Source organism: Pezoporus wallicus, unplaced genomic scaffold (genome assembly GCF_028554395.1).
Source record: "Pezoporus wallicus isolate ANWC-B61680 ecotype Strahan unplaced genomic scaffold, APGP_CSIRO_Pwel_v1 contig_7684, whole genome shotgun sequence".
NCBI lineage: Eukaryota > Metazoa > Chordata > Aves > Psittaciformes > Psittacidae > Pezoporus > Pezoporus wallicus.
Window position 1 is genome coordinate 46,151 of NW_026642638.1, and position 109,865 is coordinate 156,015.

Consider the following 109,865-nt stretch of genomic DNA (forward strand, 5'->3'; position numbering starts at 1 on the left):
GTCTAACCCAGCTGATGCTTTCACTCGGGTCCTACACAATGGTTTGTGGCTTTCTGATCAGTTCTACAGATGTTCCTGCACCAGGCTTTTAGACTAAACTAACGCCTAGAAGCACAGCTGGAAAAAAGAGCTGTTAATTTTGGATGAGCTTTGATCTTCACAGAGGCACAAGGTATTTCTGCTGTTTGGAGGTGAAATTTGTGTGAGAATAATTTGCCTTTTTATAGTTGATTCAACTAAATCACTTTCAGCTTATCCATGCTGTAACTTCTATGACATGATCCATGATCACAGATCCCTGGGCTCTTAAGTTTTGAAAACATTTGTGAAAATCTCTGAGAGAAGCCTACATTTCATGTCACTAAAAGATGTTAATGCTACTGTTATCAGCTATCTATACGGCAGGAGGAGTTCTTAGGCTTCAATAACTTTCTACTAAGAAGAAATCTCTGATAAATCTGTGATATGTCCATTTCACATCTTTCACATCCATTTCACATCTGCATCAGGCCTAGAAGGGATTTAAGAAGATCCACATACACCGCAATGCAGGAAAAGTCATATTTCAGGGCCAAAATTCATTACTTACCTCCAGCCATCAATTCTGCATCAAGAACAGATTATTAGCAAAGACAAATTGCTGTGAACCTTGTTGTACAGAAGATCCTTAAAACTGAAACAAGCAATGTGGAGTTCCATGTTAAAGATACATTGTATGTTGAGAGGAAGAGGTTTCTGGGCTATGGGCAGAATGATCTCATAACTTCTTCCATAGAATGAGTTTATAGGTTACTATGAGTTATCAAAAACGTCTAGTGCATTTTAAACAGCCAATTTTCCATTCTTACCATGGAGGTATTGACCACTCACATGCAGAGTTAAAAGTAAGATACTGAAATTATGGCTCAAAACAGGAAAATTTTTCCTCAAAATGATATGTGGGAACTCTAGATAACCTCCCGTCATTTGTGGTGGTGTTGAGGGTTGTTTTTTTTTTTTTTCTTTTGTGTTTTTTTTTTTTTGTGTTTTTTTGGTTGGTTGGTTGGTGTTTTTTTGTTTGTTTGGGGTTTGGGGTTTTTTATTATTTTTTATTGATTGATTGATTTATTTTAATAGCATTCATAATTAAAAATAAAAAAATTATATGTTTAATGGTTGATGGGTTACTGAGAAGCTTTGGACACTAGGAAACTTCCTAGAGTCAAAGTATTGTCTTTCTTCCCTGAGTTCAACAACAGGTAGGGATATAGCATCCCATTCACAGTAAAACACATTACACAGTACTTCCACTAGATTTTAAGAATAGGAAAATAAAAAATAAAATTTAAAAATCACAATGGAAATAGCAATGAAAACTGAGTCAACTCTTCATGTGTATGTTAGTAGCTTTCACATATATGTCACATTTTACTCTACTTCTGTTTATCTAATTTTTAAATTCTTAGATATTAAATTTTTTCCATTCATTATTAATCATTCTCCTTTCTGCATGGTATTAAGCAATTACTTGATTAGTTTCAGAAGCCTCTATTTGGGTGTGACAAACTGGTGAAGAAAACTATATAGAAACAACCTTTGCATATTGTCCAGTGATAGGACAAGGGGCAATGGGTGTAAACTGGAGTATAGGAGGTTCCATGTGAACATCAGGAAAAATTTCTTTACTGTGAGAGTGACAGAGCACTGGAACGGGTTGCCCAGGGGGGTTGTGGAGTCTCCTACGTTGGAGATATTCAAGGCCTGCCTGGACAAGTTCCTGTGTGATGTACTCTAGGTTACCCTGCTCTTGCAAGGGGGCTGGACTAGATGATCTTTTGAGGTCCCTTCCAACCCTTGGGATTCTGTGATTCTGTGACTGTTTCAAGAATTACCTGCTGCATTCTCATTCCTTTCTGCTATATGAATCTGCTTCCTAATCCATGCCCAGTGTCTGGACACTGTTTCCTGTATATACATATGCAAATCCTCTTCCTTGATGACATTTTCAATGTGCCAATGAAATACAGCTGTTCTGGAAGGAAACACTTCTAGGAGGAAGCACATGTAGATCTTAAGTTCTGAGAATAGCATTCAGTAGTGGACAGAATACCAGGAAATTAACACTGGCATCAAGATAATATACACTGCTTACAGTATTTGCCATGCAACAATAATTGAACCCTCAAATTCTTCTGGAAGTCTTCGCTTCATTTCCATTGTACTTATTAACAAAACAACTAAAAACAGTTGATGCATCAAGTCAACTCTGCTATACCTCTCAGTTCAAATGGTCAATACAGCATATGAGACAGGAGAAACACAGAATGTAAAATAATCTGCATTGATGGAAAAACTACAGCTTGCATTTACAAGAATGCCTGCTAGCTAAATGCCCACTGTTCACTGTTTTGAAGAAGGCTTATTCCATTGTAGGAATGTTGCAGCATGTGCAGTTAAAAAAAAATTTTTGTACTATAAGCCTTAAGACTGCCTCTTTGATGTCTCCAGATGTGGGGCTTCTTCCTTTTACCCACCTCTAAGTTCTTGTAAGAGCTCCATTCATATTTAAGTCTGAAAATTAAATTATAACATGAACAGGAGTTTTAAAAGCATTGAGAGGCAATTCAGAAGGAAAGAATTGGTCCTGTTGAATATACAAGGTTAATTAAAATAATGAAATAGAGGTTTTCTTCTACTAGACCACTGATTAAACTGATAGAATATTGTGCTCATCCTCAGCATTGAAGACCTCCCAGGGAGCCCTAAGTGTTCCAAATACAATTCAAAGCCCGAAGAAAGATGCTTCTGAAAAAGAGAGTTTCTTATGTTATCGTAAAAAGGATTACATGATGGGATAGAATGTCAAGTTCCCTTCCAGAGAGAATATACGGGCTACTTACAGGTCCATTAGTTCTTTAGACATAAACATTACAGATACAATGACTAGTACTTTAAACCACAGCATTCACAGAGAAAACAAGCAACAATGAAAATAGTGAGAATAGCTTAACTTTTTTCTATGTTACCAAGTAGCATCTCCATTTTCTGAGTTTTAAGTCATGAACAGACACCTTTTTGAAAGCCATGTCAGACTCATGGTTTTTGGATTCTGTATTCCTATATGAATTATATGAATTGTGCCACTTTATGATATATAGTAAGTCATACTAGATAATCTCCTGGAATCTCCTCAATAAACCTGGAGAGCAATAGGAGCAACATCTTTATGTTTTGGAAAGCAATACCTAAAATAACATAAGCCTTAGGGCAATAAGTGATACTTCAGTCTCACATTAAAAAACAGTCCTCACCAGTTGTTGACCCATGTTATTGCCCTATGCATTTTATCTCATAAAGCACCCTTTTTAAGCAACTTCCTTCTTCATTAAGCTAAAGTGATTTGTCCAGCTCTCCTAGACACAGTGAAGATAGTTTTAAAACACTGCTACCATGAAGAGGTTAAAAATGTTATTTGTAAGTGAAAAAAAAAAAACAGAAGACATGGACTTTTGGGGGAAAAAAAAAATTAAAAAGAAGTATCATGGTCTTACTACAAAGAAAGTTACAGATTCCATCTTACAAATGGGTCAACTGAATCAGGAAGCAAAAATGCTCAATGTTCTTTTCTATACCTCAAACATGTCTCTGCTTCAGATCAAGCCAGAACTTCTTTTCCATGAGACTCTTCACAGCTTTGAAGTAAAAGATACTGGATACAGCTTTGACTTCAAGAGTCCTGAGTTTATGTTTAGGCAGTCATCTATGCAATATAAACAAAAGAAAAAAAAAAACAACAGTGAGGCCTTGTAACTTTTTTTGAAGAAGTTTTTATACAGTTGATCTTCTGGTGTATTCTCTTGTTTATTCAGAAAATTGGTATAAAATATAGGCTCTGAACATCAACTTCCCCTTCATTAATGAAGGGCTGATCCCTCATATCACTAACAGGAAAGTCCAGCTGTCAGCCTTGTGTCGCTTTCCTCGGATGACCCTTTCCATGGGCCTGTGTGTGCCTTCAAATGGTGCACAGGACTGTGGAAGCAGGGAACCCTCGTGACTGCATGAGTGGTTATCAATTCTCTGAGCAAAGTGAAGAGCTGCTGTCCCAGGAACACCATAGTCCCATATCAACAGTGCTGCAGTCTAATCAGCTTTAATGTAGAGCAACCATCCTACTCCTAGTTCTGATGTTTGCTATGTCAGCAGTAATTTGAGGGTCTGTGAGCTGTGTAGACCTAGTAGTCCCATCTGTAACTGGTAAATAATAAAAAGTCATATTTGACGGTTTTTTTTACTTCATGTGACATTTCTAAACATATCTATACTCAAAATAACTAAACTTCATTAACAATGAAATGTTTAAGACTAGTTTTACTAGATTTCACTAGTTTTTTTAATGAGGTAGCTCTGAAGATAATCTGACCCACTTCCTTCCTCCCTTCTCTTCATTCTTTTCCTCCCATTCCTTCCCTTCCTTCCTCAGCAGCTGAAAATAAACATTAGAAATATTTCCCTGATATTTCTCCACAAAATCCTTCACGTCTCCCCAGAGAAGATCTGAACAGTTCAGCTGTCATGTTTCGTTTATATCCTTTATCCAACAGTTTAAAGCAACTACTCACAGTCCCTTAAAGTATAGAAAACATCTTCCATGAGTTCCAATTTTTGGATTCTGAAGTACTCATTCTCTCATTCTACAACCAATTCTTACCTCATATCTCTCTTAGCACAGCTATGTTCCTCCTTGGCATAGTCCCAGAAAGCCTTCTTACCCTCCTTGTAAAATTTCACAGACTTCTTAATGAAACCTTGCTGGTGAAACTGCTTTAGCTTTTTCTCAAGTCCATGCAGACAGACACAAAAACTCACTTCTGCTTCTACTCTTCCACTCATATCTGGGAAGGAGAAGGTGTAGAAACCAGTTTCAACATTTTTTTTTGCTGTTCTTCAGGTGCTTTAAACAGAAAGAACAGGAAAATGTCTCACACTTCCTTGTCTTCACTTCCTGTAATAAAACTGTTCACATCTCATACAGCTCTTATGCTTTCCAGACTTTCATGATTACAAGTATTATTCCAAACATACTTCAGTGGGTAGCCTCTTGCACTAAGACTGTTCTGGCTGCACAGGTCACAAAGGGACCGCCACCAACAAAATCTGAGTAAAATACTCAGAATACAGTTTTCTGTTAACATAGGTCCCGCATTAGAGATATTGCAGTATTTAAGATGATTTGGGTTTCATGCTAAATAAGGAAAAGAAAAAAGGTTGTAGACTGTAATTCTTTTTCCTATAATATTTAAGGTTGTCAAGATGCACTTTATCTCAGACAGTTTGAATTGGCTTCAACCAGTATTTCCACGATCCTGACATTCTTTAATGTTAGGATCTGTAGACAGATTCCCCAGCAGATAATCATTGTGTTCTCAGACTTTCATGACTTGAAGACTAAAACATCTGGTGATGCGTTGAAAGGTACAGTGTCTTCCACTGATATTTAAAGCTCCTTCAATGCTTGGATATTTCGCTTTCTATTGTTTCCTCTTTCTAGGGGAATGTCCCTGTAGCAGGAAACTGTGAAGAAACTATTCTTGGAAAGCTTTCTCTGGGTAGCAAAGAGGAGCAAGGAGGCATCCTTAGTTTCCATCTCCCAGTGAAGGTGTCTCCAGGCAAAATGTTGCCTTGATACGGCATTCTCCAAGGGAATAATGACTACCAGAATGCAGCTTTGGTTTACTGCAAAGAAGACTAATATTTCTCTGCTGGACTATGAATCATGGACTAGTGGTTTGTTTTCAGTCTAAATTATCAGCTAATTATTATTTCTCAGGCAAGCAATAATCTCTTTCATAACAGAAAGCCTTCAAAGGGGATATTTGCAACCAAGCACACAGACAGCTTAGAAATACAAAGCAAAGAAAGGTTAATCTCAGCTTGGTGCAAGATTTCTCCCTTTTCTAAGCAGTCCAGAGCCTCAAGGATTTGGAAAGGCCTTGAATCAGAGATTTTCATTTACCCCTCTGCTATAATCCATTTAAAAAGTACAGTTGCAAACCAGAATGATTGTTACTTTAAGGGCAGCAGTCTAATAGTGAAATGGTGACAGGCAAGATAAAACAGAAAGACAGAGAAATAGCAGTGCTGGCAAAACTGGGTCAAAGTCAGATGGAAAAATGCAACTTGCCCAGGAGAACAGTAAAATATATGATTGTGGTTTAGCTGATAACAGTGACCAGGAGATATTTTCCAGAATTAATTCTACATTGAATTTAATCTAGTAATTTTCACCAAGCAAGAATATAGATATACTGCACCAACCAGCCCTGAAAAAATGCCAGTATGGACTGCTCATAGTTGGTTGGTTTGGGGGGAAGATAGCAGTGTCCTTCGTTTCTGTGAGTCATTAGTCCCTGAGCAGAAAGCAACACTGACTTTCTCGCAGAAGGCAGGAAACTGAAGTGATGGTGGAAAGTCTGCTTGCTGGGTTTTAGAGCTTCCTGTTTCCCTGCTGCATTAAGCAGAGATGCTGGAGAGACTCATGCTGAGTAGAGCAGCTGATCACTAAGGCTATGTGTGCAATCCAGGATATATGTACCTGCACCACACTGCCAGGCTGAGGCTGAACACCGAGGGAGCTGCGCAGAGTACTGATAGTCCACCTGGGCCTCCTGTCTGCAGAATTCACTGCACAACCAGCAGGGTTTTATTGGGTCCTGTCACAGTCTGCCTTGACTGTCTGATCCCGCTACTGAGTCTGGATGCAACTACACCCTGCTCTGGGGAAGAAAAAGTAGTAGTATATCATAGAATAGTTCGGGTTGGAAAGGACCTTAATCATCTAGTTTCAACTCCCCTGCCATGGGCAGGGACACCTCACACTAAACCATATCACCCAAGGCTCTGTCCAACCTGGCCTTGAACACTGCCAGGGATGGAGCATTCACAACTTCCCTGGAAAACCCATTCCAGTGCCTCACCACCCTTACAGTAAAGAACTTCCTCCTTATATCCAGTCTAAACTTCCCCTGCCCCAAAAAGCGGTAATTTAAACTTCCCTGCCCAAAAAAGCGGTAAATGCTCCATCCCTGGCAGTGTTCAAGGCCAGGTTGGACAAAGCCTTGGGCAACATGGTCTAGGGTGAGTCGTCCCTGCCCATAGCAGGGAGTTAGAACTAGATGATCTTAAGGTCCTTTCCAGCCCTAACTGTTCTATGATTCTATGAACTACAGTCTCTCAGTGGAAATTAATAGTGATGCTTTTGATCAAATTCTGAGACTAACATCTAGCAAAGTGGTTCCTGTCCTCTTTCGTAAAGTAGCAACAGGATGGCACTGGGTCCGTGCTAACAGAAATATGTAAAGTTTTGCTCCTGGAGAGGAGCAAACTGAAATGCCCCAGAACACAAACGCTGCACAGTGTACAGAAAGCTGATTAAATCTTAAAGGCAATCATACATTGATGAATTTATTATTCCTACTGATTGAATCACATACTGGGCAGTTCACATAGTCAAATGCTATTTATTTCTACGTATCTTCACAAGGTTTTGCAGGGTCATGATTGCTGCCTGTATCATAGAACACTCTGGCTGATAGCAGGTGTGCCATTAATGGTTGTCTGCACACTTCTGACTCTGCTGCCCACTTATTGATCACTAATCCCTAGTAGTCTGGAGGACAAGTCAGTTTTTATGTATAACTTCCCTATGTTTTTTGGAATAGTGTGATGATAATGCACGCACAACTTTCTTCATTGTTGCTACTGGGAAATTTGAACGTTGTTTGTAATAAGATTTTCCCATTTAGTTGAATTATTAGATTAGGATTTTAAAGCAATATGTGTTATCAGAAAGCAGCAACAAATCTCTAGCCTAACAAATGGCATATGGATAAAGATATGGCTTAGCAAATATTTCAAAGCCCTTCTGCACATTGCTATAGAATTCAAAATACGGGGAATCAAACTCAGTTCTCAGTAGAGGTGACTCTACTGTAGGTCACGAATATATGTACTGAGTGCAAGGGACTGCAGGCATTAAGTAGCAGCTACTGATTAGAATAGTGCTGTTGTTCATTGTAGTTCATTGACAACCTGAACAACGACAGTGTGATCTCACTATGAGTTTACTGTGTGCTAAGAAGGCTGTAATTCCAAAACCCATACTTCTTTGATGCAAAACATTGGTGATGCTTACCACTCATATCAGAACATACGGTTCTTAGTTATAAAATTATGTTGGTCATACAGTTGCAACTGTAAATCAATGTCATTCTATTGATTTCAGAGGAGCAATACAGCCTTACGCTGAGACTCTGGTCCCATCAACTTCTAATAAAATTAGATCAGCAAACCTGCTACACAGACTAAACTTTGTTATTAACTTTATTTATTCCCTGACAGATTTTTTTTTCCACTTGTTGAGACCTTAGGCAGTGCTGAGCTGTGCTTGTGACAACAACTTAATTTACTGCAACTATGGAAGTCCTAGAGTCTTCCAATACTGCCTGCAGGCCAAACTACAAATGAAACCAGCATTTAGATAGCATGCTTTGTTATCAGCAACAGACCCAAAGCAAGCTACAGATAAGCAGGATAAAATTGCTTTTGTGTATTATCATTAATAAAATCAAAAAGATATCACCGTAGTTAGTTTCACACCACCTTCCAAAGAGTTTTCATATTCAGAGGATACTGGCTGGGTAGGTCTGCTCCTGGTTGGGTGAATCCCAACCTGGGATCAGGGTGAATCCTGATCACTAAGTTCTTCTGAGGATCTATCTTCACTAATGACTGTTTTATTTACTTTTTAATATTTGCATCAAAAATATTTGTATTAGTAGGAAAATTCCAGGCACATAACTATTACTATCACAATCAGTACAGTTCCCATTAAAGACGTGCATACCTTTTTCTTCTCAGATTTTAAGGTCATTTTACAAGAAAAGTAAAGCATTTTGCATTCATTAAATCAGTATTAATTTTAAAAGCTCTATGAGAAGCATTATTGACATCTTATGGACAGAAACCGAGGCACAGGGAAACTATTTGTCTCAAACCAGGAAATATTTGAGTCACGCAGATTCAGTGGTAGTATAGGAAAAGGAGAAGCTTAAAAGTTCAAGTCTTAAGGCTCATATCTAAGCTTTGATTTGTACTCTGAGCATAGCCCCCAGCATCAGTCTTAAGCTAGGGCATCTCATAGTGGTCTCTATGGCAAGTAAAAGTTAGGAGCAGGGAAATAAGTTCATTATCAGTGTCCCTGTTTGTTTAACCACTGCTGGTAGGAAGCTTAGTAAAGCAGCTGAACTTTTGACAGGTTATCCACATTAACATGCCACAGGGAAAACGCATTCAAGAACCCAACCTGCTTTGAAGACACTGCTGTTGAGAGCTGTGACCTCAACAGCAGCACTGTGTAAGAACATCTCAAACAAAAAAATCATTCTCAAGGACATTTTGACCTTTTTTGTCTTTTGACATCCTTAAGAGAGCGCTAAGAAAGACCTGCTGCTTATTTACCATTTCTTGTCAGATGACTTCACACCAGACAGAAGTCTCCGAGGGGTTCTTCAGACAGCAGGAGGCTGATATACTGCATCATCAGACTGCTGGTGTTGTGCAAGGAGGAAAAAGGTCTCGTTTCTTATGTCAGCATCACTTTCACAGTGATCACCTCTCACCTTCTGCGGTTCTCATCTGTGAATGTGTGAAATAACCCATGACTAAAGAGAAAATGAGAAAATGAAGGTGCAGAAACAAGTAAAAGGTTGGGCAGTATAGTGGAAGTTTAGGAATACACAGTGGTTTTAATGCAACGAAAAGATCCAGGTATCAGATTTGCTGAGGAAAGCTGTGAGAAGATGGTAGCAAATAGCTCTAAACAAGAAGGCATTGGGAAACCTGAGCTGGTGTTTCTCACAGGAGGGAACGCATCAGAAAACAGAAGAATAGCAGCTAACCTGGTAACTAATTATGCAAATTTTCAGTTACCAGTATGTACCTAACATAGTTAGTTTTGAAAGCTGTTACCATATGACTGCTGGCCTGCGTGGAATAACTTCAATGCTCAATGCTTCCCTGCCTGAAAGAGACATGAGAGCACCACAGAAATCACCCTTAGCAAGGGCAGCTCTTTTGGCAGTCTCAGGGCATGTAAACTGGGTTAATCCCTCACAAGAAGCCACAGTGCAGGACCTTAGGGCATGAAAGGGAGTGCAGAGACAGCTTTACCTAGTACTTTGGAAAGCAGCAGTTTCTTCCTTTTGACTAGGATTTTTAAAAATCCACAGGTTTCACCGAGACACTTGGAGCTCCTAATCCACGTTTTAAGAGCTCTTCAATTTCTACTGCAGATATTATTAGCAAATAATATTAGATATTACTAAAAACATTCATTTATTAAAAATTTTGTTTATATAACTATTATTACAAATTAAAACCTAATATTACAAATTACTAGGATAAAGTAGTTGGAAAGTTTTACAAATTTACTGCACTATTCTGGTTCAGTCAGCAAGGCTTGTACCTATCCCAAGTCTGAGCAGTTTCAGTTTTCTAGAAAATAATATACTTTGGCCTGTCAATGAGAAATTAATTCATTTTAGCTCCTTGCAGGCATGTATTGCTGACATTCACCCTATTAACAGTAACAATTAAAAAAGTTTACCTTAAAAATAGAGATGACAGATTTTAATTTGGAGTCTGTACATAAAGGCTTTGCCTAATTCCCTCATTCATCAGCTACTTCAATATTGAGGAAGCTACAGGTTTGATCTTTTTGAGCTAAGAAGCCATTCAAAATTTTATGGTCTCAGAGTGTCATGGTTTAAACCCAGTCAGGCAATTCGTTCACTCACTCCCCCCCACCCCTTTCCCTCCCCCTACTCCCAGAGGAATGGAGAGAAGAATCAAAAGAATGCAACTCCCACAGGTTGAGATAAGAACAGTTTAGTAACTAAGGTACAACACAAATCACTACTGCTACCACCAATAATAGCAATGATAAAGGAAATAACAAGGGAAGAGAATACAACACCTCAGCACCAGCCAACCGATAACTTGCCCCCCCCAACCCAACCAAGCACCGACCCATACCTCCTCCAACCCCGCAGTCTCCCAGCCCTTCTGGCTAACTCCCAGTTACATCCTGGGCATGACGTGCTGTGGTATGGAATACCTCTTTGGTCAGTTTGGGTCAGGTGTCCTGTCTCTGCTTCCTCCTGGCTTCCCCTCCTCCCTGGCAGAGCATGAGGCTCACAAAGTCTTTGGCCAAACCAAAACATCATTGTTATCAGCTCTGTTCCCGAGCTGAAAGTCAAAACACTGCACTGCACCAGCTACCAAGAAGGAGAAACATGACTGCTACTGCTGAACCCAGGACACCATCCACCCCTTATTCCATACCATTCACGTCATGCTCAGATCCCACATTTTCAATATACCATCACTCTTATCTAAGTGCATGGACCAGTAGCTAGAAAGCTGCTGCGTCCACCTGGTCCATGATGCCAGGCTCCATCTCTTGTAACAGTCTTTCAGAGCAGGAGAGACTGTGTGCAGTGTTCACACTCGTGAATAACCTGGGTAATAGTGTCCATTGCTAAGTCCACCCCTCGATCATGAGTCCATCTCTGTGTTGCATCTCTGCTCTGATGGCCTGAAGTGCCATGGGCCCACCAGGCTTAAAATAATTCACTGTCCCCTTCAGCAGTTTCTGCAGCTTGTTGCTGGGGACTCCACACAACTGCCTTCCATCTCCAATGCTTCCAAAGCACTGGATGGGCCCAGTGGACTAGATACTTGCCCATACTGTCCCACACACCCTGCCACTCATGACTGTCCAGCCTTGGGGAAAATCTCTTGGTCCCCCTATATTGTCGTCTAACCCCAGACAAGACCCAAACCTGACTCTGCTTAACTTTTGAGATCAGACAAAATGGTTATGGGTAGAACACAGTCTGTGTGTGTGCCAACATGCTGATCCCCATCACAATCAGCAGGCAGGTCCCAAGGGTACCCAAAGGCCATTCAAAACCTTCAGAACTCTCAGTTGATGCTGCTGTACTTGTCACTGGGGCTGATGTAGCTGCTGTGCTTGCCGGCTCTCCCACCGCCAGCTTCTCTTTTCCTGAGTCCAGCTCTTCCTCCTCTGCCTTGCTGGGAAATGCTGCGTGGTCTCCTGCATCCTCCTGGGGCTCGGCAGGCGGCTTCCGGGGAATGCTCTCGGCCATCGCGGGGCTGGGCTCGGCTTCTCAGCGGGGCTCGGCTCCTCCGCCGCCTTCTCCCGCTGCTCGGCAGCCGCCTGCTTCCTCTCCTCGACCGCCCCGACCTCCTCCACCAGCAGCCGTCCCCTCGCGGCCTCCGGCCCCGGTCCCGCCGCCGCCTGGTTCCCGGGGCCGCTCTCCCGGGCCGCTTCAGCACCCGCCGGTTCCCGGGGCCGCTCCCCCTCGGCTCCCCGCGGCCTCATAAAGATGGAGGCGAGCACTGGCCACTTTTCTCGTTCAGCAGTGTCCAGGGCCAGCGGAATGGCGTTCACCTCGGCAAATTGACTCGATTCACCCTCTCCTTCAGCAGTTTCTGCAACTTGTCGTCCAGGACTCCATACAGCTGCCTTCCATCTCCGATGCTTTCCCACAATACGGCAAGAGCCATCAGTAAACGAGGCATACTGCTTTTCACTTTCTGACAGTTTATTATATGGTGGGGCCTCTTCAGCGCGCATCACCTCCTCCTCTGGTGACATTCCGAAATCTTTGCCCTCTGGCCAGTCCATGATGACTTCTAGAATGCCTGGACGACTGAGATTTCCTATTCGAGTTAGTTGTGTAATTAGTGCAGCCCATTTACTCCATGTAGCATCAGTTGCATGATGTGTAGAGGAGACCCTGCCTTTGAACATCCAGCCCAGCACGGGCAGCCAGGGTGCCAGGAGGAGCTGTGCTTCAGTGCCAATCACTTCCGAAGCAGCTCGAACCCCTTCATAGGCTGCCAGTATCTCTTTCTCAGTTGGGGTATAGCTGGCCTCAGATCCTTTGTATCCCCGACTCCAAAAGCCGAGGGGTCGACCTCGAGTCTCCCCTGGAGCTTTCTGCCAGAGGCTCCAGGTAGGACCGTTCTCCCCAGCTGCAGTGTACAGCACATTTTTTACATCTGGCCCGGTCCGGACTGGTCCAAGGGCTACTGCATGAACTATCTCGCGTTTAATTTGCTTAAGGGCTTGCTGTTGCTCAGGGCCCCATTAAAATCATTCTTCTACTGGGTCACTTGATAGAGAGGGCTTACAATCGAACTGTAATTTGGGATGTGCATTCTCCAGAACCCCACTGCACCCAAGAAAGCTTGTGTTTCTTTCTTATTAGTTGGTGGAGACATTGCTGTTATCTTGTTGATCACATCTGTAGGGATCTGTCTACGTCCATCTTGCCATTTTATTCCCAAAAATTGAATCTCCTGTGCAGGTCCCTTGACCTTACTCCGTTTTATGGCAAAACCGGGTCTCAGCAGGATTTGGATTATTTTCCTCCCTTTCTCAAAGACTTCTTTTGCTGTATCGCCCCACACAATAATGTCATCAATGTATTGCAGGTGTTCTGGAGCTTGCCCCTGTTCCAGTGCAGTCTGGATCAGTCCATGGCAAATGGTAGGGCTGTGTTTCCACCCCTGGGGCAGTCGGTTCCAAGTGAACTGGACACCCCTCCAAGTAAAAGCAAACTGTGGCCTGCACTCTGCTACAAAAGGAATTGACAAAAAATGCACTGGTAATATCAATCGTGGCATACCACTTGGCTGCCTTTGACTCTAGTTCATACTGAAGTTCTAGTATGTCCAGTACGGCAGCACTCAATGGTGGTGTGACTTCATTCAGGCCACGATAGTCTACTGTTAGTCTCCATTCTCCATTAGACTTTCGCACTGGCCATATGGGGCTATTGAAGGGTGAGCGGGTCCCGCTGATCACTCCCTGACTCTCCAGTCTACGGATCAGCTGATGGATGGGAATCAGGGAGTCTTGGTTGGTGCGATATTGCTGCCGGTGCACTGTTGTGGTCGCAATTGGCACTTGTTGTTCTTCGACTTTCAACAACCCCACAACAGAAGAATCCTCTGAGAGACCAGGCAAGGTGGACAGCTGCTCAGTTTCCTCAGTCTCCAAAGCAGCGATACCAAAAGCCCATCGGTACCCTTTTGGGTCTTTGAAGTACCCTCTAATGAGGTAGTCTATGCCGAGGATGCATGGAGCCTCTGGACCAGTCACAATAGGGTGCTTTTGCCATTCCCTCCCAATCAGGCTGATTTCAGCCTCCAGCACAGTCAACTCTTGGGATCCTCCTGTCACTCCAGAAATATAGATGGATTCCACCCCTTGACAGCTTGATGGCATCAGGGTACACTGTGCACCGGTATCTACTAGAGCCTTATACTTCTGTGGGACTGATGTGCCAGGCCATCTGATCCACACAGTCCAGTAAATCCGATCGTCCCCTACCTCCACCTGGCTGGAGGCAGGGCCCCTCTAATGGTCATCACAGCGTTGGACACTTAAGTCGTGGTGAAAGGGATTATTCTTCGTTATCACAGGAGCTGGAGTAAAATCAGCTCTTCCACTCCATCTGGGAAACTGCTCACCAGAGACTGAAGCCGTAGCTCTCATGGGATGATCAGTCTTGGCCCTTGCTCCCCTCTTCAGTTCACTCACCCGTTCCTCCAAACCTGAAGTAGGTTTTCCATCCCACTTCATCATGTCTTCTCCGTGATCCCGCAGGTAAAACCATAGGGTAGCCAGTGGCGTATACCTCCTGTGTCTCCTCTCTCGAACAGTAGGACGCCTTTTGTTAATAGCTGAGACGTGTGTTGGTACACGTGAGGAGCTGGATAAATCAGATAGATCATCCCTCAATTGTTTGAGGTTCTGGGACAGGATAAATCAGATAGATCATCCCTCAATTGTTTGAGGTTCTGGGACAGTTTTTCCACAGCTGAGATGATGGAAGGGGTGAGATTGTCTTTGAACTCTTGGAGTTTATGAACCATTTCATGTACTGTTAGTGGTACTATGTCATTCCAGGTTACTGTTGCCAATGAATGGGCATATGATGACGGTGCATTCTGTGTAAGTTTTCACCACATGGGTCATGTACATTCAACTTCATCTGGATCTATGGGTATATCCCTGTTACTCGGCTTGATGTGATAGATCATCTCTACAATGGCTGATCCCCTCAGAGACTGGATGCCTTTGTCTAAAGTAGTCCACTTGACCAAACAACTCATAACATCATCCTTGTATGGAAACCTTTCTTTCACAGCTGCCAAAAGCTGCCTCCAAAGACTGAGGGACTTTTTCTCTCTTGCAATTGCTTTGTCAATTCCCCTTTCTCTAGCAAGGGATCCCAGCTGCTTGGCTTCTGTACCTTCTAGTTCATGACCATCGGCCCCATTGTCCCAGCATTGGAGAAACCAGGTCATGATGTGCTCCCCTGGTTGACGGGTAAAATCTTTTCACATATTCTGTAGCTCGGTTGAGGTCCGAGGTCGAGAAGTTACCTCTTCTTCTTCTTCTTCGTCATGTGGTGATGACTCCTGATCAGATTCTGGACCGGGTGGTGAATTCATTGGTTCTTCATCTCGCTTCACCCTTCTTGCCTCTGTTTTGCTTTTTCTCTTGCGTACAGGGGCAACCGATATTGGTACGAATTGGTCTTCTGGTTTGGCTGCAGTAATTATCACTGTGGTTTGAGTAGCAACTGTACTTGTTGCTGGGGGTGGTGCAGCTGCTGTGCTTGCAGCTGGGGTAACCGCACTGTCTGTTGCTGTTGAAGTTTGAGCAGCTGCTGTACTTGCCACTGGGGTAGCTGCGCTGTTCATTGCAGCCAAAGTTTGAGTGGCGACTGTACATGTAGCTGGGGGTGGTGAAGCTGCTGTGCCTGGAGCTGGAGTAGCTGCGCTGACTGTTGCTTTGCCCTCAGATCCACTGACATTCTTTTTCTTTTGAAGGTGCTGGATAATGTTGAACAAGGCCCTGTAAGCATAGGCCAAGTCCCAGCACGTTGCCGTGATTTGTCCATCTCTGGCATGGCCAGAATGACCACTGTCGTGGTTTAAACCCAGTCAGGTAACTCGTTCACTCACACCCCCCCTTTCTTGCCCTCCCCCTGCTCCCGGAGGGACGGAGAGGAGAATCGAAAAGAATGCAACTCCCACAGGTTGAGATAAGAACAGTTTAGTAACTAAGGTATAACACAAATCACTACTGCTACCACCAATGATAATAATGATAAAGGAAATAACAAGGGAAGAGAATACAACACCTCAGCACCAGCCGACCGATAACTTGCCCCCCCAGCCCCGACCAAGCACCGACCGATACCTCCTCCAACCCTGCAGTCTCCCAGCCCTTCTGGCTAACTCCCAGTTACATCCTGGGCATGACGTGCTGTGGTATGGAATACCTCTTTGGTCAGTTTGGGTCAGGTGTCCTGTCTCTGCTTCCTCCCGGCTTCCCCTCCTCCCTGGCAGAGCATGAGGCTCACAAAGTCCTTGGCCAAACCAAAACATCTCTATCAGCTCTGTTCCCGAGCTGAAAGTCAAAACACTGCACTGCACCAGCTACCAAGGAGGAGAAACATGACTGCTACTGCTGAACCCAGGACATTATCCACCCCTTATTCCATACCATTCACGTCATGCTCAGATCCCACATTTTCAATATACCATCACTCTTATCTCGGTGCACTCTTATCTTAGTGCATGGACCAGTCCCTATAAAGCTGCTGCGTCCATCTGGTCCATGTCAGGCTCCATCTCTTGTAACAGTCTTCCAGAGCAGGAGAGACTGTGTGCAGTGTTCACACTCGTGAACAACCTGGGCAATAGTGTCCATTGTTAAGTCCACCCTTCGATCATGAGTCCATCTCTATGTTGCATCTCTGCTCTGATGGCCTGAAGTGCCATGGGCCCACCAGGCTTAAAATAATTCACTGTCCCCTTCAGCAGTTTCTGCAGCTTGTTGCTGGGGACTCCATACAGCTGCCTTCCATCTCCGATGCTTCCAAAGCACTGGAGGGGCCCAGTGGACTAGATACTTGCCCATACTGTCCCACACACCCTGCCACTCATGACTGTTCAGCCTTGGGGAAAATCTCTTGGTCCCCCTATATTGTCGTCTAACCCCAGACAAGACCCAAACCTGACTCTGCTTAACTTTTGAGATCAGACAAAATGGTTGTGGGTAGAACACAGTCTGTGTGTGTGCCAACATGCTGATCCCCATCACAATCAGCAGGCAGGTCCCAAGGGTACCCAAAGGCCATTCAAAACCTTCAGAACTCTCAGTTGATGCTGCTGTACTTGTCACTGGGGCTGGTGTAGCTGCTGTGCTTGCCGGCTCTCCCACCGCCAGCTTCTCTTTTCCTGAGTCCAGCTCTTCCTCCTCTGCCTTGCTGGGAAATGCTGCGTGGTCTCCTGCATCCTCCTGGGGCTGGGCGGGCGGCTTCCGGGGAATGCTCTCGGCCGTCGCAGAGCTGGGGTCCTCCGCGGGGCTCGGCTCGGCCGCGGGGCTCGGCTCCTCCGCGGGGCTCGGCTCCTCCGCCGCCTTCTCCCGCTGCTCGGCAGCCGCTTCCTTCTGCTCCTCGACCGCCCCGACCTCCTCCACCGGCAGCCGTCCCCGCGCGGCCTCCGGCCCCGCTCCCGCCGCCGCTTGGTCCCCGGGGCCGCTCTCCCGGGCCGGTTCGGCTGCCGCCGGCTCCCGGGGCCGCTCCCCCTCGGCTCCCCGCAGCCTCACGAAGATGGAGAGTAGGGCGAGGGCCAGGACGGTGAAGAGCAGCCGGACGGCCAGGTACAAGTCCACGGCCACATCTGTCCCGCCCTGCTGCTGGAGCCCCCCCGTATTACAAGCCATTGCCATAAAGTACAGTGAGACAAGAACCTTAGCCCAAGCCCCACACTTGATAAACACTAACACAGCAAATACCGGCTCTACGTAAGTTACAACATTCTGAAGCTGTGAGATCAAGAGAAACAACTCTGAGAGCCAATAAATCAGCATTTTGACGAGTGACTATTAATCCAGTCAAATCTGTCGTTATCTCAACCCTTCGGGCCCCACGTTGGGCGCCAAAAAGAACTGTCGTGGTTTAAACCCAGTCAGGTAACTCGTTCACTCACACCCCCCCTTTCTTGCCCTCCCCCTGCTCCCGGAGGGACGGAGAGGAGAATCGAAAAGAATGCAACTCCCACAGGTTGAGATAAGAACAGTTTAGTAACTAAGGTATAACACAAATCACTACTGCTACCACCAATGATAATAATGATAAAGGAAATAACAAGGGAAGAGAATACAACACCTCAGCACCAGCCGACCGATAACTTGCCCCCCCAGCCCCGACCAAGCACCGACCGATACCTCCTCCAACCCTGCAGTCTCCCAGCCCTTCCGGCTAACTCCCAGTTACATCCTGGGCATGACGTGCTGTGGTATGGAATACCTCTTTGGTCAGTTTGGGTCAGGTGTCCTGTCTCTGCTTCCTCCTGGCTTCCCCTCCTCCCTGGCAGAGCATGAGGCTCACAAAGTCCTTGGCCAAACCAAAACATCTCTATCAGCTCTGTTCCCGAGCTGAAAGTCAAAACACTGCACTGCACCAGCTACCAAGGAGGAGAAACATGACTGCTACTGCTGAACCCAGGACAACCACACACCTCAGTTAAGTGTTTTACTAATTCTTCTGGATTTTGCAGTTGTTCGGTAGTGAAATTCCAAAGTACTGGAGGGGCCCACTGACCTAGATACTTGCCCATACTATCCCACACACCCTGCCACTCATGGCTGTCCAGCCTCAGGGAAAATCTCTTGGTCCTCCTACATCATCATTTGACCCCAGACAAGACCCAAACCTGATTCTGCTTAACTCTTGAAATCAGTCGTGGGCAAAACACACTCTGTATGCTTGCCAACATGGTGATACCCATCACCATCAGCAAACAAGTCTCAACAGCATTAAAAGGCCATTCAAAAATTTCAAAACTCTCAAATGTAAAATGGTCTGGGGGGAGGACTGGGAGGGTAAAAGAATGTCTCCTTCACAGGTTGACCACCCGAGAAGGAGAAAAAAGGTTTGTAATTGCTAAGCACTTCTATTATATACCTCCCAAAGTATAAAGGTGGTGACCACACTGGGAACATAAGCCAGATCAGTTTCATGATCAATGATTCTATTGTATTACAAGTCATTACCATAAAGTACAATGAGACAAAAACCTTAGCCCAAGCCCCACACTTGATAAACACTAACACAGCAAATGTCGGGTCCAAGTAATGTACTACATTCCGAAACTGTGAGATCAAGAGGAACAACCTTGAGAGCCAATAAATCACCATTGTGACGAGTGACTATTAATCCAGTCAGATCTGTTGTTATCTCAACCCCTCGAGCCCCACGTTGGGCGCCAAAAATAAACTGTTGTGGTTTATACCCTAGCCAGACAGCTTGTTCACTCACTCCCAGGGAGTGGTGCTGGGCTGAGAGCAATCGAGACCGCCCCCCCTCCCGGGGCTCTCCCCTTCCCCGCTCCCATGAGGGATGGGGAGGAGGATCAAAAGAGTGCAGTTCCTGTGGGTTGAGACAAGAACAGTCCAGCAACCAATGTACAACACAAATCACCACTGATACTACCAACTACAACAATGATAAGAGAAAATAACAAGGGAAGAGAATACAATACCACTCGCCAAGAAACAAGTCCGACCCAGAAGCCCGTGTCCTTCCGTGTAACTCCCAGTTACCCCCCACCCCGGGCATGACGTGCTTTGGTATGGAATACCTCTTTGGCTAGCCTGGGTCAGGCGCCCCATCTCTGCTTCCTCCCAGCTTCCCCTCCTGCCTGGCAGAGCATGAGCCTCACAAAGTCCTTGGTCAGGGTAAACATCACTTAGCAACAACCAAAAACATCGGTATCACCAGCACTGTTCCCAGGCTGGAAGTCAAAACACAGCACTGCACCAGCTACCAAGAAGGAGAAAAATGATTGCTACTGCTGAACCCAGGACAGCTTAATAATTTAAGTAACAGTTGGCAAGACACAATACCAGAAGTGGTTACCAGGGAAAAAAGAACATATGATGCTAAAGGGAATGTAGGTATTGCTGGGATTTTTTACTTCAATCTGAAAAGAATGTGTAAGACACTAAAGAAATCTGTCGTTTTCCAGAAGTATGAGATGCTTAAAGCATCTTTGACTCTTTTCCCAAAGTTTTTATGTTGATTTCACCTGCCTTCCCTCACCTTTCCACACCCTGTTCAGAATGAATTATAAACAGTTTCTGGGTTTGACCACTTACAAGAAGCTGACACTTACAGGTAGATCCTCCAATGGGCTAGCAAGGCCAGAGAACAAAACACATTTGAGGAAAATAATGAGGAGTGATTATTTCTTGGATATTTGCTTTCAGTGCAAGTCCTGCTCCTTGCCCCATGGTGCATATAATAGAAAGTTACAACCATTTCTAAAATTACAAACAAGACAAAAAAGAGGGGTCCTAAAGAGAAAAGAATGTATGGCATGTAGAAAATAAATAACATCAGAAAGTAAGTAGCCAGGCACTATTTATTTTTTCACAGTGTAACCAATCAACTTCACAGCAGATACAGTAAAAACAATGCATTACAACTGCTTTACAAAGTTCAGTGTTGAAACTCTCTCAGTTTAAGAGACATCAGAGCACAAACATCTAATCTGTTCATTTTGCACAGAACACATGGTATTCGGTGGTGGGGGTTTAAATTTATTTTCAAGACTGGCTTTCAGTTTTACATTTAGAAGATTACAGGCTACATCTCAGAAACATCAGTATGAACCACGCACCAGGGTGCAGGCACATTTCCATTCAATGCACAAGGACTAGTGCAACATTTATAAGAAAATTCAATAGACATTAACATTCACATTACAATCATGAGCTATAAAACCTATCCTTCAAACTACTGCCAGCCTTCTCCTGGCAAGAGGTTTCCAGGATTTTATTTTTCTAGAAGTCCTTACAACTCAGCTTTCTCCCATAATCTTACATCAGAAATTCTGTTTTTAAGGCCTTGAGCAGCCAAACCCCTTCTGATAATAAGGGCCACAAGCACCTCCTTTCTGAGCTTGTTAGTATTACTCCAGTCATCAGTCTCAAAGTCCCATCAGTCCTCAAACAAAATCAGCTTTTAGCAGCTTCTTTCATGCACCTTCTGCATGAGGTATACTGTTGTAAAAAAAACCCCACAGAACAACCATAGGGTGAAATACCTCCCTTAGCTTTCATTTCTCTCTAGACCTCTAGAAAAAATAAAACCAATAAAAACAAAGCCACAAACAAAAATCCCACAGAACAAAAGGCTACAAAACTCTAGCCTTGAACCATATTTGATCTTTCTGCAATATCCTGTAGCAATCTAAACTTTACATTTATTAAAAACACTATGAGTGATGCCCAGTTTGGAATACTTTAAACTGGAAACTTAAGGGATGACTTTTAGAAAACCTTAAACATTTACAATGTGAAAAACAGGTCTTAAAAACAAGCTGAATCCATCCACTCCACAAATGCAATCACAGCAACTTCCTCAGCACTGAAGAAATTTGCTTCTACCTTTATCTGTAAATCAATTTTTCATCAAAGAAGGAATTCTGATGTTTACTTTCAGTGACATCAATGCCTGTCTTCAACCAGAACATTCATGTTCTCCCCTTCTCTTCAGTAAAAAGGAGTTCAATTAAAAACCAATCCGTAAGACCCATCAAATTTTAAGCTTCTGAACCACTTCTACATTTTAACTCTACAAATCTAAATGGCGGGCTTTTTTAGGACCTTTTTGATCACATTCAGAACATAAATTCTATGGGGGAAATAAGCTTGTTGAAACAATATCAGAACTTGATGTATACGTAAAAATGTTCATAGGTTACTTTCCAGTCTACATATATATGTATATACATATGTCTTTGACATTGCTAATATAATTTCTGCACACTCACAAAGTCTCAGTATAGGATTTAGCAAAAGCATTATCAGTTTATCATCTCTGAAGTCTTCTAGTTCAGCCATGCTCACTCATAATGTTGTCAAATATTAAAATGATTATATCAATGTTTCACTCTAACCAGGCAGAGAATTTGTCAAACTGGAGAAGCAAATAACAATCAATTTAATACTCACAAATGCTTTAGGTTTGGCATTGCATGCAAAAGACCATGGTATTTTTAAGAGAGGCTGAAGAAGTCATGGCTTAATCACATTAAAAGCCTATGAGGATACCTTGATGTTTCTAGGTAACTGAATATAATAATGGATGAGTGCATACCAAGGCTATTGGAAAAGTTCCAAATAACTGAGTAGAACTGTAAATATTGGCACACTTACAATATTAGCCAAACTGAGGAGGCTTATGTAAGAAAAACTGAAATGGAAAAATAAATTTGCATCAATACAATGTATTTTAAATACAACCCTTAGAAGCAATACAGAATTACAAAACTTCTTAATGTTCCATATTTTTTCAGTAAGTTATTCACAAGGGCTTTAATAAATAATTTTAAAAGGAACATAATATTATAACATTGTCCACTGGAGCCAAAACACTGTAAAATTAAATGCATGGTATGAATGTTCACTTAGGTAGTTAAAAATATCAGCACTTTTAAAAACACTTAAAAAATAAAGATGCAGTAGAAAAGGGCAAACTGAAACACTATGTGAAGTGTAAATGCTGAGATTTGCATTAAGACTGTATTTGAATAATGAAACCTCAAAATATATACTAAGATACATAATAAATCAACAAGGATATTTCTGGAAATTTAGTTTTTAGACCATACACTGCAATTGTTTATAAAACTTCAGTGAAGGGGAATATGAATTATAGCAATATCACTTAATTAGAAAAAGTGATTAAGAACAAATATTAGATCTTTCAAAATAGTAATCACCATGAGATTGACAGATTGTGATCCTTCAGTTTTATTTAAGGAAGTATTTATATTCTATAGTAATTTAGACTGTTAGTATCATAACACAGCTCTTCACATTCACATATAAAGTCTAAGCATCCACAGCAGACAACAGCGGGAAATAAAAAAGGTACTGTGAAATCACATAAACCATTAAGACTTTTTTTTTCAGTAACTAAAACTTGAACACAGATTGTATATTTACACCGGGCCTATGAATATTCAAATGTCCACATTTACCTATCTTGGAAAATTTGAGCCATAGCGCAAGCACCTTCATTGTTCCTGCTGCTATGCCATCAGTGGGATGAGGGGCAAACATGACTTGACCTGTTTAAAATAACCATGAACTCTTTTCTGCAGATCTCACAAGCCAAAAGATTCCTATTTACCATCTTCCTAAGGAGTAAAAACAATTCCAGGGGAAATAGACATCTGCAGTGAAGTGATGACTCATCGTCACTTCCCACCCACAGTAGCTGGTTTTAGTTTTTATTTTAAATATTGAATTGGCAAAATAAATATATCATCTGCGGGGCAGTACTGGTCACTGTTGTTAACAGTTCTCAACCCTTTTAAGTCTAAATGACAAAGAAATCTTAATGTTGCTCTATAGAGCCAATCTGCCTCCTCAGTGGGATCAACTGAAAATCCCTTTTCCAATGCTTGGCAGCAAGACATCTCCTACTTGCAATGCCTGGAGGGGGAATCTGTAAGAGGAAACCTTTTTTTTTTAATTCAGCAAAGTTCAAACCCTGATAAGATCACTCTGTGAAGCCAGATACACACAAAAACATTGCTTCCACCCTGATAAATGTTTAAGTCTAAGGTAGGCATGCAGAGATGTATGGAAAAGAATTACAAAAGAGAAGCCTTATTATTGCAAGCAAACTCATGTCTCTCTTGATCCTGTCATCTAGCTGGATTCAGGCCCTGGTGTCTGTAACAAAATTGTCCTAATTTACACAGGCCATACTCCTACTCTTCTGAAATTCTCTTCTTGAATAAGAAAAGGAAATGAGAGGAAGAACGTAGTAGAACTGTTTACACGCCTTCTGTCTTATGTCCCCCATGGCTCTCCTCATACAGCTGAAGTTAACATTGATCTGCCATAAGCAAAACTTGCAGGCAAAGCAAGATTTGTCACTGGAAAGTGGAATGGGATTGCCCAGGAATTTTACAGGTTTATTTTTTTCCTTAAAATACCATGAGACTTTTAATTTTTTTTTATAAACAAGATATTGCTAGGGGGCAACAAGACCCAGCTATGGAAAAAAGGGCTAGATCCCTCAGTCTTTTACAGTGTTAGCTGATCTCCTACATCCACGAGCTTCTGAGATTTCCTCTAAAACCTTCATTAACACTCTGGTTTTCCCAATAAGATTTACTAGTAACTAAAATAAAAAAAAAAAAAAAATTTACTGCCTTTTCACTAGCATCATAACAGATCCAAAAGACAACACAGAACCCACACACAATACTGAGCTCTCTGACAAGATTTAGACACTTTGTCCAGGACTGCAATCAAAACTCTTCCCCTATACTACACAGGGAATGTCTCAGTGCCTCATAACAGGACAGCCAACTCAATGAAACTGCTCCTGTGAAAAGATAAACATTAAGTGCAGGGATGCTTTTCCATTGTTCTGGAAGTCACAACACACATCCATCTTCTGAAGGGAAGCATGTATCCTATTTCAAATTACAGTCTTGCAGGCAAAAGTCACCTTTCCTTTTAACTAGAAACTAGTACCAACTTCCCTGGAGCACACCAGCTGTATTAGTTCATGCCTGGTATGATCCAACTTTCACACTCCTGAGAGGAGAGAGGGACTTAATGACTGAATGCAGTCTGGGTTAGATTTTCATTCCCAAATTATTTAGCCCTCAAGGGGACTAACAGCAGTGTAGGCACCTGGCTACGAGGTCTTTTCCAGTGTCTACTGTACTAATTAATACTAAATAATTTTAACAAATATTGTTTCTCATAATTAAAGAATAAAAATTTTTTTTTCTGATTTAACCTGATTTATCATCTGACATTTCACTAGAACGATCACTGAAGATAACTTTCTATTGCTCATTCAGTCTGTAATTAATGTGTAGTAAATGCACATAAACTTATTCTTTTTCTAATATAAAAAATAAAGATTTAGTTAAAAATTAAAGTGCATTTTCACAAATATGAGTGAGAAGCCAATTTACTAAACATAGCTCAATCAGATCCATGTAACTGGATTCTGGAATCGCTGCCCCGAGCAATCTTTCCTCCCCATCTTTTCCTTCCCTCCATGTCAGTTTTCAGTGCAGATTCTCAATGGAATGAGAAGTGGCCATCATAAGAATCCATTCTTCTGCCTCCAGCTGTAAGATCCCATCACATTTGTTGGACCAGAGCTTGGTCATAGTCTTGCACATTCAGTCAGATGATCCCACCCATCTGGTTGAAATATTAACTTACAAAAGAGTAAAATAAAGATAAATTTTCAGGTTTTGATTCATCTGGTAACATTGCTTTACAACTGCCATTGCTGGTATGAGTAAGGCAGAAGCAAGAGACAACTGAAAAAGGATGGACAGATCTATTCCTTTCATTGACTTAAACCACTTGGGTAGCAAGCTTCTGGTACGAACCAACGCAGAGGCATTTTCTATAGCCTGGAGAATATTGTACCTCTCCCCAGCTCCAGCCCCGCCCCAGCACATTCATCAGGGCATGTGGATATTCACTACGCAGAAGCACAGTAATTCTTTCTCACTCCTTGCCTTGTATTCTTTAGCTGGGAAACTCTACATTAGTTTCTATTTTCTGTATCTGTTACAATGACTAAAAAATACATTATTATTTCACAAACATTAAAGATCACATTCAATGTATAATTGAGAGAAACTACAATGAATCAAGAATAATTATATTGACAGTGATTTTTAAAAAAAGAAAAAAAAGATGTATTTGTGTTAATTCTCAGGTATTTGGAAACAGTAAACTGAAATGATGACTGATGCATATAAACACAGCGTACCTTACTTCCTGAAGATATTTAAATCCAGACTCCTCCTGTTGGCTTTCAATTGAAAGGTCAAAGGTGTTCACAAATTACAAAGCATAGTTCATATACCAATTTTAAACAAATCTTTTATTACCATAGCAAATAAGAAACTGAAAATTATAAAAAACATATTGCAGGTGATTCTCCTTCAAAGTCTTGCACAATCCTGTGTCTCTGAATGTCAGAAAATCAGATGTGGTTAAAGCCTTTGAAGCACATCAATGTGTGAATATAAAATACATTGCCCAGAGCTCATGCTTTGCTTGCACTGCCACTACATAAAACAGATTCATTCAGACACAGAAGACATGCACTGAAGATCAGTGAGGTACAATCACAGACAAAACCTTGCCAAAAATAACACACTGAGCTGTACTCACTACTAAACCAGACAAGTGATGAACACTAATATAGAAATATCAAGGAAAAGTCTCTTTTTTGAAAAATATATTTCAGGAGATGCCTATATAGGTCCACTGTAAAACAGACTCCCCAGACTTTTCCACCTCTCTGCCTGTACAGCAATTTCTTGTCTTATGTCCCTCTCTTTCAGTGAGAAAACTTACTGAAGAGGCTCTGCCTCACATCCTTAGTGTTCAATCATTTGAGCTACTGAACACTCATTATTGAAATTAGTGCAAATTAAGCATGTGTTAATGGCAACAATTCAGGATTGCATCACTCTTTATGACAGTACATAAGCACATACTTTTCTGAATTCTGGTCTAATTACAGTACTGATTAGGAATCAGTTTAAGCATGTGCTTAATCAGTAATGGTCAGAATAATATGACTCCAAATACTGTGATCCCAGCTATCAGTAAATGAACTTTTATCCGGGTAAGTTTGAAAAAGGATTGCAACATCTTAGTCCAAGTAATTATAGTCTGTTTCTTGCCTTTTTTTTTTTTTTGATCACTTGGATTTCTTGAAGTGTTCACATGCAATTAGAAAGAAAACACATGATACTAAAATAATGCATTTATTACATGCCATGTTACAGTTCACTATATTCCCATTTCTACTTGCACTCACAGTACTATGGGAAACTGAAATTATTTCATCAGAAACGAAGTACACAGAAAAGTTTGTCAACAGACAGAAGCAAGTATATCCATAAGCCAAACAGCCGTAATGTTCAACAGGTTTAATACTCCATTATATTGTTTCATAGAAATGAGAGATGAAAGACTTTTTAATCTATCCCTTGCCAATTCTGGATATTTTCAGTTCTCCAGTCACTGGAAGCTGACTGGCAACTGACAACCACATGAACAGAAAAAGCTAACTAGATCTGCCAGAGGAGAGCAGGCTGTAAAATTTGTATTTCCTCTTGTGAGGTGCCAAGTTCTTTGAAGTTCCTTTTGTTTAAAGGTGAATTAATGAAACTCGGGAGCTCACAAAATCTGGGCCTTGCATTGTACGGTGAGGAGACTGCTTTTCAACTACACATCCAACATACTGCTGCTGGAGCTACCTTCATCTCTCCCAGAGAAATGTGCTTACTATGTTGTCAAAAAGCACCAAACTGCACTATGGAATTAAAATTGACACATTTCCTTTGTACTGAATATTTTCTGAAAATGAGACTCTAAAGAAACAATAAATTATAGTAGTTCAGTGTTGTTAATGATGCCACACTTCTGTGCTCAGTCTAAGAGTCAAAAGTTAGTGCTCAGAAAGGTCACACAACATAATAATGTCAGCAAACCTCGACATCAGGATTTCAGATTCTCAACCACTGCCATATCTCATCAGCTAAATACTGAAATAAAGGTTGTGTTAAAATGGGATCTTCTCTGCCACACTTTCTTCCAGAATCACTACACATATAGTCTTGCATTCTGTATCACTTTGGGACTGAACACTGCAGTAACATTTCATCTGTATTCATGTGTATTGCATATCATATCTTACTGTGTTTGGTACCAACTATTATATGAATATACATTAATCTTTTCTGAGAAATTCAGATGGAGCACATCTAAAGGAAATATTGGGGGGTAGTGTATCGTTTTCTATTATTAGCCATTAATCATGTCTGTATTTCCAGTACTGAACATCCTTACCTACAGCCAAATGCTAATCCCATTAATCCTCTTTAAAGATCTGTAAGGTCTTCTGTGTAATTCTGACTTTTACTTAATGCATATCTTAATTTTACAGTGATTTTTTGCAAGCTCACTTGAGAGCAGTTTATTTTTGAGAATGGAGGAAAGACAGCACTTTTCCACGATAAAGACAATGTATTTAAAAATAGAAATGAGATACTAAATGCTGTCAGCCAGCAACAGTCAACACAGAGAAGTCAGTCCAGAAAGGCTGCTACTGAAGAACTGCTACCAAAGTGAACAGAAGCTCTGACCACAGAAATGCTGGAGAACTGGTCCTAGAATTTTAGGCGGGAGTAAGTCCCGTTTTAGAGAAGGGTCATCAATGAATAATGATTATTTAACTGCCCCCAACCCCAACAGAGCTTTTCCATTAGAAAAAAACAATTATCAAGGAGATAATTACATGGCAATCTATAACACAGACTCAGCAAATTCATACTGTTTGGCTTTAGCTTTGGAGCAGCGTATGCAGTAACAAACAATCCACAAATTCATACTGTATGCAAAGCAAAGCAGGTCACACACTACACTCCTAGGGCTAGAGATTTAACACAGTGGTTTTGAATACTGTTGTGCGACCACAGCAGTGATACAGGTTTTCCAAACTCTGTCACATGTAGAGTTACGACTTTTTCTCTGGCCCCGAGTATGAATCAGACAAAGAAGGGAATGGGGAGAACATGAACAGCATTATACTCAATGGCCAGAATCTCAGCCAACTTCATTCTGGTTTCCATGAAATGAGCAAACAATGGCAGCTGGCTAGGAATTTTTGAAAGTTGTAGCCCTCTTGGAAAACTTTGGGGTAATCACAACAGAGAAGTAACGGCAGATGGAGCACAGACATACATGTAATCTAAGGTTGAAAGCCAAAAGCCTACACCAACAGTCAGGATAAGACAAGCTCAGAATTACCTTTGGGGTTTTAGTGATATATCCATTTCTCGCTGCTCTAATCTCTGTGTTCTGTATAAATATGACTGTGATTAATTATGACTTAATCACTCTTTTTAACATACTGCAGAGAACAAATGGCTAGTTGAAAAAATAGAAATGTTCCATTTCAACATTTTAAATCAAGGATTAATAAAATCATCACCTTATGGATGAAATGGATGAGAATAATTAATCCCATTTTGTTAAGGCTTTCTTTGTAAAGGTGTAAGAGATGCTACAAAATTCATCTGCATTATCACTTAGAATGAAAATTGAAAGCTTATGTAGAACTGTCCAGTTAAATAACATAGCCTCTTGACTCTGCATTTTGTTAGAGCTGGACAAAATATGTACATGCTCAGGCAAGTTAAATCTCAGGGATATTTATATTTTCTCTTCAAAATACCAATATCATTTCTATAGTTGATCACAAGAGGGAGACCACATCACCATATGTCCTCTCATTGTTTCAAATTTTTTTTAAGTATCCAAACAATGTGAGTCATTTTGGACCAGCTCTAATCTCTGACTGCTCACTGAAAAGTGTTACTGACTGTTCAATTTGCAATTTTTTTCTGAGTTTGTCAAACCTCTGAAACTTATAGATAAAGATAGCCAATCCAGTAAACGAGATTGAACAATGCAAAGGCAGTTGGAAAGAATATTCGAGAATAGGAGTCAATTTTTGCAATGCGGATGTGTATTCTTCCTTCTCTCCAAGATCCTGTGCGGCAGTCTTCAAAACAACAAAAGAAGCTAGCACAGTCTTTCCCTTCTAGGCACTCATATCCATAATCATCATCACGTTCAGGGAGATGATTAATGTTATTAATTGGAATTAGTGTTGATCCAGGTCGAACAGCAATTGCAGGTGCTTTCTTAAGAAAAACAAAAAAGAAAAATATAATTTTGCAGGTGGTTGGTTTGCTTCTTTTTTTATTTCCCCTTATTTTTAGCCTCCATAGGCTTTCCATTAGCAAAGGCCAATATAAACACCTTCAGCACATTATACAGAAATTCTGATATTAAGCAGTTTAGGGAGCTTTGCGAATTATGAACTGCTGTATAGCTCTTGCAGGCAAATGATCATGATATATTTTTCAGCTGCCACAGTAAAAACAGGGTTGTGCTGGGATCTGGGAATAGCGGATAATTAGTTACACAGACAGGGTTAGCTGATCCCATCTACACAACACAAACAAACATTGTGAAGTTAGCCACAGTTTGACAACTGGGTCATAAGCAAGTCTACAAGCAGGCTACAAGCATCACTACCAAAGGAATGATGATTCCCCCAACATTTGGAGTCTTGAACAAGAGTGAAGGTGTTTCTGGAAGATACATTTTCACCAAAAAGCAGCTAATTAGGTTAGTACAACATCAGTGGTGAAGTTTAAGAAACAGACACACAAGGCCAGGCCACATTATATAACACACTCTAATGTTAAATCCCTAAGCAATATGCCCTGCCTTTAGAAACTAAGACACAAGAATCCTTAGGAGAACACCATTTGAGTCACTAAGCTGATTAATTTAGATCTTAAATCTTACTTCTACTTTCCTTAAAAATAACTCTTCTTGCAATCTGGTAAAAACTTGGTGTAATAGATGTTAAGTTTCATAAATAATTTTCATAGAAAAAATATGGGTGCCTTATGGCCTAGCACATATATCGTTTGCTATTCCCTTTCTTGTAACTTTTGCCTTTTCACCATCCTTTTACTTGCACAAGCACAGCCCATCTTTTTTCTATTTTGTTTCCTTGCAGTTCTTCACTCTTCATGCTTGTGTTCTTGAATATTTCAAAATACATTCTATTTCTCTAGCTGTCCCTTTTGCCTTTCTAAATCTTATAGCCTTTTTGAACTAATCCATAATCCTCTTTCTTTGAACTCCCCCCACCTTTGGCATCTCTTCCAAAATCTCAGATGGAAGACAGAATTTACATCAACACTACTCTTACATTGTCTTCTCTCTTTTCTACCATTTCCGTATTTTGTCATGTTAGGAATAAATGCAGCAGGAAAGGATGAAGCCAGGAGAACTAGCTAGGTATTTAAGTGTACAGAAGAATCTCTCTTAAACAATTATACATGACAGGCAGTGAAAAAAATATGAAAAAATATGAAAAGCATGAAGCCACATAGTTTCAATTCTTGTTATATTTTAAAATCTTGTTGTCACGCTCCCATGGAATTACTCTGGCCAGCACAGAGATCTATATGCATTGTTAAGGAGGCATTCTGTTGCTGAAGGGACATTTCACCCTGTGTCCCAAGGGGTGATGTTTTAAAGCAGTGCAGAGTGCACAGCATTTTTTAATAGCTTTGTTTAATAAGTGTCTTTACCAGAGGAAGTTTCACACAGGCTGCTGTTTCAATACTTTTTAGACATGATGACCTAGGGAGCTAATTATCATGCTAAAGAACCTCATTATTCTTTTCAGTTATGCTAAAATACTGAGAATAACAACAAACAGCAGTTACATGCTTCTATCCTAATTTGAGGTATTACAAACAGGTCTTATTTTTACAAGATATGAAAAGTAAGTTCAAATTTTTTTTTAACTTACAAAATCATTCTTTTGTTGACGATATGTAGGGAAAAAGGTGCTTATAATTGTAAAGCCTATTCTGGTTTTACAATAATTTTCTGACTGCTGGTTCTGCTAATGGAAGATTTGTAGCATGATTCATTTCTACTAGTGGGGTAAAACAGGAATCCCCAACTCAGAAACACCATAAAAGGAGGAAAAATAACAGTACTGCTTTTAAATGCTCATGTCACCAGCACAGACCAAAGTTGGCTACTACATTACAGGTTTGAAGAGGTAGCCTGAGAGAGGCAGAAAGATAGTGCCATCTTATAGGCCTAACCACTTCCAGGGAATATAGAAAATGTGCAAGAAAGGGACAATGTGAGGAGAAAGGGGAAAAAAGCACCAAAACCTCACAAGAAAATGACCTGTATCAATTTGCAGAGACTTAGGAAAAAAAAAAAAAAAGCAACAAAGATGTAGATACAGGATACAGTAGTACATGCTGATTGTTCATGTACATGTCTACTAATATTGTAGATAAAATTCCACATAGAGTAAGAAGCATTTATAATACATTTGATAGGACCAAACCCAAATTATTCTGCATTAACACTAACAGATGTACAAAAGAAAGCCATCATCTGTTGAATTACAGCACAGGTGATGCATTCACTTCAAGTGAAATGATGATCAGAACAAAATCCACAACTAATTAAGTTAAATCTTTCCTGCCCAAACTCATTATCCTTACTAATGTGGATTTACATAAGCCAGTTCCTACTACCTTTCTTGAATTATGCCAGCACATACTTTGTAAGATTAAACTGCTGTAATCATTTGTGAAATCTCACAATTTTTTCATAGATCATTTATTACACCTTATTGCTATCAGATCATGGAATAATAAGCCTTTATTGCATTTTGCAATAGAAACAGACAACGAATGCAAGGCAAGTTTTCCAAGGGAAAAAACACCAGTAAATGAGAACTTCTCAGGAGGAATTAAACTATTTTAATTAAATTGGATTTTTGAGTTACATACCCATAACTACAAGAGAAAAAGAATGAATAGATGTCTTTGACAAAAGGGGAAAAAAAAAAAAAAAGGATTTGTAGTTGTATGACTTCCCATGAATTAATCAGATGGCTTCTTTAATTGCTCTAGTTAGAACAAAAATTTTATAGCTTTTTACAAAATATCACCCAAAAAACCCATTTATAAAATAAGAATCCTTGCATCTATTAATTGCTCTGGTTTTTAGAGTAATCTCTTACCCAGTATGGTCTTATGGTGAAGCATGTTTAAAGAATTCTGTGTGAAAATATAGCTGGTTTTCAACTACTTAAAACCAACAAGCACACTTTAAGACGACACTAGACCACAACCAAACAGTGTTTGGAATATTATATTGCTAATTTTAATCTTAGTCAACAGGTGTCATAATTGCTATCTCCCCATTTTCTTACATTTTAAATTGTGACATGCACTGAAAATCTCAAGGCATTTGGTAGATTGTTGCATAAACAGCTGATATGTGAAGAGATTCTGGAAAGTCTTGTTACTCCATTCAGTAGAGTATACTTGCAAACCACTTCAATGGCTTTTGATCTGCCAGCAGCTGATCTTTAATAGCTCCTTGGTTTGAATAAGTAGTATTTTCTCCCCTCCTTTCTCCTTGTTGCGCATGCTAAGAGCAGGCTTTTTTCAGCTTCCTCTTCCCTAAGTGTTGTTGAGACCTCATTGCAACAGCAACCTAAAATTGAATCTGCTGTGCTAACACTGAAGTTCCCCAAATTTCTACAGTCTCTGTTATCTTTTACCTTCATTGCTCAGTATGCCTTCCATTGTGCCCACATTCGCTTCTACCACTAACAGGGAAGTTTGAGGTTTCCACTTTCCTGTTGTTGTAGCTGTGTTGGATTCCCTGAGGATCACAGTGATGCTTGATCAAGGTTGCACAGGGCAATATTAAACCTTCACCACTAGCCTGGCTGCAAAGACATGTGATCCACTCAAACCAGCTCATCATATTAAACACAAGGGCTCTGATTTTGCTGGTATTAAGCCATAGCAGCCCTGCAGTGCCCCCATAAGATAGTCTCCCACAGAACTGCTGCTCAAAATTGGTGCACCTGTGCTTTTTGACCCTAGTTGCAGAAGGAATATGGGCTGCAACAGGATTTCTCCATTTCTGTATCCGGGCTTCTCTAATTTAATTTTAATTTCTCTTTCATCTTACACAGCCTTCAGTCAGAAAAGACAACTGATATTATGATTCAGCTATTCTTCAGCTTCCTTTGATGAAATTATCTGGAAGGAGGCTTTATAATATTGTCCTTCTTATTTTCTCCAAAAGATGACTACAATCAAGCCTCAGATATTAAGACTAGTGTTTGAATGAATAAGCTATTTAACACTTTTACCTCAATATTTTATTAAAGTTTAGCTTTAAATATTTGACCTGGCTTCCAACAATAGAGTCTTGGAAGTTTCAGTGTTCTTATGACATGAACAGAAGGCTTCTTAAAATATATACTTGTATACATTATACTTGTAATAATACTTATTCCTGAGATATGTAGGGATTCAAACATCAACCTGTAAAAGCAGAACGTTCATTTCACCAGAAAGAAATACGTAAGTGAAAGAGGAGAAAAAAAACAAACAAAAAAAATGGAGTTAAGGTAGATTTCTTAAGTGGAAGGGTGTCAGAATACTGACCAGTAATAAGCATTTTTTATGTTGAAAAGCTAGCAAGGTAAGAACCAAGTTACATGATGTGAATCCAAACAAATCTTCACGCCTCCAGTCCATTTACATTACCTCTACTGCTACTGTCTTATCTATGGTTCTCTCTCAGGTGCTGTTTTCAGAAGCAATGTGCTAGACAGAACTGTCTCCATAGGCACACACCTCATGGGAAGATTAATAGGGGCCTGGGCATGGAAGCACAGAATATTATAGCAAACCGCTCTCTAGCTTAGGCTTATGAGCAGAATGATCCAAAGCCTTTGTTCGTTATTAGTATTTACACAAAATTAGTACAATCTACCAACTGTAAAAAAAAGACCAAAAAAAAGCGTTAATTTTGTTTGAACATTAGCCCTTTTATTTAAGAACAGTCCCTCAAACTTAGTGCCACAGTAAACAGCATTCTGTGATTTTTTTTTCTTTGTTTGTTTAAACTTACTGATGGCTTAGACTTTGTCTTCTTTTCTTTTCCCTTGTCTCCTTTTCTGTTGCTGGTGAAGTAATGCAGTGTGCCATACTCCATCAAGGCAGCAAACACAAAAATGAAGCAAACTGAAACAAAAAGGTCCATTGCTGTCACGTAGGAAACCTTTGGGAGTGACTTCCTTGCAATTGTACTCAGTGTTGTCATGGTCAGCACTGTTGTAATGCCTGTTTGAGAAAGAAAGAAAGAAAAAAAAAGACCAGAAGAGGGAAGTGTATAAGTGATCCAATTATATTGTAACAAAAGTCCTCAAATTGTCCCTTAATTCATTAATACAATAACTGAGCCACAGCAGGGGTCACTGCCAAACACAACAGTGCTATTGCAAGAAGTCATCCATATGGATCCAGCAGCCACCATGGGATCATACAGAAGGTAGCACATCTCACCTTCAGTTTAAATCCCTCCCGTTTTCCAAATGGACTCATTAAACAATGACACTGAGACAGTTTGTGTAATTTCATAAATCTGTTAAAGAATGCGCACATAAAACAAATACAATAGACAAACAGGTACAAATAAGCACACAAATTTTATTAATAAAAAAAAAGTCTTTTGGTTCTTGAAAGATTAAAATGTACAAAAGGACACATTCAGAAAAAGATGTATTATTTATCAATGATTTCAAACTTCCAGAAAATACAAGTAAAAGGAATAACACTTTCAACTGTTTGCTTCTGACATGTTGCAGATCAAACTAGATGACCTTCCTGGCCTTTCCGGTCTCATTCTTAATGTTACTAGGTATTTTTTCAATACTGTGTCTTAAGTAATAGAAAACATTTCGCTTGACTCACTTACATACAAGTTAATTAAAAGAAGAAGCTGGCCTTAATAGAGATGTGCTCAGAATCTCAACTATACCACTCTTCTTCACTGGTTTAACATTTAGAAGGTGTTAACACTTTTTCTTATATTTGATGCTTCAGAGAGAAGCAAAGCATTTTTCACAGTAGTCCCAAAAATTAAGATGTGACCTTTCCTTCAGAAAGCAATATTTGAACACAGAAATAATTCATTATTTACATGCACAGACTTATTGCAAAAGATGGGTTACACCAGTCTAAGGCTGTCTGTGGCATTTCAATCAAAGCATGGAATCGGGGTCGCGATGGACTGATACCACAGCAAGAAAGCAGTGGGGATTTTACAACAGATTTCCCAATGAAATCATGTGCCTAAAAGGGCAAACAGATAACCCCAGAGTTTTCTAAAAGTGCTTGGCTCCCACTAGATGCTTTTGAAAATCAATTAGGCATTTCTCCACTTAGTTAAACATTTAAATACCTTTAACTGTCTCAAACCTTTTGCTTTGGGAAACCACAAACTGCCAGTATCTTTCAACATAAATGAAAGAAAAAGGCCCGAGCCTTTTCAGCATACCAGACCCCAGCACAGCCTCCAGGCAAGAAGTCACACACAGCATTCCCCTGACTGACCTCTGTTCAGAGAAGACAAAAGGACACCTGGATTTTCCCAGTCCTCTCTGCTATTCAAAAGGCACACAGAGGGCTGTCACAAGGACCTCGGCATCACAACTGTTTGTCATAACAGACCATGCTTAGTTTTGGCTTTCTTGTCTTAATTTGTCATTATTTCCCAAAAAATTGCTTTGTCTGGTATTCTCTTCTCCACCAGAACATCTGCATGTGAGAAAAGTCATCCTGTAATCTGTCAAACAATGGCTTCTGCATGTTCATACAATAGGAGCTCAGAGTTAACTGCAGGGAGCTGCAAATACAATATTGCAAACATTTGTAGTACATTTCAAATAGATAAAGGTTACTACTGCTGAAGGGGGAGCATGAAAACTCTCTTAACCATGAGATTAAAGGCAAATTTGCAAAGTCTGTGGCACTGAAAAAAAAAAACAAAACAACCAAAACACAAACCTCTGTAGAAAGAGTAAACTGGATACAGAACTCACAGAATACCAATACAATTTTTCCTGTTATAGCTAGTGTCTTTCCAGATGGTACACACAGTGATGTCCAGTGATTAGTCAAAGAAATCTTATAATAAATTGAAAAACTAAGATTTGAAACTATTTTTTTTATTGTTTCGACTTACTTACGCAAGATTTTAGGCTCTTTTCGCTAAACTTTGCAGTACTTTTAAATAGCATAAAGAACCAAGACTCTGATTTTTTTCCCCTTACCTTTTCATTAGGCTACTGAACTATTTTGCTTACTTTCTTGCTTGACTAGTTAATCTTGCAGGCTTGACTGCAAGTGGTCCAGTTTCAGTGGGAAAGTCAGGGAGTTAAAACCTAGACACACTCTTCTGATAGGGAATGTTCCTAATAAGTGGGAATGGTGTTTTCACAATCCTATAAGCTGATGAGAAAAAGTAACACACATTTCTCACTTTCTAAGACACACTCTCAGCTCTTGATCTTTCTCCCAGAACAGGTCATACCACCATCACCAGTTTTACTAAAAACACCTATCACTTCTAAGCTCAAAGTTGTAATTGTGCGTCCTTGCACTCCACACACTGTCTAGCATTCTTTATGTGGGGAGTACGACTCTTCTTCAAGGCAGCACATGTATCCTCAAGTCAAACATAGGAGACTGGTACCATGTTAAACATGCCAGATGACACTAACACAGAATTATCTCTGTATCAGAACTTGCAACACACTTCACTGCTATCTGTAGTAAAAGCAGGGCAGTGATTGAAGTTTTTTTGATGCTTAACTGCTTGAAGTGCATCTTTGGTTGCAAATTTTCAGTTCTACCCTGGGCTTAGAAGAACAACTGAAACATTTCTGTTATTAAAAAAAAAACAACAGGAACACCACCAAAAAAAAACCTGACAAACAAACAAACAAACAAACCCAACCAAAAAGAAAAAAAAAAGTAAAAAAAAAGAAAACCAAAACCAAGAACAAAACCTTCATGGTTAATGCTTGTGTAGCAATGACATCCTTTGTTCCATGATGCTAAGTGAAGTTCAATCATACTTGTCAGACTAATGATTGCCATATTGCAAGTCCCTAGAGATGATAAAAAGAACACAAAGGAGAGGAAAATGTATTTGTATGAGCACCACCGCATCCACAAGGCTTGGTTCAGGATTTCCAGATTTCTATTCTCAACACTCCCTCCTTAAGCCCTATGGTGCAACCACAGCAGGATCCTTCTACTCTTAATCCTGCAATTCAAGAGAAAGGGTGGCCAATGGTCACAATGTGAAGGGGAATAAACTGTGTTCAATTTATTCCCTGCTGCAGGTTTGTATTCCTGGGGAGTGCCAGACCCTTCGAGGTTGAAAAAGTATGCTCTTACCGAGAGAAGTTCTTGCAGGAACTGCATCCTTATTGATCCAAAATGACACCCATGAAAGAACAACTGTGAGTATACAAGGAATGTACGTCTGAATAGTAAAATACCCCATACGTCTGCTGAGATCAAAGAAGATTGTCATAATAATATAATCACCTATAAATTAGAAAAAAGAATACATGAAACTGAGAATGGTTTTCAGTTCTATCTTCATCTGTTAGTCTTGTTTTACACACATATTACGTGAAATAACATTTAATATTTTGCCTTACCAGACAAAGTATGAGAAATTTCAGTTGTATTTCGTAACCCTACAAATGCAAACTGATACAATCTCCAGTATTTTGGATCCGCCACTTCAACGGAGGTTTTCTTCCATTTGTATTCAATTTCATTTCTGGGATATCCATCTAGGATAAAACAGAGCAAATCAAGCATTCAGCTACAGTGTATATCAACACATATTTTGTAACCTCTGAATCTGTTTATAAACTTTTTAAACTGTTTAAAAAAACAGAGCTATACATAAAGTGGATCAGACAGAAAGCCAATATACAGTCCACCTGATACATGTAAAATTTAACCACAAAACATCTAGCCTCAGTACTAAGCCTAGCTAGAAATATATGATCAATCAAAAACTATGTAAATACAAACATTTAGTAAGTATCTAGATGATATTCTAGAACTCAGATAGAAAAACTGGCTCAGATTCATCACTATGAATTAATACACAAATGTAATATACATTATCATTAAAAGACCACAAAGAGCTTGAGTACATATGTTTATAAAAGTCCTACTAATGTTTATTCTTTGTCTATTACTCTCACAATGGATGTCTGTGGCCTGATTCACTATCCAGTACTTCAGCTTTAAGGAAGTGTAACCTTCTTGATTTTCACATGCCTCGCGTGTTACCCCACATTTCCTTGTAGAAAGGCAGAAATGAAATTAAGGGAGACTAGCTTGTGTTGCACAACTACTTAATCAATGGAGCTACCAAAGCTCATTTAGCCGGAAGCACTCAAGAAGAAAGTATTAAATGAAAACATTAATTTAAAAAGAATCACTGAAGTTTGATTTCATTGCCTATTAGGTTTCACATTTAGGAATAAGTCGTTTAGCTGTCTTCAGGTGGTTTGGGTTTCTTTTGCCAGTAATAACACAATCCCCTTAGATTTAATTTTTTTTTTAATATAGTGTATACTAAAGAAATTAATCCTGAAAGTTGTGTTTCTTGCTCACATAAGTAAGTCCCACTGAAAGGACTTCTTTACTGATTAAGCATTTACAGGAAAAAGTTGAAGAAGACAGATCTTATTTTTCCTTTTAAGTATACCACATGGAACTAATTCAAAGCTGGCAAGTCTGGCAGGCATAAAAAATAAAGATCTTCCAGGGCAATAGATTTCCATTAACTGGAATGGGCACTGCATCAGACTCTTAAGCAATAAGATTATTTTTAAAGTTGCACCTAAATGAAATGCATGAAATTCAACTCATTCATTACTGCATTTAATAATGCACTAAATAATGCAATAAATCTAATGAAAAAGAAATAAAATAGGTCAGTTCTTTTCTTCACTACAAGGCTTTAAAAAGTTAACCCTTGCTCTCTTGCTGGGATTTAAGGAAATTTAATGCCTGAATTTAAAGGAGAAAAAAAACAACCAACCCAAACCCAACAAAAATGTATTTTACCACCTACAGCTTGAAAACTCCAGTGGACAGGAGTGTTCATCCATAGGAAAGTTATGAAGCTGAAGATAACATTCAGCATTAATTGTCAGCCTAATTAAAAAGGGAAAAAAAAAAAAAAAGAAAAAAAGATTACATTCAAGCATCCAGACACTCCAGACTAGATAGTAAAGCACATGCACAGAAATCAGTTTTGTCAATTAATGAATGTTACACATAGCCAACTGTGTATCTGCAAAAGCATCCAGCATCACTGCCAAAGAACAAAAACTATCATGATATACAACCTGAGGACAAGCATTGTTTCAATTGCCATTTCAAGCCATTTTAAAAAAAAATTCAGTTGATTTGGGGGAATCCTTCAGCTGCCTACCAGAAATAGGAGATAAAATAGGGAGGGACTGAAGGCAGGGCAAGGAAGGGAAGTTTATGACAGAAAAAAAATGAATTTTCTGAAGAATGCATTTTTCAAGTCAAACTGCATTTGGCAACATTGTATCAGGTAGATAGAAAGTGAGGACATTCTTGGCCTTGTTCTATATTCGTGGCAAAGGCAGTAGCTTGGATATGAAAGAGCAGACTTCCGTACTTCCACTCATTTAATGTCTAAGGCATCAAGCAGTTAGTTGCATTCATGCAACTAATATATGTTTTAGAAGTAATTTAGGACTGTAATGGTATCAACTGAATCACTTGCTACTTTTGAAAATACCATCACAGATTTCTGAAGAGCTTCCAAGCAACCAATGCAAAACCCAGTTCTGCTAACTTTCACTAGGAAGCTAGAGTAAGGGGCTAGACTCCAAACTGCTTTCTTTGTATTTAAAATACCTCCTGTTGGTAACGCTGTGAAGAAAGTCAGAATGTCTTCCAAAATCAACTTTGAAAATTAATATAATACTTACATACTTGACTGTATGCAATACTTACATACTGAACAAAAAGGGATGGGGAGAGGAAGATTGTGCCACACGGTGCCAGAAAGCTCTAGAAGTCTGTGAACAAAGTAGTTACTCTACACAAAGTGTCACTGGACCTTCCTAGAAATTTGTCTTGACCAAGAGAGAGGTTTATAAGGGGGATGGGAGGTTGGCAAACATCCCTCCGTTTCTAGGTAAAAGAGTTGCATTCCTCTGAAGATACTTTTCAAACTGCAGTGTTTTTTTACTACATTTATTACCTTTGTTTTCCATTTTCAATCTTTGGATAGTCAAATGCTTAAAGAAAACAAAACCAGACTTTTATTAAAAGCAACACAACTAGATTTGGAATCACTGGATTAATGGATGCAATGGATAGGCCATGGTACAGGGGAGCCCATGAACCTGGAACACTGTCAGATCCTATTATTGTTCCTTCAATAACCAACATATGAAACTCTCAATGTTATTCTACCCGAGGCCAAATTCAGGCCATATCCTCACCTATACAGATGTTTGCATGCTGCAGTACTGGATGAATACCTGCTCTGCTAGCTTATTACTAGCTCACTGCACTTCATAGCTCACACTCTAGAACATTAATTCTAACCTATTGCTCTGGGAAAGCTCACTAGGGGTTTTTGGTTTGGTTGTTTTTTGGTTGCGTTTTTTTCTTTGTGTTACTTAGACCCCATTTAAAAGAAATTGTACACTGAAACTGAATGGGCAATGGAAAAGTAAAGTCCAAGTATGTCAGCTACAAAAGGAAAAAAACACATGAGCATGTTAACAAAGAGGCTCTCTAGAGATTTTTATAAACACCAGTATAATAAACTGTTTAAAAAGTGCTCTTCAGGTATATTTGTATACTCTGAAATGAAGCACACTAAGAAAAAATTCAGTGAGGAGAATCCTTTTAAAACATTCTTATTCTTCCTGCTTCTGATAGAGAAGACTTCTATAAATTGTTCATACAACACAACTAGCTTGCTTATGAAAACAGCATAAATGACTGAAAAGTAATTAAAGGGTGCTACTTTTTGTTTCAAATAAGCAAACTCTCAAGAGCAGAATCAGATTTAGAGCACCCTCTGCATGGACTGCTTCCTGATCAGCTCCTAATCTATAGCAACATTTTTTAGGCATACTCAGAATTGAGAGATGACCCTAAAATGCTTTCTGTAGACTGCAGTCTTTCAAGAACTGTTTGAAAAGTGACACAAAACTTAAAGCCAGCCCAAGATCTCCCATTTACTAGAAAGAATTATTATCAACATGTTTGCTTATGCCTGATTTAGATGAACAGATTTGTTGATTTTAATAGCTTGCAAGGGAAAACATATTAAAAAGCATATGCAGGACTGGGGCTTTAGCTTTAATCAAATGTCTTATGAGTTTTATTATCTGAAGCATTTCATATTTTGCTTACAGACTATAATTTGGTGAAAATTAGATACTGAACTATTTAGAATAGAAAGTCTGCAAAACAATTTATTGCTAGATCTGCAATATGTTAGTGACAGACCACCACAGTGCCACATGCTATGTAATATCTTTTTTTAATCTTGCCTAAATGAGATCAAAATTTGCTAACCTCTTCAATTCTCTTTACCCAATTTTCTACACAATATGTTTCAATTCTACAAATTTTAGGTTTTTCATGATCAAATATTTTCATTTTCTCCTTTTGTAAACTCCTTGCAAATTCCTGCAGTCCATAACAAAAGAGATACCAAGGATTTGATCCATATTCATTATTTCCATATTCTTGGTCATAAGAGTTTTATTTTTTTTCTCCCCAGTTAGTAAAAACCCACCTTAGAGTGTATAATACTCTTCCATCACTCCAGATTCGAAGCAAACGATTTGGAGTTGTAATCCAGTGAGCATCAGATTTCCTTGAGTTCCGGAAGAAAGTGTCTGGAATCCAAATTTTTCCAACCATATTGCTATTAAGCATAAGCACCTTCATTGAGCTGTTAAATTTTAAACGACTGTCATACCAAGTCTGGGCAAAAATTATGTCTATAGTGTATTCCTGAAAACAGAGAAACAACCACATGAAAGTATGTATTTACCAAAGTCTGCGAGCCAACAATTTTTAATTCATACATAAATTCGAGGTCTCTTCTTCTATTCTCTTTTGTATTACAGCAGCCCGTAACACCAAATCAAGAAATTAGAGGCTGATGAAAGACACACACAACTTTCTGTCCCTAGATGCACACTGATTAGTTAAAGGAGACTTGATCGGAGCTTGCTGTAACTTGGTTCCTGCACAGTGCAACCAGCTCTGGAAGCCCTAGACATAAATGTAAGGGCACCCTTAATACTTCAGGGCTAGGCTATGTTTGTTAAGACAGTGATTCTACAACTCTAAGAAGCAAACAAAATAAACTATATTCCCCCCCCCTCCCCCCCAAACTGTACAACATGGAATTTAAGATCCTTAAAGAAATTTCAGATTTTGAAAAATTCATGAATATGCAGGAAGTAAACATCACAGTTCGCAGAACTATCTGTTACCATCTGCCTCATTTATTTACCTACATACCTACATACACACAAAAGTATATATAATCATAATCAGGAAGGAAATTTCTAAAGTAATTACACTTTACTTATTAAAGCCTGAAGAAAGCTTTTTTTTTTTCCATTTTCTCAGTAGACTTACGGCCAGAGAAGAAAGGCAAATAAATAAATAAATAAATAATGGAAAGCCCACAGCCTTTTAACAAGACAATACTTGACACAGTAAAACTTGAGGGAGATAACTATTACAGATGCAATGAAATACTGTTTTTCAAACAATCCAGTTCCTGCACTCCAAAGGAGCAAAGTAGCAGCCTCTTCTCTGTTGTATTTGTCACAGCTCCAGATCAGGACTCTGATCTTAAGGGCAAGTCTCTCTGGTTGATGGCAGATGTGGTCTTTCCTTCATGGCTGCCCTATGAGGGCTCCAGTGAACAACTCAGCAGCTCTTCTACAGGGAAAAAAGAGCTGGAGACCAGACTTAGACATTGGGTGTTGGTTGTTCACTTCTCAGTTACACAAGTGGACAGACAGAACAGAGAAGGAGACTGGTTCAAACTCCTGCTTGAGCCAATGGGGTCACTACTAGTTTACTTAGTAAAAAAAATGTGCAGTGCAGACAGTAAATTTTGTTTTCAAATAAAATAAAAGTGGAAGGCTTTCCTGCTTGGATTGTTCAGTTTTGTTCATTTTAATTTCACAGCAGCCAACTGTGTGAGTTACAGGCTCCTCACTTGTTTCTGCAACTGATACCACCCATCTTGCAGGAAAGTTTGTGAAATTTGGCACTTCATCCTTGAGAAGTGCGAAAGGCAGATATTCTAGGGCAACCTAAATCTCTCAATCCTCCAGCCTCTCCAGGTGGGAGAAGAACTGGAAGGATCAAGAAATAGATATGCAAGAGGGAGGCTTGCCCTTGCTCTGTGGTGTATGGGATACGAATTACCCCCTGGACTGTGATAACTCGGTGACTCTCAAAGGTTATGAATAACTAGTGTATGAGGCAAACAAACAGTGAAGGGACAGAAGGAATAAAGGCACAAATAAAAAATGCATTTTAGAGATGACTTCACTGTAAAACTCTGCTTATTCCTTGAGAGGCACTGTTAATCAGGGGAAGATTCTGCAGGTCAAAACAAGTCCTTCATTATTTTACTTCTGTAAATGACATTCAAGACACCCTGAAAACCAAGGGCCTATTTAATTTTAAAATTCAGTTTTCTGTGCTCTTCTATAATGGTTATAACTGGAAAGAAAACTTGCCTTGCTGTAGTGTAAAGGAGAGCCCGAGGCAGTGCAACAGAGAAGTATTTTAATAGGCTTAAATGGAACAGATTGAACAAAGATTTATGTGTTGCCTTTACAGTACAAATAGGAGGAAAAAAAAGAAGTCAGTGAGTGAAATCAGCAGACACGACCAAATGTATAAAAAGCGCAGACTGACTGAGTTTGAAGGTGCTACTCTAGGCAACCACTTCACAGTAGCAGTGCATTGTCTGAGGAGAAATTTATCAAAGTGTCGTTACAGTCAAATTCACCCAGAGCAAGAAGAATCAGGCTGCCATAGAATACCAACCACCCTAATAAATTAAGATAAAAAAGGAAGAGGAGCTCATGGATTATTTGAACACAAAGCAAAGGAATAGTCTCAGTAGACCCAGACACTTCTGTTCTCTTACCTTTCAGCATAAAACATGCAAGTTTTTATCATAACATGCTTTACAGGAGTTAAGGAACATTTTTGAAAAGATGAAAAAAAAAAGAAAAAGAAAAAAGAAATTGTGTTAAAATTCTTCAAGATACATTTACAACTGTTAAAAATAAACTAATACATAATAGTTTAACATCATAAAATTAGTAACTACATTTTTCGAAGTATCTTGCTGCATGTATAACAACAGATCCAGTTGCTAGCCTATTGTCACATACCTGCAGAGGGCGGTCCTCCATTTGAAAGCTTACACTTCAGCACTCAGCCATCTTCCTCTCCCTCAGGAATCAGCCAACCAAAGGCATAAATCCTCCTACTCATCTCACCTGATATATGTGAACTTGCAGTCTGGCAATGGGTGGTAGCAGCAGCTCACCCCCAACTTCAGCAGGACTCAGAGTCAGTGCTCCCTGGTCCCCCCCCCCAAGAACACTTTATTCACTTGCAGTATCTGTCTTGGTGGACATTACTACCTACTTCTTCAGCAGATCTATTTGTCCTATGCCTCCCGAAGACCTCTCCGACTTTGAGGGTCCATAATACATCCTGAGGCTGCATATATTCTTCACACAATGCATCTTACATAGGATCACATTTTCAACCCATTGTATCTGCTATCTTCCACTCAAGTGAACTTTAGCATAATGTCCAAGCACATACGTGTAGTCATATTGTAGAAGTGCAAGGCATATGAAAAAGGAACTCAAATGTATATTAGCCTCCTTTCTGAACACTAGTTTCCCTCCAGAAAAGGACAGGTAGCATAGGTATTTATCAGTCACCAAGCACAGGCAAATATACAGGATGATCAGACAACTAAGAGTTTGGCAGCATGCAGCTGTGACAGTAAAGAAGTTTGAGAGCAATAACCTGAAAAGGAAACTATGCTAGAAGAATAATCAGGAAAGTTGGATTCTTTCTGAAAATCCAGTTTTGAATGGCTCCTAAATGTTCAGATTTTATGGATTCATACGTTATAGTCTCTTAAATTTGCATCTCCTGAAAAATATTTCATATTTCATTTTAAGAACAGGAAATATAGATCCCTAAAATTTGTTGAAAATTAGGTTAGGAAAAAGAAAATCACTCTAACTGTCTTCTAGGAGTACTTTGTTTCCAAAATGAAATGAATAAAAGCCCTAGCTTGCTTTAGACACTGTATGAGCAAGCACAACAGCAGCCAGATTTAGACAATATTCTTTTGTTATAACAGATCTTTCTGAGCAATTATTTTGTTTTTCCTGCTTACAAAAGAAAAAATAAAAATTAATATACTTATCACTACTTCTGTTAGTTTTTCATAAATCTCACCATTTAATGTCACTGTGTAACCATAAAAATTAGTTTACTATTCTCTCTTTCAAATGAAACTAATGATAAAATAGCCATGCAGAACAAAATGAAATCAGTCTATGGCTATGCTAGTCACAGTAACAGCAAAATGCATACTTATTTATATTTAGCCTTACAGGGTTCAATGATCATGGCACACGTTAGCTCATATTTGGCATTTGATTAGATCACTGACCTCTTTTTTGCACAGCTTGCATAAAAAGCCCACCTGCCTAATTATTTACAGATAACTGCAATCCTCCTCCATCTTTTTTCCCCTCTAAAAGATCATAACAAACTCCAAAGGCTGGGAACACACTGACTAATCAGAGATTACCATTAAAGGGCCAGGCAGTGAACAAACTGAGTATTGACAAGCAGGTGCACAGTCTGAGAGAAAATCATTTAATAAATAAAGCAATTACTTCAAATAAAGTAGAAACAGCTACTGTATGGGAATAAATGGAATCCTCAATATCAGTCTCACTGTCATGCATAGTTCAATTAGACACAAAAATGGGACAGTGGATTAGGTTTATCGGCAAGCCGTTAAAGAAAGGGAGGCAGGTATCATCCTACATGATTGTCTATCAGTGTAACCCACCTCCCACAAATTCCAACATAATATCAATAAGGATGGGAAAAAAATCACAAAGCAGAAAAAACATTTTACTTGGATATTTTGTCTAGCAGTCTCACAACTGATTTGATATTCCACAGTGAAAAGTGTGGAGAAGTCAAGCAATACATAGCTAAATTGTCAGCTGGATTACGATAGCTACAACACATTTTGTTTGAGAACAGGAAGAGAGTGGCCTAGTTTCCTGGGGCCAGACATAAAAGCAATGGAAAGTCCCAAAACTAGACTCAGAACTCAAAAACTGTGTTTTTAAACCACAGGCCTGCAATACAGTTGACTACCAGTGAATTTCAGATAAAAAAAATAATAAAATCTTACACCTGTCATTTTATCTTTACTCAGAAACCCACCACAGCTTTTCTCCCAGATTCAAAATTTCACCTGAAGGGCACACAGAATTTTCAAGAGTGCAACAAGCTGATTCAGAAATCTGTTTCACAGGGAGCCCCTGAACTCAGAATTACCAAGTGTGATGTGAGTTCATCTTATTCAGCTTCAAGATATTTTCCCCATGTTTCTTCATTCTATCCAGCTTTTTAATTCATTAAACTGGAACTCAGTGTAATACTGCATTATTGATACTACAGCTGTGGAAGAGGGGGCTGCAGGAAATACACTGAACAGAAGTGCACAGCACGTACTCCCAGAACCTTTTAACCAGTCAGATTGTTATAACCGTACAGGTAATCACACTGGAGAATGTACGCACAGGGTAAGTGGAAATATAGCAAATCATATCCACAGAAGGTGAGGGAGTACAGCGAGACCTAGATAGTCACAATTCAGAAAAAAAATCCGATCACTTTTCACATCATAATTTTGCATCTGTACTTATCCAGTCCTTATTTTGAACATGCAAAGTGACAGACGTGAACAATATGAATAAAATTTTGCCTTTGCAAGATTTATCTCAATACTTTGTAGATTACAAACTATAATTAAAATCCTGCCAATAATGAAAAGATTAGCTAGAAAAGTAAGTAAAGCACTTCAGCAAAATCTCTGCTTTTATTTCATCAGCATAGATTTTGGCCATTAGAAATGAACATCAGGAGAGGAAGTAGACGATATATATATATATATATAATCTATATACATTCCCACAGCAAAAATTATACAAAAAGTTTTGGTTTGCTTTTCAACTGAAAATTGACTATTTCAGCTACTGCCACTCATAAAGAAACATTAAACTACAGAAAGAACCAGAAAACTCAGAACAAAAGAAAAAATCAGACATAAATGCATACACATATATTTAAAACCCAGGAGTGAATACTGGTATGGATTAAGGGTTTGGCTTTGAGATTGTGAATAGTGATTTATCAGCTGCATTAAGTGCACTTTCTAAATTCAAGCAGCTAAATCTACTTTCTTGTAACTAGAGAGACTCAGGCAATCAAGACTGCTCTACAACATCGGTGACAAAGCTGCACATTATTCAAGCATACATGGTTTTCTACAATTTCCTTTTATAAGTAAGCTATCAAGTCTCAAATACAATACCTGAGCATTCAGTATGGTGCAATGTTTTTTAAAGAAAGATTAACTGCACAGTTACTGTTTGGTCTCTTTATTTCCATGGTTTTCCTGCTATGCTTCCAAACATCAATACTGATGGCAAGATTTATCTGGGTTTTGTTTCTACCTTGCAACTCCTGAAAGATATATCATCCTACATGAAAAACAGCACAACTATCAGTTTAGCTTTCTGATGAGGCAGTCGTACAACTCCAAATATCAGTCACCTGCTACACTGGAGATGGAAGAGCATCAACAACTGTTAAGAACTTCCTAAAAGAGCTTCTATTTACTTAACCGGCCTCAACGGTGTCACCCTTTGTGGGGATAACTCTCTACAATAGAGACATTACTATTACTCAAAAGGTGAAATCTTATGCAGTACTTACTGCATGCCATTGAATGACACTCCAAAAGAAGTGATTTAGATGTGCGTTCTCCACAGTGGTTGAAATAACCACCTCAACTATATAAGACTAGATGAAATTTCAAATCATAAAACAACAGTATAAAAATAATGAAGGCCAAGATCAACAGACAGGGAAGTTACTTCACTTACTAGAAAAAGCACATGGCTTTTCTTAATAGCTATTTTGTCAGTGCTGTAACCCCTATTAAAAGGGAGTAAGGGCAACACTTTTCCCAGGAGTAGGTCTGGTTCTTTGCTAAACAGCTTGGAGGTGCTGCTGCAAAAAGGGCATCCAGAAACCCTGCTTTGTAAAGTGAACTTCCCACAGCATGCACTATGAAGAGAAAAATCCTGTTCCTGCAGTCCAGCTTTTATCAGAGAATGACATTTTGCAATGTCACACAGATCCTGGCACTAGCCATCATAAAGGCAAGTGAACAACAGCAGCTTTCCTCTGGAGTACAGCAGCAAAGGAGGCAATGAAAACCCATATGCTAGAAGCCATTGCCAAGGACAGTTTCTATCACAACAAGCTGTTACAAGTTATCATAACAATTAAAGTATATTCCCTGCCTTTTTTCCCAAAAGGCAATTCAAATCTAGGCCAACAGGATTGTTCCTGGACATGGAATGCAGCATCACAAATTACCATATAGACAGACAGACTAGGATTTAATAACAAAGAACAGGTGTGCAATGTTCCTCAAAATAGTTATAATCTATTCGACATAAAGAGGTACAAGACAAAGAACTAAGTGTAGCTTGTCTCAGCTGCAGATACAAGGGAGACAACCACAGTAGAAGCAGACAAAGTATTTGGATAGGATATTCAGGCATCAGAAGCAACAATAAACTGTATGACAGAGCAGCCAAGCAGTCTATGCAGTTTGTGGGGAAAAAGCAGGAGTGAAGGACTGGTGAGTTAACTTTAGAACCACTCAATACCTTTACCTTCTTGAAGTGCTATATGGCAGTTCTGTTAACATCATTTTTTGTTTAGACCGTCTCAGATCACAACTGAATTGTGCAGGCACTCAATGCTGCTTATGCAGGATACACATCCTCTGCAAGGAGGTTTGAATTTAACATAAAAGACAAGATTCAGAAAGACAACAGAGGCATAAGAAACATGAAACAAAGAACCCAGTCAGAATTACAGGTAGGGATTTTAGCACAACAAAAGCTTAATTGTTTGTGATATTTTGCAAACTCCACAGAAAGAAGAAAAAAAAGAAAAAAAAAGTTATGAGAAACAATGAAACAGCTTTACAGGCTTTTATAGAGAGTTTCTTTCTACCATAAAGGGCAGCTTGGGAGAAAGCGGTATGAAAAGTTGAAAGAATGCAAGCAGAAACTAATGAGATCTTGAGATAGTAAATGACCTCTTGGGGGGGGGGGGGGTAGGAATAAATGGTTGAGGATAGGCTTTGAAGTGCCTTGAAAGTGATAGGAAACTGTTTATGTGTGAGGCCTGGTGAAAGAGGAGACTGAAGAACCACCTGAGCAAGAAATGACTCAGTTGAAACAGTGGAAGATTCTCTCTGTAGGACATCACTACACAGCACAAACGGAGCAAGGGTGCAACTGAAAAGTTACAAAAATATGTTAGCATAACAATGGGAGTCTGGAAAAGGGATTCCATGTGATGGATTAAAAAATAAATATAGATGAAAGTCCTCTGCACTCACAATTTGCAGCATTACAAGACCTGGTTCTAAGATCTATCACATCATAGAAAATTTTTAGATTTCAGGCCTCAATGACACAGGGACTAGTGATTACCCTCATCAACTGTGTGGAAGGGGTAAAATTTGGGAAGATCTAAAGCTGTGATTTAGCCATACTGAGCTAACTAAATACCTATGAACAGATATGAGTGACACAAGGCTGTATTTCAAATTGGACAAAAGCAGACACACAAAGGAGAAGGCAACTGGCACAGAGAGAGTGCTGAATTTGTGCATGAAAAGAAGTAGTTGAAAGCAGGACAAATGTGACCATGGAAGATATCCTGCACAGAAGTGCCAAAGAATGAGCATTAAGAAGTACATTCATGTCAACACCTAAATAGATCAAGCACTGGGAACATGAGAAATTAAGGGACTAACTCACAATAACACTGGCAAACTGACCACAGATAAAAGGAAGCTTTTCAGAACTGTCTTCTAATCAGATCAACAACTCAGCACTTCTGCTATTTCTTTAACAGATTAGCCTTCTGCAAATAGACAGTACTAGCATCTAAACGTTCAGATACTTTAAAGGTAGTCTGGTTACTGCTCTGGCTGTGGGTACTAAGAATCTGAGATGATATAAACTGGATTTCCACCAGTAAGCCATCATACTCTATTGAAGTCAGAGAAATAAATTATTATTATTAATACTGAAAGCAAGCCAACTGTGGCTTAAGTGATACAATGGAATTATACAAAACCAGTTGTTTATAAACCACAGCACAAAAAGACTACAGCCTCAGACTATAGCATTGCTAAATGGCACACAGAAATCAGGCCATATTTTACAACAAAAAGTATAGTTTTTTCTGGTGTCTTGTGTTGAACCTTTACTACTTCTCCTCACTTTCTATCTGTTAACCCGTAAAACGTAGCTGAAAATGGGACAAGTACTGTATGCTGTTTAAAGTGGGGGATAAAAGACGCCTGTATTCTGGTTTGGTTTCAGAAAGCTATTGCAATATTTATCTGCTGTACCACAGCTGCTTTTTCCCCTCACCCCTCACCATTCCCTCCAGAATGATCACAGAAATTGGGAAAGACACAGTAACTGCTGTGCTGAGCCAGTGTAAGCAGAATATTGCCTATACTTGGCCAATTCCCCTGAAACTAAACAGAACAAGCTTAAAGCTACCTTGCAATAGCACCAGGCAAACTAGCTGCCTGCAAGAACAAGACTAATCAATTCCAGCTTCCCCCTACCCCCCAAAAAAAACAAGAGAGAAGATTCATGAAATTTTATTTGTAAAATATCACTCAAGTTTTTAGAGCTGGTAAAATGAGAAATACTAACAGACGTGATTTTTGACAGTTATATCTATTTCATAATAAAGAAAAAACAATGCTCAAGCCTACTGAAGAATTAGTTGCTCAGCTGCTGTAAATGAACACAGTGTCCATCAATCTCAAACACTCATCTGAGTAACAGTCAATTAACTCCAATCACTTGCAGTGCTGACAGGCACCAAAATGATTGGAATCTATCTTCTCTAATCAAAATAAAAGGGTAAGTTGGGAAAAAAAGTTATTATTCTACCTTACGTCAAAGATGTTGTACAGTAAGAGACAAGTAATATTTAAAGAACTTGTTGGTACTACTGTCCTCATCTATGAGCAGATACTCCTGCCATTTGAAAGAACTGAACCAGTTTTCAGAAAACATACACACTGGGCTCTCAGAAAACTGCAGTGCTTGCATGCTGAATCAACACAACCTTAGGAAACCTCATAACTTCTTAGATATGGCAGAAGTGCATCCCTTATGCTCTTCCTTTCAGTCTGTCATCATAAAGCTCATAGAGACAATGGTTCTCCTCAAGACTGTCTTCTTCAAATTCCAACCACCACAAAAAGCTTCACATGCAGTTCATAAACCATGACAAGCCATATCAAGCAGTGTTCACCTAGTCCTGAAATACTACTATTTACTGCAGCATTTTGATAGCACCATGATTTATTACGTGTTTCTTGTATGGAACTATGTTCACTTTGACACACAGTTCTCCGTAGCAGACAGACCAGGAGGGGGAGAGAGAGAGTGTTCGTATCATTCCTGTTAAACACTCCTTACTTATTTTTTTTTCCTATTGTGTTTGTTGAACCCTTAAATCAACATGACATGGTTCACACATGTAAACTGAAGTACATGCCTAGGTAACAGCAGGATCAGGGCTTTGCCAATTCTAATATTTCTGTCTTTTTCTAAACCTCATCCTTTATGCTAGATACTATTCATTAACAAAACAATTAATGTAATTCAGAGTTAAAAATACATTAATTTACAGAATAATGCACACAAAGAGTGGCAGTCTGAGTACAGGATTTCAGAGTAGCTTCAGATAATTTATCTTTGGGACAGGATTATTTATACTCTAGTGTGCTTAATGTAAATTTCCTGGCACTGTAAAGCAAGAGTACAAAACCTTCAAACCTTCTACACAAATTCAACGACTCGTAGAATAAGTGCAGTGACATACCTGATCACAAAGCATCCCCCACAAGTACAATAACATTGAACAATGTGTATTAGGATACCAAACACATTGATAGTTGAATACATAAAAAAAATCCAATAAATTAAAAATCTGCTGTTAGTTGCTGCAACTTGAGAATAAAATGGAATTCTTAAGTCAAAGGATACTTAAAATTCACCATTAGCACATTCTACATGACGCCATAAATGGCACATTATCACAGAAAAAAATGTATCCTAACAGTGCCCAGGCTGTGCAGTCTGTGTACCAAAGTAGCATATTGTGCAATCTGTAAATATCTGATTTGTTCAGTGGTTTACTCTCTTGTTAAAAATAAGAGTGCTAGGCTTCAAAGTATGGCCTTCAGTTTGTGGTCACAGCAGTCTTCAACGGATAACTAGCAAAAAAAAACAAGCGACAAAACATAAGTCATCTACAGAAGAGACAGAAATGTTGGAAAATAACAGAGAAACCGAATTGTTGCAGTGAAATACAGAATTAGTTCCAGAATTAATCCTGGAATTTTCAGTTTGGACATTCTAATACAAAGTTCCATTAATAAATACTAAAATTGAATAGAGAGAATCATCTGCATCCACAGCAAGGGAAGAAAAGAATACATAGTCCTCAAATACACTAAAATGGCAGTGATACAATAATGTTTCAAAATGTTAGAGCACGACTCAAACACATAAAAAAAAGAAAATTAATTCTGAATTTTTTTTTTTCTGTAAACATACAGATTTATGTAAGTATACACTTACAGATATAGACAGACAGGTAGAGCATTTTTTTCTGGCCCATTTTTAATCTATCAGCCATGATGTCCCTGTGTCTCTACAAAACAGATCTGACTCTTTCTAATCCTCTCCCCATTTTTGTTACTTGAGCATTGCTCTACTGTTTCCTATATGAAGCCTGATTAAACTGACATTAAGGACAAGGAAAGTACAAACTTTTCTGTTTGCTCTTAATTTTTGACACAATGCAATACTGCTTCTTACTTAAGGAACTGCTCCTGTGAATCCTTCTCCAAAAACTCTCATTTGGGGTAGCAGTCATTTATTGATATGAGTTCAACAGAAATTACAAGATCAGGTATTCTCTTAGTTAAAGGAAGGTGAAAATGCCTTGAAGTGCCACCATGCCTTCCCCAACCCACTAACTTGCACACTTGCCTCGTCTTGTAAAGCTACAAAAGCTGTGGCACTTGCATGGTTCTTCCCAGGTCCCTTGGGGCACCAACAGCACAAAACATTGCGCATTTATGCACACATAGGGTTTGGGGGACGAATACAGGGCAGAGAAAACTTGAGACCCACAGGCAACACAGATTAAAACACTGACCGTACATCAGACTCTACCAAATAGTACCACCAAACTGACTTTTTTTTTTTTTTTCCATCTTGGCCCTAGTTTGGAAGGCAAGAGAAAGGTAGTAAGAGCCTACAACATTTACATTAAGTGCCCAACTGAATGCCCCGCCACTGAAAGCATTCAAGGCCAGGCTGGACAGGGCTTTGAGTAACGTGTTCTAGTGGAAGTTATCCCTGTGCATGGCTGAGGGGTTGGAACTAAATGAGTTTTAAGGTCCCTTCCAACCCAATCTACGATTCTATGAATGAGCCTCTGCATACAAGGAAACCAAGCTCTAAATATTCATCATGTCTACATTTTAAGAAAGCCCTAGACCACTGCAGAGCTCTTAAGGATCAAGACTTTGGCCATAAAAATGCACTTAGCTGCATTTTACATGATTGTTGCACAATGCATAGCCCAGTTTAGCACTAAAAAACACATTCAAAAATTTTTAGGCTTAATGAGTATTAGAAGCATAAATATGCAGACACTTTCTTAAAAATGTTTACTCAGGTTGTAGTTGCCTGAAGAGATCACATATTGTAGAAAAACATCTCTTAAACATGGAGTGTCTATACTGTCTACAATTTTGAGTAGATCTTTGTTAAATAGCGAAAGCCAAAACACAACAGCCCTCAGAAGCTAATTCTAATGAACGTCATATATACACCTAAAGCATCCCTTTCATAAAAGTGAAAGTCTACCAGAAGCAAGAGGAAAACAGACTGAATTACAAAAATAAACCCATTTCCTCTTGTATGTGTCCTCTGAAGCTCTCAAACATACTCCCTTGATATGCTGCTTCAGCATCACTGTTAGGAAAAATTGCTCTCTACATGATGCCATATTGCATCCAAACTAAGCTGAAGGACATCATTTGTCATAGTGAATTAACGTATATGTCAAATGAGTAATCCAATGGGTAATCACAGATATGTGTTCTCACATTAAGTGATCAAATGAAGGGCTAAAGACAGCCTTTGAAATTGAAGCAATTTTGGGATTATTGATTAAAAATCTCAAACAATATTGCCTTCCTAATGAAAACAAGAGAGCTTATAGGGTCAAATCTGTAATTACCTTTTTTTTTTTCCTGAGAATGTTGTTTCCCAAATTAGAAACATCTTTTTAGGAAATCTTAATTAAATTATTTGCATATATATGGATTTATTTCCCACAAACATTAGATTTTTGTAGTGATGCTCAGATGCTCCTGGTTCCTGGAATCCAAACCCAGTGAAAGCAATAGCTCTTTTATGAAGGCCATAGTGTCCTCAGACTGTAATTTCAATTTCTATGTAGTTCTCTGCCCATTTTTAAAACCATAGAATAGTTTTTGAAGCTTTATGTCTTAATGACATTTACCTTACTACCCTTTGGTGGAAAGCTTCTTTGCCATCCTGTTTTGGTTTTGTTTTGGTTTTTTTTCAGATATCGGGGTTAGAGGGATAAACATTCATCTGACATGCACTATAACTACTGGGATCATGCTCTCTAATGAAATAATTTGCCTTTTCAGTATGGTGCTATCCTTACCTTGGACTGGTTTTTATTAGTACCATGAGAGTAGCACACCTAGCTCTATGACAGCTCTAGCAGATGCGTGGAGATCTCAAAAATGAGTGACATGAAGTAGTCCCATGGCTGATACTGTCATTACTGCAAGTGCAGTGCATGATAACACTGCTGAGCAAGCAGAAGGCCATGGTACATAGCAGCAGGAAGATTGCCAGGGGCTGCAGACACAAGAAAAGGGCATGGAAGATGGGGCAAGGCTACCTGCTTTAAAACAGGAAAACTGAAGCTGTTTCAGTTCCAGGGTATGCACTGGCCACAGGCTGAAGAATTTATATTTCTGGAAATGTAAGTTACTGGAAAAGGAAGCCTCTACCATTTTCTATATCCTCCTTACAGGTAATTCTGTCCACACATTTTGCTCCCACAATACATTCCTTCAAGATAGGATAGGATGGAGAGAAAAAAAAAGAGAAAGACTGCAACAGGAAGATAGCCAAAACTGAAGATACCACTTACACCAGACATGGAAATCAAAAAGTTTCCCCACCCCATCACTCTTCTGCACTTTCATGTATTTCTTTACATTCAGTGTGGTCTGAGACATGGACTTCCCTGACACAGCCCCAGATAATGACAACCCTAAACTTATTAGACTTCTATGCTGGAACGGATATCCTTTGCAACAGATCTGCATCATTTATGTCTGGCACTTCTATCCGCAGTGTCTAAGTACTACTGTTTTTTCCTGCCTTGCTTTCCATCACTGAAAGCTGATACTCCCCACCGAAGCATGATGACATACACATAAACCACAAGATCCTTAATAATAATCGGAATTACTGTGCTTTCACTATATGTTCAGAAGCCCCCTGCACTGGCGTACTCCAGCCTCAGACTGAACAAAAGGCTTCTCTGCCATGCAAATTCAATACTGTCAGCAATTCTGTAGGGAGGAGGAAAAGAAAAAAAGTTGGGAGGGGCCTGAACTCAAACTCACCCAAAGACCATTCCCAGTGTTAGTCCTGGGCAGCAGTCCCCAGAGGAAGTCATGCAACAAGGCCTTTCCAAAGCCTCCAATACTACCATTTCATACAATGCACATCGTGACAGAAAAGCTAAGTGATCTGAAAAAAGGTCACAGACTTAACTACCTCATAACTGCTGTTACTTCAGTGTTGGTACCAAATAGGTTCAATCTCAAGTTTCTACAAGAAACTAGATGAGATGTTGCTCAACTTCTGAAGAAACCCGCTATGTGTACACACACACCCCACAAAAAGGGCCCATAAGGCTTAATGCACATAGAAAAAGGACAACAAAGGAATCAATCACAGAATTACAGAATACCAGGATGGAAGAGGACCTCAGGGATCATTTGGTCTAACGTTTCTTGGTAAAAAAAAAAAGTGTTAATTTCAGGTTTTTCTGTGAATTTGAAGAAGTAATAATAAATCAATGTACTGAAAATAGTTTTATTCACAAGTGTGGTTCAACTGTTATTTTTTATAACCTTTGAAGAGTAGCTCCAGGAAATTATACTGGGCTAGAGATAAACCAGCTATAAACAAACATAGGGAAAATATCCAACACAAACCAAAATAAGGAGCTGACGCAATGTCCTCTGTGTGACCTCATTTTTTAAAGTAGATATCTATTTTTGAAATTACAACAATTTCGAATAGAGTCTGTCGTGGTTTAAAACCAGTCAGGCAGCTCGTTTGCTCACTCCCCCTTCTTTCCCTCCCCCTACTCCCGGAGGGATGGAGAGGAGAATCGAAAAGAATGCAACTCCCAGGGGTTGAGATAAGAACAGTTTAGTAACTAAGGTATAACACAGATCACTGCTGCTACCATCAATAATAACAATGATAAAGGAAATAACAAGGAAGAGAATACAACACCTCACCACCAGCTGACCAATAACTCGCCCCACCCCACCCGACTGAGCACCGACCAATACCTCCTTGTCATGGTTTAAACCCGAGCCAGACAGCTTGTTCACTCACTCCCAGTGAGTAGTGCCGGGCTGAGAGCAAACGAGGCCCCCCCCGGGGCTCTCCCCTTCCCCGCTCCCAGAGGGACGGAGAGGAGAATCGAAAAGAATGCAACTCCCACAGGTTGAGATAAGAACAGTCCAGCAACCAATGTACAACACAAATCGCCACAGCTACCACCAACGACGACAATGATAAAGGAAATAACAAGGGAAGAGAATACAACACCTCAGCACCAGCTGACGGATAACTCGCCCCCCCAGCCTGACCAAGCTCTGGCCAATACCTCCTCCAACCCCGGAGTCTCAGCCCTTCTGGCTAACTCTCAGTTACATCCTGGGCATGACGTGCTGTGGTATGGAATACCTCTTTGGTCAGTTTGGGTCAGGTGTCCTGTCTCTGCTTCCTCCCAGCTTCCTTTCCTCCCTGGCAGAGCGTGAGGCTCACAAAGTCCTTGGCCAAACCAAAACATCATTGTTATCAGCTCTGTTCCCGAGCCGAAAGTCAAAACACAGCACTGCACCAGCTACCAAGAAGGAGAAAAATGACTGCTACTGCTGAACCCAGGACACTCCTCCAACCCCGCAGTCCACCAGCCCTTCCGAGTAACTCCTAGTTACATCCTGGGCATGACATGCTGTGGTATGGAATACTTCTTTGGTCAGTTTGGGTCAGGTGTCCTGTCTCTGCTTCCTTCCGGCTTCCCCTCCTCCCTGGCAGAGCATGAGGCTCACAAAGTCCTTGGCCAAACCAAAACATCCTTGTTATCAGCTCTGTTCCCAGGCCAAAAGTCAAAACACAGCGCTGCACCAGCTACTAAGAAGGAGAAAAATGACTGCTACTGCTGAACCCAGGACAAGTCTAAACATGTTTCTGCAATAATCACAATCATATCCAACAGCATAAGAATACATAGTAAAAAATAAACTTATTTGAATAAGATTATAAGTATTTCATAATATTAATCTATAGCATCAGATAATATTTTCTGGCAATAATCAGAACTTACCATATTAATTGGGTCAACTGGGCCAATGCTGTTAACATAGACATCTGTTTCAATCACTGTAGTTCTCACTGAACAAAACAATAAGCATAATAATTACATATTTCATTAACTATGTACATTGTTAGAATCATTTAGCTTATTAAAATAGCAACAAATCTGATATTCTTTTATGAGATTCAGAATAATTAAATCTCTGGTTTGTTCATTCTGGGAAGGATCATATATGACTTGGCTCCCTATTCCATACGACTCGTTAGAATTATCAACATAAATTTTTTACTTCATAACGCAATCTCCACCAGTGCTTTTTGAACAACCAGATATAAAAGGCATAGAAGGTAAAAGAATTAAAAACCAAAAGAAAACAAACACAAAATCTGTTTTTCCAACATAAAACCTTAATCAGAAACAGAAAAAATGTTTGGGAAAAATTGCTCATACAAAAACCCATAAGGTCTGGGAGCAGATATGTTTATCAGCTGTAACGAATCAATGTGCAGTGCCTCCTGTTGATTCCTACTGAAAATATGTAACTAACTAGCTAACTAAATAAATAAAACCCAACAAAACCCAACACTTTTCACCACAGATTTCTTCAATTCATGCAACTACAGTACACCTAAGGACTACTAATGTTTTTTATTTGACTTAATACGGTGCTTCAAATGCTAAACTAAAGCTCCTGAAGTTAAAGTCATTTAGAAGTTAACCATTTCAAAATGTATTTTTCTTTAAAACCACTCTCACCGGGCAGATAAAAATTAACTGCTTAAAAATATATATTCTCTTACAGAATATACTTTCTTTCTTTGTGCACTTGCATGAGGGCATAAAGGTATTTGTCTGAAATACAGGTTGCACAGATAATTCAGTTTTTTCTTCCAAACTGGTTTACGGGGGGGAAAAGAGAAGAGGTCAGGATGCATTTTAACTTCATCAATTTGCCAAACATTTTCTTCTAAGTACCAGCTTGTACTGGAGAGACAAAATGAGGACACAAAAATACATATGTCCTAGTCCCAGTGGAATTAAGAGGGTTAATAACAAAGCTCTGCTGGTTTTTATTTCATGATGTGGCATGTTAAAATGAAGCATCTCTGTCCATCTGCAGGTGGAAAAGGTGTAAGGTGCAAACAAAAAGGCACTTTGATTTCCTAAGAAAGGGACTATGTCTTCAGATTTGATTTCTTTATTCTGCAAACCATCAAAGATCACACAAGTGCTCTATAACAAATCAAAAACCTTGAGAGGACTTTTCAAATCTCAGAATCTAAAAAACAGATACACAGAAAGAAAGAGGGTATCATTAACATCCTCGCCAGTTACAATGACAGGCAAGATACATTTCCTAAATATCCTAAGATTCCTTTGTCCCACCATTCTCACTTGGGAGGAAATTCTCCCTGATTCCAAATCCAGTCACTGAGCATGACAGCAAGACACACTGCTGAGGCTGCACAAAAGATTTTCTAGATGACCACAGAGCACGGTCACTTGGTCACCATCCTGTCCCCAGCATGCTTCACAGAAAGTTTAAACAGACTCTAGAAATCAATTTATTTCCTGGAGGGGAGTGAAAAAGTAAGTACTTCTTGAGCTGCAAATGTTTTCACCATCTGCAGGGCCCATAGAGGAATGGGGGCAGCACAAGAAGTCACATCCACAGACTGAAAAAATCAGAGAAAATATTAGTATGTAATACATGTGTGTTTACACACATATGTAAAATGTAATATAATTTACATATGTCACATCTGGCAGATATCCTCTTCCTTCAATTCTGCAACCCTGTTTATCCGACTGCTAGAGTAGGAAACAAGGAGATGGATCAAAGTGCATCCTGCCTCATTGTTCAAGCAATGCTGAATATCTATTTTTCTCCCATATTAATAGGAAATGTTTAATTCTCTTCAGTCTTAGGACATCTTGTTTTGTTCGGAGGTTCAAGTCTTTTACTCAGGCTTTCAGCACTGCCCAGCCATGTCTCAAACCTCTTCTTTGGATGCAAGCGCCTATACACAGTGATTAAGGTCACCTCTGCAGCCTGCCTTCGCTGTCACTGCTTTACTATGCAGAATCTTACCTTACAGTATGACCCACAGGCTGCTTCTCTCTCCCCCATCTTCCCCCTCTCCCCCTCAGTTTTTGTATTTCCAGTTTTACTGAAGGAGCTGATTACTCTGCAGATACAGCCTCTTCCTTTCCCACAGTCTGTCATCCGCCAACTTTAGTACAAAAATTGATTGCTAAAATCAGTCAAAGTATCAATATTCTTGATCAAGACTTTCCTGTGAGACCCCATTATAGACAGCCCACTGACACTTACTTATTAACAACTAAATTTTTGTATCTTTCATCAAGCCAGTTTTTAATGGGGACTTTGTCAATTTTATGAAATTTCAGCTTGCAGCGAGCAGCACTTGATCTGCCACAAGGGCTAGCCTGTAATGTGCCATGGAGTTCAATTTGCCTTTTCCATACTGCTCTGAGTAAGACTAGAAGAGCTATTAAGAGCCAATGAAGAGTCTGAAAATCTGCCTCAGTTGAAATTATTTTAATTGACCCAAATGATCCAATTCAAGAAGACTGGAACAGGATGCTCTGCTACCTCAGTTCTTCTGCGTAGCACAGAGCAAAGTACTGTGAATCAGAAAAAAAAGAATTTATTCTTCTTGTATTCTTGAACTAGAAGTGGTAAGAGTCCATGAAAACAACAAATGCTGGAGGAAAATACTTTCCTGACATCCGTATAATTACTATTGCTCATTTACACTTCACAAAGAGCTAAATGAAAGATGGTTTGAGATTTTTCTACTGTGAATCCTTCTTATTTTACTTTAAAAGTTTTGAATCAACCTTGAAAATACTATGAGAAGGAAGGAGGCTATTTAACACATCCTGAAGTGCAGAACAGCACTGTAAACTTACAGAAGCTTCTAAGGAAGGGGAGAAAAGGCTTGCACACTCAAAATATTTACACTGAAAGACATCATGAGATAGGCTAGAGTAAAGTAAGAAGGTGAGAGGACAGCATATTGCACACTCAGAGAGAGAGCACCAAGGGGCAGCTGTCCCCAAGGGATAGTTCATCAGCTCATAACATAGCTAAGTACACAGGGAACCAGGTTGTTAAGCCCAGTCTAGAGAGATCTATCCACATTTTCTGATTTCCTGTTTTGACATGTTTTCTTCACTAGACTAAACTATGAGAAAATGGATGAGCTGAGGAATTACAGACCAGTCAGTCTCACCTCTATGCCTGGCAAAATCTTGGAGCAGATTCTCATAGAAGGCATGCTAAGGCACATGAAAAACAACAAGGTGGCTGGGGACAGCCAGCATGGCTTCACTAAGGGGAAATCCTGCCTGACCGATTTGGTGGCCTTCTATAATGGGACTACGGAGCTGATGGACAGGGGGGTAGAGCAGTTGATGTCATCTACCTGGACTTGTGCAAAGCATTTGACACTGTCCCACATGACATCCTTGTCTCTAAATTGAAGAGACATCAATTTGATGGATGGACCACTCGGTGGATAAAGAACTGGCTGGATGGCCAAACACAAAGAGTTGTGGTCAATGGCTCAATGTCCGGCTGAAGACCTGTAATGAGTGGTGTCCCTCAGGGATCGGTGTTGGTACCAGTCTCATTCAAAATCTCTGTTGATGACATGGACAGTGGGATTGAGCGCGCCCTCACCAGGTTTGCCGATGACACCAAGCAGTGTAGTTCAGTTGATACGCTGGAGGGAAGGAATGCCCTCCAGAGGGACCTCGACACACTTGTGAGGTGGGCTGATGCCAACCTCATGAAGTTTAACCATGCCAAGTGCAAGGTCCTACACCTGGGTCGGAGCAATCCCAGGCACAGCTACAGGTTGGGCAGGGAAGAGATTCAGAGCAGCCCTGTGGAGAAGGACTTGGGGGTGCTGGTCGATGAGAAATTTAACATGAGCCGGCTTCAGTGTGCACCTGCAGCCCAGAAATCAACTGTACCCTGGGCTGCATCAAAAGCAGCATGACCAGCAGGTCAAAGGAGGTGATCCTGCCCCTCTACTCTGCTCTTGTGAGACCTCACCTGCAGTATTGTGTGCAGTTCTGGTGTCCTCAACATAAAAAGGACATGGAACTGTTGGAACAAGTCCAGAGGAGGGCCACGAGGATGATCAGGAGACTGGAGCACCTCCCATATGAAGACAGGCTGAGGAAGTTGGGGCTGTTCAGCCTGGAGAAGAGAAGGTTGCGTGGAGACCTCACAGCAGCCTTCCAGTATCTGAAGGGGGCCTATAGGGATGCTGGGGAGGGACTCTTCACTAGGAACTGTAGTGATAGGATAGGGGGTAACGGTTTAAAACTTAAACGGGAAAGTTTAGTTTGGGTATAAGGAAGAAATCCTTTCCTGTTATGGGTGGTGAGGCACTGGAATGGGCTGCCCAAGGAAGTTGTGAACACTCCATCCCTGGCAGGGCTCAAGGCCAGGTTGGACAGAGCCTTGGGTGACATGGTTTAGTGGAAGGTGTCCCTGCCCATGGCAGGGGGGTTGGAACGTGATGATCTTAAGGTCCTTTCCAACCCTAACTATTCTATGATTCTATGATTTGTCTTCTGGTTTAATAGGTCTGACAGGTATTGACATCATCTAACACGAGCACATAGCTGAGGGCAGTCTTGTCCCAAGAAATACAGTAAATAAAATACTCTTAGGCCTGGAATTCAAGAGCAAGAATGAACTTCCCAACAAGCAACAAGACCTGGAAAAAAGCCTCTCTCAGCAGGCACGTACCGCTGTTCTTCTAATAAGAAATAATGCTGCATTACACCCAGGCTGTGGTGGCTTGACCCTGCCTGGATGCCACATGGTAACCAAAGCTACTCTATCACCCCGCTCCTCAGAGAGGGGGAAAGGAAATGTAACAAAAGGCTAGTGTGTTGAGATAAAGACAAGCCAATCCATCAACAATTATGGTCATGAGCAAAACAGACTTGACTTGGGAAAATTTGTTTAATTTATTGCTACAAAAATCAGAGAAGATAATGAGAAAAACAGCATGCCAGTCCACCTAAATTCACTAACTGGTTCCCATAGTTTACCACAGTTCGTCGTTTTAGAATGAAGGTCTACATCACCTTTTGTTAATTATTACTTTTCATGCTGTTTGATTTAAACTAAGACTTTTGATATTTTATCCAGGCTTATTTTTTATATGAACATGTTTTCTATAACATGTTTTTCTTGGTGCTAAAGCAGTTATTCAGCAAATAAATTATGCAACTATGACATTCAGAAATAACAGGCCATTAGTTTGCTACAGTTTTCTATGGAATAACACAATTTTCACAACCAGTTATCTAACAGTATTACTTATATGGTTATCTATATTGAAAATTCATCAAGTGTCTACAGAAGGATACCAGCTCCAACTCTGAAGAATTTTTTCAAAGTGATTTTGATGAAGACAGAGCCTTACTCTCTACACTTCTTTTACCTTTTCCTTTAAAAGAAACCCATCTTTAGCAAATACTCCAAACACCACTTTTAATATTTCCATCATTTTCATGCAGTGCACACATCCAGTACCTTTAACATTCACTGCATATGCTCTTAAACTTCTTGCTCTTGTATTTCAATTTCCTTCAAATCTTGCTAAATATTCTTAATCTCAGAAGATATTTAAATAAGGCAAAGAGAAAATGACAAAGTGTGGCGTTCTCCTATTGAATTTCAGTATCGCCTCTGATGTTTCAATTTTATTTGGCTCTCCTTTATCATCTGCTATTGTGAGACCCCACTTGGAGTACTGTGTACGGTTCTGGTGTCCTCAACACAAGAAGGACATGGAGCTGTTGAAGCAAGTCCAGAGGAAGGTCACAAGGATGACCAGGCTGCTGGAGCACCTCCCATATGAAAACAGCCAGAAAATCTGGGCTGTTCAGCCTGGAGAAGAGAAGGTGGCGTGGAGACCTCACAGCAGCCTTCCAGTATCTGAAGGGGGCCTACAAGGATCCTGGAGAGGGACTCTTCACTAGGGACCATAGCGATAGGATAAGGGGTAACAACTTCAAACTTAAACAGGGGACGTTTAGATTGGATATAAGGAAGAAGTTCTTTACTGTAAGGGTGGTGAGGCACTGGAATGGGCTGCCCAAGGAAGTTGTGAGTGCTCCATCCCTGGCAGCGTTCAAGGCTAGGCTGGACAGAGCCTTGGGCAACATAGTTTAATGTCTGGTGTCCCTGCCCATGGCAGGGGGGTTGGAACTTGATGATCTTAAAGTCCTTTCCAACCCTAACCATTCTATGATTCTATCTCCCTCAAGTAAATGGATGTTTAACAATGAAACCCCTTATCTTAATCTGAGATGCTGAAATTCTATGTCAAAATCAAGAGGAAAACAAAATTCTGCCATGGTATGCAAACCTAGAAAGTTCAGGTTATTAAAAAAAAAAGAAAGAACAGAAGAAATTTTTGTAACTATTGTAACTGAGCTTCATTAATTCAATAGTAAAAACGTTCTTTAGAATTAGAAATCCAGTTCAATAAGCTTGTTGTACAAGTACTGACATATATCCTGAATATGTGGAATCTGACACCAGATTTTATCCATATAATTGAAGCAGACTAAGCTGAATGAACTGAGTTTTGTTTTACATCAAGAGAGTGAAGAAGGAAAACAAAGGGAGCATTTACGTGAGAGAAGACAGAACTGTCTTCCTTCAGGAGCTGATTATTTGGAATCCAAAATGCTGTACACTCACTCACAAAAAGGCAGAGTTCTTGCCCTACATATGGCTCAGCACATAATCAGAAAAGTGAAGGTAAGGATTACACCATAATTCTTCCATAACTGTCTAAATCTATTGACAGGTCAGAATAAACACTTCTTCCTCTATTTTCCCTCCATTTATTTCTTAGTTTTAGGGGGAAAGAAGAAAAACAGGATTCTCTTTTCTTTCATCCCCACCTACCAGCTAATCATTAGAAGGAATTCTAGAGGAGACAGTTTATTCCCTCATAATGCCTTTGCTGTCTGTTGCATAAAGCAGTCAGGGGAAAAAAAAAAAAAGTAATACCGTACAGCTGTCACACATTGAGAATGTAAGGGGAAATAATCTGGAAGACCTTTCCTGTTGTCTCAATATTTGCAGTTATACAATTAAATGAATGTGAAAGCAAAAACTTACAAAAAACTTCATGAGATTCACATGTGGTTATATTATGACAGCGAGAGAAAAATTGCCATTCATCATCTTCAGGGTAACAGTCAACAATAAAAGAGAACTAAGAAATTCAGGGAAGAAAACAATTTGTCAGAAGCTTTCGAAAGAAAATACTTAGTTTGAGATTCCATCTCTGTTCTCCTACATAAATGAAACAAGTCTAGATTGTTGTGTTATCATATAAACAGCTTAAAGACTTACATAACATTACTTTGATAGGGAATGCCAAGTATTTAACAAATAATTAAGTCCTACACTTCTTCCTTCACTATGCTCTGACTATTGAAAGACAAAAGCGCTTTCCTGTTAGCTGCAGTCTGACATTTGGTAATGCAGTCTTCCTTTCTGTATTGCCCAGAAAAGATATAGTCCAAAGTTATATTTTTAGATTCTTATGAAGTTTTTCAAAATCTGAGTGAATGGAAGAACTGGGTTGAGTTAATTTTGCTCAGAATACACACTTACAATGCACTTTCTACAGCAAGAGTAAAAATATCTAAGAATAATCTTTAATAACTCCTACAGACTCAAGACCAATTTTTTAAATAATCATGGCTGGTTTATATCTACAGTTCTTTCTGCCAGAAGATCTTAGTTAAACAAAGCAAACTATAATTGTCTTCTAATGTTTTATTATAGATTGCCTAATGTCCACAAAAAGCAATGCTTTACATAAAAGAGACTGTAAATAGAACATTAAAAAAAAAAAATCTGCTCTTGCCTAGAACATTATTTTTACCAGTTCCAGAAGAACACTGCATTTTATTGCTATTATATTTAGCTTGCTATATTAAGTTTTAAAAATTGTATTAAATGGATTTTTGCCATCTGTGATAAAATGCACACTATCTTGGGTTCATGTTTTCTATTTACTGAGTTATTTTATTGGCTTACCTCCAATATCTGGCCGAAGCTTATTGTCATATCCTTGAAGTAAAGAGTCCAGTATGTGAGTTACATCCCCTCCGTGAATCTTTGGTGCAAGTACCCATGTTTTATTCACTGTTAGATCTTCATCATCTTCATCATCTGCTTTATCAGCTCTATAGTAAATTAATTTAAAAAAGCAGGGTTAGGTAATAAACAAACAAACAAAAATAAAACCCAACCATAGTGAAACTAAATACACAAGAGGTGAAGAAGAATCTGATAAAAAATTGAACAGTATTTACAGTACTTTATAAAAATCTAAATGCATTCTGGTGCCAAAAGAAAGAGGCAGGCTGCTTATTTAAAACACCAACATTTTATTTTATGGCAGTAGAGAGTGTAAGCAAATAAACATGTCAACAGAGGCATTAACACATCAACCATTCAGAAAAAAATCAAGCCATGAGTCAAGCCCATAAAAGCAGCAGTAGGCATACCCTTCCTGTCAGCCTTTTCCTGTTTTAAAGCACAAAATGTAATTCACAAGCTTCTCCCTGCATGTATTTCATTTTCAAATCATGGTGATAATATTTCTAAGAGATACATAATCATGGTAATAGATACAACTTGATGTCAAGAACATTCAAAGAACTTCCTTCCCAGTAGCCTCCATTCTAGCTATGGTATAAAAAAGTAAGACTTGTATAACTTATTCAACTCTATTCAAATTTTAAGAAAGCAAATAAATATAACATCCATGTAAACATTCACAGCATGTGTCAAGTATCTGCATGTATACATGGTACGTTTAAAATGCTGTTCCATTCCTTTCAGCTAGTAATATTATTTGTTAGCTACCTATTTTATCAAGATGAAACAAATGTACATGGAGAACACTTATACATTTATTTACTGGCTATCTTTAGATAAGCAGCAATATATAGTTAATCATTAAGTCACCAAAAAACCCACGCTTGAAGTAGCTTGGTTGCATCTGCAGATTCACTCTTATATCACTGAAAGGTCAAAGAATGCATGGAAGAACTTTCTACTTGAATCAAATGAGTGTGGACTTAAGTATTCCTCCACTGCCAAGGTCTGCAATCTGTATTACTCATCCAGTTTATTTGAGGGAAACTGCTAAGGGCTTCAAGTAAAGCAAAGTGCGTTAGACTGACAGCAGTACCTCTGACAGTCACAACGTTATCTTCACAAATGGACACTGGCTAGCAATTATTACAAATGTATGCAATCCATATAAATCAGTTCCAAGGTTAGCATAAGCTAACATTCCAGTAAAAGAAGGGAATTAAATTACTGTTGTTGTACCAATTTGTATTGTGCACCAAAACTAAAAATGTTACTGTTATATGGTCAGAAGGGGATTTAAGGGTTTCTAAATTACACAGACACATGCTGCCCTCAAAACTAGGGATGGAATCATTCAGTAAATTTCCTACAGGAATGAAGATCACCAGCATGTTCCACATGGAGACAATATTACATCTCCAGGAAGAAAGGACAGAAAAAGTCAGAAAAGCACAGAGATGGGGTAGGTAGGCACACCTGGCTTTAACTGTACTCCTTTGAGGGCATGCACCAAAACAGTCTGTATTCGTAAGACCTCACATCACCTCAGATAACATTAGCACGTCTCACTGAGCATCAAGACTACCAAGGCTGTGGAAACTGCTCAATGGTTTTGGCACGCCTGCTTAATTTGGGAAGTGCAACAGTGAGGCTGACACAGCTCAACAGGTTCCCAGGGGATGAACAAAAGGCGCTGCTCAGATATCGAGACTCTCATACCTAGCTTGCTGCAAACCAGTTGCAAGAGGCTGTTACAGCTAAAAGTGATATGCAATCTAAATACAAGGTTCACTGACAGCTTTCCCTGTAACAGTCTGAAAAGCACTTTCATTCTTTAAAGTTGAAATTCACTGTAAAATACTTAAATCTTTACTGCACTAAACAGATATATAGAAATGTCAGATATTAAATTTTTAACATTTCCCATCAGTAGGATCACACTAAAGGGAGCACTAAAAGAAGTAGGAAACTAAGTTTTTAAATGTACACCCTTTTTCCTCAAAGCCACTTACTGCTATCTCTTTCATGTTTTGTTACCATGCAGCTTTATATTTTTATACATATATATTTTGTCTGCTTGCACTTTATGTCATCTAATTACTACATAAATTAGCTTACAGTTGCTAAGAGTGCAGAGGCAATCCGAGTTTTTCCCCAGGGGCACCAAGATGATGAGTAAAAATTTATAAGCAGCTCTTTGAGGAAAAAGATACTATGAAACCAACATTTTCTTCCTTTTTTTTTTGTCCTCCATTCCACAAAGAGCAGAAAGTACAGTGAAACTACCACAGTTTTGTACAGAGCCAGGGTACCTGACTCTCAGGATCAGACCAATTGTTTGCAGAGAATTTTAAGTGATGGTGACACAACTTTCTCCTGCTTCAATGTTCTTTCCGCACTGCTATTAAGAACAGCACAGATTTAGCAAAAATTAAAAGTACAAGAGGTCATGCCATTCCCACCTAAACCCAAGAGGACTTACAACCATGATACCTTCACCTGCAGTCACTCAGAGATCTTGACTTTTTGGAGTTTTTAATTTTATTTATAGATTCACAGGACAACTCCAGTGGGAAGGGATCATGGGAAGTTTCTAGTCCAGCCTCCTGCTAAAAGGAGGGCCAGCTCTGAGGTCACAGCAGGTTGCTGAGAGCTTAACCAGGTTGGGTCTTGCAGAGCTGCAAGGACGGAAATGCACAACCTCGCTGAACAACCTTGTCTCAGGTTACAGAAAGCTATTAATAATGCAGTTCCAGGGAGAGAGTGAAAAAATCCATCCTGACATCCAGCCGCTTTACCAGCCACAGCTAGCTAAATTCATTTAAGGGGTACTTCTATTAAAGGCAACATTTCTTAGTGTCTGACAAGAGTCTTAAAACATCCATTTCATATTTACACAGAACTACCTGGTTTTATCTAGAAAACACAATACATTAAAAAAGTGACAACTGCTAGAATAGAAATACACTAGACTTCCACACCAGTTGGTAGGTTAATAAGAGCTTGCAGTTCACTAATCCATTAGCTAAACTAGCAAAGGAATTCATACAAATTAGGAATTAATGTAACCAAACATGAAGGCCCAGACTATCACTGTTCTACACAGTGAAAGGAGCTATTCTTACTCTCTCTGTTCCTATCTTACTGGCCATTTCAGAGATGACTGACTGTGATTAACTCATCTCTTCTTTAAAATGAGCCCAAGATGAGCATGCATCTCTGCAGTGCTGATGGCACCCAGTTCTACACTTTTGATTTCTAAGCCATAATCACCAACGCGCTGCCACAGCACTGAGCTAAGAAAGGAATGATGCTGGCTGGAAAAAGGAAGTGACCATAATTTACAGAAAGTCCTCTTTACGCCCTCCAGTGAAATTGAGCACACAACACCTGCCAGCTTGAATTCTCAATCCAGATGTTTTGGGGGGAGTTGCATAAATATCTCCCAAAAGAATACCCAGACTCACACAGATCAGGGAAGAGACACTGTGGACATATTAATTTCTTGGAATCTGAACTACTAATCTTTGTCACAGTAGACAGGCTTGAACTACTCTGTTTCAAAGGTAGAAATCCCTGCAGATTTAAATTGTCAGCAAGATCAGCTGAGATGGCGCTATCAACATCTAATAAAGGTCTCTAGACCATGTTCCTTAAGAAACATTTTCATGCTGGAAAACAAGATGGTTCAAAACTGTTGGACTTTCACCCAAGTTTCTGTGTGTCTCACATTGCAAAGGACAGTTTTATCTCCAGAACTTGGAATAGGGTAGAAGGCAGAAGAAGGCAAACTTCATTCCAAACCAGATAATGTCAAATTCAGGTGTGTTGCTCAAATACTTAGTGACACATTTACTTGGGCTGAGCAGCTTTCTACTTCTTTGCAGTTAAAATAAATCTACACACCCATAAAGATTAATGACAATTAATCTCTCACTTTAACAACAGCACTTTCCCCCTCTCTCTCACAACCCCAGGAAGAAAGACAAACTTAACTGAACAGGAATTCTTTTCCTTTCTATGTTTATGTAAAGGTTATGACACTATACACTGTCTCCATTTACTGTAAAATATGCTTTTTTTTTTCCCAACAAAGTTCACTCAGTATGTCTTTTTCAGAATGTCTTGAGACTAGATGATTTTAAGGTCCTTTCCAAACTTAACTGTTCTATGATTCTATGATGATTTAGAACAAAAATATGACACAAACCATGAAAACATTTTTTTTCCATGGCACGATGCTAGTTTACATCTATTACTGCAGGTATAATCCTGATTTTAATGATCTTATAAACAGGAAAGAGACCTTACTTCTTTACATGCTTGTTATTGTAACACTTCAGCTATAGCCTCATAAGCTCAACAGTAAACTCCATGTATACAGTTAACAATAATTGGGCAAAACGTGCCCTAATAATGCTCTCTGTCCTTCAACTAATTGGAGACATTACCATGACTAATAAATCCCTGAGCACAAGTGACTAATGACTAAATAAGTCTTTTGAACACCATGACCATCTTCAGACTTTAATATCACAGGTCTTTTTTTAACTATGAGAAAAAAACAATCAAATGAGAAGTAAGTTGCAATTAACATCAGTCAGGTTATCTAAGGCATTGGGAAAAAAAAAATAGTATACAGTGAGAGCTCCAACTGCTGTTCGCACCATGCATATCAAAGTATTACACAGAGAAGTACACGGCATAGCACAGGTGGGAGTATTTAAACACAGCTAATAATCAATTTAGTTGACCATTCTCAGGCTCCTATTCCCACCCAACATACCCAAGGGTTCCCAGTCCTCCAAGTGGAGTCGATTTATGAGGAAACATAGACTTACGGAGAAGCAGTACAGACTGGGCAGTGAACCTTAGTTATCTCCACTGACACTTTATGCCTGTGCACAAGCAACTCAGTCAAGCCCTCAGCAGCCGTGAGGTATAACTGACCCTGCACAGTAGCCTTGTCTGTTTGGAGACAAAGTCTTCCTTCCATACAAGGAATACTCTAATGATCGTTTAATAAATAAATAAGAAGGAAAGTCAGTGCTTCAGATCATTTCTATATTGAAAGAGCTGAAAGGAACACAGAATTATAGAATAGTTAGGAAAGGAAAGGACCTTAAGATCAAATAGTTCCACCGCTCCTGCCATGGGCAGGGACGTCTCACACTAGACCGTATTGCCCAAGCTTCTGTCCAGCCTGGCCTTGAACACTGCCAGGGATGGAGCATTCAACTTCTTTGGGCAATCCATTCCAGTGCCTCACCACCCTTACAGTAAAGAACTTCTTCCTTATATTCAACCTGAATTTCCCCTGCATTTTTCTTTTTACCTTACACAAGCAAATGAAAATAATACTTGTTGTGTTAGTTCATTTAGCTGAGCATCTTCTCCATCAGCAGCCAAAAGCAGTTTCTTTGGGAGTTCTACTGATACAAGGGTAGGCAGAAAGACACTTACCTAAATCACAAAACATGCCTTAAGACAGCTGTTATTCAACTGGCTGTGCATCCCAGCATGCTGTATTTATGTTATTTGCCTAAGTGTAATATAATTTAAACTTTATTTTCCAGTACTCTCTCAACTTTCAGACAAAATGTTAATGTTTCCCAAATTATAAACAGGAGATCACTCTGTTAGCAACAATTCAGTTTCAGAGGTTTGTCAAAATACTGCATTTAACCAATGCTTCCTTAGAAGTCAATTGAGACACACAAGGCTTCCACGGAAGGTTTCCAACCAATCAGACGTCTAACCAGTGACTAGCTTACTCCAGAACACCAAACATGACATGTTTTCATATAATAAAAAAGTATACTTCATGGCCCCATCAATAAGAGTTCAGAGGTCATCTGATCTAGACAAATTCCACTCATGAAAAAAAGACCTTAAAGCATCGCTGAAAACCAAAACAAGGTCACTGACATCTTAACATCCAGAGTCAGACCTTTTTACAGAGGCTGGTGATGATTCCAATTCAGAAGCTAAAAAAGCAAGTACTTAGGCAAGTACTCGGTCATTTGAATCACAAGGCATAAGGTGAGGCATAGAAGAAAATCTGAACTCTAGAAAGATGGTAAGTTAGGCAGTGCCTGGAACAAAAGAAAATTCCTTACTGAGAGAGCAAAACGCAGCTTCAGCATGTTAGGAATAAGTAATTACTCTTATGTCAGCAATTTAAAACATTTATGTATTTCCTTAGACATTCCTGGGATAAAACAAGGGCATCAGACAGACTGTAGTATCCTTCAGAAGCTGAAAAAGGATTAGGACTTCTGCACATACTCAAATATTACTTCTTTTCAGTAGCAGCATCAGCAGCAGGACTACATTAGTCACGACTGCTAGAATAGGACACAATTACATTTTTTGTCAAAAGATTCTCTTGAAAGCTTACTTCCATTGCTAGCTGTCAGTAGCTCTCAAGATTATCTTCCAAACTTGATGGTTGACTTCATACTCATCAGTTCTATTACACTTCTGCAGAAATGAACTCTCTTTTGCATTTCATCATCAGCTTATTCACTGATATGCTTTATTCATCTCAGAAAATCATGGGAAAATAAGTGCAACTGCAAGCAAACAAATGCAGCTACTGAAAATACGCCTACAGAAAGCATTACTTGCTCTTCTGAATCCTGTGTGATATAGTCACTCACGTTGTATTCCTTCATCTTCATCCTTCCCAAACCCATTTAGACACTGTTAACAAAAATCTTTTTTCTCTTCCCCCCCTTCCTCCCCCATCATTCTACCTCAGGTGATTTTACCAATCTATTTCCTTCTTCTGCCTTGCCAGACTTTGGCATATTCTTTTGTGTGTCAAAATGTATCTCTCCCACTGAAGTATGTTTGACGTATTCCCTACATCTTTCTTCCATCATACCTACCACATACTGTTAGGTTGATTCTTGATACATTTTGTCTTGTGCTCTTCACTTTCTCTAAATTCACTATTTGTCTGGCTATTTATAATTTTCTGCCCTGTTTCCTCTTTCCCTTCTCCTTCCTGAGTTTTTACTGAATGGATGAACCTGGACCTTAAGTCAGCAGAAAAATTCACAGGGAAAAGTTTGGAAAACTTAGAAATTCTTATACAGAAAGACACATCGGAGTTTTAGGGCAAATTACATAAAGCAGTTCACTTAGTATTTAATAAGTAAAGTTTTGCTAAAAGAAAAAAAAGAACAATTATAGCACTAACAGAATTAAAGCTGGTACCCTGGTTGTTCATTCCCTTTAACAGTGTTGCCTGCGTAGCTGAGTGTTTAGACTATCAAACTTGTGATATCTTAATACATATCACAAGCATCAGGTGTTCAAGATCTTTTGAGTCATTACCGCTTTGAAGTACATCTCTGAAAGATATGAAACATTTTCTCCCACACACAATAACTTCAGTACAATTAATTTTAGTCCCAGCAAGACCTTCACTTAAAAGCATTATCACATTTCTTACAAAATGATCTTCAACATCTCTGTGATACTAATATAATAAAAACTAATCCAAAGAGAAACTGCTGAACAATATAACCATACATAACATTTGAATACTTGACAAAGGCAAAACCTGCAAAGAACATTTATAGAAATGTGATTTTTTTAATGTTAAGAACAGGTATTCCAGTACAATAATTTTGTCCTGAGAGCCACACAAATTGCTTTTCTCCAAGTCAACTTTCAGATAATGCCACATATGATTTGAAAGGCATTGGTCAAATTTGATATTAATTCAAATGTTTTTTAAAGACCTCAAAAAAATTATCATCTGTACTCAAAGCATCAGATTTTATCCATCAATCTTCTCATACAATAGAGTTAACTTTCTCTCCTTGAAAGTTCATCCAAATATTGATCTGCTATGATCACATAACTGCTGCCCCTACTCCTATCAAGTTGCAGTCCAGAAATCAATTAAAATTTTTCCTCTTCTCTCTCTATCTAAATACAGGTAATATTCTGTGCCAGTTCAGAACTGCTAGATTCTCAGACATATTCACCTTGATTAGTACAGTGATCTTATTTTGACTATCTTCGTAAAAACAGCTCTTTACCTCCATATGTGATCACAAAAATATTCTTCCAGTTTTATAAATCTGATGGAGATTAACTACCTGTTTCTGCATCCCTCTCTTACGCCATACAATAGAGAACAAGAACCTTGCACAAGATAGCAAATCCTACCAAAAAAAAAAAAAAATAAAAAGAAAAAAAAAAAACAAACAAGCTGATTGCTGACATTTTCCACAGAATCATAAAATTTAGAAGGGATCATATGAAGTTGACTTCTACTCACAGGAGGGCAATACAGAATTCAGACCAGGATGCTTAGAGCCTTCTCCCATCTGGTCTTTGAAAATTCCAAGGACAGGGATCCCACAACCTCACTGGACAACTTATTCCACTGTTTAATTATTTTCACATTGAATTTTTTTCTTTATACCCAGTTGGAATTTCCCCTGTTGCAATTCATCACCATTATTCCTCATCCTCTTACCATGCACCACCTCAAAGAGCCCATCTCTGTCTTCTTGATTGCCTCCCTGTAAGTGATGGAGGCTACTGTTGGGTCCCCCAAAAAGCCATTTATTCTCCAGGCTGAACAGCCCTCTCCTCACAGGGCAAGTGCTCCAGCCTGATCAGTTTAGTAGCCCTCTGCTGAGCTGCCTCCAGTTTAAACCCAAGACTGAATGCAGTACCTACATGCGGTTTCACAAGTGCTGAGCAGAGGGAGGCGATCACTTCCCTCAACCTTCTGAGCATGCACCTGGTCACACAGACCAGGAGACTGCTGCTCAGGTGCCATGCTGTCCTCCAGGAACTCCAGGTCCCTTTTGGCAGAGCTGCTCCCCAGCCAGCTTGTCCCCGGCCCATGCTGCTGAGGGGACCTTCCCACCCAGCTGCAGGATATAGCATTCATCGTTGATGAATTTTATAACATCGCTGTCAACCCATCCCCACAGCTACCTCAGAACAGCAACCCTGGCTGCAAACATACGAACTTGGTAAAAACAATCTTTCAATATGGGGAAAAAAGTCTATTGTCCTCAGGAAAAGCTACACTAATATTCCTGCTGCTCTGAGCAGTTCTTGCTCCACCGCAGACAAGTGAGGAAATAGGACACATTTTTCACTCCTCTTTCTTCACATCAATTATTCCACATTCTGATTGCAAACTTGCAGAATGTGTGGCATGTTATTTGTTTTGGCTTACAAGAAGTGGGTACTATATTGATCATAACACCCACATTCACAGTGTAAGTACACCTCTCCCTGCTCCGAGAAAATCATTACTACAATATCTTAAAACACATCTTGCCTAGAAAAGTACTTGAAAGTCCCCATTATCTTCAGTATGTCCTTCCTTTTTCCTAGTATAAACATTTCTAATTCTAGCTGAAAAATTAGTACGGGCCCTTACGCCAACTATGTTTTAATCATAAGAGATCAAGAGCATTTTGTCGTAACATTTTTAGATAAATATATCTTCCTCAACAAAATATCTTCCAAGATAAGCCTTCCAGCTATTGCATGCAACAACAAAAAAAAAAAAACAAAAAACAAATTTATCAGGATATTATAGTCCTTAGCACAATCTATACTGCCTTGACTGAAACTGAAGTATAAACCTTCTAAAATTCTTAGGGAGATTTATTTCAGATAGATTCTTAACAAAACCTAGAAATGTAAACTGGCAAATCTTATCTTCTCAGTTGGTAAGTTTTACTTTCTTTGTGGGTTTTGGCCAGACCATGCAATCAAGTAATTAAAATGTAAAAAGCCACTGTTCATCCAGAGCACACAGCAGGAAATGAATGAAGACTCAGAGAAGAAAATAAAAAAAAAAATAATGATAGCAATTTATAGAGCCTAAGTAAATATAACTGAAAAGGAATAAATGGTATTAAATAAAGCACACAAATATACCTAAACTCCTAAGGAAGAGAATGATGATGAAAAAGCATAACCTCTCTGGATACCTGAAACATGTGCTAACCACCACGGTAGTATCAGATGTCCTGGGAGTTTCAGACTAGGATCATCACACAAAGACAGGCACACATAAATCCATGTGCCACATGTCAGCACCCCTCTCCAGAGACTGCAGATCTCTATCTACACTTGACTGATGAAAGGTTAATTGTCATCGAGTTCAGAACGGGCTGATACACTGTTGATGGGTTTGATCCAAAAAACACTTTCCATAGTGGAACTAGACTTAAATCTAACATAAATGAATGCTGAGAACAATAACCTCAATAAAAAGCAGCTACGTTAATTAAATGCCATCCCACAGTCACTAAAATATTCCTCAACTTGCAAAGTCCACTTTCAACTTTGTTAGGTTTCTACCTTAAAATGTCACCAGCATCTCAAGAAATAGATAAAATTAGCTCTCCTTAATAAGACATTTTGGTTATTTATACTGCTGCTATTTCAACATATTCATGTGAACCTTTGTTCTAACCCAATTCATTGCATACTTCCTGCAAAATCTTCAGGTAATCTACTGCAGGCCTTCATAAAAACAAGCTTATTTGAAATACTTCCAGCTTCTGGTACACATGTAAGCAGGAGGTAAAGAAGTATGTACAGACAGAAGTAGCAACAAAACCAGAGACTTGCACTGAACTATGCACCATAATTGTGACATGCAGGTGAATCTGGCTTAAAATTATAGAAAAAAACCCACACAACTAAAATAACAAGGAAATGACAAAAAGAGAAGTATCACTGGGGTCAATGGTTCAATGTCCAGCTGGAGACCAGTAACAAGAGGTGTCCCTCAGGGATCGGTGTTGGGACCAGTCTTGTTCAACATCTTTGTTGCTGACATGAACAGTGGGATTGAGTGCGCCCTCAGCAAGTTTGCCGATGACACCAAGCTGTGTGGTTTGGTTGATACGCTGGAGGGAAGGAATGCCATCCAGAGGGACCCTGACACACTTGTGAAGTGGGCTGATGCCAACCTTATGGAGTTTAACCATGACAAGTGCAAGGTCCTACACCTGCATTGGAGCAATCCCAGGCACAGCTACAGCCTGGGCAAAGAACTGATTCAGAGCAGCCCTGTGGAGAAGGACCTGGGGGTGCTGGTTGATGAGAAAATGAACATGAGCCAGCTTCGGTGTATGCTTGCAGCCCAGAAAGCCAACCGTATCCTGGGCTGCATCAAAAGGAGCGTGACCAGCAGGTCAAAGGAGGTGATCCTGCCCCTCTACTCTGCTCTTGTGAGACCTCACTTGCAGTACTGTGTACAGTTCTGGTGTCCTCAACATAAAAAGGACATGGAACTGTTGGAACAAGTCCAGAGGAGGGCCACAAGGATGATAAGGGGACTCAAGCACCTCCCCTATGAAGACAGGCTGAGAAAGTTGGGGCTGTTCAGCCTGGAGAAGGCTGCATGGAGACCTCATAGCAGCCTTCCAGTATCTGAAGGGGAGCTATAGGGATGCCGGGGAAGGACTCTTCACTAGGGACTGTAGTGATAGGACAAGGGGTAACAGGTTCAAACTTAAACAGGGGAAAGTTTAGATTGGATATAAGGAGGAAGTTCTTTACTGTGAGGGCAGTGAGGCACTGGAATGGGCTGCCCAAGGAAGTTGTGAACACTCCATCCCTGGCAGCAGTCAAGGCCAGGCTGGACAGAGCCTTGAGTGACATGATTTAGTGTGAGGTACCCCTGCCCATGGCAGGGGGGTTGGTACTAGATGATCTTTAAGGTCCTTTCCAACCCTAACTATTCTATGATTCAATGGTTCTGTGAATGGGTTCTGCCGAAATTATAGTCTAGCTCTCATTAAGCCATATGGACTAATCTAAATGTCAGTGATATTAGTGAGTAATTTTACAAAGAGGTGAATATAGTCTGTAAGGGCCAATGTAAATAACTAAACCATGTAATAAAGCGCTTGCTCACTCTCTCTGCAAGCAAAATCCATCTCCTCCACTGTAACTTATTGTGCATTAAAGATAACATATATCTTTCACAACAGGAGTATTCCACCTCTTGCCAGATGATACCTAAAATTCATGGCTGTCAAAGTTGTTCCCTGCTGGATGGAACCTCCAGGCCATCAGTTGCATGGCCTTAATTGATAAGATCCACAGCTCATCTGCAGCAGGTCCCATACAGTCCAGTATGTATTCAATGGCTGGCTGATGGTGAGGTCAAGTATCTTTCTTGCCCAGGGAAAATACTGAGGCTACTTTATCTTTAAAACAACTATATCTCTTGTTCTGCCATGTAACTATGGCATTGAACAATGAAGAAAAAAGGTTGTCATGACTTACTACGGCAGTTAGCCACTTAATACTATAACTTTTACCTAATGTAAATTCCATCAAGCCAAACTTTATTCTGAAAGATAAATTGGACCATAATAGTAAATTAATAAGAATACTACTACTTAATCCCTCATGGTACACTGCCTTAAATAAGTAGAAAACCATATTAAATGAAAGAACTATTGATCTATTTAAGACCTCAAATGATTTAACCCAAAGGGATGGATCTCATGTTACCTTAGACCTTTCTTATTTACTATGTCCATCTTCCCAAAAATAAAAAAAGTAATTACGTATAAATGTAGAAACACAGAATTAGCCATTCACACCTTACCAGAGATGAATGTAGTGACATGGAAAAGAATTTGAGGATCAAGGCAGAAAGCAAAAAGAAACTGAGATACAGCAGAGCAGTACCAGAGCTAATCCTGGGATAGATTATCTCAGTATTATGAAGTAGTAGTAGGGAAGTAATATGCCATACCTGCCATTAATAAGGCTAATATTTATATAATCTACCCATTTTTGAGGTCTGTTCTTCAAAGAAAAATTTAAAAGGGTTTACCAAACGGTTAAACAAAGAATTCAGTATTTTCTTAAGAAATATAAGTAGCTTAAGTACTTTTCTGAAAGGAAAATGTAAGCTGTTGATGAAGTTGCGTCTTAAACTACAGTATACCAGGGAAATACTTCTAGTAGTAGTGTAACTGTAGTATGAATAAATCCAATTCAATGGGAATTTCCACTTTGTACAGAGTATCTCCAGTTGTGACACATTTATATAAAACTTTCATTTTGGACTAGATTATTTATCCTGCAGCAACTGCTAGGCATACAACTGCACTGCAGCTTCTCATTTCCAAGAGGTGAGGAGGTTTCTCTGAGCAAGTAATTTACAACATATTATGAAAGACTAATCTGGAAAGAGAAAGGCAGCATCAGGGTGGTTTCTGACCAAACTGCTGATTTTCTGTAAGAATTTTCAGGATTCATTCGAGGTGCTCTGAGTTCATGTCAAGGCAAAACTTGGCAGAGGCACATAAGGGCAAGGAAGAGTTCTGATGATAACATCCGCTGCGTTAAAAAGCAGATGGCTGCAGACCACACTCCACTCCTGAAGAGCAGCGACAGCCATGGTGTGCACCCTGAGACTGCCCTGCACAAACCAGAGATACAAAACAAGACCTGGATTTCCCCATGAAGAGATGGACATGGGATCCAGCAGCTGAGCCAGCTGTAGGGGGTGGTACTGAGGGGAAAAAAAAAAAATTAAAAAAATTCAGGCTTTTTCACCTAGCAGAAGGCAGGAGATCCACTGGCTAGAAGCCAGAGAAACCACAGACTAGAAATACTGTACAATACTTCTACGCAGGGACTTACAGTTATACTGAAGCAACAAACCTGATGCACAAGCCAGGGTAAAATCTCCAATTTTGTTTATTCTGGGAACAGACTGATTATCACAACAGACCCCACTGACTTGCACATCCACCAATGAAAGCATGTTTTAGAAACTACTTCTTTCCATCTTTGTCATAACACTTCAGATTTTCCTCTTCTTTGAAGAAGGTTCTGTTCTGGTCAATTCCTGATGACCTTTCTAGTCTCTCCAGTTACTTCCAATAGTTCAGTATTGTTGCACGATTTACCATTTTAAGTTTAGATATGTAGATCAAGTTTTTACATAGGCCAGTAGGCCACTGAACTCACCACACTATTTTCAGTGTTATTAAAAGCCTTTGCATGTGTAAAAAATGCAAAACTGGAACTTCCATGTCATCTCCAGGTTAATTCAACTGCATCTGAATTTCTCCTTACAAAATATTACCATTCACAGAAATGGTGAAGGAATAAAAATTAGTGTTACTTTCATCAACCATCATTTGAAAGGTTCCTGTCAGTGTGCTGACATTTATACTGTCATTTATAATTACCACTTTCTCTCTACTGCTTTTTACCAAATAAGTTATGATAGTTATTTTACCGAAGTACAAGCTCAATTGAGTATGTGGTGCAAGAAAGGGCTAAAGAAGTAACTAAAGTTCTAGTACTCTTCTTTTATAAGTGGTACTGCTAAAATGGCTCTTTGCCCATCTTGGGAGATGCTCACCTTTGATCTGCTGCACATTCAACATTCATGGCTTTTTTAGTGTGTATATATATGTATATCCCAGCACATGTTCCCTATTAGCAGGTGAACAATCCAGAGCTTGGTGAATTCTGCTCCAACCAGATTTGCATATCCCACATGCCTTTGGTCATCGTGCTTGCAGTAAGCATGGTTAAAGCCCTTCCCAAATCTTCACTCACGTAGCCAGGCCATCAATCATATATGTATATATATGACAGTACAAGCCAAGGCAGCTCACCTTCAAAAAGTGCATATGCCATGTCCATTTAAGTAGACCTACCTAGTGGCCATAGAATCTAGGTGTTGTATTCTAATCAGATTATCACAATTCCTCTACAGCTTTGAAGAAAAATCATAGATCTGCCAATTGCCTGGTAACTTACACTGTGGCCAGACTTACGTATCCAGAAAAAAGTTGACCAAAGTCAACAAGTGTTCACCTGTAACCTTTCTATCCAGCTCAGAAAGGCCTGAATTGGCAGCAAGCATCTTTGATACCTCTTATTAAATATCAGGCATATTTAACAAGCATAAAGTTAAAAGTAGTTGAAAATGTAACTCAATTTGCTGTAAGAGCCCTTTTTCTAATGGACTGCCATGGCCTGAAGGCTTCCTTTGAATCCATTGTAAGAAAGTTATGTGCAAACAATATAAGTATTTCTCAATAGTTATGTCTCATTAAACTTTACAGTAACAAAAGAATATTAATAAACTTTTTTAAAAAATAAACTATTTTAAAACACTGGCACTGCTAAATTACAAGTTATTCACTGTCACATTGTGAACAAATCATGTAAGAGTGAGGATAATAATGAATAAACATCATAGATGTTCAAATGAAACAGTAAATCACTATTATCAAGCACAAAGAAACCCATATTGTTATGAAAGGCTTAACTCTCATCCAGGAATTCATATGAGAAGAAAACGTAGGCCATATTATGTAAGTATCTACCTAAGAGATACTTTGAAATGAAAAAGAAAATATTGATATTTGCACCTGCTGACAGTTACACTGCAATGGATCATTTAGAACTGCTTTTTAGAACATAAGGTTACAAAACTAAAAGGAGAATATGGCCAAAAATTAAGTTAAGCTTACAATATACTACTAGGCATGCTGACCAGCACATACCATTTAAAGCAGTATAAACCAGAAGAAATGTTCTAGTTACACTGCACCTGTATGATTAGAATTAAGGAAATAAAATTAATCATATTGTCAGCTCTTATGCTCTCCCTATGAATTATCTGTTTACTGGAGTTAAACAAGAATAATGACTTTGCTGAACATTTAGGACTGAAGTGACTGCTAGCTAACTACTCTTTTCCTGAACATACCTTGTAGAAAGGCTCACACTCCAGTTTCTGCTACAGAAGTGATGTCAACTATGGACAAAAAAAAAACCCAGTACTTCAACATACTGTCTCACAAAGTGACATCAAGTGCATTCAATATTCTGGTCTGTTTGTGCTTCATGTGCACAACTGGGGAAGACAACTGGTTTATGGGACAGAGTTCAACTGCAGTGAATGCCTCTGGTGAAGTTCAGTCTAATGTCACACTACATGTCTGGGGGCAGTACATTAAACGGATAAACTCTTGGTTGGACTCAACATTCAGTGTGCTTGCTTAGGCTCTAGCTCCATGCATTAAGTAACTTTACTCATACTCCACGCAAGGTACTTTGTGTATAAACGCATACCAGCAAAAGTATGTGTTGAAAAGGTGGGTTGGCTCCTGCAAGGTGTTTTCAGAGAAAAAACAAAAACAAAACCACAGAATTGGTGCAATATGGTCTATTCTTCAGAAAAGCATTACTTCTGTGTTTTAGTTTGAACATCAAGGAAAAGCTTGGGCTGAAACTACAGAAAGGAACTGAAAAGGCAGAAAAATAGCATTTCCATCCTACTTTGTGGCAGGCTGCTAAAGGGTGCTAGAGCTTTTGAGATCTCTGTGAACACCCCTGAGTTGTAATGCACTACATACCAGAGAATCAGCATCTGAAAAACATTACGGTCACTTGAAAAAAAAAAAGTAGCAAAAGAGAAAAATCTCTCAACCACCATTTTCCAATGTAGCCTCTGAACGAAAGGCAGCCTGAAAATAGTTGATTCAGATATACAAATGTTTATATCAAAGATTCCATTTTATCTGAGCTGTTCAATAAAATAATGCAAGTAAGTCACCTCTTGTTCTTCCTGAAGACTTCTTACCAACTTATTTATGAATGCTACTGTTAATGAGATGCATACATAATAACCTACACCCAGTCCTGTAATCACAACCACACTTCAACAAACAAACAAAAATTACTTCATTTTTTTCCAGCCAGTCCTCCTCCTTTGTAACTAAGCCTCTGGACTGACAAATTAGCATTTGTATTCTTTTTTCTCAAACCACTGGATAATTTCTTTCATACCTGAGGTACAATATGTTCATTAAGAAGCATTCTGAAGATGCACAGCTGCACTGGTATCATTTGCATCAATGATTCTGAAAAAACATTTCCATAACATACCAAGGTTTTAAAAGACAGAGAGATGAAGAAAAGTACAATCAGTAGTGTTCCTGACTAGGTTAACATAGCAGCCTTCTGAAGATGAGAGATGAGCTGAGATCAACACATACAGACTGATAAATCATCATTCAGTATGGGGAAGGGGTCTAGAGTACGATGGACTTAAAAAGATGTTATAATGCATTTTATGGGTTTGGTTTTTTTTTTACTACACATTTGCATACCCTCTTAGAATGATAATTTAGTCTATCACTAAAAAGAAAGTCACACTGAGAACAGTCAAATGCTCTTTCAGTGCTGCTTTGTGATTTTTATGAGAGTATAACCTGTGGAATGGTTCACATTATCTCTGAATTATTAATGGAGTTGAATGATCAGACTGCTCTTCGTTATTACGGGTACTGATCACACATTTACACAGCGGTACCCAATTGTTGTTTCTCCAGAGTCCCCCGGATCAATTTTACAAATCTCCCTCAAAATGCCCGTTTCCAACTTCTGGGACTTGAGCAGCTGCCCGGCACCGTCTTCCTCCCAAGGATGCGGAGGCTCAAGGCGGTGCCGTGCAGCACGCCCCGCTGCACAGTCAGGAACTAACGGCACCGGGAGCACTGTACCCCCCACCCGGCACCGGCTCTTGGGCCAGGCCCTGCCGAGAAACCAGCAGCACCTCAGCCGCACCCCAGCTAAGCTCCAGCCTTCCCCTCCCTGCGCCAAGCGGAGTCCGGGCTCACCAACTCGCACAGCGAACAAGTGGGATGCGGCTGAACTTTTACTTTGCTGGTGCCAGCTTCCCCCGCGGCCGCCCGCTGGAGCCGCCGACGTAGCACCGGCACCTTGTTGGGCTTATTTTAAGTTTGGCTACCGCGTAGCACGTCCACGTCCCCGTCCCCGTCCCCTTCCCCTTCCCCGTCCCTTCCCCGTCCCCTTCCCCCAGCCCGGGGCGCGATGCGCAGGTAGCGGAGACCCGGCGGGAGCGTGCTGGCGGTGCCGGTACGGGGGTCCCAGCTGTACTCACCCGCTCCCCAGCCGCACGGTCAGCAGCAGCAGCAGCAGCCGGGCTCCGCGGCGGCGGCTCCAGCGGGGAGCGGGCCCCCCCCACGTATCCATGAGCGGGAAGGCCCTCTCCCGTCCCCGAGTTTTCTCCGGAGAGGCTGGGGAATAGCGACCCTGCCAATCCCACCGTTCTCCCCCCCCCACCGGCACACGGCAGGCAGAGGGAGGGGAGGGGGGAAATTAAATAAAAAATCAAGCACCCAAACAGGTAGGAAGCCACTCTACAAGGACCGAGCAACTCGCCCAATAGGCTCATCAGGTTGCTCCATAAATTATCCTAAAAATTGCTGGGCGAATCAATCCCTAGCAGAGGTGGAGCCTCCTTTACTAGAAGGGAAACATGCTTGGGAGAAAGGGCGGCATTGATTTGCTATTTTCTCCAAAGAGGGAGATAAATCTCATTTATATACAAAAATATAAATGTTAAATATGTATTTACGTATATATGTGTTTGAATCTTTGTATTTTTAAAGCTACTGAGAGGGTGGCTTGCAGCCTGAGAAGCAGCCCCTCTACCCTGCCAAAGGGGAGCCGCAGGCGGGAGGAGAAGAGCCGCGGGTTGTGCGCGGGCATCCGGGGGACTGCGCGGCCCCGCGTCCGGCACGACTGCGATTCTGAGGAGGGTGGCACCAGCCGCGGGAAAGGGGGCACCCTCCGGCCCCTCGTCTGTCCCCAGGAGAAGGGGCCCACCCCTCCAGCCATGGTCCCCAAAGCTGTGCTGGAAGCAGGCGGCATATTCAGTGCGCAAGTGCAACCGCGGGACTTCCGCGCACCCTAGAAACGAAAGTCGCGCAAGCCCGAAGGCTGCACGCTGCTCTGCGCGGCCGCGGAGCGCCCCCGGGGGAGGAAGGGGGAAGAAAGCGGTCGGTGCACGGTGCTGCGCTATGAAGTGAAACGTGCCGGGGCTTGCTACAACCTGCAAATCGATATATATATATATTTTTTTTCCCTCCTTCCCCCCCTCCCCCCCTTTTTTTTTCCTCTTCCCTTCTCATTTTCCTCCTTGCTGCTCCGTTTTCCTGTCTCTTTCGGGAATTCGACGGGGGAAAACAGCTAGAAAACCCCCACACCCTAAACCTCACACAAAAAACAACCCCGAGGCACGAAAAGCATCCTCGGCGGCGGAGAGGCGCAGAGGTTTCACGCTTGCAGCCCCCTCCCGCTGGGACCGGCGGTAAAGTCCCGCTGGGACTAGCGCCTAAATAGAGCCTATGTCCTTGCACGGCTTCAGGGTTGGATGGCCCCTGAATCTCTCCCCGGCCCCGGAAATGTCCCGCCTGCAGCTCTCGATCGGGGAACTCCGAGAGTAACCTGTGCTGTGTGATTCTCAGCATAAGGAGCAAAACGTGTTATAGTCATCCTATTCATCGTCATTCTCCGAGTCAAGATGTATCTGCACAGAAATGTAAATAATTCCCCATTCGGTGGTTATTCCGACAAAAGGCAGTGTTTTGGTTTGGGCTCTCCTGCTTTACACATCTTCATATGGTTATTTTATATATACATCTTATAGCGCTTTAATGGTTAAAGGAACTCACCACGCTTCAGAGAGCTGCAGTGCATTAAGTGAAAATTCAACGACTTGAAAATTAATAGCCAGCCTTGGGGGTACTGGCAGAAGGTAAAAGCACATATTAGTGTATGACCTGAGGTCTCTTTATTGGTGGATTAACACTGCAGGCAGCATCCTATCATGATGGCAAAGACATGAGCTCAGAGGAGAGAATATGCATTTATTACAGAGTAAGTGTAGAAGCAGCTCCCCTGCTGCAGCTGGTGGCCCTGGCTCCAAGGAATATGACTGCTGTCCCCCTCAGCAAGAAAACAAGCACAGCCTGTTCCCAAGTCCCTTCCTCTCCATATTTTTTCCCTGAAAATAATCACAATCCTTAGGTTTTTTTTATGAATTGAACTGTCAAATTGACCGCATTTTGCAAAATGTGTAATGAACACTTCATATGCCTTTGCATTCTGATGTTTATGGAGCCATTAAAAGTCTTTACTAGTCTATAAAATTTCATCCTGTCACTAAAATAAATTAAGCAATTAATATGAATACTGAGAAAGTTTGATGCAAGAAGTTTAAGGGTACTTACAGGATTACAAGGCATCTTTATTCTACGTGAGCAGCTTGGAGCATTGATTTATAAACATTTAATTTCACCCCTGTGTAGGTCCAGCAGCTAGCTAGCACTGAAAGAGGTGGAAGATTACAGCTAAAATAACAGGTAACATGGATACTGCGAAAATACATTTTTTCATTTGATTTTTCTGGGTTTAGACTACTAAGGCACATTAAAGTGTCATCGAAAAGAATTTAAAATAGAATTTGTACCTGTGAGGTTTCTCAAATGACACAAGATTATATCAGGACAAGCTGGTTTCAGATAGTCCTAAATCTGAATTTTCCTTTTACTTTAATGTAAAAAATAGAATTCTACCCCTTACAAAACTAGAGAATGATTTTTTTGAATTAGTAAGTAAAATACTTAAGGAAACTTAGGTGTTAAAGTACTGAGAATCAAACAGGATAGCTTGCTATCCTGTAAAAATAGTAAAACTTCTTTAACTAACAGAAGAAAACTTGAAGGACAATGAATCATCTCAAATTGTCTGTGCTTCAAAGGAACAAAAGAAGCAATGCAGGAAAACTGCAAAATGGAAAAGAAGACATTGAAGAAAAACAGAGGAAATTACCTAAATGAGTGTCAAAAGGAGGAGATGCTGATCCAGGTGACCGTAAGTTACCAAGGCCTCCTGATACTCATCAGCCACTTGGTACTGACACAGCTGACCTAACAGCAATATTTAAATTATCAGTTAGAATCATCATCTTCTACTGAGAGTAGGAGGGGTGTCTTTAAAAAAAAAACAACAAAGCACAGAGATGAAGAAAGGGGTCAGCAGTGGCATTTCAGGCCTGCTAGGCATCACCTCAGAAAGAGCAAATTAAACAATGTTTAATGTACAAGCAAAGCTGTAGGATTTAAACTGCTGTTTTTATTAAAGGGGCCCAGACCAGAACGGCTTCTGCAGAGAAAACCACTGCTTCTAACTTCTTCAGTGGTGTTTAATGAGTCTGTGAATAGAAGAACAGGGCTACATAATCCACTGTCTTTCAAACCCTTTTTAAGGCTACCAGTTATTTGTTAAAGGAGCTGCATAGTTAGGGGGTGAGTCAGACAGTAATGCCATGTTTAGAAAACTGCTTGCGACTACTGTCAGAGTGGTTAACTTTCCATATTAAAAAGATGAATTGTGAGTTCTTGCACATCTGCTTTTGAGATTATTTGATCAATTCCTTACTAATGTAATGGTTTTAAAGACAAGAAATAGAAAACTTTACGGATGAAGGTTTCAGTTTAGTTAAGTCTATAGAAAAAAATAGAGAATACTGATTAACTGATCATGGTAGAGAAAATTAATTTTGGGATGTGAAATAATGGTATGTTGGCAAACATAAAAATAAAAATAATTCAAGGCCTGAATTTGGTAAGACTTTTAAGTACCTAAATGTAAAAATCACATCTTAACTCTGAGCTCTGTTGCTAACTAATAATGGAAGATCCAGAAAAATCATTTATATTTAAGTGTGACATTTCTCCAGGTCTCTAAAGCAGCGCCCATACGAACACCCAGAAGAGCACTAGTTTGAGCAGCTGAACAACTAAATTCTACCCAAGCTCATCTGAAACTTTACCCTCCAGCTTTGAGGAATGCAAAATAACAGGATAATCAAATGCAATGTGAAAGTCCTCTAAAACACAGCCAGGGTAGATTGCCTCTTTCCTAACTTCTTAGAGGTGTAAGAATTTATTTGGATTCTATGCAGATACACTTAACCCCCAGGCACTGTAAGAGCAGTGAAGGCACTTAGCACAAGTTTCTGATTTCCAGTCTGGAAGCCACCTGTTCAACTTCAAGGTATCTACAAACTGTAATGCATCCAAAATGACATGAGAAGGAATTTTCATGCTTAAAGCTAAAATAGAATTATATAGAATAGAATATAATAAAATAGAATAGCTAAATAAAATAGTCCAAATAGAAGGAGGAGGGAAAAACAAACAAAAAATGAAACTAGCTAATAGCCACTGTATTTTTCACCTGGGAGACTTCACACCTATTGAAAAGCATTTTAATCCTTCAAAACTTAATTGTTCAAGACCACAGAGGAACCTAAAAACTCTCATATGTAACTTTCCATCGTGTATCTGCTATATTTCTCTGGGGCATAACTACTTTCCTTACAGGAACATGGGAAATTTGATGGGAGCTTTGTGTGCCTGCGCACCACTTTGAGTGCATAAAGAGCTCTGAAAATCTAGTGGGTGGCTCATCTTCATCCACTGTTCTTGAGGGAAGTTAATGGTCCTTGCTCATGTAGTTCTGTAAGAAGCATTTATCCTGCTGAGCGCAAAATTATCCAGTGGGTGGAGAGGGAAGAGAAAACTATTGTGGTGCTCTGTCCTCCAGCAGCAAAAAGCATATACAATAGCAAGAGCTCAAGGACCATTACAGCCATGTCTTCAGAAGGGTAAATTCAAATTTACATAACACTTTTTGCATGTTTACGTATGTAGACCTTAACTGTGAATGTACAGAGCCATTTCCTGATGCCCTGAATCATAGACTAGTTCAGGTTAGAAATGACCTTTAAAGGTCATTTCTACACACACACCCCTCGCAATGACCAGGGACATCTTCAGAAAGTCTGCACATATGATTTATGTGCTTGCATTTGAGTAAGCACAAATTTAAGTGCAGAGTCACATACACAGATTTTTAAATCTGCAGCCCAAATGAAAACAGTTCCAGTCTTCTTAGGGCTATTCAGAAAAAGTGATTTTAAATATGCATAATCATCCTTAATCCTACCTGAATGTTTACTCCTTAGTAAAATTCAAGAAAGGTATCCTAACCAGCCCATTGCAGCCTGAGCTGCAATAGGTGCAAAAAGCATCTCAAGAACAATGAAAAGTAATGCAGACATTTTGGTACTAGCCCTTTAAAATGGGCCTTTAAATATGAGAATGGTGGATATCCATGGGAGGAAAGCAGAAAGATGCAGAAATGTAACTTCAGTGTGGCTTTCATGTTGCAATTAAAAACACAAAATAATTGCTTTCAGTGAAACAGTCAACATCTTAATAGAAAATAAATTATAAAACTCTCACTTCCCATGGCTAAATACTGCTTTAATTAAGATTTCATCTCCGATACATTGATTTAACTGCTCACTCACTTATGTTGTTCATTAAAACGATTACTAACAGTACAACTTTAGTGGCACTTAAAATTAAATGAGAGTAGTACTCTCAAGTAGAGAACAACGGATGTAGGAAAGGAGCAGACTGCATCCATCTTTGCATCCAAGGGAAAGGGGAAGGCTTAAAGCATCTAAAATGATAATTTTTTACATTTAGCATGTTACCTTTCTACTCCATTTAAGATATGATGAAATGAAAAACAAGCTGAAGTATAGGCAGATCTATGGTGAATAGGCTGAAGTGCTTGGGCGCAGAAAGGTAACTTCAAAGCACAGGTATTCTCTTGGTCTGTGACTATTGTCATTGCCTTTCACTAGACCTCGAAGTATTTTCAACATAAATCAGAAAACAGTAAATAAATACATTTTGATCCTTACTGATTTATGGGCATATATCCACAATCCCACCCCCTCTTCTTTTCCCTTTGCCTTTCCCTTACCTTCCAGACCATCTCCCAGCAAGCAGAGGCCAGGACCCTGGATTTCCCATCTGCCAAGGCACATCTTTGAAGACAACAGACTTTGCTAGGGAATTTTTGGCCAACAAGAAGGATACTTGCAAGTGTGAGACGTGTATGCTGCAGGTAAGGCAAATCTTACAAGGGACTGGGGCACCTAGATACGCTCTAATTCATTTAGGAAGTTAAGTCCAGCTGGGACTACCTCAGTGTCATGGGCAGGAGGTGTATACTAGTTCAAACTCTTCTGCACAATATGCTCTATTTTCCCCAGCAAGGAAGTGATATAATTCAACCCAGTGAACCAGAGAGGGTACATTATATACATTGTCACTTCAGTTCAAATAAGGAGTATGCTTTCAAAGTTAACCTCCCAACCATCTCTATATACAGAGCTTTACAGAGAGGCACTGGAGATGGGACAGCATAACAGAGAGTACATGAAGATGCTTGCAGCATCTTTTTATAGGTGCTAAGAACCTACTGTGCTCCAGCACTAATGGGTCTTCAGTCCATGGGACTAGATTGGTGCCAGTCTAATGAAACCCCACCCCCAAAACACACTGTGGGTGTTGGGCTCTCAGCACCAATCAATTCTCTCTGAAGACCTGCTTCTATTTCACCACAGTATTTGCCAATGTAGCCAAAGCCACAGTGAATTATTAGAGAACTGGGACCCTGTCCTGAATCACGGCAAATCAGACGGTCAGTGTAAGTGCCCTTACTTTGAAATCATACAGCAAGTAACTCTTTTCTTTTTGCCGATTCCTCTTGTCTCCAGGTAGAGTGGACATCCCCTGCAAATAGTAAGAATAAGAATTGTTTCATGGCTTACAAGATGCTCTCAGGAGACAAATATTTGATTATCTGTCTGATTTTATTTTGTTATAGGCTAACAGGGCAGCTGTTACACCTACTACTGTGAGCACTTACTGTTCCAGCCAGATCAGGAGGACAAAGATATGTGAAAATAGAAAATAATGGGGCAGGCAAAAGACTGTGGTCTGTACATTTTCCAGTTTCAAAAAGATTCAGTTGGTACTTGGCTCTGCCTTTGTTGAAAGCTGAAGTCGCTTTTCAGAATACCCTATTCTGACCAACCCTCCTTAGAGTATAAAGAATTTTTTAATCTGTAAAGCCCAAGACATAAAAAAAGGTATCGTCATAAGACTGGTCTGTCTGATAATTGAAAACCATTCTCTCCAGGATGTCGATTTAAACTCCTGGTAACAGAATCCCATAGTAAATCTAAATGGTGATATAATGCTGTCCAGAATATTAATATGCTCCCTACAATTTATCATGTCACTCACTGAACTTCCATACTTATTATTAACTGACCTCTAGACCTCTCAATTGTAATAAAATCCTGAAATACTTAGGGATTGTTTTTTTGTATGTAAAATTGTATTTTGCTGACTGTAACAAAGGATATACATTCTCTGAATTTGCACTAATTTTCACCTTTATTTCTGCATCTCCATTTTTCTTCTTAAGGGTCTTTTTCTCGTATTTCTGGGGTTACTATAGGACACCTTGTAAAACCAAATGTTTAATTTCCATTTTGAGTACATCACAATCATCAGTGCCTCCTGTGCTTACTAGGAAAATAAGCAGAGATCTGGCTGAGCTTCAAATTATTTTTATTATTATAGAGTACCAAACAGAACTGTCATACAATACAGCTTGGTGTAAACTCAGTCTCAAGTCAATAGATTTATTTGCAGTGGCAGGAAAAGGTCAAAATACGTAATGTAAAACCAGCATTGCTTCCAAGCTTAATTATTGAGAGAAAAAGTCAAAAAAAAAACAACCTTTGTCAGTAGTGTGTCATGACAGGGTCTCATAAGATTGTGTAAAGAAAATGCTGTTAATTACCATTAACCATTTGCTGATGATATCAAACATGTCAGCATTGAGATAAGCAGCATTGAGATAGCACAGAGCTTAAAGAATAAATGCATATGCCACGGTGTCAAAATGCTAATTTTTTAATAATGTATTTCATGGTATGTTTTCAAAACTACTCCATTCATAATCAACATAAAAATGCTTTGATTTTGTTTTTTAATATGCCCCAGAGAAGAGTATTTTTCTCTCACAAACAGTACCAGAAAGTAGAAGACCCATAGTGTGAGGTCTTTTACGCCTAGACAAACTTGTTTCTGCAGTTGTCTTTAATCACTGACTTGCATATTCTAGCATCTGCATATGATGAAAATTCTTCATTTTAGCATGACAAAAACTGTTGCTCTGCAGAGATACTTCTAGTGAATGACATAGAAATCAACTATTTTTAAAGGTGGAAAAATTATCTTAAGGTTTATTGTACACTCTCAGGAAGGTCATTATCAGTTACAATTATCAATACCAATTCACCCTTTTGATTGGATATTAATGGAACAGCTGCTTCTTTCCTGTTAGGGTGGTGAGACACTAGAATGGTTTGCCCAGGAGGTTGTGAATGCTCCATCCCTGGCAGTGTTCAAGACCAGGTTGGACGAGGCCTTGGGTGATATGGTTTAGCGTGAGGTGTCCCTGCCCACGGCAGGGGGGTTGGAACTTGATGATCTTAAGGTCCTTTCCAACCCTAACTATTCTGTGATTCTATGATTCAGTTTGTATCATTGATGACTCTTATTCTTGAATATGAGCCTTCCCTGGAGTAATTCAACCATTCTCTTGAAAGTATCTCCTAAAATAATTCCACTGACAAGACTGGTGATACTCATTGTCTTCTGCTTCAGCTATGTTGCAAATGATATTCTTGATGTTAGTCTTTGATTTCCCTAACAGCTGTTAAAAGCACTGTATGTTTTTGTGATGCTTCACCTCAGTCACCACGCTGTGTTAGCCATGTAAAACATATTCTTTATTTAGTCTGAAAAACATTATTATAAATTGTGATTTAATAAAACAAAATTTAATTTAAAATCAATTTTCTGATTTTTTTCCCCCATACTTTCTTTACTTTAAAATATTTCTCTTAAACTACTAATCTTTTTTACCCGTTAAATACTTATTAACTCCTGGCAAAATGTTTTCCACCCACTGGCTAACCTACCTCTTCAGGAAGTATCACAAAGGCTACAGTATGTTGTCTTTTAGCTGCCAGTCCCAGTGTGTCCTAGGCTTATGACAGGTATCAAGTAGAAGCTGCCATTCATGCAGAATTTTACAGTGTGTTCCATAATTAAGGAATTTCCACCATCCATCTTCAACAGCACTCTATTATAGTTCCCACTTCTTTCCAGGTCAAAATCAGGACCTGTATGTCTTATTTACAACAGAGTTTGCAGCTTCTCCTGGATCATACTGTCTCTGTTAAGAAAAGATTAAAAGGACCATACCCTTACTTCCATTTTTTATAATTGTAACTTTTTCACCTCAGAATTTCTTCAAAGTATATACTGTAATATCAGTGACTTTGTATAATTTCTTAAATTCACTCATTGGATTTCAGTGGTTGCTGCACACACACAGTCAAAGGTGTAGGGTTTGAGTGGAAAATCTTATGGAAAGACAAAGAAAGTTATAAAAGCAGGCACCCTTTTTAGTGTTGTCTTTCTGCAGAGCCTTGTGTCCAACATGAAACCTGCTTACCTTTGCTCATTCTACAGATTTCTTCCAGTAAATTGCTATGTCATCTTCTGATAAAGTCCTGCTTCCAGGTTTTATCATTTATAGCCTGGGTTGTGAGTATTACCTGAAGTCCAGCTGCACTCACTGGGTGAATCATGGCAAGAATCAGAGATACTTTGCTTTTAGCCAGTCCCAGACTTCATTGTAGCTCCACAGACTGATTCCATAACAGAATGAGATCTGCCTCTTGGAACAAATGTATCACCATGGGAAAAGATGCTCATGCTATCTCTTGTCCTTGAGTCACTGCCACATTGTGCAGTGGTCCCTGTGTAAGCCCCAGATAAAGTGAGTCACAGCTGCACAAATACTGGGGATTGCTAAAGCCTACTGCAATATTTTTGAATAGCAGTGGTGTATTCCCCTTCCAAATAGATATCACAGAATATTTTCATCATGGTGAGGAGACACTAAAACCTGTCTTTAAAAAGTAAAGCCACTTGCCTTATTAGGGTGATGGAGATTCTTGCTAGCATCAAGTATTCTTGCTGGAGCCTTATGTGAACATCCTAGCCAGGAGCACCTGTTTCTTGTTTGGATTTAGAGTAAGCTTCATATTCACAAACTTTTCATCTTCAAGACTTGTGACAAGTTGGTAACTTTACACTCGTCATCTGTTAAGAACATATGAATTCATTAATTCTGTTCAAGGCTTTGATGATTAAGAAAGTATTGAAAATAAGTCCATATACTAAATTGCACCATAGAGTTTACATAATATAAAGTGATGGGGCATCTTACTATATGTACCTAGTGTAATCTTACCTAATATATGTTGTGGTGATTGCCTTTTGTTCTTTCTTAGAGCCATTTCAAGACAGCAGGATAAGCTTTTATCCCATAAGAATGTTCCCTGAAATACTGTCCAGTTTTCCTTGGAGAAGTAATCTAGGAAAAAAAAAAAAATCACTATACTGAAACAATCTTTTTTATCTGTCCATAGGGAAGAAAACCCCAAACAAAACCTACAGTTTTTGAAAGTAATCTGTATGGTTTCCTAGTATGTGTGTTTGAAAAGCAAGGTGATTATGTCCAAGTTACAGCTTTTCTTCAGGGAGGCACATCTTGACAACATTAATATCGGTGTCTACAAATGGAAAGACACTCCTGAGAATAGGCAAAATTGTGTCAGTAGCCAAGTGCTAAACTACAAGTAAACAAACAGATTTATTAGCCTAAATTATTTAAACTACCACATTTCTTTAGTAGCATGTATGCCTTAGGAGTAGAGTAATTGCAGAGGTCCTTTCAGCTGTAAGCATGGCATTGTGACTGCAATGCTACAGTGCTTCTGGGATGAACAGGTCAGAAACATAAAAGTAGCTATTGTACACACAAGCACTACTCTCACATTGTAAATTGTGATGGTAGCTTTTAATAGTAATTTTCCTATCAGAGTAAGAGAAACCATACCACTGAACCTCCTATTATTTTATGCCTGCTCTTTTATACAAATTAACTAGTTAAGCTCATGACATTTTGACATTTTCGTTTACCTTTATAGAGGTTCTAAGAAAGAAAAGGCAAGAAACAGTATTGTGCTGTAGATATAGATCCAATATATTTGGTTTTGGTGCAGACATACAGATCATGGTAACACATGAATTGGCAGCCCTGTGGACTTCTATTTACCTGCAAAATAGGTACATCACATGTAATCTTATTGTATAGTATCTTCCTACCTGTGGAATGGAAGAAGTGAAAACTTAGCTCACTCTTCTAGTCCAGACATTTATGCTGTCTCTGAAGCTGATAAATACATTAACTAACATGAAGTTATTCTTCAGACTAAAAAATTACCATCTCACATCAGCAGAAATAATTTCTTGTTACCCTCACTCTGCTAGAAACTAAACAAGTGACCACATTTAGAAAGCTTGGTGTTTTATAACTATGTCAAGGTCTCTAATTTGCAATTCTGCATCGGTCTACCCAATATAAAAATATTTCAGCATTTCTCCTGTATTTGTGCCCATGAAATCAGATATAACATTATAGCTATAAACAGTTAAACACTTGGGAATTGAACAGCTAAGATGCCAGTTTAGTAAACAACTAGATAAAATCATAGAATGGTTTGGGTTGGAAGGGACTTTAAAGATCATCTAATTCCAATTCCCTTGACATGAGCACAGACACCTTCCATTAGAGCAGGTTGCTCAAAGCCCCATCCAACCTGATCCTGATCAGTGCCAGGGATGGGGCAGCCACAACTTTTCTGGCAACCTGCTCCAGTGCCTCACCACTCTCCAGTAAAGAACTTCCTAATATCTAACCTAAATCTACCTAAATAATTAATTAAATAAAACTATTGGATTTATTGATTTTATTAAATAACATTATTAAATAAGTAAATCTACCTAAATCTAAATAAATGCAGCATACAATTAACTTTTGTGTTGTTCTGAAGTGCTTAGGTTAAGAGATTTATTTCCTAGGATCAGTATGTAGTCCATGGAGAGGTAGGTAATTGCCTTTTGCAGGATTTAGTTTCCCTTTCTCAGCTGCATAAGAGAACATACAGTTTAGCTGTGTGACTATCCCTTTCCATTCCTTCTACTGTTAATTATTGTTTCTGATTCTACCATTTTGTGTGACATCCTTAGTTCTATGTGACTGGAAGGTGTTTCCAGGTTGGGTCTGCGAAGGCTTTCTGTCCTCATTGTGAAGTGCCTGTCTGTTCTTTTCTTTCACTGGAATGAATACTTCTTTACTCACTGCAGAATGCCGTTCTTCATTCTTCCAGAAACTGTCCATCTAGTCTCTCTAGATAGGCAGTAGATCAGTTTCTCTGTTTCCTACAGCAGTGATAGATGTGGGCAAGGTAACTAGCTTATTTTCATTTTTTAGCTCTTTCTCTTAATGGGGCCAGTCCACAGTTTTGGGTAAAGAATTCCAAATCACATTTGGAATATGTAACTGTCAAAATGTGTGGTCTTGAATGGGAGAGTATTTGGTAATAAGCATATCAGGCTGCCCTTGTTATTAGCCTGCTTAAGGTGGTGTCATTATCTGTGCAAAACATAAATGGATTTTAAACACCTATTATGTTTGTGATCAGAATGAAATAATTTTTGTGATAACAATAAGTTGGAATCAATGAGTTAGGAATTGCATCCCAGTGCTACCCAGTGAATTTTGCATATGCAGTACACTCAAACAGAATTACTCCATTGTTAATCCTACACAGCTTTTGATAATGTGTGCAAAGTACACTAAAGATTTGAGTTCAACTGTTCAAGTCTGCTCTGAGCTCTAGAAGCTGCTAGCTTCCTCCGACAAGTTATAAACATGCATTAGGATGGTCACCAAAAATAACTATAAACTTTTTATAATAGCTACTTCAGTTTTAGTGACTGAAATCCCACCTCTAGTAAAGAAATTTTGATAATAGCAACAATGCCATAAATTATGGTTATTAACAATTAATCACATTACTGGGAAAGAACAGCTCCAAGGCTTTTGAAGAAAAACAGGGGCCTCCAAAAATTCAAGCACAAGAGGACGGAATGGGCCTTGAAAGTGCAAGAGCAGGATGACACCAGAAGCCTTAGTGCTGCAGACCAGGGTAGTACTGCATTTAGGGATAACAAATACAGCAAAAGACAAGTATTGAACACACGAAAAACACAGTATATGAATACTAAGACCCAATAATAACATGCAGTGAAAAAACTGTAATTGGATAATTTCAACTATACATGTTAGCATCATTGTAACTTGATCAGTAATGTCTTTGATTAGATTTCTAATAATTTACTTGGACTAAGAGTAAGTTCCTGACTTTGCATAAAATGTGTTTCTTTACCCCACAGAGCATTTGTTATGGTACCACGCCCTTGAGGCATGATTGTAATCTGGATGCATTGCTCCTTAAAGTTATGTAACATGTCTCAGGTATCTTTTATTCTTTTGCTTCTTAACACATAATTCCAATATAATCATAAACAGATTAATGGGATAATTCTTCTTTTAATGGATTACTGTGCAAATATGAGTGCCTAATAAGTAGGTGTGTTTCATCATATTTATGCCATGCCAATAAGAATGAGAATAGTGGCAATTTGGTGAAAAGACTGTCCTGGATGCTCCCTAGCCCCTGATGCTCTGGAAGCAAATAGGGATAACAACAGCTAAAAGCACAAGCCTTCATAGCATTAGATAGCTGCAGTCACTGAGCAGTTCTTCCTAAATCACACACATAAGGACCTCCGTGTCACACATGAGCAAGTTAACTGTACCCTCAGTTCATCCATACAGACACTGTTTGACCTCCTAGCCATCTCTGAAATGCCTGGATGCTCTTGTAGCTGCAATTGCAGATGGCCAGGTAATCCTATCTTGATGCAGGCTGGCTGGAGGGTTTGTGTAAGTCTTGTCCAGATACAGTTGCTATTCTGATGTTCCCATAGAGCACTTGAAGAGGGCAAACTGTTCCTTTTGTACAGAGAGCCTTACTTCTGCCTGACTGCAAAGACTTCTATCTGAAATTATAACATTTTTGAGACAGAAGTGAGAAAGTCAGACAAAAAAGTTCCATACGTCTTTTATATTCGTTAGGGGACATTTGCAGGTTTTCATTAGTAGGGGCAGTTTGGAGAAAACAAATGTTTATGAAATAGTAGTAAATACTTGTGGAGTGAGCTGCTGGAATTCTTGATAAAAATCACAGTCAGACCAAGACACAATTACTGAAGAACAACAAATCACTTTATATACAACATTTTTTGTTATGTATCTTTAAATATAGCAGCCCCCTAAATACACGCGCGCACACACACACACACACACACACACACTCACACTCACACACATACACACACTGAAGTCCTTTTCAGGGAATCAGTGTCTTTTTACCTCCCTGCTACGTCTAGTGCCTTCAGTTCACAGAAGTTCTTAAATAATCTATCATCCTAACAGAAGTCAGTAATCCTCAAGGAGAATATTTGGGGAAAATTTCCCTCTGAAAAAGTAAGACGATAGCTTGTGATTATGTATAGCAAATTATAATGTGTTTGTTCCTTTTCCTGTTCTGAATTGCCTAGACATAATTATCTGTTTTGCCCTGTATCTACTTTGTAGACATTCTTTCCACTTCAAAATAGCTGTCTCAGTCATAAAGCATAAAAGAACTATAAAAGCTGACTTCAAGTTGTGTCCTAAAATACCTTAGGGACTATCCAGCATTCAGCAGTAAAGTACTGGCTCTTCAAGACTGAAATGAAATCTAAGTGTGGAAAACTCATTTTAGGAAAAATAAACCCCACACCAAACAAATCAACCCATTGGATGCTATAGTACACAAACAAGTTTTTTAGAAGACATCTCTTGCAGAGCATAATGGCTACTTGGTTATTAATATATGTCTCAAGTAATTTTTCATATACTCTAAATGGAAGTGTCTGGGATAAGAAAAGGCTGCTTGCTCTCCCTCACCATTTACACTATTCAGTGCTGAAACTTGGCTGCTGCTTAGTGATCTCCCAGCTCTACCTGTTGCTGTGTAAAGGCTGCTCTAATGGAAAACAAACCGATCCCACGTAAAATTAATTGCAGAGTTACCAGATGAGCTTTAAGCACTGAACCCTGAAGATGCTGCTGTGACTGGGTATTGTGTAGCAGCAGTAATGCCCTGATAAAATTCTGCCTCTTCCCAGACAATGAGTTATAAATGTTCTTTTGCCAATAAACATAAAATACTCATGCCAAGTAAAATGCAAGCAAGTTGTGGAGGTAAATTTGCTCCTAGGAGCTTTATAGTTTTGGAGGTAAGAGCCTTATGGGTTAGCAAAAATCTCATAAACATCAGAATCAAGCTTAAGAAGAGGTACCCAGAAGAAGGAGATTTTGAAGATAACCTTTCTTTGTTGTCATTTCTAGAGAAGGAAATGGCAGGACAGTTTTACTCTTCCTGCCCAGGCAAAGAAAGAAAGTACAGATAGGTGCTTTAAGCATGCAAAGTAACTGAAGAATTTTTGTGAGGCAAGTTAAAGGACAAGCAAAATAATATGTATTTTTTTTTCCATGCAATTCAGACTAACTGAATTTGGAATGGAAATGCTGAAGAAAAATAAATTGTAAAAATCTGAGTTTATTTTATCAAAAGCTACATTGTGGTAGCTTTTGCTTCAAGAGAATACCCTGAAGACCAGTCCAAGGCATTCAAGTGCAAGGATTAATATCCTCTCTCATTCTGAATTTCAGAAATCATTTAAGACACCAGGCAAGTAGAAGGAGGTAGAAAATACCTTAAATAAACTTAAGTTAAATATGCCTTATCAGAATATTGTGAGTTTTATGAGCCAAGAAGCTCCTTTAGGGCTATTTAATACTTGTTAGAATTTCTAATTGTCTCCCACATTATTCCAACACTTAAACAATCACAGTTACTTCTAAATGGAAAAAATATAGCAAGCTACGTTGCCAAAATGCATCAGATAAAATGATTGCTGACATCTTATACATGTAAAGGGAATTTTATTCTCAAAGGCACTTCTAAGGCACCTACTATCTTGCTACCAGAACAAATGTACTCCATTTTCATTACAGAGTACTAACATGGGATTTGCTGGGAATTAATAAGGGTTTGAATCATCTCTAGGTCTTTTCTGGGCAAATTTTGGTTTCTGTAGGAAAAAGAAAATCTAATGATACGACTCCTCTAATTGCCTTAAGTGCATGTTCTCTTTTATGCCTTGGTAAATTCTCCCACTCTCTCCAGAAAACTCACTGTCATTCTCCACTGCAGACTTTTGGAATAACATCCATTACTGCTGTTTCATCTTACTTGAGCTTCTCTTCTGCTGCAGAAGAATGAGACACACTAACCTGCATCCTGCCCTGCACAGTCTGAACTCAGTTTGGAAAGGAGGAAGAGGGGACAGCAAACAGCTTGGCTGCTTAGGCTCAGTAGAAGCAGCATTGGGTCCAGCCTGCCCTTGCTGCCCTGCAGGAGCAGGGAGCTCACTGAACCTTTTGCACCCACCTGCACCTCCAAAAAGCCCTGCTTTATCCCCTCCCTGAACCAGTGGCTGAGCCAGCCAGAATTTCTCACATAATTCAGAAAAGCTAAGGAAAGGATTATGGCTTTACATACATTATAAATGCTTACAATTTCATACCTTCAAAGTATCTGCAAAGGATGTTACGTATTTGAGGTCTGCCTGTTATTGACTTCTCTCCAATGTATGCAGAAGTTTCTGAAAATAAGTGTTTCTTCTCAGAGTTCTGTGCCTCAGATGTAAGAGGTGCATTGAATCTAATCTTCCTTGGATTTGCAGGGAGGTACAGGAGTCAGAAATGCTTTTGTGAGCTCACTCTTTTATAGAATGAAATATGATGTTAAGTATTGAAGCCAAGGAAAAATTCATTTCACTAAAGCTAAGAAGGAATTCACTAGAATGAAACATGTTAGGAAAACAACCAAAACCCAAACCAAAAAACACCAACCCTTAAGCCCCCAAACAAATGGAATTTAAATAAATAAATTTTGGAAAAGCTTGAAGCTGTAAAAGATCAGAATATATTTGGAAAAAAAATAAGGAGTAATTCTTTTCAGTAATCTAAGGAAAAAATCACTAGGATGAAATGTACTAGGAAAAAACAAAGTCAAACAAAAAGCCAAATGGAATTTAAACAAACTGATTTTGTAATAAGCTATCCCCTCTCAATTGCTCAGCGAGTTTTCTTTGAGAAAGTGCGAGTTCAGTAGTTTTGTGTTTGTCTGACTTTCTGCTATGAAAAAAAACCCACCGTGAAACTGAAATATTTTTCTCTTGATTAAACTCCTTCCCTTCCACATGTATTACAAAGAGCTGAAATACAATAACAACTGCCTTTATCCTGCACAAGTCACCTTGAGAGCTACAATCTAACCCTGAATTTATTTATGGTGTCTATCAAATATGACGATGAAAGGGATATATAGTACTGAAGAATGAATATGAAACATGTTTTAGTCGAAGTGGTACATTATTACATAACCTACCCTTTGTTATATAGCCTCTTCGAACCTGATAGAAGGCTGCAAGAACAAAAAGGGAGGCACTTTAAGTGGAAGGTTTTCTAAAAGTCATCTGCGACAAGAGCTCCCCATTAAAGTCCCATTCAGTACAGCCCCTTCTTCCAAAACCTCAGTGGCATGGGTTCTGTGAAAGCACATCTAAGAATTAATCCTTGGGGGGAAAAAAAGATACAGAAGAATAAAAAGCAGCTCACAAAATCTGATACATATTTTTGCATGAATTTTAAGGAATATGTATTTCCCTTTCCTTATGTGTGCCCATACTGGAGGGAAACATGCCCAGGTGAGAGCTACACCTCTGGCTTGTCATCTGCCTAGGGGAAGAAATGAAATCAAGGGTGCATTTATTCAGAGATTTCAATAGGGTATGAGTTGTCATAGAAGTTAGCAATACATTTTCCTAAACACTTTAATACTTATTTTAGATTATTCACAAATAATACAGATGCTGATATTTATATTCTGCTGCATTGGGTGTGAGATGATTCCGAGTTACTCCCTAATTATCTAACAGATGACAGTTCCCTAGACTGAGTTTCTGACTCACAATGGGGGAAATATACCATGAAATGAAAATAAAACTCTCATCCCATATTAAATTTACTGAAATCCAGGTGTCTGTTAAATATTTTTATGCTTTAAAAGGCATTATACAGTTGCATGAGCAGGGAGAATGGAAAACTTATACTTTTTTTCCCTGAACATCAATGATGATTACTTTAAAAATAATCCTTAAAGCATCAGTGATCTCTCTCACAGAAGATTTTTCTCACTTACTTTGTTTTTAGGTGCTTCCTGTAAATAAGAAACTTTGGGTTTATGCTTTGTGTTTATAAAATGTGGTTTGTGCAATCTCCATTTTTAACCCTAATTTAACACTTTACTGAAATGGTCATATTTCTGGCTTGGCAAGAAAAATGCCTGTTATGCTTTTTACTGAATTACTTTTTAAAAAAAATGTATAAATAAATCATGTTCCTTTATGTAGTCAGATTTGTTTAGTGCAAAAGAAAATTAAAAGCATCAATTCCTTAAAAATAGGTCTGGCTGGGAAGCCGTCTAGGTTAGAAATAACATTTTCTAAGATTTTTATCTTTGAAGTCCATTCCAAATATTTAAATATACAGATAATATATCAAATTTCTAAGCAACTAGTTTATAACTTGCTATGAATATAGTGCAAGTTAAGTTCCAAAGCATTCTTCTTGGATGATTTTCCCCTTCCATTTCCCAATTAAAGTAACTCTTTTCTTAGACACTGAACATTTTCCTTTTCTTTGATTTCCTATGGTACTGTACCATACAACAGATGCAATTTTATAGCTTTTCCTCTTTCATTCAAACAATTTTCCTGTTTTTTGTAGGGAATTCACTTAAATATTGTTTGTGTGGGTTGCTAAACAGATATGCAGGTTATTTTACAACCTTAACTTTACACCATATTTTAAAAGGTTTTCTGCAAAATGCAAAATATGAACATAATTGTCCCTGAAGGCTAAATGATGCCTTCAGGCTTAATTGTTAATGTCGTTCCTTGATTAGGTAGTTTGAAAACAATTCTTAGTGTAACTCCTATGAAAAAAGTCATTGTCTTTCCTGCAACAAGACCACAGTATGGACCACTGCAATGGGAGGACAGAGCAATAGCCTCATCCTCACTGCACGCCGTCTTGCTTTGGGACTAAGCTTTCAAATGAGCAGGTCAGATAGCAGAGAGACAAATGTGGACCTTCCCTTCCTTCTTTACACCTGCACCATGAAAGGGTGATTGGCAAGGTGCTTATCTTCCTTAGCCAGTTCAGTGTCTTTCTTGCTATGTACCAGACCAAATAAACTGTCACAGATCACCAGGACCACTCAAGAGCACCAGGACAGAGAGCCATTAAGCTCTGCTCTCCTACAGTGATTCTGCAAGGTATTGAAGGGAACCAAAGTCATGTAATCCAGAGCTGCTTTTGAAGCCCACCTGGGCAGGAAAGTACTTTGTGAGCAGCTCCATTAATTTAAATGGGATTACTTGAGGAAATTAACCACCACTTGAGCAAGTGAGCAAATCAGACCTGAAATGAGTACCAACGGATTTTGCCTCAACAGAATCCTACGCTCCGTTTGGGTCACTATGAGTTTCTCTTGAATGCAGGCCTACCTTCTGCCTTCCTCAGGATAGTATTCTGCTCACTGATATCAGAGGCTCAAGTGACTTCATTACCGGAAGCCTTTGAAGTTCAGAGAAGTGGGAATGCAAGCCACACCAATCTTCTTCAGCTGTGACCTAGAAGGGTTTGCTCTGCAATTCAAGCAGAAGTCTGAGCTGGTGAGACACAAGGTGAAGGACTGGTACTTAATAATGTCTGATTTGACCTTTTCCTTAAATTAAATTTAACATGTAGACAATTACATATGAGAACATCTGATAGATCATAAAGTCAGGTGCTCACCAGGTCAAAAATGCCTACTTGCCTGTGTAACTGCAGCCTTCTTGGCTGTTTGCAGTTTAATGCTGTACTTAATTCCAAAATCAAATGCTGTATTTTTCCTCAAGGAATAGATATGAACCTTTTATATCTATGAAAAAGATAGGAAAATTTAGACTTCATTGTCTGAATCACAGTTTCTTCTAATACAGATATGTAATTATGATATGCAGTGACCCATTACCCCAGTGAAGAAATATTTAGGTAGATTAAGCCTTTTGTTTCAGATTTTATATATGGGCTACATTTCAGAAATTGCTATCAGTAAATGAACTTACAAATTAAACCATTAAACAATGTGAATAATATATGTACCATGCAATAATTAAGAGATTCAAAACTTATAAGATTCCTTCACCACTGATCAAAATAAAATTCTGATGGATAGTTCCAGACTTTCTGAACAGCACTATTCAATCTGTGAGTGCATCATATACTGCAATGGAAAAGAAAATAATAATTGTTACTAGAAAATGTAATTGGATGCAAGGATATAATAGTCAGTTGGTGCTTGAGCAGGTGTAGGGAATTCAGATACAATTACTACCCTGAGAAATCAAATGCCAACATCCATAAAAAAATAAATGTCAGAAGCAGTTCTCCTATGTAGAAAGGGAATAGTTTATCCAAACGTAAAAACCCCTCAGTTAATAAAAACAGGTAGAAACTCTGATTAGAAAAGATTAAGATCTGCAGTGGAAGTTAGTGGGTGAAGTAATAGCTGAGACATATTTCTTGTCAGAATGCAAATACACTGCCAATATTAACAAAATATCACTCACTGCAAATTCTCATTTAATTGTGATTATTCCGTTAGCACTGAAGATCACTATTTCATCAACAGGGAAATAATTCAAACAATATTGAGATGTGCATCGTAGCCACTGGCCTTGAAGGTTAAAGTGTTGCCATTACTATAACTAGACAACAAAGCAACTACACTTCCTACATAAATGCTTAGGCTTTAGCAACAAGTGTATTGTGTGAGTGAGAAAAGCAATAGTTTCAGTTAGTCAGATCTTTATGAGCTCAGAATAAATTGAAAACATCTGATTGTCATTAATGCTCTGCAAGAGTGAAAAGACAATTTAGAAATTTTCCTTGTGAAAATGGAGAACGAATAGCGGAAAAAAAACATTGCTTCAGTTGTAGGACCTTAACGTGAAAAGGACAATTTCAATCATCTTTAATAAACATTAGATATCAGAGTGTAATAAGAGATCAAGATATGCAATGAAGAATGAACTGCTGAAAGCATGAACCATGTGAAAAGCTTTCTCACACACTGGCTTTTCTGTGGTCGCCAAAAGAATTCTCCCTACTATCACTAAAATGAGGCATAGCTGCGATTCTAGTCTGTGTCCCACCATGGGAAATAGTCTTTATTAGAGGGCAAGTGTTTGTATTGTCAGTAGGGTCTATAGCTTTCAAGTAACTTTTGTAGGTGCTTTTAAATGAGTTCGTCCCTATCTGCAATACTTAGTTCTGTTTGATTCGTAATAATGTAGAGCTGCATAAATCTCCATTTGCTTTTCCTTTATGATTTCCTCTTTCCCATCCCCTAAGCACTATAGACAATAAAAAACATGTATTTGTAGCCTAGAAGAGGAAACAAACCTCTTTCTTGTTCAAATTACTTAAATTATCTTAATTGGAGTATGAATTAAATGATTAACTGATTAGTCCACAGCACACTAAAATGACACTTCTCAGAAAAGATCTGTTGAGATCTGTCAGATTGCCTTGCAGATGCAGAGTGTGCTGTAACTTTTGATGTTGAGCATACAACTCAGATGCTTTCTTTGCAACTGCAAGCAATAAAAGCTGGTTTTGTAAGGAAAAATGAGACATCGGCACACAAGATAAGAAACGGCAATAGTGATGGGTTGCCTACTGTGGTACGAATAAAAGACATCTAGCTATTTTTAACTAAATTTCCTCAATGTAAGAAATAAATATTTGCAGAATTAGCAAAAAATTCTAACACCCTTAACTGTAATGTCCTACTACATGGAGCTAATGCTGCAAAAGATGCACTTCTCGATGCCATGTTTTGATATGTAATGTCACACACACAGATTGTTCCTGGAGTTCAGTGGACCTGCTAACACAGGTGAAGTTATTCCTCCCTGTAGTAGGATATGGGCCATGGAATTTAGACAGAGTTTAAACTCTGTTTTTCTGGCTGGCTAACCAAGCAGGCTATGGGAGCATGCCACTGAACATAAGGAGAACTCAGTTGACAAAGAGGCTGCTGATAGACAGGAGAGATGCCTCCTATGGAAAACATCATAGAAGTTTGGTATTTACCAAAAGACTACATGACAAAAAAAAAAAAAAGTAACAAGGTGGAGGACCAACCCTGGAGCCAAAAGGGGCTTCACAACTTGCAGAAATCAAGCCAGCATTTCACCCAAGGATTCGAACTACAGCAGAACAGGCAAAACTGAAAGATGTGGGTTTACAGATATGCTAAGCCCTTCCCTCACCTCTGGATGCTTATTCCCATTCCTTCATTTAGCTAGCACTTGTTCTCTATTTTAGCTCAACTGGTCAAATTAAGGAGCTAATCTTGCAGAAATTCAATCAATCAATCAATAAATCAATCAATAGAATTCAGCATTTAGTATCACTATCATTAGTAGTGTTTCAATATTTTGTACTATTATGTCTATCCAGATTAGGAAACTTCCTCACTGTAGGAGAGGATCTGGTTCGAGACCATCTTAAAAACCTGAATATACACAAGTCCATGGGACCTGATAAAATCCATCTGTGGGTCCTGAAGGAGCTGGTGAATGAAGTTGCGAAGCCGCTGGCCATCATATTTGAGAAATCATGGCAGTCAGGTGAAGTTCCCGATGACTGGGAAAAGGGAAATATAACCCCCATTTTCAAGAAGGGGAAAATGGATGACCCGGGGAATTACAGAGCAGTCAGTCTCACCTCTGTGCTGGCAAAATCCTGGAGCAGATTCTCCTGGAAGGCATGCTAAGGCACATGAAAATCAACAAGGTGCTTGGTGACAGCCAGCATGGCTTCACTAAGGGGAAATCCTGCCTGACCAATTTGGTGGCCTTCTCTGATGGGGCTACAGAACTGATGGACAGGGGTAGAGCAGTTGATGTCATCTACCTGGACTTGTGCAAAGAGCTCGACACTGTCCCACACAACATCCTTGTCTCTAAATTGGAGAGACATCAATTTGATAGGTGGACCACTCGGTAGATAAAGAACTGGCTGCATGGCCGCACGCAAAGAGTTGTCATCAATGGTTCAATGTCCAGCTGGAGACCAGTAACGAGTGGTGTCCCTCAGGGATCGGTGTTGGGACCAGTCTTGTTTAACATCTTTGTTGCTGACATGGACAGTGGGATTGAGTGCGCCCTCAGCAAGTTTGCCAGTGACACCAAGCTGTGTGGTTCGGTTGATATGCTGGAGTGAGAGAATGCCATACATGCTTCAGTGTATGCTTGCAGCCCAGAAAGCCAACCGTATCCTGGGCTGCATCAAGAGGAGGGTGACCGGCAGATCAAAGGAGGTGATCCTGCCCCTCTACTCTGCTTTTGTGAGTGAGATCTCACCTGGAGTATTGTGTGCAGTTCTGGTGTCCTCAACATAAAAAGGACATGGAACTGTTGGAACAAGTCCAGAGGAGGGCCATGAGGATGATCAGAGGACTGGAGCACCTCCTGTATGAAGATAGGCTGAGAAAGTTGGAGCTGTTCAGCCTGGAGAAGAGAAGGCTGCATGGAGACCTCATAGCAGCCTTGCAGTATCTGAAGGGGGCTTATAGGGATGCTGGGGAGGGACTTTTCATTAGGGACTGTTGTGACAGACAGGTCAAGGGGTAATGGGATCAAACTTAAACAGGGGAAGTTTAGATTGGGTATAAGGAAGAAGTTCTTTACTGTTAGGGTGGTGAGGCACTGGAATGGGTTGCCCAGGAAGGTTGTGAATGCTCCATCCCTGGCAGTGTTCAAGGCCATGTTGGACAAAGCCTTGTCTGAGATGGTTTAGTGTGAGGTGTCCCTGCCCATGGCAGGGGGGTTGGAACTGGATGATCTTAAGGTTCTTTCCAACCCTAACTATTCTATGATTCTAGTCTATGATTCTAGTCTATGATTCTATGATATAAACCATTTTGGTTCAAGAGGCATTAGCTGTTCTCCTTTAGGTGTTTTAAAATGTGATGCAAGCAATAACTTTTAATTATTCACAAATTATAACACAAATATGATCGCCATAAGGCTGTGGCTTAGCCACATATCTTATGGACAATATTTCTCTAATAATCTATGGTTCATTAATATCAGGCATAACTCACATCCCCTGTTCAGTGTGATTCAGGTTTTTTGTTGGAATACATTTTGCCATGACTTCCTCATGACTTTGTTAAAAGCACAAACTTGAATAACAAAATCCAGGCTATATCATATTTCTAAAGTATGACTGTTCCTTCTAGTGAAACAAATGGGGATCTACACTGAATTACAGATGTAGCAGAGTGTTTTCTGATGCAATTGACATTGCATGTGCTTTGTTTGTAGTGTCGTGCCACATGATCATAAAGCAAGCACTAACCAAAAACTATGGAAGACTAGCAATTTGGTAAAGTTTGGCAAAATAGCAAGGTGCGTATGTTAACTACAGCTGTGCTGAATCCTTTGTCTTCAGTCACTCTCAACGTTTCCCTGTTTTGAGGCTCCTTATTTTCTAAAGGAGAAGGCAAACCAGTGGCTAGAGTATAATGATCTGTGTTTGTTCCCATACAGAAACAGACTATATTCCCTGTTGTGCACAACCATTTCTTACAGTGTTTTAGAATTCAAAGACTGACATATATGCA

At 39.4% G+C, this 109,865-nt stretch overlaps 1 protein-coding gene across 1 annotated transcript; it reads right to left on the minus strand.

Moving 5' to 3' along the window:
* Nucleotides 1-28,738: 28,738 nt before the first annotated feature.
* GABRG1 (gamma-aminobutyric acid type A receptor subunit gamma1) lies at nt 28,739-85,493 on the minus strand. The gene is made up of 9 exons (XM_057431057.1): nt 85,113-85,493; nt 67,085-67,233; nt 58,975-59,042; nt 42,563-42,783; nt 39,836-39,918; nt 38,397-38,534; nt 38,128-38,280; nt 34,793-35,004; nt 28,739-29,940 (listed from the first exon to the last, which is right to left on the minus strand). Exons 1-9 carry the CDS (start codon nt 85,202-85,204, stop codon nt 29,662-29,664), a joined length of 1,395 nt encoding a protein of 464 aa, XP_057287040.1. The 5' UTR covers nt 85,205-85,493; the 3' UTR covers nt 28,739-29,661.
* Between the last annotated feature and the right edge of the window lie 24,372 nt (nt 85,494-109,865).

Bases quoted from the DNA above. Each gene is read 5' to 3' on its own strand.
- GABRG1 (XM_057431057.1), bottom strand. From the start codon at position 85,204: ATGGATACGTGGGGGGGGCCCGCTCCCCGCTGGAGCCGCCGCCGCGGA. The intron at 35,005-38,127 runs GTAAGAGCATAC...TTTCTCAAACAG, and splicing joins TCCTGCAAGAACTTCTCTCG to GCATTACAACAGTGCTGACC. The intron at 29,941-34,792 runs GTAAGTTTAAAC...GTTTTTCTTAAG, and splicing joins AGACAAAGTCTAAGCCATCA to AAAGCACCTGCAATTGCTGT.